This window comes from Lissotriton helveticus, chromosome 8 (assembly GCF_964261635.1).
Source record: "Lissotriton helveticus chromosome 8, aLisHel1.1, whole genome shotgun sequence".
Classification (NCBI taxonomy): Eukaryota; Metazoa; Chordata; class Amphibia; order Caudata; family Salamandridae; genus Lissotriton; species Lissotriton helveticus.
Window position 1 is genome coordinate 263,994,481 of NC_136069.1, and position 144,179 is coordinate 264,138,659.

At 44.9% G+C, this 144,179-nt stretch overlaps 2 pseudogenes; both read right to left on the reverse strand.

The window, feature by feature from the left end:
• Positions 1–22,784: 22,784 nt before the first annotated feature.
• Positions 22,785–101,517, reverse strand: LOC144773730 (large ribosomal subunit protein bL33m pseudogene; annotated as a pseudogene).
• A 3,707-nt stretch (positions 101,518–105,224) lies between these two features.
• Positions 105,225–106,353, reverse strand: LOC144771595 (centromere protein L pseudogene; annotated as a pseudogene).
• Between the last annotated feature and the right edge of the window lie 37,826 nt (positions 106,354–144,179).

Here is a 144,179-nt window from a genome sequence, read left to right on the forward strand (position 1 = left end):
GTGGGACAGAGGACATGGTGGGAGGAGTGGTACAGGCCTCGCTCCCCCACACAGACCTCCCAAGCAAGATGGCTACCTACCTGTTGGGTAAGGGTGAACAATACAATGGCAGCAAACTGCTTCTGGGTTGGTGTGGAGTGCTACATCCTGCTTAGGGGTAGGACAGGGAGCATGGCGGGAGTAGTAGTGCAGGCCTTCCACCCACAAACACCCTGCCTGTGAAGATGGCTACCTACCTCTAACTTTGTTTGGTGTACTGCAATGGCTTCCAAGTGCTTCTCGGTGAGGAAGTGATCCATCTTCCTGGGGTGTGGGACAGGGGCATGGTGGGAGTAGCTGTACAGACCTCCCTCCCCCAAACAGGCCTCCCAGGTAAGATGGCTACCTACTTTTCAGGTGAAGGTGAACAATGCAATGGATTCCATGTGCTTCTGGGTGAGGTAGTGATCCATACTGCTGGGGTGTGGAACAAGGGGCATGGTGGGATAAGTGGTACAGGCCTCCCTCCCCTAAACAGGCCTCCCAGGCAAGATGGCTACCTACATATTAGGTGAAGGTGAACAATGCAATGGCTACCAAGTGATTCTGGGTGAGGGAGTGATCCATCCTTCTGGAGTGTGGGACAGGGGGTATGGTGGGAGTAGTAGTGCAGGCCTCCCACCCACAAATACCCTGCCTGTGAAGTTGGCTACCTACCTGTAAGTTTGTTTGGTGTACTGCAATGACTTCCAAGTGCTTCTGGGGAGGGAGTGATCCGTCCTTCTGGGGAGTGGGACAGGGGCCATGTTGGAGTAGTAGCACAGGCCTCCCTCCCCCACAGAGACCTCCCAGACAAGATGGCTCCTACCTGTTAGGTGAAGTTGAACAATACAATGGCTGCAAAACGGTGTGGTGTGCTACATCCTGTTTAGGGGTGGGACAGGCGGCAAGTTGGGAGTGGTGGTACAGGCCTCCCTCCCCCAAACAGGCCTCCCAGGCAATATATCTACCTACCTGTTAGGTGAAGGTGACCAATGCAATGGCTTCCAAGTGCTTCTGGGTGAGGGAGGGATCCATCCTGCTGGGGTGTGGGACAGGGGGCATGGTGGGAGAAGTGGTTTAGGCCTCCCTCCCCCACACAGACCTCCCAGGCAAGATGGCTACCTACCTGTTAGGTAAAGTTGAACAATGCAACAGCTTCCAAGTGCTTCTGGGTGAGGGAGTGATCCATCCTGCTGGGGTGTGGGACATGGGGCATGGTGGCAGAAGTGGTACAGGCCTCCCCCCAAACAGGCCTCCCAGGCAAGATTGCTACCTACCTGTTAGGTGAAGGTGAACAATGCAATGGCTTCCAGGTGCTTCTGGGTGAGGGAGTAATCCATCCTTCTGAGGTGTGGGACAGGAGGCATGGTGGGAGTAGTAGTGCAGGCCTCCACCCACAAACACACTGCCTGTGAAGATGGCTACCTACCTGTAAGTTTGTTTGGTGTACTGAAATGGCTTCCAAGTGCTTCCGGATTAAGGAGTGATCCATCTTGCTGGGGTGGGGGACAGGGGGCATGGTGGTAGTAGTGGCCTCCTTCCCCCACACAGTCCTCCCAGGCAAGATGGCTACCAACCTGTTGGGTGAGGGTGAACAATACAATAGCTGCAAACTGCTTCTGGGTTGGTGTGGTGTGCTACATCCTGCTTAGGGGTGGGACAGGGGGCATGGTGGGAGTAGTGGTACATGCCTCCCTCCCCCAAACAGGCCTCCCAGGCAAGATGGCTACCTACCTGTTAGGTGAAGGTGAACAATGCATGGCTTTCAAGTGCTTCTGGGTGAGGGAGTGATCCATCCTGCTGGGGTTTGGGACAGGGGGCACGGTGGGAGAAGTGGTACAGGCCTCCCTCCCCCAAACAGGCCTCCCAGGCAAGATGGCTTCCTATCTGTTAGGTGAAGGTGAACAATGCAATGGCTTCCAAGTGCTTCTGGGTGAGGGAGTGATTCATCTTGCTTGGGTGTGGGACTGGGGGCATTGTGGGAGAAGTGGTACAGGCCTCCCTCCCCCAAACAGGCCTCCAGGCAAAATGGCTACCTACCTGTTAGGTGAAGGTGAACAATGCAATGGCTTTTAAGAGCTTCTGGGTGAGGGAGTGATCCATCTTGCTCGGGTGTGGGACTAGGGGCATGGTGGAAGACGTGGTACAGGCCTCCCTCCCCCAAACAGGCCTCCCAGGCAAGATGGCTACCTACCTGTTAGGTGAAGGTGAGCAATGCAATGGCTTTCAAGTGCTTCTGGGTGAGGGAGTTATCCATCCTGCTGGGGTGTGGGAAAGGGGGCATGGTGGGAGAAGTGGTACAGCCCTCCCTCTCCCCAAACAGGCCTCCCAGGCAAGATGGCTACCTACCTGTTAGGGGAAGGTGAACAATGCAATGGCTTCCAAGTGCTTCTGGGTGAGGGAGTGATCCATCCTACTGGGGTGTGGGACAGAGGGCATGGTGGGAGGAGTGGTACAGGCCTCGCTCCCCCACACAGACCTCCAAGGCAAGATGGCTACCTACCTGTTGGGTAAGGGTGAACAATACAAGGCAGCAAACTGCTTCTGGGTTGGTGTGGAGTGCTACATCCTGCTTAGGGGTAGGACAGGGAGCATGGCGGGAGTAGTAGTGCAGGCCTTCCACCCACAAACACCCTGCCTGTGAAGATGGCTACCTACCTCTAACTTTGTTTGGTGTACTGCAATGGCTTCCAAGTGCTTCTGGGTGAGGAAGTGATCCATCTTCCTGGGGTGTGGGACAGGGGCATGGTGGGAGTAGCTGTACAGACCTCCCTCCCCCAAACAGGCCTCCCAGGTAAGATGGCTACCTACCTTTCAGGTGAAGGTGAACAATGCAATGGATTCCATGTGCTTCTGGGTGAGGTAGTGATCCATACTGCTGGGGTGTGGGACAAGGGGCATGGTTGGATAAGTGGTACAGGCCTCCCTCCCCTAAACAGGCCTCCCAGGCAAGATGGCTACCTACATATTAGGTGAAGGTGAACAATGCAATGGCTACCAAGTGATTCTGGGTGAGGGAGTGATCCATCCTTCTGGAGTGTGGGACAGGGGGCATGGTGGGAGTAGTAGTGCAGGCCTCCCACCCACAAATACCCTGCCTGTGAAGTTGGATACCTACCTGTAAGTTTGTTTGGTGTACTGCAATGACTTCCAAGTGCTTCTGGGGAGGGAGTGATCCATCCTTCTGGGGAGTGGGACAGGGGCCATGTTGGAGTAGTAGCACAGGCCTCCCTCCCCCACAGAGACCTCCCAGACAAGATGGCTCCTACCTGTTAGGTGAAGTTGAACAATACAATGGCTGCAAAACGGTGTGGTGTGCTACATCCTGTTTAGGGGTGGGACAGGGGGCAAGTTGGGAGTGGTGGTACAGGCCTCCCTCCCCCAAACAGGCCTCCCAGGCAATATATCTACCTACCTGTTAGGTGAAGGTGACCAATGCAATGGCTTCCAAGTGCTTCTGGGTGAGGGAGGGATCCATCCTGCTGGGGTGTGGGACAGGGGGCATGGTGGGAGAAGTGGTTTAGGCCTCCCTCCCCCACACAGACCTCCCAGGCAAGATGGCTACCTACCTGTTAGGTAAAGTTGAACAATGCAACAGCTTCCAAGTGCTTCTGGGTGAGGGAGTGATCCATCCTGCTGGGGTGTGGGACATGGGGCATGGTGGCAGAAGTGGTACAGGCCTCCCCCCAAACAGGCCTCCCAGGCAAGATGGCTAACTACCTGTTAGGTGAAGGTGAACAATGCAATGGCTGCAAACTGCTTCTGGTTGGTGTGGTGTGCTACATCCTGCTTAGGGGTGGGACATGGGGCATGGTGGGAGTAGTGGTACAGGCCTCCCTCCCCCAAACAGGCCTCCTGGGGCAAGATGGCTACCTACCTGTTAGGTGAAGGTGTACACTTACCAGCCTCCACTCCCCCAGATACTCCTGTGAGACTCTCAGGATGCAGTATGGCAAGCACCTTCTCCTCCTATGGTGTGAATGGTTTTGGTGTAATGGGAGGGCCACCGCCAGTCCTGTCAGCCAGCTCCGATTCTTGCTTCTCATCTGTTTGACAACCCTCTTGAGATCATGCCACCGCTTCATGATCTCCTTCTTGAATCAGGGGATGTACCCTACTGCATTGACCCTTTGGACTATCCTTTGCCACATTTGGGGCCTTGTGGCTAATGGTGTCTTGGGACCAGGCTACCAAACAGTTGTGTTTCCACTCTGACTATCTCATTTACCATGACTGTCAACTCACTATCTGTGAATTTGGGCAGTTTCTGTGATGCCATGGTGTGTAGTTTGCAACGTGTTTGTGGGGCCAAGGGTGTGGGTGGTGGGTGTGGTGTTTGTGTGTGAGGTGTATTATGTGCTGGGGAAGTGTTGGTGCTGGTGTGATGTAGTGGTGGTGAGTGTGCTGTGTTCACTTGCCTCTCCTGTCAGGTCTGGTGTATGCCCTTCTCTACTGGAGTGTTGCAAAGGATTGCGGTCAGTGAAGGGGCTGGTTTTATACTCAGCTATGTGGGTGTGTCCCAATGGAGTTTTGCTGTGTTGTGGGAGTTGTCATGGAAATTGTATGTTTCTGTTTGTCATGTATTTGTTTCATTGGGATGTGTTTGGTGTATTGGGGGGCATGGCTACTTTTATTGTGCAATGTTTACCTTTGTTGTGATGTTTTTGCATCGTCCGCCATGTTTTGTGAGGACCGTCCGCTGCGGCGGCTATGCTGCAGCTCTTCTGCTGGCTCTCCCATTCACTCCAGTGTGCAACCGCGGCAGTCGGAAACGGCGGATCGTACCTCTGGACCATCGGGGATTTCCTAATTTCCCGTGCGGTGTCTCCGCTACGCTTGTGACTGGTTGACTGGTTGTTGCTTTTCCGCTATGTTTCCAACCTCCGTGGTCGTTTTTTGATTGTCATCGCCCACGTCGGGTGGTTTTTATTCACCCGCTACTGCCGCGGTCAGTCTTTTTTGGCAGTTCATCCTAATTTGACCACCGGTTTATCCACGGTCCAGGAGGACGGTTGTTTTCCGCGTCCATGGCGGTCGGGCATCCTAATGGGGCCCTAAGTGTTTACTTTCCATCATGAAAAATAATCAACAATGAAAGTCAAATTGTTTAAAATGAACAAACTGTTAAAATATTTACTTTACTGTTACATTACTATACTTCTAAAAAAATTAAAATGTTCTATTATGTTTTAATAAACGTTTGTGAAAAATATATGTTAAAAAACATTGTTTATTTTCCAATTCTAGAGTACATTAAACAATATTGTAATTTTTCCAACTGTATATGAAAAATGTATGTTGAAAACATATTATACTTTGTAATAAAGTTTGAACAACATCGAAACTCATGAATAATGTTTTTAATATTTTCAAAAAATGTATAAGTAATGCAAATGACAACAAATAAACTGAAAAATAAAAAAATGTAACTAATAAAAAATGTTTACGAGAATAACTGACATAAATCTCCTTCCTTATTGAAATGAGCATACAAAATAAAAAAATAAACAACTAATAAACAAGTAAAATTTACTATACTTAACTACAAAACCAACAAAATCCACTGAAATTGTTGGATAATAAACATAATTAAATTACTATTCCAACTCCAAAAGAAAATAAACTCGGGAAAAGTGCAGGATAATAAACCTAATTCAATTACAATTACAACTCCAAAAGAAAATAAACTCAGAGAAAGTGCTGAATAATAAAACATATTAATTTACTATTCCAGCTCCAAAACTAAAAAAAACTCAAAGAAAATGCTAGATGATGAATATTAATAAATAACTATTACAACTCCAAATTTAAAATCAATAAAATAATATATTTATATTTATATAATTTACATAATCAAATTGCGATTTTAAAATTTGTATTCTTTTTCTACAATCTTTTAATCTCAGTATTTTAAGTATGTTATTAAAATGTACATTTTCAATTTTTACTATTCAAAAAAAGTTTTTTACAACATTTAAAAACTACTGACTACACATTCCCTACAACATAAAAATCACACTACTAAATTCTCTCAAATTAATCTAAAATATTAAAAAAATGTTTAAATCAAATTTCCAAATTACTCCCACTCTAATTCAGTATAAACACAACAACCCACTACAACAACTTTACAGATTTAAAAAAATATTTTTCTTTTAATTTAAAAATACTACATTTAATTATACTCTATAAATACAACATCCTACAAATAAGGGCCCCATTAGGATGGCACCCTAGCGATGCTGGGACCGTCCGCCAGGGTTGCGGCGGCCAGGGTGGCGGTCATATCCCGCATCTTTATCATTGCGGCGGGTGCTGCTATAAGCAGCACCCGCCCCAATACCAAATTGGCATGTTGTGCATTGCCATGCTCAACGTGACAGGCACTGCGCGGTGCCTACCACCTTGTGCATGGCAATGAAGGGGGTACCTCCCATAGGTACCCCTCAAGTGCAGACCCCCACCCTCCACCACTCTGGGGGCCCACAACAGGCCCCCAAAGCAATTCCCGCCTGACTTTCCATGGTGGCATCACTGCCTTGGAAAGGCCTGGACCGCCAGGCATTATATTACGGATGGTGGTGCCTTCCAGGCACTACCACCATATTGTGCCCGAGTTCCGCCTGGCCGGCAATCGTGATGATTGCAGACCGGCAGAAAAGCGGCAGGCGGACTTTCCGTCCGCCATGGTACCCCCGCCATAGTAATATGGTGGGGCATAAATGAGGTTGTAATAGCGGGCGGATCGCCACCACCGGCCGGGTGGTGGTGATCCAACCCCCATTGTAATGGGGCCCTAAATATTTTAAATATTTCGAAATTAAAAAAAAATTAAAACATGTAAAATATTTTGAAAACAAATTTGAATTTTAATCCTACATTTTTAAATTACTCCCCACCCTTATCTCTTATAAACGAAACATCCTGCTCCTAAAACTTAATTAACAAAAAAGAAAACAAACTTTTTAACATATTTTTTAAGTCTATAACACATATTAACTAATAGTAAATTCAAAAACAAAAACATACTAACATTAAAAAAGTTGATATTACTTACCACAACATTTTTGACATCGAAATTTATACAATTAATATTTTTGCATTACAAAAAATACAATATTTTAAACTACGAAGCATGTACCTCGATATTTTACACCATCGATTTTCTTGACTCGATATTAATGCAAATCGATATTTCCATGTCGATATTCTATCTCTGCACCATCAGGATGCAAATGGTTAAATCCATGTATTTTGTGGCTATCAGCAGAACTGTCATGTCTCTCAAGCCTCTGTAAAATGCTCTCTGTAAGACACAATCGCATTTTCGCTGGTTAGCTAAGCTGTACTGCTAATATTAAATCTGACCATTGCACTTTAGTAATAAATGTATGAATGTTCATTTGTTAGCACGCTTGTTGTAGATATTCTGGTACTGGGCCACTTTCATTTTCACTGGCACGGTACATTTTCTACATCATCAATTATTGGGGTGTCTGTTCAGTGTCTAGATGTTACTGGACACCAAATACATCAATTGTTTTTATTGTAGGCATAATGCAGTAGCAAAGAGTTGAAATTCCAAGGACTGATTTTTGATACTTTGGACTGTGACTGACTGGCAATACACTTTTCAAAATAAGGTTCTGTGGTGTTCTCTCCAGAAGTGTACACAGCTTTTAGAATTAGGGCCTGATTCCGATGTCGGGCGGACCTGAGTCCGTCCAACATCGGTTAGGTGCCGTAACCGATGACCTGCTGTCATCGCTTGTAGCCCTGCTGGTACGATGCGACCGAACAGGGTTCGGTGGCACTCGTATACTTCTCAATGCAAGCATGCATTGCGAGCGGAAAGGATGTTTGCAATGTGAAAAGCAGGGGTGCAGTTCATCCCTGCACCCTGTGGCTGGCACCCCAAGGTGCCTGCCACTGGGTGCAGGGATCAATTTGGCCATTTGGCAGCCTTGCACCCATGGGGGCCCTGCTGGGGGCCCCAAAGACAGTTTCCGACTGCCTTTTCGTGCCAGAAAAACCGGCACTAAAAGGCAGTGAAAAACTGCCATTGTACTCCCTCGGTCGCAAAGAGGCCTCTGGGGGAGTACTGAGGGATTTCCGACGGCAGACAGGCTCTCTGAGCCTGTCGTCCGCAATCTGGAAATCCTCGTCAGATTCCTTTCCGACCGAGCCCATCAGAATGGCTCGGTCGGAAAGGAATTCGTGCTACACGTTCCGGTTTGGTCGGAAGGGCTCCGACCATCGACCGAAATCGGAATCGGCCCCTATCTGTGCAGGGAAACAAGGACAGAGTCAGAACTAAAAGAGAGTACAACCCTTCATCTTCCATGTTCAGACATCAGAACAATAGGAGACGTTTTACTAAGGGTTCTAAGCTCTTAACTCATCTAATCAATAACATATGAACTATTATTCAAGTAATCAAAATTATTCAGATAGACTCAACAAAATCCCTAAAGCATCATTGGAGAATTTATGGTTTGGATAGTGGCCACTTCGTTTTCTGGATTTTAACTGAGGGGTTCCCAACTGCTTGCTGAAAAATGGTGTAATCATAGAGCACTTTCCTAGGGTGTTTTTGAATTGTTAATTGGTATTAAGGGTAATTAGCAAAGACAGAGTTTGAGAATATCCACTGAGTTATGGTGATTTGTTATCCAGGGATAGTGGTGGTCCAGATACCCTTTACCTGTCAACGATCCCCTTTTAGCCATAAAACTAAAATGAATCCTAAACATGCCTGTATTAACCCTCTATGTGTCCCTGGTGCTACATTTCAGTATTGAGCCTGTCTCAAACCTCTCACTAAAAAGTGGCTAAAGGAGGATAGGCATTGGGATAACTAAAGGTCAAGCGTACTATTAAACTGGTCACATAAACAGGTTGCAATTTGCGACCAGTATTTTTTCTAACAGAGTGAATTTTGCGACCTGACCCATCTACTAATTCCAAATCAGAATGAGTAAGCAATTTGTTTATCTCATTAACATTTTTTTATTCAGTCCATTTTTCTTAAACAGAGCTGCGTTTAAAAAACGTATTTGTTTACTTGAGAAGTTTGTTTGAGGGTTTGCAATGGTCCCCTTCATTACTGCCTACTCTCCAACAAAATATCTTTTTTATTCACAAAGTTAAAGGGTCCTTTTGGGAAACTTCCTTTTGCAAATGGGTTACTATCCCTCCTTGGGAGTTAGTAATATCTTTAGGGCCCATTAGAATGGCGGGTGGTTCGTCCCCGCCGTGCTGGTAGTAGCAACCTCCGGTCCGGCAGGGTGAACCGCCCGCCATCCACACCAGAAAGACCCCCGCTATATTAGGATGGCTGGGGGGTCCACAGCGGACGAAAAGACCGTCCGACTGCTTTTCTGCCAGTTGACTCGTCGACTGGGCGGAAAACATCTTTAATATGGTGGTGTGTCTGAAAGACACCACCATCCATATTAGGATTTGTAGTGTAGTTCCTATTATCCCAATAGGCTCTGCGCATTGGAATAATATTTTCAATAGTCAAGAGTATATCTCCAGAGTCGTATGAAAACAAAAGACAACTATTTTACTCAGTCAGTACGTGCATACTTAGTTCCACCAGATTGTAGAGAAAGAAGAGATGGGCGTGTTCAATAAAAGGTGTTATTTATTGATCAGTCTCTTTTTCTCATACAAGAGAAATGAATCGCTACAGTAGCAATACTTAAGGTTAAGTAAAGTGCATACAGTAAAAGCAGGATTATAAAATAATACTGTAAAAGCATTGATATGGTTTCTTAGCCATATGATACTTTAAAATGGATAAAAGATATACATACATATATACATTGACTAATCGTACTCAACTGGTGCTTCTAACTACGCCTACCCCGGTGTACCTGACCTAAGCCTAATATGTGGGAGGGAGTAAGTAAGTAGCAGTTTAAGTTAAGTTTGTTTTGCCAAGAATCTGACTCAAGAATTCTCTGTAAAGGGTTAGTCAGTTCAGTACCTGGGATTTAGAAGGCAGGAGGGCTGGTATCTCTCTCTCAGGACTCGGTATCCCAGTTACCCGCGAAGGTAAGCCGGAAACGCCGGAGGCTGGATTTCTCGGCAGGAGAAAAGACAGCGTCTCTCTCAGCGCGTCAAAAGGGAGGGGCAGCGTCCGTGGGCTTCCTGCATCAGCTGGGCTCTCCGGCAAGTAGCGCTGCTCCAAGCTCATCACCACCGTGTCTTTGCTTAGGGCAGCGTTGGTATATTTATACCTGAAAGGTGCCGTGTTTGACGTAAGGATGGACATAATACATCAGTAAGGATGTCATAAGAACTGGTCGTTCTTGCATTCTTTACAGGAGTTCTCGAACGAAATCAAAACAATAGCTACGGGGGATTTCCCAGGTCTGCTGGAGGTTTGGTTTGTTTTGAGAACTCGGTGTGCTTTCTAGGGGGCTGGAGGAATAGGGCTTGCTTAATGTGACAGCATGCGCTATGACTTAATCTGAAAACGGGATTCTGTGCCGTTGTATGGATATTAGTGAATTATTAACCGGACAAGGGTCAGAAATAGGAGTATCGATATAGGTACCTAGATAAACCCACTACACCCACTCCACGCTTTTATGTCCATATTTACTAACTAAGCAATAGTAAACATAACTAATAGTGCATGTGTATACCGAACCACCCCAAAATACATTTTTGCATCTGAAAAATGGCATATGCGAAATACACGAAAATGAGTATAGGTACTGTATGCATTCAAGCAGTATAATCATTCAAAAAGTAAGGGTGGGCGTAGTGGGCGTAGTGGGGCTTCGTGAAGCTACGCAAAGTGGGCAAAACACTACGCCCACCCACGCACTTCGCGAGCGGCCGCGCATGCGCATTTCTCACGAGAAATGCGCATGCGCGGCCGCCCGCGCATGCGCATTAGCATTTAGGACGCGCGCGCCGGCGGCGCAATGACGAGCGGGAGCCCCGGGGACGCGGCAGGACAAGGTAAGTGGTTTTATAGTTATTTCATAAATTATTGTAAGCATTTAGGGAGGGCGGGAGGGAGGCGGGTGGCGGGCAACTTCGCTACGCCCACAAAGTGGGCGTAGTATTGCCTGCTTCGCCTACTTTGCAAAGGGCGAAGTAGGCAACACTACGCCCACTTCGTGGGCGTAGCAAAGTTGCCCGCCCACCCTTATTAAAAAGGAGATGCACATTTTATATCAGCATGAATGATTTGCGAAATTACACATGAAATGGCTCTAAATACAGAAAAAAAGTGCGAGACCACTTCATCACATATAAATACAATTACTTGTACATAAGCTAGAGGTTGAGGTAACGTATTGTCCCTAGAGTTCCTAAAGATAGAAGCTCCGTTCTCTAAGAATAGGACTACTGTAAGCACAAGACAAGTGCATAAAAAAAGTAAATATTTTGGATTTTTGGGAGAAAAAGTTTTCGCTTTTCAGGGGAGAGGAGAGAAAAAATAGTTCACAGTAGCTTTGTTTTCCCAAAGCTGAAGGCCAAATTCAGAGTTCAGGGAACGCTGTGTGTTCGTTTGTTTAAAGTTATTCTCTCTGGTCGGGTGAAAACATCATTTCAGACAGACTCTCGAAAAAATAGTCTACCGCTTCTGGTGAAAGTTCGACCAAGTTGGAAAATGTCGCTATCATGCAGTCATGCGCATGTTCGCTTTCAGTGATGTTTAGATCAGTACTGCTTACAGAAGGTCGTGCCTGGTTGATGCTGCTCTCATCCTGTACTTCACTACCCTTCAATCGTAGTGGTGAAGTCTCCACGAATGCCGTCATCAGGATAGGTAGCCGCTGGGGACAGCACAATGCATGAGCCTTTACTGGACCCAACAAAGTATCTGCATCCAATGGTACTTCTGATTGTAGTGTAAGACAGGTGTCCAACACGCATTCTTCGCCGCATAGCATGCATCTTAATACAGGTAAGACACAATTCTGCCATATGGGTCTGAACGAAAGAAACCAGGTCATATTTAGATCTCTTAGCCGGGCTAATCCAAGGACTTTAGTAATGCGGTCCCGGTAGCGTATAGCTAGGATCGTTTCTTCCATTGTTGCTGGAGTCTTGTCTGTGACATGGCTTGCCATAACGAAACAAGAGTAGCAAAAATAGGATGCCTGCTACGAGTCCCAACAGGAGAGGAAGTCCGCCAAAGATGGAATGGACGAAATTTGGAAAAATACCCAGGACTGCTTTGAATGGGGTTAACAGTCCCGAAAAAACAGTCTTAAATACAGTCGCAATACCATTTGTATCAGAAATATTTAAGATTTCGTTTAGCATTTCTGCGAAGTGTAGGGGGCAATTTGTTGATAACAAGGCATGTATCTCACCCGTTGTCCTTGCAACTTGGAGATCATACGTTTCTTTTGATGACGTCAAATGGGTTGGCGTCTGTAGGAGCAGTCTTCATTCTGCTTAAAGTATCAATTCGAATAGAAGAGATATTCAAACTGGGCCAAATTCTTCCCTCCCTGTCTGGAGTGTCATTCGGAAACAATACTCGTTCACAGCAAATGACCATGGAAGTCACGCTTACTAGATAAGGTTTTCCTGGCAGCAAGCCACAACATCTGTGATCTACAATTAGAATGTAACTCCCGTTAGAAAGTCTTCTAAAGAATGGTTCTATTCGTGCTGCAGGTGTGCCGAGCTGGTGGCATGAAAGGTTATTTGAAGTCCCCTCGCATGCCCCATGTAAACTTATTCCCTGACACAGAAGTATACCACTTAGTGATTTTTCACAATTATTACCACTAAGAAATACACTTTGTCCCTTATTACTGTAACATGTGTGTGTATAAGGTAAGTTCCATGTTGACTTAATGTATCCTTTACCCAACCTTTCATACTGGCCGGCCTGTATATATTTTTGACAGTATCGAAACTGGAAAGTTGTTATCGGAATAGTTATTATCCCATATATTATCCATTCAATGACAGGTCGCTCTGACATTGTCAATGGTAATCTCTCAAGTTTTTCAATGCTCAGAATTGTATACTCTGCACCCTTTTGTGCCAAACTGATTTGTGTATCAGTAAGGTTAAAGATACTGAATAATGACGTTGTGTTGATTAAACGCCAAGGCACGTAGCCTGAACGCAGATTTTGTAACGTCCAGCCAAGCTGTACAATAGAACGCAATTGACACTGACCGTGTTGTAACATCAGTAAGTCTTGTTCAATTATATCGATTGCAGATGATACAATACTGTCCAGTGAATATATTCTGGAAGACAGAGTCATTAACCCATTGTCCACAACAGAAAGTGATTTTTCCAAATTAACACTGTCAATTTCCCGTATTTTCTCTGCTGTTTCAATTTGAGTTACTTTCCAAGCTTCATTGTAAGCTGCATATATAGAGGCCGCTATGAAACGTTTTTGACGCTGTTTGCGTGGTCCCATAATGAAATCACACAAGTCAGCACCTTCTTTAAGTAAAGTCAAGTGTTGCTTAATTTCTGCCAGTGTGGATGTTTGTAGCCATTCGAGGCAGAGTTTCCCTGCACTGTAAGTAGTTACAATCCCTGGATGTTGTCTCTGGGAGTATCTAGGGTCTGGCCTGGTCAATGTGAACCCCTGTTTTTTGTTCAGGAATCTATCTTGACAGTTATTTGTGTCTGTGGGCCAGATCAACCATTTCTTCCAATCAGGATGTGTTCTGTTTTGGTTTAAAATATGGGATACGTCTATCTCAACATCTGTAGTGCTATTACTGTCGGGTGTTGGTTTTGGAATAGACGGTTTGTTTAAGTCTTTAAATTGGCTAGGCCAAGACAGGTTGTCTGTTGAATTGTATCATTCAAAAATATAATTTGTTCTGGGATCATACAGGCTCTAAATAATGATTCTAAACCTTGCACTTGCCAATCTTTTGTACCCCAGATTGTCTTTGTTTCAATATTTTTGTTCCAGAAATCAAAACCGAATGTTTTCATTTTTTCAAAAAATGTCTCTGAATAGATCAATTTTGTGTTTGTAAGCATGTTTTTCATTCCTGTCTTATTTAACAGTCTAAAATAAAACGTTTCTGCATCACTTGTGTTAAACCCTGAGAAGTATGAAAATTTATCATAAAATGTTTTTGAACTTCCTTTTGGTGGAGTTGCACAATGTTCCCATTGGTTAAAATTTAAAACATTTCTAGGTTGAGCTAATTTATGCAGATAATGGTTACCATAGTGGTTATAACAATACATCTGGTCATAATTAGATGAACCTTGTAAATAATCATGTCCTGTAAATTTAGCTGACATCACTAGATCTGACATCATATCATTAATACTTTCAAAGTCCCAATCATCAGCGAATGTGCTCGGTTTTACAAAGTCACTCAATGAAATCTTGAATTGATGAGGATACTTCAGGAGCTCAACCGGACCATAGATTTCGTAATCAGTTTTGTCCCATGCTACCCCACCGGGTATAGGATTGGCTGTGAAGTTTACTGAAGAGAGTTCTCTTTTCTCGATGTGTGAAGACTGGTGTGGTTTCAGGACCAAGTTGATATTCTGACTTGCTGTGTCCATTGTAACATATTTTCCCTCAATGAAATGTCCCAAGCATAGTACCATGATGAGCCAAAGTATGAGGATGAATACTCCTAGTGTCACCCAAAGTTCAATCCATGGAGAAATCAGATAGGTTTCTTTTAGTTGATGAAAGAGTTCCTTTGTTTTGTTTTTAAAGGTTTTTGTTGTTGGTTCTTCCTCAGGTTCACTTGGATCCTCAGAAAAATCATCGAAGTTGATGAAGTAGCCAGATGCTGTTCTGTCAATTGTTTCAATTGTTTCTGGATTCTTTTTTGCCTTTTGAATTTTCTTTGTTTCATTAGCATAGTCTGTGGTTACATCATTGTAGACTGGTGTTTCTTGATGTAAGATTTTGATTTGGGTTTCAAGAGGTTTAAGTTCCATGGCTTTGTTGCATAGTCCTTGTTGATTCACTGTAGGTTTATCAATTGTGATTAGTCTCTCAGTTTGAACCTCTGTATTTGTAGCAAACTTTGGTGTTCTACTACTTCTTGGGAGTCCACTTGGCCTACTACTTGTTATCGGCCACATGATTGTGGTTTAACCAGGTCGATGGATACAACTCAGTTCTCCTTTTTACCAGCAAGGGGCGGTAATACTACTGATCTTGTCCCGTTGACAGACAAGACAGTTACTGCTTTTCTGTAAGAAGGCCCAAATTCCTTCTTTACCGCGATCTTCTCTCTGACCAGATCCCCGATTTTTGGAATCCAGACAGGTCTTGCTGGGACAGGTGGTTTATCTTCAGTGGTTGTTGGCTGTTGCTTCAACTTTATGTTGCTCAGGTCTTTTCTCTTTTCGTTTAAGTCCTGTAAAATAGCCAAACGATCTTTGATATCAAAGCATTTTTCTTTAACCACTGAAGTTTGACTGTCGAGGTCCTGGATTAACATTCTAGTCCCAAACAATAGTTCGTATTGACTGAGACCCCTAAGAGAATTTCTTGGCAGATTGTTAAGACTACGTTGGACACTTATTAAATGTTTGACCCTCCCAGCTCCCGAACCTAGTACCTTTGCCGTTATAGATTGCTCTATGCCTTGGTTTTTTCTTTACACCATCCCGTTTCCCTCAGGAAGGAAGTGATAAGAGTCCCGCAATGCAATGCCCATGCTGGCCATATACCCCCCATAAGCTTGAGAGCTAAAAGCAGGGCAATGGTCAGAATGTAGCATGCCCCATGCGTATATGCCATTATAGACTCGCAAATCTTTTTTATAACAGTTCAGACGTCAGCCGAGAGCTGGGGTCTACATTTTAAGTGATGATAGTCTCTATATGTTAATTTGACGCATTAATCATACTGGGTTTTATATATTTATTGTTTAATCCCATCTTGAGCGAACCGCCATGATAAAACACCGTCTCGGTCGCCACTGCGATCTCTGTTGCAGTTTATTATTATTATTATTATATTTGGGTTTGTAAAGCGCACAGATACCCTGGGGTTTCCCGGCGCTGGACAGTTTGGACAGTTTTTTGCAAATATGTGATGTTGCAGACTCATTCCTGGCCACCAGTATGTGGATTGCAATTCTTCTAGAGAATCTTTAAGCTTGAGGTGTCTAAGACCCTCACCTATATGTGCATCTGCTATTTACAAGCCTCTCCTGTTCGTGTTTGGAATTACTCCATCCCCCACTCCAGGGATTCGAGCAAAAGGAACGGAGTTTGCATCGATTATGTATGTATAATTGAGTGGATAGTTGATGGGTAGCGCTGAGCAGTCGCCTTTTGATGACGTTTTCACCGCCAGCATTGTTTCCCCGTCAATGTATTTTCCTGAACGCTTTTTTGTAGCTACGGAAGCCGATTTAGTTGCTTCCGCTGTGGCTGTCTTAGCCAATAAATTCCCTGCAGCATGAACGCCATCACGCTGATGACTCGGTGAGTGTATCACGTGAGTCTTTGGTAGTTCTTTCTGTAAAAGAACTACTTGTTCCCAAAGCGATTTTTGCTTTATTGTGGCACCTGTGTCATCTTTGTACCCGTTTTCAACCCATTTCTGCAAGTCGTTATTGTATGATTTGACGCAGTAATATGAATCGCACATTATTAGTGTCGGGAATTCGCGATCCGCATTATCTAGCGCCATTTTTAACGCTATTATTTCAGTTTGTTGTTCTGAATTATTTTCCACTGAGTGTGTTTTTGTAAACAGAGGTTTCAGTTTACCTTCGCGCCACACGTCTTTTGTAATCTCACATGTGGCGTTATAAGCTTGCTCTCCCCAAACTGAGGGCTGAGCATGTCCGTCTGTATATATTACACAGGCGTACTGTCGCATTGGCAGAATGTCGCTAGGCAGAGGATATTCTCTTTCATATTCTAGATCTTTTAATTTTATCATTTCCGGGTCAAAATAGTATTTCACTCTGTCTGTAGCAAGAGAATCTTCCCATTGTATCCATTTTGGATTTAGTGCCATTGTAGGTAAATTACATGGGCTTGTTAATGCCTCAAAGGCTGATTCTGCTGTTCTGACTGTAATCCGTCTGCCGTCAGCTTGGTATCTTTCTCTTGCTACAGCTGTTTGAACCGCATGAACAATGTTTTCCTTAATGCTGAATGTTTTTTCAGCTTCTGTGTACAAATGAGATTCATAAGCTATTGGTACCGTTTCTCCCTTATTAGAGGTTAAGTATGTGAATCCGCATCTTCCTGGGATGACCCGAATCACAAGGTTGCGTGTGTTATCGCGTGTTTGCAGTTTTGTTTTAACTAACATGTCTGTTTGTAAAGATCTCAAAATTTGTGTGTGTTTTTGAGTCCAATTGATTCTTTTAAAATCTGGTCTTATTAAGTCATAGAGAGGTTTAACCCTCTCCGCGTAATTTAGAATGTAAGTTCTTCCGAAATTCAGGAAACCTAGAATTGACTGTAAGTTTTCCAGCGTTCTTGGAGCTTGGATTACAGCACATTTCTCCAGGAAATTGTCTGCCAGGCTTTTGCCTTCACTTGATAATTCATATCCTAACAACAGGACAGTTAGATGGGCAATTCTTGACTTTTTGAAGTTGAATTTGTAACCCTCTGCTGCGAACCCAAGTATTATGGTGTTCACTCTTTTCAAGTGAGTATCCAAGTCATCATCTGTTAGATAGATGTCATCGACATAAGATAATGCCTCGTCATCATACATTTGTTGTAACTCTGTTACTCTCGCTGAGAATAATCCTGGGCTGTTCTTGAACCCTGGGGCAAACAACAGAAATTTTTCTGCGAGCCATTTATTGAGAAAGCGGTCAAATATCTGCTTTCAGGTGCTATATTTTGACAAAAGAATCCATTAGAGATGTCTAATGTTGTTTTGTATTTGTTGCGCACTATGCTATTCATTAGTGCTGCACTGTGTGAGTTTTGTACTGCAAAGGTTTTGCAGCATGAGTTAAGGTGTCTGTAGTCCAAAACTAGACGATATGAATCATCTGGTTTGAAGACAGGAAACAAAGGATTGTTCATTTGTGAGGTGCATGTTTCAATCACCCCCTGGTATTCAAGTTGATCTAAGATCTCCCTGACCTGTTTTTTAGCTTCTTGCTTAATTGGGTACTGCCTTTGTGCAGTTGGTTGAGATTTTAACTGGATTTTGTGAGGAGGTGAGTCCTCATCCCATCCTATGTGGTTTTTATATAATGCAGGAGCTTGGGCTACTGCCCACTTTCTTGAAAGTGTATATTTTCTATGTATTGGAATGTGATTTGAGAAGGCAGGCATAATCATTTCTTCGCCATGAGGGCACTTCCTGACAAACTCTGGTGGCCAGTCTTTTTCAGCTAAAAGGATGTCATAGCCTTTGGAGAGGTTATCCCAAAATAGACCCCTTATTTTCCTAGTCTTATCTCCCTCTATACGTAAAGTTATTTCATATATTTTATGAGGTTTGCTAACTCTGGTATCTGTAGTTTCCACCTGAATGTACTCATTCGTGTCCACTGTCTCCAGATGATTCATCAGGATCTTGCGAGCTATGCTCACTTCTGCTGCGCTGTCTAGCATTGTCTGAGCCCACTCTCCGTTTTTCAGCTGTGTCCTCAGGATCCTCGGCATGTTTGATTACTTTAATACTGGCTACCTTCTTCTTTGGAAATTGTAACTTTTTATTTTGATGAGCAGGTTCCTTGTCTTTGGACTTGACGTGCTCTTCCCTGTGTTCTGACCGTCCTCTTCTTTCCGATTTCTGCGAGGAAGTCTGAAAAGATCGAGATGGAGGTGTATCAATATCTTGATATCTATCAGGTTTCTTCAAATTATCCCTATTTCTAAGGTTGTATTTTTTCTTAGAGGGCTCCCTCTGGGGAGACTTGTGTCCTTGGTCTGGAGATCTTTCTCTCCGCCGAGGAGACCTTCCTCTGGACTGGAATTTCTTCTCTTTGGGAGTGGATTGTTTATTTCCATCCCAGCTCTTTTTTGGAGTGTTTAGATTATTTTTAATAAATACTTTTTCAGGATTTTCAGTTAGTTGGGGTTTCACTGGTTTTCCACCCAAACTATCTCTTCCTAGTTCTTCATAGGATTTTTGTATGATTTTGGCAAGTTCAAAAGGTTGTTCTGCTATATCTGTTTCTTTCAATCTTTGGCGGATCGCCACAGTTGCTGCTTCCCCCTTTATGTTGGCTAGTAATATTGCCGAGACCTGCTTGAAGTCTTTCAGTAATTTCATACCCAGAGTTAAAGCAGGTTCTGGACCGTATTCATTTTGAATCTGTTTTAGCACCTCTGGTATTACCGCCATGGACGGAACACCATGTGTTTTTGTGTAAATGAAAGCAAAGACTGTACCCCAAGTGTCACAGTCCTCCACATGTGGAGCGATCCCCATTGGAAGACAGATAGTCAGAATTCTGTGTTTCTCAGTAGGGGTAGTGTCCGGAAATACTGCCTCTATCTGAGTGATTTTTTGTGCTAACCAGAATGGAATTTGTTTCCTTTTAATGGGTACTTTACCTAGACAGGACTGTATGTTCTGTGGTGTGATTTTATTTGTGTTACCCTGATGAGGGGTCAGCTGTGGAATTTTAATAGCTGTTTGGACTGTTGAAGTCCGCATTACATATTAGACTAATTGTCTGTGTATTTTAATCAGTTGTTTTAACTGTACTAAAAGTTCTGGTATTGACATTTTTTCAATGTCTGGATGTGGTGTGTAGCTGGCTAGAACCGGCCACGTTGCTCCTGGTCTACCTAGTGGACAGAGCCTGGTGATGTGATCATTATGTTTTAGGGCGCCTTTAAACCAGAGCAGGTGCTCTTGGTATTTGAGTGGGATTTCCACCTCCTCGAAAGGGGTGTACTCATCCGGTGGTTCCTCTATTTTGTAATAGTGGAACTCCTTTGTTACAGCGTTTGCTGCTGGAAAGTTTATCCATGAATAGAATACCTCTGTCTGCCGATATTCATGTGCCTCAATTACGAATATGACTGTACCACCTCTTGATGTCAGTCCATTTTCTATAAGTTTTAAAGTTATAGTTTTTCTTATGCTGACCGGGATGAGTATTGCATTCGGGTCTTGCTGTAGGAGACTTGTGTCATCCGCTAGGAGTTGAGCTGCTAATCTAGCTGTCTCCCTATCTCCTTCACCGTCTGACATTTTACTGACAGGAAGGTTTTTTGTTGCAGATCAGGTTTCCACGGAAACAAAGATTAGGTGCACAATGTTTCGGAACAGTGTATCCTTCAATGTTGAATAAACCAAAAACTATACATAGGAGTCTCCTCCTACTAAGTTTGGCGGATTTAACCTTTGACCCACTCCAGATGTCTTTGGAGTTTTTATGGGAGAAAGGGTCTGTGTGGAAAAGCACAACTGAGTTACTCTAATGCCTTGCGTTAGTTTTATCGCCTTACCAAACTGTTGGGCGCCATGTAGTGTAGTTCCTTATATCCCAATAGGCTCTGCGCATTGAAATAATATCTTCAATAGTATAGACGTAGGACAGAGGTTAACTAGGTCTTCTACTGACGATATTAGACTTAAGTTTTGTGTGCCAGCTAGCTCAGAGTTCACTAGAAACTTTCTCGAATAGGCGAGGAGGAGTTTAACCTCCCTGGATAGACAAGAAGGGATTTAGTTTCTGACAACCATAGAACATGACAACTTTGCTCTCCCTAATCAAGAGTATATCTCCAGAGTCGTGTGAAAACAAAAGACAACTATTTTACTGAGTCAGTATGTGCATACTTAGTTCCACCAGATTGTAGAGAAAGAAGAGATGGGCGTGTTCAATAAAAGGTGTTATTTATTGATCAGTCTCTTTTTCTCATACAAGAGAAATGAATCGCTACAGTAGCAATACTTAAGGTTAAGTAAAGTGCATACAGTAAAAGCAGGATTATAAAATAATACTGTAAAAGCATTGATATGGTTTCTTAGCCATATGATACTTTAAAATGGATGAAAGATATACATACATATATACATTGACTAATCGTACTCAACTGGTGCTTCTAACTACGCCTACCCCGGTGAACCTGACCTAAGCCTAATACGTGGGAGGGAGTAAGTAAGTAGCAGTTTAAGTTAAGTTTGTTTTGCCAAGAATCTGACTCAAGAATTCTCTGTAAAGGGTTAGTCAGTTCAGTACCTGGGATTTAGAAGGCAGGAGGGCTGGTATCTCTCTCTCAGGACTCGGTATGCCAGTTACCCGCGAAGGTAAGCCGGAAACGCTGGAGGCTGGATTTCTCGGTAGGAGAAAAAACAGCGTCTCTCTCAGCGCGTCAAAAGGCAGGGGCAGCGTCCGTGGGCTTCCTGCATCAGCTGGGCTCTCTGGCAAGTAGCGCTGCTCCAAGCTCATCACCACCGTGTCTTTGCTTAGGGCAGCGTTGGTATATTTATACCTGAAAGGTGCCGTGTTTGACGTAAGGATGGACATAATACGTCACTAAGGATGTCATAAGAACTGGTCGTTCTTGCATTCTTTACAGGAGTTCTCGAACGAAATCAAAACAATAGCTACGGGGGATTTCCCAGGTCTGCTGGAGGTTTGGTTTGTTTTGAGAACTCGGTGTGCTTTCTAGGGGGCTGGAGGAATAGGGCTTGCTTAATGTGACAGCATGCGCTATGACTTAATCTGAAATCGGGATTCTGTGCCGTTGTATGGATATTAGTGAATTATTAACCGGACAAGGGTCAGAAATAGGAGTATCGATATAGGTACCTAGATAAACACACTACAGATTCAGGCAGAGATCAGCCTTTCCATGGCGTAGTTGCTGCCATGGAAAGGCATGCAGTCTTTGGCATTGGGGGGTCATTGTGGGCCCACATGGTGTTGGGGTGGGGGTGCACAAGGGAGGTACCTATGGTACACCCCTGCATTTGCATGCACAAGGTGGCAGGCACTGCGCGGTCCCTGTCATGTTGTGCATGCAAAGGCACGACATGCATTTCTGACATTGCGGTGGGTGCTGCTGACAGCACCGCCTGCCGCAATGTTAGAAATGCGGGATGCGCCCCCAGTGTGGTGGGGCATCCTAATTGGTACAGCGGGACCGCTGCACTCATGGCGGGCGGCCCCTTTGGCAATTGCGGTGGCTGGTGGAGCCATCGTAATAGACCCCTTAATGCTCTGATACCGGATTTTGATAGCAAAACAATTCTACCACTCATATCAATTTGGTATTCGGAGGTGATGTCTACAATACACCCTTCTAAATACTGTATTTACATGGAGTCAGACACCCATTTTAGGAGTTGATAACATTTAATTGATTCCTAAAATGGGTTTAGTACATAGTAAAAATATGTTTTTTTCAGTTGAAAACAGCTATTTGGACTGTTTGTGACCTTACATTTTTTTAGTACATTTGGCCCCATATTTGCACAAGATGAGACAATCTGGTGAAGTGAAAGAACAAAAACCGAAATAAAAGATTATGTGTTACCAGGCTCTTGACTTCAGCACTATACTACAGTTTGGTGAGTAAACCGAGAGACTGGCTGCAGTCTTCAAAGTTATAATATCCAATGTGTGTGTAAGTTGGGTTTCAGTCCAGTTTTCTTATCACACTACTATGACGAGATTTAAACATGATTACAAGTTCTTCCAATCTTGCAAAAATATACAGAAGCCCAATGACATAAAAGGTTGTTTTTTTTCATGATGAGCTATTTTAATGAAATTACTCAGTGTTACAAAAATAGCAAGTGATGGATACAAATTGATGCAAGGGACCTTTCGTTCCTTGCATTGTTTGCTTTCCCAATGGGCTGGAATTTAAGGAGCCTGCTGCCTCAGTCTGTTTCCTATCTTCTCCATACACCCTGCTGCAAGAACTGGCTGGGTTTCCAACCAGGAGTCCGTGTCCAAGTGGCGGCTTTTTACACGGAGCGGATCTTTTTCTTTTCAAAGAAGAGGACATGTTGCTTCACGACTGGGTCAAGTTTCCAGAGCACCAGCTTATCCTTTAGTCGGCCCCGCTTTGTGACAAAGTAGTAGTATCCTGTCCCCGCTGCGCTCATCATCTGTACCAGGATGGACTTTCTTTGGCCTTGGCAAAGTTCACGCCGGTTAGAAATATGCCTCACTTTTCTCCTTACTCCTCACGGTCACTGCGCAACATGACAACTACTTCCGGGTCAAATGACATAAAAGGTATGATTGTCGAAGCTCACACACCTTAGAGACATTCAGAGACCAGGATTGAATACAATCCTTGCTGGTTCCACAATCTCCAGTTTCCCACTAGATCACCCTTGACGTGGGGATGGTACTGATGGCAAGACACAAAGGAGGCTGTCCCCAGGAAAATGCACTGTGTTAGTGGCCTCCAGATTCCAATGCTGCATTTATTATGAGCATACCTTTAAATTGTAAAGGTGTGATTAGATGCCATAGCTAAAATCTACCCAACAGTAAAAATTATAATGGCTGTTGTGTAGAATTGTTCACCTTGTTAGGGTTTCTGACACGTTTTATTTTTACTGCACTTACTACCTCCATTCGGCTAGTTTTGAACTCATAGGGCCGTATTACGTCCTGGAGTGCAGCTGACAGAGAGTCCATCAGTTTATTCTACAACCTCAGCAATGACTCTTGGGCCAGACACATAAACAGGGCAAGGCTGTTTTTTTACCATACTAGCTTAATGATGTATGCATGCTAATTTCACAGTACCTTGGAGAGAACACTAACAACCACCTCTGCTTTTGTTTAATTTCTTTCACGTAACATTCACTTTTGATGTTGTTTAAAATAATGGGTTCCCCTAGAAATGCTCAGGGATAATATTTATATAATTAGTCAATAGCAAAAATGCAGTGTATAGTTTTAAATCTCACTAAAATAGCAGCATTTTCCCCAACATTTTCCAAAGGCAGCAAAACAAAAAACAGCCCCAACTAAAAGTCTACCTTTGTTTTCTGTTACTTGGGGCCATGACGCCCAAACCGTATTCTTCTAGCAACGGACCTGGACAGAAGACAAGCAGGTTTGCAAATAGAACGTTTCTTTTTTGTTAATTGGATTTAAGTGTTGATATCCCTCTTTGCATGTTTTTTTAGTTCAATTCCCAAAACAGTTTTTTTAAAGTAAATGGAATCTTTAAAAAATCAAAACAAGGTTATAATATTAATGATGTTTGTCATAGTCTGCCAGGGCAGGCTACAGTGACCATTGAAAGCGTCCAAATTTACTCTCCAGTACATGTTCAACCTTTTTACTTATTGACTCCAACTCCACGCTATAGCTTCTTCATCAAGGTGACGTATTTTTGCCACCATATATGAATGGAAGCTAGATCAAATCCAATCAATCATCAGCATAATTTACAATTTAAATTTAGTTAATGATGAGAGTTTTAAGTACGTTTTCAAAACGTTATTCTCTTTAAGAGATTAGTAAATTATTTTTCTTTGTCCTTGTATTCAATTAGTAAATCAGATACTCCAATTACGGTCGACGTTTCGGTCCCCTGGCTCCTAATGAACCGGGACCATCATCAGGACTTAAATTTAGTTGCCTGTTGCAAATATCAAAGCTCCTCTCGTAGTCGTGTTAGGACACGAGTGTGTTGCGAGGGCTTGAAATTCCTTCTTCAATTTCTCCTCGCGGGGGGAATTAGTGCCCGTTGAAGGTATGATCAACGTTGGGCAGTGTTGTTCCAGATAATACTGGTGTTAGTTTGGGTGTAGCCGTGAAACTTCCACAATGGGGCTCAATCCCGGGCGTCGATGGACTCGATGGTCACAGGTGACGACACCACGGAAATCCGTGGTGTCGTTACCTGTGACCATGAGAGGAGCTTTGATATTTGCAACAGGCAACTAAATTTGAGTCCTGATGATGGTCCCGGTTCATTAGGAGCCAGGGGACCGAAACGTCGACCATCTAAACAACCCTGTAATATATCCATTGTGACCATTTGTTACAGAGGTTGTGTGTCTGAACTTGCTTTATTATTTATTTAAGTAGCAAGAGACAATTGGCTCCTATGTCTGTTCTTGCCTGATATTGTTTGTTCTTTCTGATTTCTATCCTTTCCTTTATTGTTTGACCACTCACTCTTAGATAGGTGCAGGCTTGTACCCTATCCAATGCTTGTATTCGACCCTCCTTGTGGTCGCCAAAATTGAAAAATATATTGAATAAAACTTTCTGTCCCGGCTGGGTACTGAAAACGAAATATAGTACTGATTCAAGACTATATTTTTATTGAATGTGTTATAAATTTTCACCTTAGGACCTCTTGTTCTCGAGACTAGAACTAGAAACAAGCACTAATATAAAAGACATGAGAACATGCTAACAACAAAGTTGTGGATCTGGTCACTCCTGTCAAATGAGAAGTCATCTTGATGGTGAGCAGCTTCGCTCTTCCTTTCTCATGGTAAACACATGGAGTTCATGATCCACTATCAATTTGTATCCAACCGTACTAGACATTTGTATACCTCGGAATGCCAAACCTTAGACCTAAGGGAAGACTACTGCAGTGTCTATGCTGTCATTTATTCAGTGTTTCATGGTGGAACAATGAACTACACTGAGTACAGAAACATTTGCTTACAGATCTCTAGTTAAGTAATGGCATTCACATTTCTTACAAGCAGACGTTTATTGTTAAATTCTCAATTCTGTATTCAGCATCATAAAAATATGTGATAAAGCAGGAAGTTCAGCTTAGTTCATCGTGAATATGTAGCTTAAGAAAGGAATACAGTTTATAAACTCAGCACATTCTGAAGTCATGACATCTAAGCAAGTCACATTAAGGTCAAGCTATTATAATACATTTATGTATGGTTCAGCATTCCCTAAAGAACATCTGTTTGTTAAGGGAAAATCTAGTTGAGGCCTACGGTTAAAAATGAATGCTTGGTGCATTTTGCACAATTTGTCTATGTGTCATTTTAAAATGTCATTTTTGTGTTAATACTTAATGCAAGTTAGCATTGTTGTTAATTCTTTTTATATGCCAATTTTCCTTGCTGAGAATACCCCCATCTGATGATTTTCTTAACCATCACACTAAAGTCATTTAAAATGTGAAATCATTCAAGGGGCACTCTCATCATCGGTTGAGCCTTGCCTTTTCCTTTTTTGACCCCGTAATCTGAGTGATTTCATGTATTCATCACTCATGATACCATTTAGTACCACATCCTATTTTGATCTCTTTTGAATTTCCTTTTCCCCCTGTTTATGCAGAAAATATCTACAGCTCAAGAATAATGTGTACAGAAACCTGAAGCAAAGCCCTATTATTATTATCTACATTAACCCAGCTTTAGAAATGCCATTGTAATCTCCCTTTCCAAAATTTTCTAAGACACCAGGGGCCTCATTAAACTGCATTTTGGCATAAGGCAGCACAGCAAGGTAACTTGCTGTGCTACCCTACACCATAGTGAAAGGGCAGGAATGCACCATATTTAAGACATACGGTGCATTCCTTTCCTTTGTGGCTGCACTGGTGTCATTTTGGCAGTCTAGTAACAATATAGGTGGCCATACACCATGGTGCCTCAGTTGCAGGCAGGATTATTAAAACACTCCTATGAGGCGTTTACCTCCTTCTATGTGTGTAGCTGAATGCCTTTAGAATGTGTCCTCATTGCTTCTGAAACATGAGCCATCTACAAAAAGAACATGATGAAGCTCATTCGGGGTTCATCAGTAATTTCAGGCCTTGGCTTGGTGCATACATCTGTGGCATCTAGACAATCATGTTCAATATCATCACAAACAATATCATTAATTGACAGAAGAGTTGATGGAGTCAATATTTGACATCTCTTTAAAATAACATCATCTGTAGACAAAATAGTCTGTTCATACCTAGTCAACTGATTATGGGCCATTTACTGAGTTTTCGTTCTAGTCAATCGAAGCTCCTAAGAGTGTGGGATCATAGCAGTTAAAGGGCATCCTATCACTATGTTCTTACTCTTTTCCAAGCTAGTGTTTAGCACAGCAACTGCTTTAAGGCAACTGGGAAGACCGGCTTCGATGTGTCAAGGGTGGCAGAAATGTATGCCACTGGCCTTCTGGCATCACAGTGCATCTGTGATGCCAGAAAGCGCAAACCTCTCTCTCATTTCGAAATCTAGTATTTTTTTTGGGAATCTGGCATTCCTTGTGCTGAGACATAAAACAATCTTTAATCAGCTGTAGGAAGGCTCTCATGCAATCATTATCCTAAACAAATTGGTTAAGACACATCTCTGTGTGTCAACTTCAGTAGAGGCTTTGCCACTAGGAAGATGGTTGGTATCCATTGTGTAAAGTAGCCTACCATTCCCAAAAACATCCTGACTTCCTTTTGAGTTTGAGGTGGGAGCATTGGAAGAATGGCTTCCACTCTCTTTGGCAACACTTTCGTAGCTCCTTTTTCAATTTGGTGTCCCAGATACTGAACTTCTTTTTGACTATACTGCAATTGACCTGGAGGCACTGTTTGTCCATTGTAAGCCAGCTGATTTAATAACCCAAAAATGTCCTGTTTGCAAGCTTCGTGTCTCTTATGCTACAAGTGGATCTTCTGTATGTTGTACAAGTACTGACTTTTCGGGCATCAGTAATGTTTCCAAATTTCTTTTCAGGATCTGGTTAAAAATAGACAGACTTTCTGTATACACTTGTGGGACGCAATACCATGCAAATACTATTTGCTGGAATGCAAAAGAGAATAGAAACTGATTCTCTTCATGCAATGGCACTGAGAAGAAAGCCTGTTACAGGTAAATCACTGCAAACAATTCTGCAGTACATGGAATTTGAAACAATAGTGTGGCTGGATTCGGTACCACAGGATAACATGGCACCACTCGTTTATTTACTTTGCTCCAATCCTGCACTGTTCTAAATTTTCCATTTAGCTTCTGTGAACCCATTATTGGAGCATTGCATGGGCTCCCAATTAATTCTCTCAAAATCCCTTTCTGCAACATGTCCTCTATTACAGTCGATATTCCTGCAATTGTCTCAGGAGTTGAATGATAAGGTGGTGTTCTAGGATACCGTGCATTGGCCTCCACTGTAATTCAGACTAATTCTACACCTTTCATTAGTCCAATATCTTTCCCTGTGAGATGCCAAACTTCTGTAAAGTCTCTTAAATGTGCAGGTAATCCCTCAACTGTCATGTAGCTGTCTGATGTTGAATTATTGTGTATTCCACATCCTCATCATGCATTTGAAAAGCTACATCACACCATCCAGTGCGCAATATATTGTACAATTTAATTTGCACAGTAAATCTCTCCCTAACAAATTTACAGGACTTTAATCGCAAACAACAAACAAATGTGTTTTTTTCCAAATGAACCTATTTTACTGGGACAATGTCTAAAACTCAATTAGTAAACTGCTTATTTGTCACTCCCACAACTTGGATATATTTCCCTGAGAGAGGTAGGCGCGGGAATTCCACTGTTCTAACAGTAGATCGAGTAGCTCCTGTATCGATGAGGATTAATATGGGGTCGCCATAAACGTCAGCATCTACATGAGAACTACTATGATCTATCTTGAAGACTGTGTCAAGTATGCTATGTTCCTTCCCTCCCAAGCACCGTCATTGGAAAACGTCAGAACCATCATTTTTTAAAAATGGGTGCTGTTGCAAAGCATTTGGATTTGAATTAGTAATTTGGTGCGTTGCATTCTGGAATTAATTAACATTTGTTTTGGCATTTGATTCAAATGAAATCTAGGATTTCCGACATGTTGCATCTCTAGTCCTTTTTGTGTTTGCACAATTTCATTTGAATTATCAGGATTATATCTACACTCCCTCTTCTCATTACCAACTCTGTGACAGATGTGACAAGGTGTAATCTTCATAGCAGCAACAGCTGTCACTCAATTTGTATTAACTGGTATACCACTGCCTCTACCTTGTGGCTGAATAAATCCTCTTTGATTACTCTGTAAACCAATCTGTGTGACAACAACACCTTGCATATTCCCTTTATTCCCTATAAAAGAAGGATTCTGAAACCCCAACCTTGGTTGTGCCAATATACATTTCTCTTTTATCTGGTGCAGGCCACCCAGGAAGGCATTGCAATGGCTATCTGGGGGCTGTGGCAGGCACAAATACGGGTGTGAATTGCCAGGGCAATGTATATATTCCACCGATCTCTGATTCAAACTGGAATCGGCGCTGCCTGACTTCAAAATGGCGCCAGTGACTGACATAATGCCTCGAGATAACTCCGGACCCTCTCACCAGCCAGTCACTCTACAGTAGTGGCAGGAGGCGTCCCCTATTCCCTGACGGGCACTCCATTTGAGCCTTCAGCATCCCATAGCCCTTTTCACACTACAGAAAACATTCCAGCTTTGAGAACCAATGAAAGCTGCAGATGCCCACATGAGACTGTGGACCGGCCGAATGGAACACCAGGAGCAGAATCTCTTGCCTGACCCCATGTTGGCCCCCATAAGATCAATCTGACTCAACTGCCTGACTATAACATGGCAGCCTAACCTCATTCCCTTTCCTATCTTGCCACCCTCGTCTTCTACACTTGCCAGTCTCTGGACTCAATGACCTTCGGTCACTTCCTGATCTTCACACTGATCTTCACACTGAGCCGGCTGAGCTCGAATCACATGGCCGATTCCCGGTGGAGCTGCTCCGACAGCTATAGGGGAGATTGGCTCTGGCACACCGCTATGGCCGTCACCTACCCAGCCGGTCTTCAGACGTTTGCCTCATCAGTTTCTACACTGCTGTCTCCTTCCTGTGGTCTCCCACTCTCCTTGGTACTTTTTAGGTCTTGATTTTCTTGGTCACTAGTAACTGATCTTCACTCTAATCCGGCTGAGCACGAATCACATGGCTGATTCCCGGTGGAGCGGCTCCGACAGCTATAGGGGAGAGTGGCTCTGGCACACTGGTATGGTCGTCACCTACCCAGACGGACTTCAGACATATGTCTCATCATTTTCTCCGCTGCTGTGTCCTTCCTGTGGTCGTACAACTCTCCTTGGTCTTTTGTTGGGTCTTGATTTTCTTGCTCGCTAGTAACTCCTGTCTTGACTACATAATCATGCTGTAACTAATGTGAAATTATTCCTCTCCGGCAGAACTCAGTGCGTCCGCCTCCCACCCTTCCGCTCCACCGCTGCTGAGATCATCTTCGGCATACCCCAGGGCTCTTCTTTAAGGCCAACGCTGTTCAACATCTACATGGCACCCTTCATCCAAGTCACCAGACAGCACGACCTCAACACCATCTCCTACGCCGACGACACCCAGCTGATCATCTCCTTCACCAAAGACCCTCACACCGCCAAAACCAACCTCCACGAAGGAACGAAGGTTGTCGCTGAATGAATGAAGAACAGCCGACTGAAGCTGAACTTGGAAAAGATGGAAGTCCTCATCCTCGGCTCCACCCCTTCAGCCTGGGACAACTCCTGGTGGCCGACATAACAGGGAACAGCCCCAACACCCACCGACCACTCACGCAACCTGGAGGTCATAGTCGACTCCACCCTCTCCATGTCTAAACAGGCCAATGCCTTCTCTTCTTCCTGCTTCAACACCCTCCGAATTCTCAGCAGGATCTTCAAGTGGATCCCAACCAAAACGAGAAGAACAGTCACCCAGGCCTTCGTCACCAGCAGGCTGGACTACTGAAATGCCCTCTACTCAGGAAAGTCAACCAAGCTCCTGAGACTGCTGCAACGCATCCAGAACGCCTTGGCGCAACTGATCCTCGACATCCCCCGCCACAGCCACGCCACACCCCACCTGAGAGACCTACACTGGCTCCCCGTCAACAAGAGGATAACCTTCAAGCTCCTCATCCACGCACACAAGGCCCTCCACAACGCCGGCCCAGCGTACCTCAACAGACGACTCAGATTCTACACTCCTACCCGCAAGCTCCGCTCCGCCGGCCTCGCCCTCGCCACAGTCCCCCGCATCCGAAGAACGACCAGCGGTGGCAGATCCTTCCCGCACCTCACCGCCAAGACCTGGAACACCCTCCCCACCAACCTACGGCATACCCAAGATCTACTGGCCTTCAGAAGACTTCTCAAGACCTGGCTCTTCGATCAGTAGCAGCATCCCCCAACCCCCAGCGCCTTGAGACCCTCACGGGTATGCAGCGCGCTTAACAAATGTCCTGATTGATTGATTGAAAGATTTGTAACTTGTAACATGCTGTTTCTTTATGTAAAGTATCTGATACCTCCGGGTCTAGCCAGTGCTATATGAAAACTCAAATAAATAAATAAAATAGATAAATAAATCTCTAGATCATCACACCAGTACTTTGTATATCTTAAAACCTCATCAAGCAATTTATTCTGCCAGCAGATAATGCTTTGAGTTATATGCAAACTGATCATTGATTTCAGGCCCAAAATATACTGAGACAGAAAAATGCCTATTTTGAGGATATTCTCATCCACAATGCTGCTGAAACATTTGTACCAACCTCTCATAGAACTCATGAACTGATTATTTTGGCTCCTTGGCTGTTCGATTAATCTTAACCCAATCCAAATCTTTTGGTGGCACTCAGACCTTCAGAAAATTAATCTCATCTCTATATTTTTCCATTACCGCAGGAGATAGTGCATTAGTCCTAACATTCCTCATTGGATCCTCTTGTGGCCAGAGTACAGCAGTCTTACACTCAGACCACAAATCAGTCGGAACTACTGTTGCCTCTACGCTCTACGAGAGCTCTACGCCCTACGCTGTACGTTGGCTGTCAGCCAAAGGACACCGCCGAAGGAAGCACCCGAAGAACACAGGCGTAGGACACAGCCAGATCTGCCAGGTCCACCAATTGTTTTTCCTATCTGAGTGGGTCGAATTGCCAGTTGGGCTGGACTAGATTGCTGTTTTTCACCACTGCCTGAGCCGTCTGGGCGGAGAGTGGAAAAAGAGCAGCGAAAGAGTGCGGAGAGCAAAGAAAGAGGTGTGGGAACAGACGAAGCAGCTTGCTCTCCCTGTGGAGGCCTTGTCCTGTTCTGTTCTTTGGAGCCCTGCTCTGCTCAGCAGTTTTGCTGCTCTCAAATTTTTAATTTTATTACAGTACGTCTGCCATTTCATGGCTGCATTCTTTTGCTCCCCTTCCACTCCCGCTTCCAGCATCACCCAAGGGGGGTCCTAGGGTTTCACGGAGCCTTGGAGTTTTGGAGCTTGGAGCTTTGGTCATCTGTTACCTACCTCAGCCCCCTCAGTCTCTGGCTATTTATCGTACCAACTTCAGTGATTCTAGACTTACTAACTTAATTATCTACATTTCTCACTGGAGTAGTTTCACTGCTGCCAGCAGTATTTCAATTTCCTACTCATAAGCGCCTGCTACGCTTCTTATTTTTCTTTATCCTGTTTTAGCTTTATTTATCTCTATTTATAGCTCCAGCAGGACCAAAGTAGGAGTGCAGCTGTGGTGATGTGTGTTCCTGGATGTAATTCTTCATACCATGAGGTCGGGTCGCCCCAGGGGATCTTTACAGCTACTGTTACAAGCACAGCCACAAAAAATGCGGAAGAGTGCTAGAAAACCAAACTCGATCCCAAAAGGATACATCACATGGTAACAAGATGAGATTTGCGGAAACGCCGGCCCATACTAAGGCAACATTAGGTAGGGATCATGTGAAAATGGTCCTTGACCATGCATCTAAAACTGTTACCGACTTTGGGAGCCAGCTCTCCCAGACCTGTATTATAGACTTTTTTAAGCAATCAGATAAAGGTCAACATGAGGATAGGGTGTGTATTTCCACATCTGCCCTTTTAAATATATGACCACTGATAGTTCAGGCTTTATGTGATGATGCACTACTTCAAGGTGAGGAAACAAGAGATTGCTTGCAATAGTCTGCCAATATTACTACTACATGTTTAAAAGCTACTGCTGTAAAAAATATTCCCTCAAGCTTTGGCCCTTGATGTCATACGTAAGGTTCTGGACAATAGACCCGTACCTGCGGCAGTCCCTACAGATTTCATTGTGGACCTTCTATCCATAGCCATGATAAAAAATTTCTTTCTATTTCAAGGTAACTTTTATCTCCAGACAAAGGGGGTAGCCATGGGGGCTTTGCTCCGGATTTGGCTATTATCTTCATGGACGAATTCAAATGTTCCCTCATCCAGAACCCGAAAAACCTGCATCGTGCAAAAATAACAGAATGGAGCAGGTACATCGATTATGTCCTTGTGATATGGACGGGAACAGCTGCGGAATTACAAGCATTCCATGAGTGGCTTAATAAACAGAGCAAGGATATTCAGTTCACGATGCATTCTGACAGTCATCGGGTCGGTTTCCTAGACATTATGATCTACCACAAGGATGCAAAATTACACACCACCCTATACCACAAACCTGCAGAATGCAACTCGTTATTGCGCTACAGCAGCCACCACCCCCATAGCCTAAGGGACAACTTACCGGCGGGCCAATTCTTTAGGATCCGCCGTAAATGTTCAAAGAAAAGTGACTACATGTTGGAAGCAGATATCCTGAGCCAACGTCTTTTAGAGAGAGGCTACCCACGTCGTCTGGTCAAAAGAGCCTCCAAGAGAGCTTGGTACAGTCCACGGGAATCACTACTCATGACCAAGGATAAGAGTGATCGAGTGCTGAACAGAATGGTATGCATGACTACATTTAATACACAAAGTCATGTTATCAAGAAAATCATTAACAAAAACTGGTCCATAATCTCAGATGACATTGCTCAACCTCATCCACCGATGCATGCTTTCAAGAGAGTGAAATGTGTTAAAGACCATGTAGTATGCTCCTATCTAGACAAGCCAACACAACCATCTATACAAACACTCTGGAACCTCCCTACCCATAGGGGGCATTACAGATGTGGGAACCGTAAGGCATGCGGATTGACCATCCAAACTAAGAAATTCATTTTCAAACACCATCAGATAGAATTACAAGCATTTACCAACTGCAACACTAATAATGTAATTTATGGCATCGTCTGCCCATGCGGCTCCATTTATATTGGTCAAACACAACAAAAAATCAAAGCAAGAATACTACAATATTGTAGTAGAATAAGGTGTGACACACAAGGTGCGCCATTAGTGGAGCATTACAAAAGTGCAGGACACACGGCTGAGGACCTCCGATGGGTTGTCCTTGAAAAACCCACCCTGGGGCCCCAGGGTGGGAATATTGTATCCATTCTAAATGTGCGCGAGGCAAAATGAATGACCCGTTTTGATTCCATACACAATGGCCTAAATGAACTTGATTCTAGCTATGCACAATTGGCTTGCCTAACAATAGAGTAATTATGCCACACTTACATGTCAACCTCTGGGTGGTATTTTATGCTCTGAGTTCTAGATGATACATTGGATGCCCTGATGTTTACGATGTTACTCTAGATATACCTAAATGTTTGTTAGTGATATAACAGTGACATTATATTCTAGAACTATCCAAAGCCTGTATTGTATGCTATCTTGTTTAATACTCGTACAAGAACTGTGTATTCTGTTTTCATCGGCTGTTGCTTTTGAACTTTGCTAAGTCAATGTTATGATGATGCAAGCCACAATTTATTGACTACTGGTGTTACGGCCAGCCGTAGAGTATACCCTACGTTTAGAATATTAACATCGAACCAAGTACTATGAGTGTTTTTTATTATAGACAGACACCAACTCGTGTGCATTCAATCTGTTTTTCACCTAGTCCCGTTTTCCAAACCTACATCGTATATTGAGATCAGATAGATATATGTATTTTTTTATTCCTAGAATACCGAGTCCAACAACATAGTTTATTTTAGACACACTACATTCACTTTCAAACTGAATTTTTACGAGATCCGGTCTTCGGTCAAGATTTGAGTCTATTTTCACTTTTTATCATATTGGCGATGATGCGCTGGATTAAGCATTTAGCGTCTGCTACTACTAAACGCCATAGGAAGACCACTTGACGGTGGTATTTAAAGATCCCGCATCAGACGGAACTTTTCCCAGGAACATTTAGAGATGGCCACATCAGCGAGTAGCGGTAAGAAGGATTTGGGCTCCCCCATGTGGGTTTGCTGATGGTTTGTAATTTACTTAGTCTGTAAGCGCTTACAAGTTCAGTTTTAAATTACAAGGGTTCTCTTATCTGTTATCCCACGCAGACTTGAGCACCGCTTGATTACTTTGTTGCATTGAGCACCGAAGATCAGTGAGTTCCTTAATTGTTTTGAATACTTTGCAAAGTGGTCTTTTCCATCCTGTTTGGCCATAGATGACACCCATTGTTCTCTGTGTATTTATTTCACAGCGACACTACATTGAACTTATCTCCACACGATCTAGAGCAGGTAATTTTGATACCACATGACCTTGTCATTCACAATTTGCTTATTGACTTAGTTCATTTAGTGATTCTTCTACTTGTTTGTTTGTTTGTCCTCCTCCACCATTCTTTCAGATACTTGAGACTGAATTCTATTGAGCAGCTTTGTGGCTTACAAGGAAACGAACATTGGTTATGATTTACGCTTAGAAGGGACACGCTGCTTGTTCTGCATTATTGAGTAAGTAATAGTACTCCGACCTTTTCAATAAATCAGAATTGTATGCCTAGGAGCGACAGATGCGCTCTAATTGCACTTTATATATTTCCCTAGGGGCTGCTGTCGCACTCTACACCTAGGAGCTACTTGGCCCTATATCTACTTTGTGCCCTCATTGAAGGATTTTGGTAAATACCCAACAACACGTCAGGTTCGTCTGTGAAATAATACTGTTGGTTCCACAGTACCGATTTTGTTTTTATACTTCCTACACTAGGTGCCTTCCTCCCCACCACTGTCCTGATGAAGACCCCTGTGTAAGGTGTTAATCAACCTACGTTGAGATTTCGGGGTCGAAACGCTGACATTTCTCTTGCTTGCAGTTAGCCCTCGAAACAACAGAGACTGTATTTATTGTGTTTCATTATTGGGGCATAGTGATTTTTAACGTGTATGCAAATTCATGAAGCATTGGCTTGTTACTATAAGCCCAATTTTGTTTGTAAAATGGCTTATGATTTCACCCTTTTTCCCATGCTTTTCCCAAGACCACCATCCTCACTTCAAATTCACTCACCCATCCCCCTATGTCTCTGTCCTGCTGGCACTTTTTGTATATATGAAATTATTCATTTTATAAACGCAAAATAATAATTTTCATGTGGCAATGTGATTAAATAACATTTGCTTCTGACAAAATCATTGTTGCAGATTATCCTTTAATCATATGATTCTAATCTACAAAACTTAGTTTGTCCTTAATTACTGGGGCCACTATATATTGTAAAAAATATTCCATCTGAAGAGGGCATTCTCATGTAACAGTTGCTAAAGACCAAGTCAATCTCGATCCTGCCCACGAAGTTTGTCAATTAAACAAGTTAGCATCTCAAAATATGCTGCCGGCTCAAAAGATCCATCGCTTACAGGTGGGAGATAAAGCTGGGGTTTTTGACCAACCGTTACCAGGATCCAAGAGAATGTTATGTCTCTGTTATTTGTCTGGGTGCAATTAATTGAATCATAGCTTTCCTAAATCTCCTATAACTATATCTTAGAATGAGAGAGTCTGCGAGAGCCTAGGAGAATCTATAAATGAGTCACCAACCTCAAAATTTTTTATAAATCCATTTAGTCCCAGAATATGTGATTGTGAACAATTTTCTGATTCACAATCAACTCCAATCCCTCAAAAGATCAAACTTAGAAGCTCTGACCAGGGGCTAAATAAGTCTGATCAAGTAGATAACTGAAATCTGCAGTTCTTTCATTTTTGGATAAATATAATGTACCCATTTTTGCAGAAGAGTGTCCCAAACACCAAAGTTCAGAAAATAACAGTGTGGCAAAATGTGTTGGGTACGATGTATGCAATAACAACAGAGTTATATTTTCATTCTAACAAGCTTGATGTACAGGTGGAACTATTAAATACTCTAGCAGTTTATGTGGCAGGTATACATACAAAACTATACAACCTAACTAACTTGGTGGTAGGAGCCCAGTCTGATGTCAATAATCAACTGATCTAATGTACGTGCTCACATATTTTTGATAATGTGTCTGAACTCCCGACTTTAGTAGGGTCTCTTATTGAAGAAGTTAAGAAACTAGCCGTGCAACCAAACTCATAATTACCTCTAATTCCTCATATTAGTCTAGGGTTAGGAGTAACTAGTCTGAGTACAAAGCCCCAATATGCTCAGCGAGATGTTCCTGTTTATATAACTAGGGCTTTAGCCGCGGAAGTTGGGAAGCCAGAAGTCAGTTTGGGCCTCAATACTGTAACAGATCAAAGCCCTATTTTACAAGGAAACACCAATATAGAGAGAAGTCAAGTTACGCAGTCCACAGTCTTAGTTGATAGTATTAGTGGGGATCCCCAGCTAACAAAAAGGGCTGGGAAAAGGCTGTGGAAGGCTCAGAACAAATCCTAGAAAACTATGGTCTCACTGGCCAAACCCAGGGACTTCAAGAGAGTGAGCAGAGTCACGGAAACATAAATAGAGAAATAATCTGTTATTTGCACACAAAGACTGAATCAATAGTAAACAATGAGGCTGCGCTCTTGTCTCAAGATCACGCAATTCAGATCATGTACGGGGCCTGGCGAGCTGATGGGGATAGGTCCAGTGTCATCCAGAGATCACCATCTTCTGGAGGACATCAAATCAACCATTTAGCTAATTATAGCAAACAAGGCCCAACAATATCTATAAGAGTCATGCCAGAAAACAATACTTCAAATATTGCAAAAATAGTTTTTCACCCTTCATACAAATCTAGGGGCCTTCATGATAGTCTTAATTGGAGCTCAATCTTAAAACGTATCTCAACCATCCCTGAGCTATCATTCATTAAATCTACTGATCTCCTTTCTGTACAGTTTAAACAAATGCACTTTAGTTCATCTTGTGAGTCCACTATAACAACTTGGGCTACCAATGAAATAGTAAATAAAATCTTAGACTCAAGTTCTTATTTTATGGAGTGGGACATCAAGGTTAAGAATTGTACCCCTAGAAAATATCCTTCCATTTTGGAGGCATTAGACCCAAATTTGGAACAACCAAGAAATAAGGTTGAAAGTAAAAAGTCAATCCCAGGTGTGACTGGCCCATTGAACAAATCACTTTGCAATACAGGTCTGCTAATTACTAATACACTGAAAGGAGTGTGTACCTGTGAATTGTTACCCAAAAATAAAACACCATTTGAAGATTGTACATGGTTTCCAACAAACCTTGCAAATGAGCCAATAGCCTGCTGCAAGTGGTAAAGATATAAAACTGAGAATATGTTCTTGGAATGTGCATTGGCTGGCCCATTTGCTGGCCGATCCTGATACTCTCCTATTTTGAAATATCTTTGAAATGTTAATGTTCTAAGAAACATGGAGAGAACAAGTAACTCCATTGCTTGGGTTCAATGAATTCAATCTACCCGCTGTATGCACTAATAAATTAGGTTGTGCAAAGGGCGTACTTTCATGTTATATTGCCACTGAACTAAACCTAACAGTAGAAGTAGTTGACTTGCAGTTGGAATGGTTACAACACGTTCTATTACACAACAACTGCATAAGATGATAATATTTGATGTTTATTTAAGTGTGAGGAAAAATAAGGTGACCCAGTTGTATATCTTACTGGATATCATAAGCTCATTAGCAATTCGGCATCTAGATGTTGGTTTAATCATTTCTGATGACTTCAACTTACATCTGGTCGCTTTTAACTCCTTAGATAGAAAGGGTAATGGCATCACTAATGTGTGCTGTGAAAACCTGCACCAGCTTGGGCTAATCTTGTTAAAAGAAAATTCCTTGCGCAAATCAAGGTCAGTTCAAGCATGGCTCAATATAATCGAGTACACCTTTATTGCAGAAAAACTGGGCTCAAAAATTGTTGAATATAAATTGACTCCTCGAAAGTGACCATAACTCTTAGATATTAATGCTACAACTGCCAATAAGCTGTAACCGAACATCTAAAGAACTTCTCAATATGGTTCATTCTTCATATAACTTGAAAAGACTGATACGGCATTTGGATAAACAAGCGAAAATAATAAAGTTTGCCAAAGCCATAATAAAGGATAGTGACTAGTCCCAGGTGAGAGTAGGTTCGCTGCTAGAAAAATGGAATTATATTATCTCATCCTTGGTGGGAAAATGTCCTGCATGAATTAAAAGAAGAACAAATCCATCATTAACCACCCTTAATAAATGGTATTCATTTCAATTACTTAAATTTAAACGGTCCCTCAATAAAGCTATACAGGAAGTTTCTTCCCATTGATACAGGCAATCTTATTATGCACTTAAGGATACAATGAGAGTTCTAAGAAGATTATATAGACAAGAAATTTGGTTGGCTAGATCACGTTATCAATCAGGGCTAAGGCATAGATTACTAAATGCCTCTAAACTAAATAATGTAAAATATTTTGGGGGTTCATTAATGACCTCGAAAGGGGAGGCAAAAGTGCTTACAGTATCAATATTATGGAGGACGAATAGGTAGAGTGTATCACCAACTTTTTATGATGTGTGCGATGTAGATGTGAATAGGCTAGACTTGTGCTATAATTAGGATAAAAATTATAGAGAAAATTACCGGCTCCAAGCCGGTGAATGACCCGGATTCCACAAACATCACTTTGAAATCTAGCGAGTTATACATAGAGCAAGGGAGCAGCCCTAATTAGGAGAATGACTTCGATTTTGTAAGCACTACTGACATAGCCATTCTCCTATGCCACCTTCAATCAATAGGGCTCCTGGCCAAAATGGGCTTTCCAATGACATATTCTGTGCCAATATTGATATCTGGGCTGAAGTGTTGACTCCAGTGTTCAATGAGGTATTGGCCCCTGTACCCTGGCAAGGTAGCATCATGCTGCCCATTTTCAAAAGTGGCCCAGTTGACTACCCAGACAAATATTGGCTAATTGCCCTAAATGATGTAGACGCTAAGGTCTTTGCCTCCAGTCTATTGATCGATTTGGAAAACTAGTCAGCACAGCATGGTATAACCCCAATTAACCAAACAGGTTTTCGTAAGGGCCAATCTACCATTTTCAATCTGTTGGCCCTTACTTTACTGGCGGAACATGCAGTTTTAAAAAAGCAAAACCTATATATCTCTTTTTTAGACCTAAATGCTGCTTTTGATTCAGTTCCTCGAGCTGTAACATGGAAAAAAACTGTAGTTTGGGCTATTCTACAAAAATTGCTTGGTGCTATAATACTCCTCTATACCAACACTTGGGTTCAGGCCAAGTTAGGTGACGGTGGTACTCTATCTCAAAAAATGAAAACCAGAAGGGTATTAAGCAAGGCTGTGTCCTTGCACCTTGCCTTTTTATTCTATTTTTATCAGATCTACTACAGCACCTGGAGCCTGTTAGCGCCCATCCTCCGAAAATTGGTGAGGTGCATCTTAGTTATTTACAATATGCAGACAATACCATTTTGCTGAGCCAAACCCCAATAGGCCTACAAAGATTAATTAATGTATTTGATGATTATATCCTTGTGAATGGCCTGAAATTGAATGTTAAAAAAACTAAAATCATGAAAATCGGGCAGGGAAGATGTCAGACTGATTCATGGAGAGCTAGAAGAGGGCCAAGTAGTAAAGACATACTAATATCTGAGTCATTTTAAAGACCTAAGGGCGAAAACTGCAACCCCAATTTATGCTTTTAAATGCTTACATAAATCATTGAGATGCTAATCATACGAACGTCTCCTCAAAGTTATGAGAGCAAAGTTACAGCCAACTACTACATATCGCTCGCCTTTTACCGGGGAAAAGATGTGAAACTATTGGACCTTTTAGTAATTAAGGCCTATAAATAAATCTTTGGGATCCCTAGCTCAATAGGCCAAGCTGAAATTGAATTGAAGTTTCGTCTCTAAAGACAGTCCATGGTTTCGCAAGGGTCATCTCTGAAATGTATGTACTCTTTGTTTTCATCTAACCCTGATTCTTTAGCTAACATCTGTTGGCATGAAATAATTAGTTCTGCCTATACAGATACCTGGCAATCTTACATTTTAATATGCCCCCGGAGGTTTGATCTGCAGATAGGGCTCTCTGGACTGACAATGTCCAGTTTTAAACAAATCCTAAAAAATCAAACCAAAACCAAGTAATTTAATGTGGTTAAAATAGCTTTCGTGGCAAAAACCCATGCATGGTTTGTGATTAATTCACATCAGTCTCTGCGAATCCAGCCTTATCTGAATGCCCATTTTTTGGCCCAAATGAAAGAAACATTCTTAAAAATAAGATTGGGCATAAATTCAACCAAATAGTGTACACCGACTTGGATTCAACAATGGGCAAGTACTAAATGTAGACTGTGTGGGTGGCCACATGAAACCTTATTGCATTTGCAATTTGTATTTGTGTGTCCTAAATTGCTTAAAATACTCTATTCCTTAAGGCTGGGTAAAGATCAGCCCATCAGGTCCTTTTTTTATGTCCATTGTTAGGTCGATTTTTAATTTCTTTTGCTAATGCTGAAAAATTATTGGTAGCTGCAACCTAAGGTTGTCTTAATGAATTAGAAATTTTAGTGGTTGTTATTAGGTTGCTGACACCTTGAATGATCTTGCGTCTAAGCTCTATGGTAATTAGGCCCTAAATAATATATGAAAACACTGATGCACTTTCATTGCTCGTTTGCACAATGAAATTCATTGCTTAAAATTCCAGCCCTTAGGCAATTTCAAATAACAGGCTTCAAAGCATACAGAGACACCTTCTTGCTCATTTGCACAATGGTCCATAATGTTACAGTTTTACAATGTAATATAATGTCTATAGTTTTTATTGTATATTCCTGGGAATGTAACCATAATATGTTATCAGTTTTATGATTACAGTGCGTTCATGATAAAAGATGTTTATATGTGGTATAAATGTTCTAGTACGGCATGTAACCATGGAGACGTTTTTTTGTACAGATGCACATTGTTTAAAGAAACTGGGAATTGTGTTTTTTAATTCAAGTTTTTAATATTTTAATTGCAATTATTTTTGTTAATCAAGCAATAAATAATTATTTAATAACAGTCGGTACTACAATATCAAAGAATGTATCCATTGCAGCCCAAAACTTCCTTGGAATCTTGATAAACTGTTCTACCTGTGAGTACCACTGTGGTAGTTTGTCTCCCAGTTTTGGAAAATTGTTTGTAAATGATGCGAGATCACCTCTGCTCCATGGCACATGCACATGCATCCATCCTGCTATTTCCCTTAAAGGATAGACTGTGGTGTCTCTCTCATTGCCCTCATCTTTCTTCCCTGTTGCTTCAGCTTCCCTCTTTTTCTGTTCGTGTTACTTTCACCATTTAATTTCCAATTTCCCAATTTCACCACATCTACGAATGCATTTCACTAGTTCCATAATATGCAGCTGAATTCTTGTTGTATGCATATTTTCATTTGCCATATCATACAACAGCACCCTGTAACTTTTCTGCAAATGTACATTCTTAGAAAGATAAATCTCCAATTTCTGAGCTAATTCTGTCAAATTATCATGTATCATTCTTGTCTAGTAATTTCTTCACACATGTAAATTAATTCCTTCTTCTGCTATTGTTCTAAGTATTCTAACTCCAAACACCCTCTAATTATCTCTTCCAATTCTACTTTTAATTTGGAAATGTCCAAAGGTCTTTGCTTCTTTGAATCTAAATTTTCATGCCACTCTACACCTTCTGCCTTTGTACTCTCTGCTGCTTCCTCTAACCAAGTTGGAAGACCTTCCTCCTCAGTAGAGTTTAGCTCTCCAGGGGTTATAGGAACTGTAAAAACCCAGCATCCCTCCATCTATAGGTGCTTGCATAGCTTGCAGTGGTTTCCACACAACAATCTGCAAATTCTGTGAAGTTTGGCACAACCCCCATTACAAGCGGACCTCCTGCTGCTCTTTAAACATCTAGCATCACATTTACTTTTAGTGGGGCATTAGGAACTGGCCTAGGTAAAGTCTGTAGATTTACTGGTGGAACTGGCACTGCATCATGCACTACAGGTTGACTGCTACAGTTGGTCGAGCCACAACTGGTGGAAAGTTTTGAAGTATCTCCATAGGTCTCTATCTATTCTGTGCTCATTTTGTCAGGTACAGAAGACACTGTACTACATTTACACCACTCAATTCACCTTGTTCAATAGAAGCTGCATAAGGTGGCAGTCTTGTAGTCAACATTGCTTCTAAAATGTCATCCCCTGAATCACTTTCTGTCTGTTCTTCTATCTCTGTCTTTTCTTCACCCTTCTCTTTTGATTTCTTCTCATTTTCCTTCGCTGAGATTTCTGTTGTAATGACTGGATACAATCTAGTTCCCTCAAATATTGCTTTCCTCCCTTTGCGCTGTCCTTCATCTTATAAAGCATCCATATAATTACGCACTGCTCTCATTGTGCTTCTGTGAAATTTCTCTTTCTCTTCCTTAAATTTAAAGCTTCATCTTGTGCAGGTCTAGAAGGTGGCTTCATCTCAAATATCTTCCCTTTCAACTTGTTAAGAATTCTAATTTAAAAAGTTCTGTACCTTGAAAAACTCATTGGACTGTCTTTCTCTTTGATCCTGCACTATTGGCGAAACCAAAAACATGTGTAACCCATGTTCAGTTTTCATAGTGTTTGCAAACCTACCCTCAGGAGGTGCCGCTTCTCCTTTCTGTATTGGAATAGTAACATTCCACTGTACCCCTTTTACTAAACTCTTAATTTATTTAAAACATTCCATGATCGCTAGAAATTAGAAAACAAAAACAAGTTCGATTCAATGTTTTGATTTTGTTCCGGATATGTCAGATTATTTTCAACAATTCTGATCAGCTTTAATTTGCCAACGTTTAGTCCACAAATCTCAATGTGATGTGCATTCCACTTCTGACCAGTCTGAGCGCAGCACCTTTACATCACCAACCAATCCCAGCACAAAAGCACCCAAACCAACCAATCACAGCGTAAACCCTATGTCTAATGTTTTCACTCCTTAAAGCAGTTCACCTTCAAATTTTCAGGTCAGAATCAAAACAAGTTTCTTCTTAGGACCAATTTTCATTGTTATAAGATAAAAATAGAATTTATGTTGTTAAACATAGTGTACCAGAACAGGCTACAGTGACCATTGATAGTGCAGAAAGAGTTCACATATACTCTCTAGTACAAGTAAACCTTTTTACTTACAAGAATGGCCATAACTATAACTTCTTCAACAAGGTGACAGATCTTTGCCACCGTCTATAAATGGAAGCTAAATAAAATCTAATCAATCAACATAATTTACAGTTTAAGTTCAATCAATGATGAGAGTTTCAAGTACGTTTTCAAAAGTTTTATTTGATTTAAGAGATTAGTCGTTTCTTTTTATTTGTTTTTTATAGTCAATTAGTAAATCAGATACTCCAATTACAGAAATAATCAAGTAAATAATGGTTAGAGTCATCAATAATGCAAACATGACAAACATGTTCCATAATTTTAGCGAATAAGGCTTTTTAAACTGTGTTTACCTGTACCTGTGTTCACCTATGCAATCTGACTGCTAGCCGCCTCGGTCCCCGCAGCTCAGCTGTTTGAGTGGAAGGCGTGTTAGAAGCAGACTGCCCCCGGCCTGCACTTCCGGCCTAAGGGGGCGGAGCCGCGTCTACGCTCGGATCCCTATTTAGATCGCTGCAACAGTGGGCGCTGGAGGGACTGTGGTGAGTAAGTTGCCTGACCTCACGTGCGGTCATAATTAATTTGGGTGAAGCTTGACCCTGGAAAAGCACGACCTGGAACTGCTTTTAAAGTTTAATTTTAGCGAATAAGGCTTTTTAAACTGTGTTTACCTCTACCTGTGTTCACCTATGCACTCTGACTGCTAGCCGCCTCGGTCCCCGCAGCTCAGTTTGAGTGGAGGGCGTGTTAGCAGCAGACTGAACCCGGCCTGCACTTCCGGCCTAAGGGGGTGGAGCCGCATCTACGCTCGGATCCCTATTTAGATCGATGGACCAGTGGGCGTGCAGCGGACGCGCGCAGCGGGCGCACCGAAGGCGCACCAAAGGTGCGCCAAAGGTAAGCCCGTCTGTGCTCGTCCGCGCACGACCGGGCCCAGGGGCTAGGTCTCCGGGTCCACGACTCGATTCTTAAGCTTATACCATCAGTAGGGATACTTTGAGGAAATTAAAGGCAGTAAATATCCAACAAAACTACCTTCATGTGCCCTCCCAAAACCCCTCTGAACATAACACCAGATTAGCTGTTAAAACTCAGTCTGAACTGAAAGTAACAAGCCTGAATACACGATCTTTACAAAAGCACCACCTAGAAATCTTCTCCCTCCTCCAAGATGACGATGGAGATATATTGGCGCTTACAGAAACCTGGTTAGGAAATAGTTCAATACCAGATATCATTGCTTCCCTTCCAAAGGAATATGACGCCATGTGGCACAATCGTAGTGATAACATTAGAGGGGGGGGCGTGGCAATTCTGTTTAAGAAACAACTGATGGTCACGAAATTAATAGCAGAGACCGCTGATTCAGCAGACATACTTGGGGTAAAAATCACCTTTAATAATTCATGCCTCGCCCTCCTGACGGTATATCGCCCCCCTAATTCAACCCCGCAGTTCAATGATCTGTTCACGACCATTATCTCTGATATTAGTACACGCTATCAGAGAGTACTAGTAGTGGGTGATTTTAACCTACATTGGGACAAAAAACCTAAAGACTCTGCAGCTTTACAGCTGGAGACTCTCATGACCACACTAGGCCTCCAACAACTAGTAGATGTCCCCACGCATAACAAAGGTCACACCTTGGACCTAGTTTGGACCACCCACTTGGAGGTTACTCTCACAGATATTTTACCATGCCTATGGTCAGATCATTCCTTAATAAGTTGCTGTATTCCAATAGAAGGCCTTCCGACCCACTCACCTCAAATATGAAAAATGGTACGTCAGTGGAAAAAAATTGACCCAGTAACGTTAACAGACCTTCTCCTCACTTCTATCCCCCCTGCTAGCAAACAAGGGAACCTAGATCAAGACTGTGAAAACCTCATGAAAAATCAATGTTCGGTCATTGACCAGCTAGCCCCGGAGCAGAAACAGAAAATTAAAGAAGAAGCTAAAGGGGCCCCATGGTTTAACCCCTCACTGTGAGAATCTAAAAGGAAGCTCCGTTATACGGAAAGACGGTGGCGTAAAACCAACGACCCCGCAGATCGAGACAAATATAAGTCATCGCTTAACTCCTATAAAAAATGCATTCTGTCAACTAAAGCTGAATACTATGAAGCTAGAATAAACAATGTGGGAAATAAACAGAAAGAAACCTTTAGAATCCTGACTGAGCTCAGTAAAAAAAACAGACAGCATACCAGTAGAAGATCCTTTTGACTGTAATAGTTTTGAATTTTTCTTTCTTGAAAAAGTTAGGCTCATTCTTTCAGATATCAATAGCACCCCTATTAGTTATCCATTACCGCTTCGCCCTCAAACCTCCCCTTTAGATCACACTCTCTCCAGTTTCCCACAACTGGATATAGCTTCCCTCAGGCAGCTTATGAACCGAATTAACACAGGTTCCCCATCAGATCCATGCCCTCCTAGAATCTTCTGAATGGCTCTCCCAGGTTTAGAGGGACACATCATCTCCTTGCTTAACAACTCCCTTGATACTGGATATCTGCCATCCAGCTTTAAAGAGGCACGAGTTAAGCCCCTATTAAAAAAGCCAGGGGCAGATGTAACCAACCTAAAAAATGATAGGCCGATATCACAGTTACTATTCTTGGCTAAAATCCTAGCACAGCACATACTGAAAACACTCTTGTCGTTCCTGGAGGTTCACCACCTCCTCCAGAGATGCCAAGCTGGGTTTCGAGCACATCATAGCAGTGAGCTGGTGATGCTCTCAGTGCTTGATGAGCTTAGAGTTATGGCTGACAATAAAAGACCTTGTGCCCTGATATTATTAGATCTATCAGCAGCATTTGATACTGTCAGCCATACTCTTCTACTGGGCAGATTAACCGCCTTAGGTATTCAAGATCAATCCTACCAATGGCTTGAATCTTTTCTTACTGGCAGGTCACAAAGGATCCAATTGGGTGATGTAACATACGACCTGGGTTCACTCGAGTGTGGAGTCCCTCAGGGATCTGCACTATCCCCACTCCTTTTTAAATGTTTATTTGCAACCCTTAATAACAACTCTTGTAAATATGGGCTGCAAAATGTTTAATTACGCAGATGATACCCAGTTGTTGCTCAGTATTGACAACACGGGACCTGCGCAGATTCAAGCCCAAAACATTCTTAGTTTTACTGTGAGTTGGATGACTGCCAACTCACTAAAAATTAACCCGGACAAAACAGAGGTCCTGGTCATTCCTCCCACAGAATCGCCGTGGAGTGACCTCTTCTGGCCCCAGGACCTAGGTCCTACCCCTAGACCATGCCCAACCGTAAAAAGCCTTGGTATAAAAATCGATCACGAACTCTCAATGGCCAGCCAAATTTCATCAGTGGTGGGTACGTGCACGGGACTAATTAGACAGCTCAGGAAATTGGTCCCCCTTCTTTCTTCTTCCACACTCCGCACGATAGTTTCAGCGATCATAATCTCGAGGCTGGACTATGGGAATGCCCTTTACTTGGGTCTCCCCCAGACACTGGCAAGTAGATTACAAGTAGTCCTAAATGATGCCGCGAGATTGATTTTCAGGTTACCGAGACGGGCCCATGCCATGCCACTGCCATACAAATTGCACTGGCTCCCTGTGAAACACAGAGTGAAATTTAAGAGCCTCTGCATAGCCCATAAAGCTATACACGGCTTGGCTCCTGTCTACATAAAAGAACGCCTTGAGAGTTATACTCCTGGACGCTCATTAAGATCTTCTGAGGCACAACTGTTGTCATACCCCCGGTACAAACTCTCTTCAAAAGGCGGGAGAGCTTTTTCAGTGCTGGTTCCGCAGCTCTGGAATAAGCTACCTGAGCATCTTCGCAAAGAATCCAACTTGCTCCATTTTTGGAAATCACTGAAAACTCTCCTGTTTAAAGAAGCATTAAGCGTAGATTAACTCATGATGATCTGCACTTTCTCCATTTACTCAGTTAGTTGTTCCTCTCCCCTGGTTCCAAGTGCTAAGAGACCTGTCGGTGATTTGGCGCTATATAAATCGAATCTAACATAACATAACATAACATAAAGGAATTAATCCCTATTCTATCTAAAAGGAACCTACCCTAATATAACCCATAAAGAGCCCTGGAAAAGAGCAAAATCAAAGGAGCATTAAAAATCGAATTCAGTATTAAGTAATCAAACTCCCCATAAAGAGTAGTTCATGGAGCTCAGCAGAGTCTCATCTCTCTAACAGTATTAAGATACAGCTGCAGAAATATTTCTCAATCAGGAAAATAGGGAAATACATGCAACAGTAGCTACACCCATCATGGGGTTACCATACAGTGTCAGGCAACAGCAATCACTATCAGCAGTAGCTGGCTGCAAATAGCTCTGGATGCAAGGACGAATGAAGTGAACCAGCACTCACAAAAAATAAGGAAAATAATGGGCGCTCTCTAACTAGAAACATGCACTAATGTAAAAGGCATGAGGGCATGCTAACAACAAAGTTGCAGATCTGATCACTTCCCCTAAATGAGAAGATATTTTTAATGGTGAGCTGCTACGTTCTTCATTTCCCATGGCAAACACATGGTGTTCACGATCCACTATCAATTTGTATCCAACCATAATAAACATTTGTATAACTGAGAACGTCTAACCTTGATTCTTAGGAAAACTGAGAACGTCTAACCTTGATTCTTAGGAAAGACTATTGCGCTGTCTGTTCTATCACGTATTCAATGTTTCACTGAGGAACAATGAACTACAATAAGGGCAGAAACATTTGCTTGCCGATCTTTAGTTAAATAATGGCATTCACATTTCCTATAAGCAGATGCTTATTGTTTAATTCATAATTCACAATTCAATATTATATGAACATGTGATAAAGTAGGAGGTTCAGCTTAGTTCATCGAGAATATGTAGTTTAAGAAAGGAATACATTTTATAAGCTCAGCACATTCCAGCATGTATTTAATAACTTGTTGAAGCCATCAAACTGACTGTAAGAAATCAGTCTATTATTGATGGACTTCTAGCTATGGACACTCGTTCTTTCCCTCCTCAAGGCTCTACAATCCAGTTCAAACCATCACTAGACTTTGCCTATGCCAACGGTTGTCCACAAACACAGAGCTAAATGTCTCTGTGAATTGTTTGGGAAATCTGAGAGCACAGATTTTAGTATCAACATGGTCTGGATGATTTCAACTAGTTCACTTTTAGTATTCACCCAAACGGACCCCTGTGTAGACGATGATATTATTGGCCCTGAACAACAATCTCCCTCCTGGCCAATATAGCAGTGCCGCTAATGAGGGTAGCACTCTCTGGCCACTGAAATACATTTATTGACTGTGCACTAATTTTGACAACTTCAGAAGATCGAGAAACATTAGCAGCCCATTACTTTTCTAACAAGCACCTGGTGCTAAGCTGCTCTTCTTTGCAACCGGAGGCCCTCTCGTCTACTTCTCAGAACAAGGATAGAGTGTCATGCAAAATCCATTTTGTAATTATCGGGCACATGCATCAACGATAATTGCATTCGCAAACGGTGCGAATCGCAATTTTCGGCCGTTTGCGAATGCAATTATCAAGATTGCAATGCATCATGTATTTCGCAATTTTAGGAATCGCAATCATGTTGAGATTTCTAAAATTGCGAATGCATTTCAGAAATCGCAATTTCAGATTTCTGAAATGCAATCCATGAACATTTTTAAATTACGAATTTTCAATTTGAAAGGGGTAAATTAGCATAAGGTTGAACCTCGTGCTAATTTACCGAAAAGCTTCAAACATGCAAAAAAAAGCATTTTTGAAAGTTGCAGTTTACACACACACATGTCCTTGGGACATGTGTGTGTGAAAATTGCAGTTAAGTTTAATTTCAGGGGTGCAGGGAGGGGTTCTTTGGACCCCCCCTGCACCCTTGAAATTGCATATTCAATTTGCGATTCGCAAATTGAAAATCGCAAATTGTAAATGCCTTCCCATTGATTCCTATGGGCCTCTTAGAGGCCCATAGGAATCAATGGGAAGGGTTTTCCTTAATTGCGATTCGCAAATTGTGAATCGCAATTAAGGAAAAATACCGAATCTCTAAAAAAAATGCGAATTAATCATGCATTGCCGTTTGCGAATCCTTAATTGCGATTCCTTAATTTTCGCAATTAAGGATTCGCAAACGGCAACATTGATGCATGTGGCCGTATGAAACATGGTTGCCTGAATCTTGTTTTAGATGTGGCTATTCTAGCTTCTATTGTCCCGCTTTGATCCATACGAAAGAGCGTCCTGTTGGGCATTTATTAATTTGGGTAAAAAACTTGTTGGGTTGCAAAACCACCGTACTTGCTGGAACTACAAATGAGTTACTAAACTGGGTAAAGATAGCGCCTGTTTCTACCTTGTTAATGTTTGTAACAGACCCCAGGGCAAGGATAAGGATTCCTTGACACTAACCCTTTTGGAAAAATCAGCTAATCTCCTTGCCTTGCAAAGTCCGCACATTAGTGGCAGGTAATTTTAATATTACAATGGAACCATTGGATAGTTACAGTTCTTCCATATCCGACGAGGATTCCAGCTCTGCAACTACTGGACTTCACATTGAGAAGTGGGCAAAGAGTTTGCAATGGGAGCTCGTCGTCAGACGAAGAAGGTGCAATGACCTTTAGACGTGCACATAGCAAAAATAGAATAGATTACATATTTCTTTCCCTGCACCTTTAGGCTCAGATTGGTGATATTACAGTAGTGGAAGGAGCAGATCGTGACCACAATTCCAGTGATGGAACTCACAGGGCTATTTAAATCCCACGTAGAAGTGATCAAGCCTAGTATATTAGGGAACGCAGTCCTAACTAACAACAAAAATGTCTTAAAATGGGAGTGTATCCAGGTCCATCCTGAAGTACTAGAGCAGATATGCTCTAACGTGGGTATTAATATGGAGAAAATGAACAGACTGCTTGAGGAAGGTGTAGAACCTAGCCAAATTAGAAACGTTCACAAGGATTTATTTGCATCCATAAGGGATTTGACTACCATAGAATCTAGTAAAGAAACTAGGAACCCAAATAAACAGCACCATTTGTACAATGATGAATGTAGGAAAGCAAAAACGTTACTCCTAGGATGCATAAAAGTATGAGCTCAAGATAAGTTCCCAGAGGCTCAGAAAAACTACAAGGCTGAACTTAAATATCTCAAAATACTTGGGAAGTTAATGTTTGGGCAAAATGAGTACAGGCAGCAAAACAGGGGGACTCAAAAACATGCTGGGGCACATGGGTGCATGGCAGCCATTCCGCAGTTAGCTCAGTTGAATTTCACATTGAACCATGCGAGTGGGCCAATCATTTCACTGATATATTATACAGAGGATGGCAGTGTCCAAGCAGCTACCACTGGTTTATGCCAGCTCAGTACAAACATAAGGTCTATAGGTTTTTTTGAGGTTTCCCATATGGATTCCCTCAGGGCGTTGAAGTTCACTGCAGCTAACAAAGCCCCGAGCTCTGATTGTATTCTCTCTGATCTCTATGCTTCAGAACCTGATATTTGGGCTACATTCCAAAACCCCCTAACTAGGACAATTTTCAGGGATTGTCCCATACCAGAGTCCTGGCATAGTTCAGAGAAGGTCCCAATTTACAAAAAAAGTCAGCAGGGGGAACCCTGGAACTATAGACAATTTGTCTAGTCGATGGGCAAACTATTGGATTGGGCACTGGCAAACAATATATTTAGAGATTTACACGCTGGCTTTCCCCTGAAATTTAATACTCTTGATCAAATCTTTAGATTCAGTTTGATCTATTGGAAATACACCCTAATGGGTAAAGGGCTTTTGCCTTTTATATTTATTTTTCATTGATTTAAAATCCGTATATGACACAGTCTTGAGCCCTAGATTATGGGAAGTTCTAGCAACCATGCGAGTTCTAACTAATGTCCTAGAAGTTTTCAAGAAAACACATGCAAACAATATAGAACGATGTGTTTATGGGAGGATTGGGGAACAAACACAAACTTTTAAAATAGAGAAGGGAGTATGCCCAAGGTTGTGTTTTTGCCCGACTCTCTTCTCTTTGTTGATTAATGATTTGGCAGAATCCTTAAAATTCCAAAATAACGATGCCCCTAAGATTGGCCCAAGAAAATATCCAGTTTTGTTATTTACGGACGACACGCTTCTTATCTCAAAGAACCCGGAGGCCTGCAAGCAATTCTGAATTGATTTTCAGAATTTTGTGCTGACCATGGCCTAACATTGAACATAATTAAGACTAAAGCCATGGCTTTTAACCCTTATAAATCTACCAAACCAACTATAATTGTCTCTGATTTTACTTACCTGGGGGATGACTTTGTCGTACAATCTTAGTTGGAAGACTGAAATAAGGAAACACACATTGAAACTACAACAAGAGACTGTGGCTATCTTAAAGATGGAAAAAAGTTAAAATCAACCACTATAGCTCCTTCACTTGAGGTATATAAGACTAGGGCAAAAAATGTTCCCCTGTATGGCGCAGAGCTCTGGGGCCCATGAATCGGTCAGTGAACTAGTAATAGTGGAAAACAAATTCTTCAAGCTCTTAACATGTCTTCCATGCAGCTCTCCAAACCTCTTAGTCTTGCAAGATATGGGCTTATTCACCATTTTGTTTACTACCCAAGCCTGTCTACTATTATTCAGGCACATATCGTGGTCAATACCACAGTTTGAGCACTATAGAGCTCCACTCAGAGAGATTCTAAAATCAGAGGGACATCTAAGGATCCCATGGTTGTTGTATGTAAAGAAAATGTTCCAAGCCGTCGCTCTTAAAAATCTTTGGGACTCTCCAGAAGATTCCCATTTGACACCAAGGCAATTAATAAAGCTATGGTATAAAGAATATTCCTTGGGGAGAAACAGTAAAGAACAGCAAACCAGGGAGTCTAATGGATCAATTCTTTTCCCATATGATTGTCCCTCTACATGAACATTCTCTGGACCTCATCCAGGGATTGCTCACTAGACCGCTATATCGAAAGTTCAGATATGGGATCTTGCTCACGTCAGAATACACAGCTAGATGGGAAAACCCTAAGAGTCTTAATACTATCTATCCTGTCTGTGGTACTGCTTCTGAGTCACTTAGCCACATGTTATTTTTCTGTGTGGCTTACAGAGTCTCAAAGAGAAAATGGATCATCCCCCTTTGTAGATTACTAGGTATAACGTCATTGGGCCCAGCACTTAGGATACTAAAAGCAGACACACAAGAAGCAATTGACATTGGTCTAGCGAAATACTTCCATGCAGTATGGATAATTCGGAAACAAGGGATAGAGCACTAAAAGGCGACTCAGGCTTTAAGGTGGATACTATATCAGGTATAATACTCATATAACGCAATATATACTACTGGGATGCTGCTCATTTTGATTTATACCTTTAAAAGAAACATACGATAAGACCACTTGGATTTGCCAACCTGTAGAATTCAATGCATGAACTATTGTGTATGATAAGATTGGGATATAATTGACCATTTATAATTTTTAAAGTGTTTTATGAGAATTCATTTGAATGTTTTTAGCTGAATATGTATGAAATGTTAATTTATTTTTTGTATGTTTCATGGATTTTTAATCAGAAATAAAGTATTAGTATTAATATATTAACTCAGCACATTCTGAAGTAATGAGAAAATCTAAGCAAGTCACATTAAGGCGAAGCTATGGGAATATATTTGGGATGGTTCAGCATTACCTAAAGAACGTCTATTTGCTAAGGGAAAGTTGAGGCCTATCGGTAAAAATGTATACCTGGTGCATTTTGCACAATTTCTCTACGTGTCATTTTAAAATGTGTTTTTCGTGTTAACACATAAGGTTAGTTAGCATTGTCGTTAATTAATTTTATATGCTAATTTTCCACATTGACCCCATCAATGGTCCACTCTATTGTTATAGATCCAAGCTAAAGATAAACATAGATATCAAGAAAATTGGTAATCTAATGACTACTATAGCCTACTGCAGCAGACTATAGAGGTATAGGAACATTTTCATATGTGAAGAAAGAATGTCCTTATATACCCTTGTACGCTACATTGTAGCCTTGCACCCAACCCTTAGAGTGCAACCAAAGCCCCACAGACCCCATTCCACAATTATCTTTATTATTTATTTTACTTTTTTCTAGTACGGCAGGAGTACCCTTATATCCTGTGGCCAGTGGATGTGACCAACCTCCAACTGGTGGCTTCTGGTATGCTGAGTAGAACATGTACTTCCAATATGAGCAGCAGCTTCTCAAGTAGTTTACATTGTTCTACTGCAGCTTCACCTCTGTGTACTACTGAAGAATTAGAGGGCTAATATTATGCCTTTATGACAAAAGTGTGATACACCTGAACAAGATCTTGATGGAATGAAAGTTGTACAATGGAAGGCATTTCCTTTAGAAATTAATACAATGAGAGGATTTGTTTTGTCATAGAATTTATGGTTCTAAAATGAGGAACCATTTTCTAGAAATTCTCCAAAATCTTCCTCATTAATATCAGAAATAAATCTGGTATGCTGAGTAAAACGTGTACTTTCAACATCTGCAGCCACCCATCAGTTGATTCTCCAGTGTTCTATAGCAGCTTCTCCCACCATAGTGAATAAGTAGAGTGCTACCTTTCTGCATTAATGACTAATGCAGGGAGCAACTGAATGCCATCTTGATGGAATCAAAGCTGTAAAAATTAAAGCAGACACTGCAGTAAATGCGGGGGTTCTCTTTGTCATAGAAATTTTAGTTACTGCTTTAGATACCTAACGTCAGGGCACATTTTCCATGAGTTCTCAATAATCTTTCTTATCCAGGTCAGTAAAACATTCTGACATGCAGAGTCAAATATCCTTTCTACAAAAATGCATTCTGTCAGTTAACCTGTTAATAAGCAACTTCAGTTTCACCACTAAGGGCCTCATTGCGATGCTGGTTGTTGGAGCGCCGGCAGCTCGTTGGTGGCGGTCCTCCCCTTTGAACCGACCTCCTGTATAACAATACTGGCGGTTAGACCCCCAGCTGTCAGAGGGCAACACCACCACCTCTGCCAGGATTTTAGATCCCGATGGTGTAGCGGTCAAAGGAGCATCCTAGAATGGTAGCGGCACCACAGTCGGGATTACGATATACATTTCTGGCAGCCTTTTCATGCAGGGAACCCAGTCATCAGAAAGGGATAGAGGGGGCCCCAAACATCATAGGCTAATGTAAAGTATGCCGGGAACACATGTAGTGCCCCCACTTACCTCCGTGCACCGCGTGCTTCGCATGACGTGGTGCGGACACACAGTGCATGGACGTGCAGGAGGCGTCGAACAGTGGGGGCATGTACTGCAGCCCTTTTTTGCCCCTGCTGTGGTACCGATGATTTTATGACCTCCAGATGGGCGGTTAAATCCAAATACGGAAGTCAGACCATCCCCATTATTGTCGGCAGTCTACTGGCGGATGCAATAACGGCCCGTGGTCCAAATGACATGCATCATAATGAGGCCCTAAGTTCTAGTGAACAACTAGAGTGTGAAGATTTTGTAATCAAGATGAAATTGAGGAACTCCTGTCTGCCATTATTTTGGATTACAGCTGTTGAAGTTTTTCCTGAGGAGAAAGCTGAAGTAAAGAAGCATTGAAATATTAATACAGGTATGCAACCAGTGGGTTAAAAGTGTTAGGGAAAGTATGCATTTTTGTTAACTTGGACCAATTATGTTTTTTTAAAGGGGCTACAATGAGTTAAAGGCGGGGATGTCTGCATCAGTAAAACATCCTCTTTCCACATCTATTTAATCTTTTCAGCCACGTCACTGCGCCTTAATTTTAAAATAGTAAAATATTTTATGGATGAACTTTGTGTACACCGGGGCTGGGTTCCTCAACAGGGTTGACCCCAGGACCTAGCAAAGTAACCAAGCACTATTGGCAACCCACATTGCCCATGAGGTGCCCCTTGGTGGGTGGGTGCTAATAGAGTGGCATCCACTGAGAATTTGGTGCAGGCCTAGTAGTCAACCCGCTCTGCTCACATCCAAATGGATGTACAGCGGTGGTTGGGTGCCAGTGAAAAGTTGGGTGATGGGCCAATTTAAAAAATGATCAAAAACCCCAGAAATAGGTTTAAAACATCAACGTTTAAAATGACATTATAGTTAGGCATTAAATGAGAGAAGTAACGTTAAAAATAAAACAAACTGAAATGCACCTGTTATAATTTAGGCAAATCACTAGAACCTGAGCCAACAACATGCACTCCTTTTGACCTCGCTTATTACATTACTTATGACATCTTAAATGACAGAATTGATTATGTGGCTCATTAGATTTAACAAACAATGTTATTCAAAGTACTAAGGGGCTTATTTTCAAGCCTCTTGCGCCACCTGTGCGTCACTTTTCCCATGTTAAAAATGACGCAAAAGTGGTGCAAGGGGCTTGTAAATATGCCTCTAAGAGTACCATAGCCACCAAGGTAATATGTGACAACATGACTGCCTATGAAAAGCACAGTAGTTTTACAAAATAGTGGATACGCTCATGGCCTAGAAAGGCATAAGACAAAGAGAACAGAGGCAAAATGACTGCCTATGAGGCACATACTGTTTCATAAAATTATAGACAAGCATGTAATGGAAATACAAAAGGTATGAAATACAAAGAGAACATAGCTGCCTACCTTGGTTGGAGTCCAACCATGATAAAACATAACAGCAGCACAGCAATCTGGAAAGTGAAAAAATCATTTAAAATAAACGTTATAAATGCCCCAAACAGCGCTAGGCAATGTTTAACTTAAATTTGCCATCAGTTAAAGGCCATCTATCATCCACTAAAATAATTTCAATATAAGATCTTTGTGGCCTAAAACAGACCAAGTCCCAAACAATAAAACACCACAGTATAATGACAAATCTGAACAACAAAATACAATGAAAAGAAGGAAATGTATTTAACCCTAGGCCTCCCCCATCTCAAAATGTCCACTTTCTTTATATTATGATGCTTAATCCTCACATGGGCTGGCCCTGGACCTTCTAGCCTGAATTCCAGGGCATCTATCAACACATAAACAAATGAAACAAAATCAGAGCGCATTGGTTAAACATTTAGCACAGGACTGCCCTGTACTTACATACTTTTCCTAAACTTGTAGAAAGTATGGGCGATTCAACAGAGAGTGCAGAAAATGGACAAGAAATGTTTACCTCCAGAATTCAAATACAAAATGATCTGTGGCTTAACATAGAACACAGAGGACACTCCAGGTCAGGCCGATACTGTAACTTCAGTCTCTATGGCACGAAACAGATTTACTACATGGTAAAAAAGTACCAAAAATTACTTGGTTTGGAAAAAATTCACGAAAAAATTAACAGACTTGCATGTCCTGTAAAGCCTTCTAGCATGTCTCCCTTATTGCTGCTGTACGTATTTTATCCAAACTGAGGGGCTCATTAGGATGGCGGGCAGAGCACCACCGCCGTGCTGGTGGTGGCGGAAAATGCCTTTTTCCACGCCAGCAGCAGTCCTCCCGCTCGCCATATTAGTATGCCCATTTCCCATCCTCCGCAGTGCGGCGCGAACTGCCGTAAAAAAGCACCCACCACCACTGCAGTTGGAGCCAATAGAGATCCACTGCTGTGCGGAATGACATCCCGATCGCTGTACAAATCAGGATGCCCCAAACAGACAGTTGCGCCGTAGCTAAGAAACCGCCTAACCAGAGACGGCGGAACCTCAACAGCGGACCGCGAAACCAGAGTCCCAGTCCTCACCTCCCGGTTCCGACCGCAATGGATCCAGCTCTACAGGTTTTCCCGGTGCTGTAACTGATACACTACCATCAACTCATGCACCATTGTCGACGATGCCGCAGGTACGCAATAACACCACTCCGCACACAACAAAAATACATTACCCATGCGCAGATACAGGGTCCTTGTCTACACCATACACCCTGGTGGGGACAGGAACACATCCACAAGTGTACCCACACATGTCCTACCTGTCACTAAGTCACCCCTCCACATCCAGGTCACCCATTTTTCGCGATCTTGAAGTAATGTCCCGGTCACCTCACTGCAGCGGTGAAGCCGTGTGAAACCATGTGCACAATATTGTAGGTAGGGCCAGCGGCAGGTATGGCAGTGCACAAAGTTCACAGGGCCACACCTCCACACTCCAAACACCAGGCACCCCCCAACATGAAGGGACATGCCATGTGCCCCTCCTGTGCTCCCCCATGCACAACAACCAGCCAGGTGAACCCACACCCTGCACCACACACCAAACAACTATGGAGACAGCCTCAGCAGGTGTGGCTGCAGAGGAACACACAGCACAGAAGCACAGGGCCAGGGCAACCCACACACCACAACAACACTGCACTCATGGCAAGAAAACTGAATCCAAGCACAAAATAAACACACACACAGATAATGAACAAACATTCAACTGGACACACAGCCTGCCAAGTCACACAGACATACCCCACACTGACACACAGCCACATACAAAGACCACATGCCAGCAGCAATGGAGGACAACAAATAGGAAACCTAAAGTGAGGTGGACACAAATGGAAGGCCAAGGAGCAAACCACCAAGCATGTGTACATCACATGCAAGAGAAGGTACAAATAACAACCTCAGCCCATCAAATCACACATGGCTGGCACAGTGAGTGAAGTCAAACCACAGTCATCTCCGTGCACCAACTCAGGGAGACAGCAAGGCAACCCATGTATAGGCACAGGGATGAAAGGAATGGTATGAAGTCAAACAGTGATCGGCCACACATCTGTATCCAACTACATGACAGGAGTATGTCAGCAGCACAACACACAGGGCCCATTGCAACACTACATGACTGTCAAACACAAGTATGAACCTTCACACATACCCCCCTTCACACCTGCAGCACACAACACCAGTTTCAAACAGACAGAAGGGTGTCAATAATGTCCAGTTAATACACTGACAAACAATCATGCTCCCTGGGGGTATCCACAAACATCACTAACACACAGGGATACCTGAACCAATGTTTGCACAGAAACAACAGCCAAACACATAAATCAATAAAAAACACACAGAACAACGACAAGACCAGACATGATCTGTGCATCAAACACTTTGGAAAGGCAATGGGAGCACAGACACAACATGAGTACACAACCTCATCAGTCAGGAACAATGCATGCACAGACAACATACCACAATACAGACAATAAGTGCATCATCACAAAATAATCATGGACACAAACTGGGAGAAATGGGCCTACAATGACACAGAGACAGACATACTGCACCACCCATCAAGTCAACATGGTGTCATAGTGTACCACATGTCTGAACATGCACAAGAATGACAAGAGAAAGCTCAAATGTAAGAGGAGAAAAAAACCAAGGACGCACCTAAAACAAGCACAGGAACTAGAATAGACCTAAGTTCATGTGACAGACACACAAGTAAGGCACACCACACTGGCAACACATATCTGAATGAAACACACCAACAAAACACACACACTGACATGCAAATAGAACACCACACACAGAGCATCTGTCAAATGCAAGAGACAGCACAGCACAAGCACTGCACACAGCCACATCAGACACACAACAGATGCACATGCCAAGAAATCACATTGCAAACACAGCAGTACATCAGGGGATGCACACCATGCCACACCACAGATGCAGAGGTCTAGGACGCCAAAGTGGAAACAACATGATCAGAGGAAACAAGCCATTGGCAATGTTGAAGTGGCATACCGAGCATGTGTCACAGTAAACCATACCCACACAGAAAACGCTTTAGTTAGCAAGGACACTGACAAGGCAGACAACAGGAGTAACTGTTTTTATTCACATATCACACAGATAGGCACCAAAAGTAGACAAGAGCAAGGCCAGTGGCCAGGGCAAAGTGCAGAGTAGGTACATGGGATCCTGCACAGGGATGGGGTAAACAGCAGTGAACATCAAGGCCAGTGGCCAGGACAAAGTGCAGAGTAGTTCCATGAGATCCTGCACAGGGAATGAGGAAACAGCAGTGAACATCAAGGCCAGTGGCCAGGACAAGGTGCAGAGTATGTCCATGAGAAGCTGCACAGGTAAGGGGCACACGTCAAGGCCAGTGTCGAGTCCAATGTTCAGAGTAGTTACATGAGATCCAGCACAGGCAAGTGGCAAACAGCAGAGAACAACAAGGCCAGTGGCCAGTACAAGGTACAGAGTATGTCCATGAGAAGCTGCACAGGTAAGGGGCACACATCAGGGCCAGTGGCCAGTTCAAAGTTCAGAGTAGTTACATGAGATTCAGCACAGGCAAGAGCCAAACAGTAGGGAACAACAAGGCCAGTGGCCAGCACAAAGTGCAGAGTAAGTACATGAGAAGCTGCACAGTGAATGTGTGTGACTGTACCCTGCCATGGTCAGCAACACAGTCAGGGGGTAATAATGGGCAGTTCAGGTACCGCTGTGGGAGAGACAGGTGTGTGATGGGGACTTCCACTCAGACTTGGCTGTCGGTCTGTGTGTCGGGGACAGTTGGATGAATGGACTGGGGAGAGAGTCCCAGATGAGGTAGAGGCATCAGTGGCCTGGTAAGCCGGAGGGCTGCTTGGACCAGGTGATGTAGTGGCACGTGGAGGTGGAGTCATGCTGCTGTGAGACACAGTGTGGGTGGGAGATTGTGGAGGGGTGCCTTTCTACTTCTTGGGGACTCTAAATGGCTTCCCTGTCTTGGAATTAATGGGAAGTGGTGTGGACACAACAGGCACACTCACCACCAAATCTGCATAAGGTACAGACAGTGGCCCTCCATCTGGGGACATACTGGAACCAGCAGGACGCTTGGTCTGGCCTTGCCTTTGCCCCTCCATCCCCTGTATACCAGGTGTACCCCCTACAGTGTCCTCCTGTCCCTGCTTCACAGGGCTTTGGATGGGAGTTGAGGTCATGGGTGAATATGCCTTGGAGCTCTTCTTATGTGTACTCTAGAAGGCACCACCTTCTCAGCGGGCACGGAAACTGTCTGCTTGTCTTTGAGAGATGCTTTCGGGAAAGGAGAGTCCTGGTCTGGGGATGCCTCTGAGGCATGTGACTCTGAGGCCTGCTTCTTGGTTTTGTGGCTCTTGGGGTCGACTGATGGGCTTTTGTCTTTGTGCTCTGGGGCGGCTTTCGTTTTTTGTGTGGATGGTGTCTGTGCCCTGGACCCCTTGGGCTGCTGCTTCTGTGTGCTATGTGTGCTGTATCTTGCCCTTGAGGTCTTTGGAGTGTGGTCACTATCTTCAGATGTGGCCACTGGCAGGGGGTTGGACAAAGGGACTGGAGCTGGAGCTTGTGCCAGTTGAATGGCTGCCGTCACTGCGGAGGACAAAGACTGGACAGTCCGGTGTAGCCTACCCACGTCTGAATTAATGCCCTCCATGAAAGCAACCACCTGTGCCAACTTTTTGTTGTGGTCTACAAAGGCATTGAGGAGAGCTGTCTGGCCCACACACAGCTGGCGCAAAAGGTCCACAGACTCAGCACTGATGGCGACAGGGGAGACAGGGGCAGGGGCAGCGGTGCATGGGGTGAAGGACACTCTTCCCTTCTTACTGGTGCGAACACGGGCAGCAACAGTGGAAGTAGCTGGGGGGGTGGGCACTGTATGCTGTGTGGTGGAAGAGGAGGCAGAGTCCCCGTTCCCTGTGCCTCCCAACATAGATGCTTCACCACTGGTGTTCGATGACGTTGAGGTCTGGTTCTCTGGCTATGATTTCTCAAGCAGAATCCTGTCCCCCTATGAGGCATAGGTCAAACCTGTGTCACTGTGCTCGTGTGCAGCAGTTGGGCTTGATGCCTCACCACTGGTGTCCATCCCCTGTCCTTCCGTGCCCACGGGAGATGCTGCATGAGAGAGAGAGAGGTAGGGTCTGTTCATTGGCATCAACAGAACATTCATATGCAAGTATAGCATCACTAAAGATGATGAAATCTCCATGTTGCATATCATCCTGTGCAACAACATTGTGCAACCTCAATTTTTAACTCGATTTTTGCCTGTCAACAAGCTAACGGGGCATAAATGAGCCATGTGATGATCACACAGCACAACACCCTTCCGTTGGCTGCATTCAACCAGACACACAAATAGCTATGAGCTCACCTAGGGCCCTGATGGGGGCAAAAATGTACCCCACCACATGTTGCCACTGTCATATCTGGATGGAGCAGAAGGGGACAACACAGATACAGACTACAACATAACAGTCCACAATGGCCATTAGCATATGCCATCCACCATGTTGTACTTTGGTGCACAACCACTGTTGCACATTGGTGTCAGATGTCTAAGCCTCACCATTCCAAGGTCAGGCAATGCACGCATTGATGAAAGCACACACAGATTATACACACTGCCGTCCCGTTACATGGAATTTCCCAGACTAACCCAATGCAGATGATACCTGAAGCCCACGACTCTGAATGCAATGCCCATTACTCTAATAACATTAGGAAGTACAGGTAGGGTAAATGCATGACAGCTACACCTAAAACAGAGGCCACTTAAAAGACACTGCATGACACTACTAACATCAAGTAGCCCAGCGGGGGCCCAGGCTGGAACACATGCATCCACTCACAGCCAAAGTTACCCTTCCAAGAATACTCACCCCTAACTTGCTGCTGATGCTCCTTCAAACATGCATCCAGCTCAGGCTGTGTCACGGCCAAGATGCAGGCCATTGGTGGTGTCATGCTCTGCTGCGCCAACCTGCCAGTCCAAGGGAGCAGCCCCAGAGTCATCTCCGCCGCATTCTTGCTCAGCTGGCAGATGTCATCCCGCCTCTTGTGACAGTGGGTGCGCCGTCGGTTGGACACACCCAGAAACCGCACCTTGCATGCAATGGCCCTCCACATGGCCTTACGCTGGTGGACTTTGAGCTGCAGGCATGGGAGACAAGATGGGGAAAAATCTGTGACACAGTGTTATGTACCAATATCTCTCAGTACAGGAGCATGATACTAACTCATTCCAAATACACAGATATGTCTAACAGATACAATACAGCATCTCACATAGTACATTAGAATGGGAGAATCATACGTAAATGCATATAGGTATGAGGATGGACACAGTACCTGCCCATCTCATACACATGCAGGATGCCAGCACAGATAGATGGCTATGTGTAGGCTGCCCACATTTACTGTCCAATTGTTTTAGTTGAGCAAGGCATACAGTACATATCAATATATGTTTGGGGGTTTACTCACTGTGTCCAACACTGCGCAGCCCTCAATGTCCTATCCCTGTGAATGGCTCACTGTGTCATGGATGTCACATTGAGTGACATGATCTTACAAACCCACACCCTTCTCACAAGGTCTGTTTTTGGCAATCTACAGGGCTGAGATGGTTCATTGATGGAGAGTCCCACAAATTACACACATGTAACACTCTGTACATTCAGTGATGTGTCCTTGTCAGATTGGACGGTGACTGTGCAAGCCAGGTGGGCTCAAACTGAGGTCCGATGTGGGGCATCAGAAATGTCACAAGTAAGGACAAATTGAGAGCGGAAACAGTGCCTACACATGCCAGTCAGAACACATGCTGGTGGAAATGATGGGTGCTGCGCACAATAGTACGGCAATCTACTGTGTCATAGGTGAATGCCCACCAATAGTGTCACCCTTGGGCAATGAAGTCCTGAGGATAGTGCTGAACTGGGGATGATGTACAATTAGGAGCCATACACAATGCCATCACTACCCTTTGTACGAAAACCCCAGCTAAGGCCACAGATGAGCCTGTGAAGGACATCAGGGACCCACACAGCCATTCACACAAGAAATCACTGCACTGACTCCTGCAATTCCAACTTGCTGCATCACTGTATTGCTGAGAAAACAATACATGTCCCTCCAATCTTGATGTGCAGGCAGGGAGAGGTGTGAAATAGGCTACACACCCCTTTCCCCAGAGCAGAGCATGCTAGGCACTGCATGACACAACCCCACACTCTCAGGCACATACTGCAGCAGATACACTTAATGTGTGACCCAAACTACACTCTCACTCCCACTCTGGAAGACTTACCACGACATTTGGAGCACCATATAGCCTCCTCATCCACCAGGGCCTCCAGCTCCTCATTGGTGAAGGGACTGGCACGGATCTTCTCAGTCCTCTACATCATTGTGGTCAGGAGTCAGCAGCAGTTGGTGGTGAGGGGTCTCAGGCAGCAGTCTCTGGAGACAGGAGCAGCAGGTGGTGTTGAGGGGTCTCAGGCAGAAGTCTCTGGAGACAGGAGCAGCAGCAGGTGGTGGTGAGGGGTCTCAGGCAGCAGTCTCTGGGGACAGGAGCAGCAGCAGATGGTGGTGAGGGGTCTCAGGCAGCAGTCTCTGGAGACAGGAGCAGCAGCAGAAGCAGTTGGTGATGAGGGGTCTCAGGCAGCAGTTTCTGGAGACAGGAGCAGCAGAAGCAGCAGTTGGTGGTGAGGGGTCTCAGGCAGCAGTCTCTGGCGACATTAGCAGCAGCAGTTGGTGGTGAGGAGTCTCAGGCAGCAGTCTCTGGAGACAGGAGCAGCAGCAGGTGGTGGTGAGGGGTCGCAGGCAGCAGGCTCTGTGGGCTGTGGAAACGTTGGGCTCTTTCCTACACATATATAGCCCCCTTGGGTCATTTCAGTCATTCTAAGCTGCTACAATTGGTGTTCCAGGTTGGCCTTTTTTCAAATGCATCCAATGACTGGCTCCGGGGTGGCGGAGCATGCCTACCGCAATTTTCAAATCTTTGATTGTGCTATCGCGATTGCGGTTCCCATTGGCTGTAAGGGCATGGTCCATGGCGGTGACACACCACAGGGGCCAGGGGGTGGCTACTGCGATTTGGGTGGCGGAGCAGGCCAACCGCCATTTGACCATGTGTATATGCCTATCACTACCGCAATTGTGTTGTGGGCATTGATGATGACACACCATGATGTGCCAGGCGGTAGCTACCGCGATTTGGGTGGCGGAGCATGCCAACCGCCATTTGACCATGTGTATATGCCTATTACTACCATGATTGTTTCTTGGGCATTAGCGGTGACAAACCGCAGGTGCCAGGCGGTAGCTACCGCGATTTGGGTGGCAGAGCATGCCAACTGCCATTTGACCATATGTATATACCTATCACTGACGCAATTGTGTCTTGGGCATTGGCGGTGACACACCGCTGGTGCCAGGCAGTAGTTCCGCGATCTGGGTGCCATACATTGCCATGAATTACCTCAATTTGGGTGTGAGAGCACTTTCACAGCACCTATGGACATGTGTGAAAGGTAAATGTGCAGTTCTCAACAGTGCACAGTGGCCACGTGATCAAAGGCACTTGATTGTGCACACAATGCCAATGTCACATTTGCCTCACTGCTGACTACACATGCCATGTTTGTGTTTATGCTTTGGGACATTGGCATTTACTCCCTCACATGTCCCTTGTGATATTGCTGGGCATGCCCTCAGAACAGTGTTATGATGGACCCTCCAATCGGTATATATGGCAATGTGTGTAAGTGCTGAGCAACTCACAGTGATGATTGTCTTACTAAACAATGTGCTGCTTTGAGTGTCTACTTTTCCTGGATCAGGCACATGCCTATTTTCTCGCACAGACTGTGCTCATTGTGTTGTTGATGTGTGCCCTGTTTGACTTACGCCTGAGGGTGTGGCAGGTTCTGCAGCTAGATATGAGAAAGTTGTGTTGCTGTTTCACACATATGCTGTGTGAGATATTCCCAGGGCTGCTCATGCAAGATGTGGCCATATCCCTTTGGGCATTTTCACAGTCAGATATTGTTTTATAGGTACTTGCTGTGTGAAGGTTGGACAAGTGTACGACTAATGAAGCTGAAGGTGTCCCTACATGTAAGGTGTGCTGTAAGCTCAACTGTGATGCTAGTCATTGTTGCTGTTGTGTCAGTGAAAACGTAGGATGTCAAACACAGCTCCTGGTGGATTGCATTGACATGTATCCTCTCTCATCTCACCTAAGAGGAGACTGAATGTGCATTGTCCCTTCACAATGCTGGCAGACATGGAGGATGAGGATGTCATATAAAATTCCATCTGGAAAGAGACACCCTCAAAGACCTTTGTGCTATGTTGGAGGCCCACATGCAGCCTCACAAGACATATCCAGTTGCTTTCACACCAACGTCTAAGGTGATGGCGGGTCTGAATTTTTTTGCTTCTGGATCTTTCCTGGACACGTTGTCCAGCGCAGGGGGGATGTCGCAACCTATGTTCAGCATGGTGCTGCATGATGTCCTGTCCGCTATGATGATTTACAAGGACATATATATCAATTTCCCCAGGGGGCGTGAATTGGCGGTTGTTTAGGGTGATATTTATGCCCTTGGAAACATCCCCCACATTGTTGGTGCCATTGATTGCACACATGTTGGGCTGGTTCCACTACAGGCACTTGAGCACATCTACAGGAATTGTAAACATTTCCACTCCATAAATGTGCAAGTGGTGTGCCAGGCGGATATGATCATCTCGCACATGTGTGCCAAATTTCCATGCTCGGCCCATGACTCATACATCATGCGTAACAGCATTGTGGCTAATCTGCTACCTGAGCGTGCATGGATTGTGGGTGAGTATGCAGATTCAATTAGCTTGCTTTGTGTTTGACATGCTGTCCTCTGCCACAGTAACATTACACGGTTTCTCTGTGGTTCTCACACCTAGGTGACTCTGCATATCCCAACCGACCTTGGTTGCTAAGCCCACTGCGGAATCCCAGCACACCTGCTGAAGACCGCTACAATGATGCCCATGGGAGGACACGTTGTGTGGTGGAGCATACTTTTGGTCTCCCAAAGTCACGATTTTGCTGCCTGGACAAGACTGGAGGTGCACTGATGTACTCACCCAGGAAGGTGTGTCAGATTGTAGTTGCATGCTGCATGCTCCACAACCTGCCCATTCACAAGGAGCTCCCACTGCTCCTGGATGCTGATGAGCAGCCAAGGTCACAGCCTGCATACCAACCTGTGAGTGACGAGGTACAACAGACCCATTGTCTGATGATGTCGCTGTTGTTGGCAAGGTGTATGTGAGCTTTGTGACTGCAGCCGGTTGTTGACTCAGTGGTGGCTGACAATGTTGCTGGAACAGGGTATTATGGCACATCTACAGAATGTGTATGTTGGCACTGTTGCTTATTGTGATGTGTGCATGATGGAGTAGCTTCCTGTTTTCCTAGGTCCCTTCAGCCTCTCCTTGCCTAAATACATTCCATACTCCTGATAGATTGTAATGATGGTGAAGACTACACATCCTGGAATAAACACGGAGCAGAAACAACATGTGTGTAAGTAGTATTTATTTACAATGGTGACATGTGAGGGGGTGAACATTTACATTGAGGTAATTAGTGAAGCATTGAGTTGACAGTTATGGTAGATGAGAGAATTGAGTAGTCACCACATTGATGTGATGACCCCTTCCAACAGACAGATGCCATACACAAGGCAGTGTGGGTAAGAACAGTCCAAAACAGTCAATGCAGTAGTGAAGAGGGTTGCCTTCATGGCCGGCTCTAAGACTGATGTTTGGCAGGTACTTTGCCACTGGATACTCCTAGGGATATCTTGAGACAGCCCCTTCATCGCTTGGCAGCGGGGGCCTCTGCTGTAGGGCCAGTGGGGTCTGAGGACTCACCCCTCTCTGTGGCCACATGAGGATGTTGAACTGTCATCCTGCGGCATACCAGAGGGAGGTGGAGGTGTTGGTTGTGGCGCAGGCCTGTCCCTCAGTACCACCACTAGCTGGCCCAAGAGGTCTACTATTTGGCCTATGCGGGTGTCCATGGATCTCATCAGCAGGAGGAGCTAGCGTGCATCTTCTTTTGACCAGCCCGTTCGTCCCTGGGCCCGTTCATAGGCCCCAAGGACTCGGTTGATGTTAGCCAGAGCTTCGGTCCCAGGGTCTGGTTGTCTGTGACTGACCCTTGCCCTCCCAAATTCTCTGCTGCCATGGACCTGGTGCCTCACCACTGTGGGCACCCGCATCCTCTCCCTGCCCTCCTCAGTTGGTGGTGTGGGTTGGTCATCCTCTGGGACAGGGATAGTGTTGCAGGCAGCACTGGGGGTGGTGTTGGTGGTGTAGGACGCACAGGCCGTAACAGCAGGTGTTTGCGGATGGGTTGGTGTTACTGCAGATGTGGTGGGGGGGGCAATGGGGTTCTGGGGCCTGTTGCACCCTGGCACACCAGATGGGCCTACTTGGATCTCCTCGTCCTCTGAATCCCGGAAGTCAACATCAGAGAGTTCATGTTCCGGGGGGGGGGGAGAGACTGGCTATGCAGGTTTCTGGTGTTGTCCTCTGCAGTCAGTTCTTGGTCACCTGTGGGACAGAGAGGAAATGGTCATTGTAGTGCACCCCGCAAGCTTTTGTGTTAGATGTCTGTTATTCACTGTTTGTACACCACAGACTAATCATCACATTGTTTGTATGCACACTACTGTGCCGCCTGACAACATGTTGAGATACATGCATTACTTGTCCATGGTGTGACGTGTTGAAACATACCATGCGCCACATGCATATTTTGTGATTACAGGGACATGTTGCCATGTAGCGACTAGCGCAACAAAGAATTTATGTGAAGCCTCTTTGTTGATTACAGTGCCTGGCAGACGTTACATCTGAGCCTAAACTGGCCACTGTCATCTCATGCATACCTTTGTCATGTCATGTGGAAATCTAATTTTGTACCACCAACCATGCTTTCTTTGCTGTCATATGGTCCTTGATGCTATGGCCACATGGCACTTACACATGGCATTCAGTACTGTGCATGATTGTGCACAGACTTTCTTGTACATGTGAATTGGTGTGTCACACTTTTGTTGCTGTGACAGTTACATTTGCTTAGCTGTCGGCACACTGTGAGTGGCAATAGGATCTGTGTGTATTTTTGTGTGATGAGAGGACTGGTGATTTCATATGGCACCATGCTTTTTGAGAGGAATGGCTGGGTGCATGTACTGGCTACTTACCTGTTCTGTTTTCACATTTGTTTTGGATTTGTGACACCTCTCTGTGTGTGTGTGCTGGAGGATTCCGTCCTGCTCAGGGGTGGGACAAGAGAGAATAATATGTCAACCTACCTGTTAGTTTGAGATAGACAGTGGAATGTCTGACATATGCATCTGGTTTGGAGGTAGTGCTCGATCTGGATGATTTGTAGTACAGAGGGCATGGTGGTAGTAGTAGTGCAGGCCTCACACCCACAAACACCCCTCCCAGAGAAGATGGCTACCTACCTGTGAGTTTGGTTGTTGCATTACAATGGCTGCCACTGGCATCTGGGTGGGTGGGGAGTGCTCCATCTTGCTCATCTGAGGAACAAGGGAGCATGCTGGGAGTAGTATTGCAGGCTTCCCACCTCCAAACAGGACAACGTGGCAAGATGGCTACCTACCTGTTAGTATGATGAGGGCAATGCAATGGCTGCCACATGCTTCTTGGTGGGTCGGGAGTGCTCCATTTTGCTCAGCTAGGAAACAAGGGAGCATGCTGGGAGTAGTATTGCAGGCCTCCCACCCTCAAACAGAACAACCTGGGAAGATGGTTACCTATCTGTTAGGTGAGTGGGAATCATACAATGGCTGGCACAAGCTTCTGGGTGGGGGTGAGCTCCATTCTGCTCAGGGGTAGGACCTGGTGGGAGTTGTAGTGCAGGCCTTCCAGTCCCAAATTGCCCTGCTTGTGAAAATGGCTACCTACCTGTTAGTTTGGTTGTTGTACTACAATGGCTGCCACATGCTTCTGGGCGGGTGGGGGAGTGCTCCATCTTGCTAAGCTGGGGAACAAGGAGGCATGGTGGGAGTTGTTGTGCAGCCCTCCCAGCCCCAAACAACCCTCCCAGGGAAGATGGCTACCTATCTGTTAGGTGAGTTGTATCCATACAATGACTGGCACATGCTCCTGGGTGGGAGGAGTGCTACATCCTGCTCAGGGGTGGTACAGGGGGGCTGTTGGGAGTTGTGGTGTTGGTTGCCTATACAGGTACAACCCTGTATGTGTTGTCTACCTTTGTGGTGATTCAACTGGAGTGGATGTTACATCTGTAGGACATGTGTTGGATATTGTGGTGCCTTTGAATATACTTGTGCTTCTGAGATGTAGCTTTGTAGTTGTGCTAGACAGTACAAAGCAGAAATGGTCTACATTTGTTTGTACTTTTCCTGTGAGACTCTCTGGATGCAGTATGGCAAGCACCTTCCCATCCCATGCAGTGAATATTCTTGGTGGAATAGGAGGGCCACCGCCAGTCCTCTGAGCCAGCTCAGCGTTCTTGTTCCTCTTTACTTTGTCAACCCTCTTCAAGTCATGTCACCGCTTCAAGATTTCCTGCTTGGAGTGCGGGGTGGTTCCTACTGCATTGGCCTTGTCTACTATCCTTGCCCACACTTGTGCTCTTGTGGCTAATGGAGTCTGTTGGACCAGGCTACCAAACACTTGTGGTCTACTCTGATTATCTCATCTACCATGACAGTCAACTCACACTGTGAATTTGGGCATTTTCTGTGGTGCTATGGTGTGTGATGTGCAGAGGGGTGAGAGGTGCAGGGTATAAGTGGTGGGGGTGGGGGTGGGGTGATGTGTATGGTGTGTGATGTGCAGAGGGGTTGGAGGTGCAGGTGTGGAAGTGGTGGTGGTGCTGTGTGTGGTGTGAGTAGTGATGGAGTGTTGATTTGCCTCTCCTTTCAGCTGTGGTGTATGTCCCCTCACTTCTGGAGTATTGCAAGGATTGTGGTCAGGGAAGGGGCTGGTTTTATATTCAGCTATGTGGGTGTGTAAAAATGAGTTAGTGCTGTCAGGTGTGTAGTGTAGGTTTTCCTGGATTTGTATTTGTGTAGTTGCCATGTGGGTGTGCCACTGGGGTGTGTTAGGTGTTTTTGGTGGCAGGGCTAGTTTGCTATGTGCACTTTGTGGCCTTATTGTGAGTTTTTTCAGTCGACCGCCATCTTTGTCATGGAGTGTCCGCAGCGGTGGCTATGCTACAGCTCTTCTGCCGGTTCTCCCATTCCTCACTGTTTGCGACTATGATCCGAGACAGCAGAAGGTACCGAGGTCACATCGGGGATATCCTAATTACCCGTGCAGTCTATCCGCTATCGTGGCGGCGATTTGGTGATTTTATGCCACAAACTGACCGCTGCGGAAGTAATTTTGCCTTCTCCTCCTGCTACAGGTGTTTTTTCATTTTCTCGTTGCGCCCGGTCAGATTTCTTTGGCGGTTGATCCTAATTGTACCGCTGGTTTTTCCGCAGTATCCGCAGGTAGTTGATTTCCACTACCATGTCGGTTGGGGTGGTTTTCCGACCACCATCTTTCTAGACCCCTAAATCTGGCCTTTTGGACATGATGAATTGGCCTAATCTTGGGCATAAGGCACTTTGTCCATAATGTGAAAAGTTGGACACACAATGTTGAAAGATACAGGAACCTATGTAGATTTAAACTTCAGAAATGATAACCCGATATCAATACTAATTAAATATAGTAGGTAATATTTTGTGTATATTAACAGATATTTAATCCTTGGAGGTTGAAGTACAACCGCATTAACTAGCATAACAAAATAAATATTAGAACAAGCATAGGTGTGGACTGTTGGCGAGTCTTCAAGTAGAGAAAGAGTAGCAAAACAAAAGTATATTTTTGCTATAACAGAGAGAGAAACAAATTAGATATGTTTAACATGTGCGCATGCTGACCAGATTAAAATGTTTAACTGTATTGAAATGCAATATTTGTCAGATTTCAAAATGATTGGAAGAAATCAAATTAAAATGTATGCAGTGTAGAATTCTATACATTCAGAGGTACAATAAAAACAGCTGGGCATATTCACTCTTGGTGCATCTATGGTATGCACAAAAGCACTCATTTTTTAGTTCTGGTTGATATGAAACATAATTCAGTCTCAGCAAGGGTAAATGAATGCACAGCAATCTGAGAATGTTCAATGTGCAACTCAAAGAACCCTTGGTGTGGGAAAGACTCAAATTGTTCGGTTTTATTTCATGGATCTAGATTGTTGGGGAACCCGTAACAGAGCGTTGTTCTACAAGACATAGAAAATATTTATAAATTAGATCTAAAATGCCATGAAAATGATGAGCTGAATGAAAAATATAGTCAAAGAAAGACCAATATCAAAGTGGCTCGAATTATCAGCACAAGTTGAAGTTATCTCAGTGGCAAAAGAAAACATAACTGTGCTAAAGAACGAGCTCATGGATTGCATAAAACAAATGTACTGACTGAGGGTCAATGTCCAGGCACCTGAATCAGATCGATTATTTTATCGTGGTGGAGCTTTCCCATGGTATGTATGGGGAGAATGTAAAAAGTTAATTAAACTTGAAAAAAGTAGTAAATATTTGTTTATGTTTAATATTGTTCTGAATTCATTTTATATATTTTTTTAAATGTGGAACCAAATTAAATATTTAATGAAATACAAAATATTATTAAGAAAAGAATCCAAACTAAAGCGTTTATATTTATTGATTTCTTCTTTCGTTTAAGTTAAAAAAAGGTACATATAAGGACATTCAATACATTTCTTTTATTTACTCAAAGTTACATTTATTTTGAAATACAAATTGTTATTAACATATTTCATCAAATAATATTTATTTGTTAATTATATATCATTTTGTCTAAATAAGTTAATTTACTTTGAAAGTGTTTCATATGGGTTTAATCAGTCTACCAATAACCTTTGTTTTAATTGTAGAGGCGAGGGCGAGGCTGGCGGAGCGGAGTTGGCGGGTGGGGGCGTGGAAGCTGAGTCTGCTGTTCAGGTAGGCTGGTCCGGTGTTGTGTAGTGCTTTGTGTGCATGGGTGAGGAGCTTAAATGTAATCCTCTTGTCGACGGAGAGCCAGTGTAGGTCTCTCAGGTGGGGGTGATGTGGCTGTGGCAGGGGATGTTGAGGATCAGTCGGGCAGAGGCGTTTTGTATGCGTTGTAGTCGGCGCAGGTGTTTGGCTGGGATACCTGCGTAGAGTGCGTTGCCGTAGTCCAGCCTGCTGCTGACGAGGGCCTGTATTACCGTCCTTCTGGTTTCGGTTGGGATCCACTTGTAGATCCTGCGGAGCATGCGGAGGGTGTTGTAGCAGGAGGAGGCGACGGCGCTGACCTGCTTCACCATGGAGAGGGAGGAGCCGAGGACGAATCCTAGGTTGCGTTCTTCATCCAGTTGGTGATGTTTGCCATGCATCTGTGGAAGTTGGTTCTGGTGGTGGTGGTGGAGTCATCGGTAAGTGAGACGTTGAGGTGGGTGTGGCCTGCGTAGAACATGATTTTGATACTGTGGGATGTGATGATTTTGGCCAACAGGGTTATAAATGTGTTGAAGAGCATGGGAGAGAGTGATGAGCCCTGGGGACACTGCAGGTGATCTCCTTGGGTTCAGAGGTGAAAGGTGAGTGGTGGACACTTCCGGTGAGGAAAGAGATAATCCACCAGTGTGTGGTGGGATACGGTGTCAATGGCTGCCAAAAGGTCGAGGAGGATTAAAGCTTCTGTTTCTACTCGGTCGAGGAGGGTTTGGATGTTAACGGCAGCTGTGATCAGGGTAGTTTCAGTGGTGTAATTGCTGTATAAGCTGGATTAGGAGGCATTGAGTAGACGGTTCTGATCCAGGTGTGTCATGAGTTTATTGCTGATGATCTTTCCCAGTACCTTGGCTGGGAATGAGAGCAGGGAGATTGCCAAGTAGTTTTTAGTTCACTGAGGTTGGTGGAGGGTTTTTTGAGTAATGGTCCGCCTTTGGAGTTTTTCCAGGCATCAGGAAATGTTGCAGTGATGATAGAGGTTTTGAGTAGGGTGGTGGGTTCCAGGCGATCCTTTGGTTTCCAAGGTTGAAGATGTGGTACTGGCATGGGTCGGTGGGAGCGCCTGAGTGGATGGATTTCATGGTGAAGGTGGTGTCCTGGGTGGAGAGGATGTTCCAAGTGGTCAGTGTGCGGTTTGTTTAGTTTATGGTGGTGGTGTATCTGTTAAGTAAGTCGGTAGGCATGGATTGGGGTTGGAAATGTCTGTATATGGTTGCGTTCTTGTTGTGGAAGAAGTGGGCGAGGTTGTCACACAGCTCCTGTGAGGGTGTGATGTTGTTTTTCCTTGTAGCCCGGTTGGAGGATTCCTTAATGTTGTTGAAAAGTTCCTTGGTGTTATTGGCGCTGGTTTGGATGCATGCCGCAATGGCTGCCTTCTTTGTTTCCTTCAGTAGGCATTGGTAGAGGTTAAGGGAGGTCTTGAAGGCTGCTTTGTTAGAGTTGGCCTTTGCGATGTGCCATCTCCTCTCCAACTGGTTTTGTCTTGTTTTGCTGTTCTGAGTTCTTGGGTGTACAAGCTGGCCTTTTTAGGGCATTGTCTCTGGATGTTGCTCTTGATGGGGATGGTGCTGGCTGTGCAATTGATGATTCAGGCAATGAAGTTTTTCACTACCTGTTCAAGGTTGGTGGTGGTAGCAGGATTAACTGGTCTCTGAGATTTGGCTCCACTTCCAGTGGGGGGTGTTGGTCTTCTTGGAGGTGGTGGTTTGCGGGTTGGAGATTCTGAAGTGGACGATGGAATGATCTGTCTATGTGAGTTCAGTGTCATGTCTGATATTGATGCGGATGCTGTAGGTGATAATTTAGTCCAGTGTGTGTCCTGCGGTGTGTGTAGGGTCATGGACTATCTGGGTCAATCCGATTCTGCTCATATTTTCAAGGAGGTATGGGGTATTTTTGTAATTGGGGTCGTCTATGTGGAAATTTAGGTCACAGAGGAAGATGTAGTACTTGGAGTCTAAGGCTAGGGGCGCAATGAAGTCTGCAATGGTGTTGCAGAAATTGAAGTGGGGGCCTGGGGGTCGGTATGAGAGGGTGCCTTTGAGGGTTGTCTTGTCATAAAGTGGAGCTTGAAGTTGAGATGTTCCATGGGGCTGGTGGTGTTGTCGGTGATGGTACACTGTATGGTCCCTTTGTGGATGATGGCTGTTCCTCCTCCTTTGTTGGTGTGGTCCTGGCGAGTGATTTTATATCCATCGGGGATTCCTATGGCAATGTCTGGAGCAGATGTGGGGTTGAGCCGGGTCTCAGTGAGGAAGACTCTGTCGGGTGCGAGGGTGGCAATGAGGTCCCATATTTTAGTGGAATGCCTGCATAGTGCATGTGTGTTAAGAAGGGCACATGTGAGTTGGTGTTTTTGTTCAGGTAGTGTCTCTGATGTGTTTAGGGTGGGGCTGGTTGGTGGGCTGATGTGCGTACAGCAGCAGGTGAAAGGTCCTTCTGTGGTGCGTGGGTTGGTACTGTGGCTGTGTTTCTTGCGGTGTCTGGGGTCTAGAGTGTAGAGCTCAGTGATAGTGTATCTTTGGGGTGAAAATGAGCGTAGTCCAGGGACGGACGGGCACAGACGTAGCTGTGCCTTCAGAGAGTCCGCTGAATGGTCACACTACGATCTACACTAATTAGGTCCTGGGGTAGGCGGAGCTTTTGTTGGTGGGAAGAATGGTGAGTGAGAAAACCATGTTGGGAAAAAACGCCAGTGGGAAAACCCAGGCAGATGAAATGTCATTGGATCAGTCTGGAACAAGCAGGAACTGGAGGCCACAGGCAAGTGGCAACCTAGGTATCTAGTTGCCTACTGATGTGGTCACAATGCCTGCATTAAGGAGGTCCTGGGGTGGGCAGGGGTTCTGTTGGCAGGTTGAAACTCCAGCAGGAAAACCGGGGCAACTGCTGTGTCACTGGATAAGTCTGGAACAAGCAGGAACTGTATGCCACAGGCAATTGGCAAGCTAGGTGTTCAGGTGCACGATTATACATTATCTGAAGAAGATGAAAATTAATACATATATATTTTTGATGCAGCTGAAAAAGAATGCCTGCTTTCAATGCCTTATTGTGAAACTACTTGGCAAGAAAAATGCTCCTGTGAGTTTTAGTTGAAATGATTGTCATTCAGCAGAGTATTCATTATTTCATATGGTGTTTTATTATACGTCCCTGCTGCCACTGTTTGCTATTGGGGGCAGTTGCACCATCGCCGTTGGGCCATGTGTGAGGTTTTAACTTACTACTGTTCCTTTTTATCTGGAGTAACTTTGCACTTGTAAATTTGGCTTCACCCCCTGTTTTTGTAAGTCTACATGTGAAAATGATGAGCATCCAAAATTAGTAACGTTATTCAAAAGCGTAATAGTAACGTTTTTTTATTTGAAAGCTTTAATGAAAATACAGACTTACAATACAAAATCCCATCAAAAGAATACTAGTGCCAAGACAGAAATATGAATCAATCTATAAATTAAATGTGTGAAGAATAAATCACAGTAATCATATGGAGATACATCGGGTGGTTCCTTGTTTCAGTTTTACTGTATTTTGTTTTAGCTGGCCTGGTATACAACACATTAGAGCGTGTTTGCTTCGGTATTTGGCGTGGGGCTGTGTTTAGTAGTGGAAAGAGGGGCACTACACTGACAGTTCAACCAGTGTTATGCACCAGTCCGATCTCTGCACTCTCGAGGATTGCCTGTGGATTCGGTGGGTGGTCCTGGGATGCTTCAGATGCTTGCTGTAGATTCTCCACTTGTCCGAGGAACTATTGTTGCTGCCTTGCCACAGGACTAACTGCTGCTGCTGTTCTTTGACCCTCCACTTACAACAACTCGCCGGACCCGCTTCGCGGGTCCCGCAGCGCTGAATCCTTCAGTGGGAGTTGAAGCTGCAGAGGGGCTGTGCTGCCTGAAAGGTCCTCGGGGTGTGCTGAGTCAGTCAGGGCTGCGAGCATAGTATCAGGGACTCCATATCCCAGGAGTCCCTGTGAGCCCATTGCTTCCACATGGGCTGCTCTCCCTGCCAGCCCCGCCCCCTTATCGACGGAGTAAAAGCGGATACCTGTGGCATGTTCTGGATATTCTGGACTTGTCCGAGGAACTATTGTTGCTGCCTTGCCACGGGACTAACTGCTGCTGCTGTTCTTTGACCCTCCACTTACAACAACTCGCCAGCGCTGAATCCTTCAGCGGGAGTTGAAGCTGCAGAGGGGCTGTGCTGCCTGAAAGGTCCTCGGGGTGTGCTGAGTCAGGGCTGCGAGCATAGTATCAGGGACTCCATATCCCAGGAGTCCCTGTGAGCCCATTGCTTCCACCTGGGCTGCTCTCCCTGCCAGCCCCGCCCCCTTATCGACGGAGTAAAAGCAGATACCTGTGGCGTGTTCTGGATATTCTCCACTCGTCCGAGGAACTATTGTTGCTGCCTTGCCACGGGACTAACTGCTGCTGCTGTTCTTTGACCCTCCACTTACAACAACTCGCCGGACCCGCTTCGCGGGTCCCGCAGCGCTGAATCCTTCAGCGGGAGTTGAAGCTGCAGAGGGGCTGTGCTGCCTGAAAGGTCCTCGGGGTGTGCTGAGTCAGGGCTGGGAGCATAGTATCAGGGACTCCATATCCCAGGAGTCCCTGTGAGCCCATTGCTTCCACCTGGGCTGCTCTCCCTGCCAGCCCCGCCCCCTTACCTATTCTCCCTCTTTATATAATCAGGCCCAGTCCCCCGCCATGCGGGAGCGCGCGGGAGCATCCCGGGAGAAGCCCGGGACAAGGGCGGGACCGTCTGTGGCCGTCAGAGGCTGAAGTAGGCTGGGCTGGGCCCCGTCCATTTGGCTTGTTCTATTAATTTGCCACACTTACTTGTTTGCATTTTTAATCCGCTTGGCACCGGTTAAGAGTGATATATTATTGTTTTGCTCTTTTTGTTGTGCTCTTCTGTTCTCTAATATGACGGCAAAAAAACTTCGTTCTGGCCGAGTATTAGTGGGGAGGTCATGTTCTAAAACGAAATAGAATCCCCTGCGGAATAATTCAACTCTACAATTGAAAGGTCAATGCCAACTGTATAGTTTATGGGAAAGGTGAAAGGATAAAGTTGTGTCTGACGCCCTAAACTCTGATGAATTAAAGGGCAAAGAGTCAGAGACAGTTTCTCTCCCTGTTAAGGATAATAGCACTCAGATTGAGGTTCCCTTAACACCCCACCCTGGGAAACTCTCCTCTGAAATAGTGGGGGGTCCGCCTCTTGTCTTGTTAGATTTACAGAGGAAAATGGAGCACCCCATTGGGGCTTTTGATTTTAACAATCTACAAACCTCTAATGACATTTCTTTAAAATTATCTGAGTTAGCAGTGCTTAATCCAACACATCTAATTAAGGAGGAATCAAAAGTCCCTTCTGGCTCACCTCACACCCCCGTAACCACGGAGGGTGATTTTACATTACCTGATATTGATTTAGAGTCCCAAAAGAGGTATTCGGAACTTGCTCATGCTAAAGCTCTGGTCAATACAAATGCTCAAGAAGTTCCTTTAACCCCTAGGCTTCATCTTTATAGCAGCACTCCTTCTAACAAACTAGATTTTTCACTATCTCAGCTAAACCTCATCTCTAGCCCTGGCACTAATATGAATAATATTCTCCCTACTTCTCTTATTGGCAACGATAATCTAATTTCTAAATCCTTGTCTTCTTTAGAACACTTGTTATCTTCCATTTTACTTTTACTGGAAAAATTAGTTGGAGGCTCAGATTGCGTCCTTGATACGGTAACCCAAATCCTTAGGGTGCTATTACATAATAAAGGTGGGACCAAATTCGGGTCGCATCTTGAGCCTGCCAACTTATTGGTGAACACGAGTCAAGATAAGAGGTTAACAAAGGAGATGGAAATTTTAGACCCAGTTCAATTGGACCTGAATCTTGTTTCCGAAGGTCGGATTGGAAATAAGATAGCGACTATCCCGACGAGTCTTACTGTCGACAATGCAGTTTCAGCTGGAGGCAATTGTATCGCCAACCTTGATGAAAAGATAGAACCCTTGATAGACTCGGTTGACATGCAAAACATGGAAACGCCTCCTGTATTTCCTATTTTTACCCCTCATATAAAAAAAGAAATAGAGGCACGTACTGATCCCCTAAATAATGATGAAAAGGTAATACCCACAATGCAAAAAAAGAATAGAGCTAAAAAAAGGAAACCTATCCGAAGATTCTATAAAAAAAGACAGAGGAAAATTAATTTTGAAAGCAATTTAGAGGCCTCGCCAGGAAAATCCTGCCCTGAATAGTTGTCACCTAACTTACCTGATGACACAACTGGTGCATCTAAAGGGGACTATGCGAATAATATTATTGAATCTGCAGGACCCTTGAGCTATTCTCGAACTGTTTAATCAATTTTTCCTGTAAATGCTTTACTCCCAACCCTTAATCCTCTGGCTAAGCCATTTCAGGATTTACCTGTAATTGAGCATGTCCCCATTCTGCCTATTCAGGAAAAAGACAGTGTAGATACCACCTTCTTGGATTTTATTCCTCTTTTTGATACCGATCTTATCTTAAATAGATCGGTACTTCTTAAATGTTTCCGTGAGATCGAAAGTCTAAAACTAATTCAATCTTCCGATCTAGACATGGTATCGCTTCTGAACTCCACCATAGGGAAAACAGCCAGGGTTAAATTTAATTCTAAACTGGTATTAAATCATATCTTTCAGTGGGCAGAGGAATTACAAATAAGAGGGATAGATGTTACCCCTTTCTTCATCGAGGAACAGGGTAACAAATTATCCACTAACTTGTCAACAATCCACGGAGTAAATCCGGTTTCTACAGACTGACCCTCAGCTAAAACTGAGGATTTAAAAATATGTGTATCTAAAAATGAACGACAAGTAATTTATAAAAATCCTCCTCCTTCTAACCCAGTTTTGATGAATGAAATATCTAAATGGAGTTGGTTGCCTGGCGTTCTCTCAAGTAAATCCACCTCTTCCCTTAAACCGCATTTACATTTTTAACACTGATTTAAAAATTTATTCTTGGAACATTGCGGATTTGAAGAATAGTCCGGAAAAATTGTCATTCTTGCAATCCTCGGAAGCTGATGTTATTTGCCTTCAGGAGACTTGGGTGGAGGGAAAACTAATGATGGAAAAAGAGTATTATGTTTTAGATGGTAGTGCACTCCTCTCTAGGAGAGGCCATGCAAAGGGTGGATTAGCTTGTTTACTTTCCAATAAGAATAATTGGAATTTGTCCCATTTTTTAGAGCCAAATAAATTGTTCCAGGCAGTAACTCTGAAAAATTTGGTTAAGGATGGCCCAACTAATTCGCTTGTCCTGATAAACTCTTACATTCCACCTGACACTTGCTTTAATGTTGGCCTAAAGTCGCTTTTCTCCTTTATACTTAAGCTTATGGATGTCACATCCCCTCCTCATATATTGTTATTAGGGGACTTCAACTGTAAAATTTCTAATTGTGGCCTTGATTTGTTCAGGAATAAGCTTAAGGAAGAATCTCTCCATATTCCGCAAGCTCAGTTCCCGGCGAATATTAAGTCCAACAAAAGAGGGAAATTATTTTTGGAAGGTCTATCTAAGGTGGATTGCCTAGTAATAAATGTCAGGCTCCCCTCTGACATCCCTGCAGCTTTTACGCATAAATCAAAAAATGGAGAATCAATTATTGATTATGTAGTAGCAGAAAGCTCCTTCTTCCCTTTCCTGAAGGATGTTTTGGTTGTTAATTCGGAACTAAGTGAACACAAGGTGTTGACTGTTACAGTTGATCTCAAGCCGCCCCTGTTGGATTCCTGGCACATTGATACTGATTTGATGAATTTTGGAGCCAAGTCAGGGAAATGTTACTGGAATCCTGGAGCTATCAAGAGTCTGCTGAGTATTTTGGTATCCACTGTCGAGAATTTGTCCCATTGGGATGGGAGGGAACTCCTAGGTTTTTCTGATTTTTTGAAATTAGTAACCTCAACAGCAAAGAAAGCCCTTCCTGCTAAAAAACCTACAGTAATCCCTAAACCCCTTCGGCAATTGAATATTGAAATAAATAAATTGATAAGGGATCAATATTTATTATTTAACCAGGAAAGGTATCAGAAAACTGTTAAAAAGAAGGAGATCAAGGTTGAAGGCTAGACTGAAAAGAGATAAGGAAGATTCTTTATGGATTAAACTCCGGGAATCCTCTCATAAGGGTGAAGCCAGGACATTCTGGTCATTAATTGGCGAGGGTTGCGGTTCCAGATCCAGACCCACGCCAATTTCTATTGATGAGCAGACTTGGGTGCAATATATTAAGCATTTGTATAGCAGTAATGGCTCGCAACGGGATTATGATTCTCTTTACGAGGACAATCTTCCCTATGATCTCCCGTCCGAAAAGGACATAGAATTAGCTATCAAGGGCATGCGTTCTTCTGGCGCGATGGGTCCATATGAGGTTCCTATTTCTGTCCTAAAACATCAGAGCGAATCATGGAGTAAAATCCTTTACCCAGTGTTTACATTTTGTTTTATTAGTGGTACCGTTCCTCCATCTTGGAAAGGGAGCATACTAGTCCCTCTTTTTAAAAAAGGGGCTAGAGACCTACCTCAAAACTACCGCCAAATCGCTCTATTAGATGCTATTGGCAAGGTCTTTGCAAAATGTCTTCTTAATTTAATTAACGATTGGGTGTCTAAGGCCGAAATTCTACCCTATGAACAAACCGGTTTTAGGCAAAGGCATGGTACCCTAGATAATCTGACTGCACTCCAGGTTATAACGGAGAAATATGTCAAGGTTCGTGGAGGGTGAGTTTATGGTGCCTTTATCGACTTCTCCACAGCTTTCGACAAAGTGGATAGAACATTGCTGTGGGGAAAGTTATTCGATTCAGGGATGCCACCCACCCTTCTCAGATTAGTCCGTGCTTTGCATTCAGATACCTGGTGCAGAGTGTTGTTGGGAGGGGAAAGAGGACTGTCTAGAATTATCTCCACAGCTAATGGGTTAAAGAAAGGCGGCCTATTGGCTCCTTTGCTGTTTTCCCTATATATAGCCGATCTACCCCAGGTTCTTTCTGCAAGTACAGGTATTGTTCCGAAACTGGGGGCCTCCCCAATCGTATGTCTTATGTATGCTGATGACATTTTGATTCTTGACCTAACGCCTAAAGGGTTGAATAATCGCCTGCATGCTTTGTACAATTTTGCAGGAAAGCATCATTTGCTGATAAATATTGCAAAAAGTAAAGTGATGTGTTTCACGGGTAGGAAGAATTCTAAATATGCAAACTTTCATTGGACTGTGGGGGGCCAAAAGTTGGAAGTAGTGCAATCTTATACTTTTCTTGGCAAAATTGTTACGAGCAACTTAAGTGAAAAAGCTCACATAGCTAATAACACCCGGAAAGCTATTGTCCAGGGAAAGAGTTTGGTTTCACTATATAAGGCTACAGGCAGAAGACATTTCTCGATACTGCTGGAGGTATATCGAGCAAAAATTCCTGCCTCTTTACTTTACGGAATGGAGGTAATCGATATGAAATGTTGGAGTTTCTTGAACTCCTCTGAAGGTAAAATCCTTCGTAGCCTTTTATCTGTCAACACAGCTAGTTCTACAGCTGCTCTTCGACAGGAATTCGGATTACGTAGTAGCTGCGTTCAAGGTCTAGCGGGGAGTGTGCGCTAGGTCTTTAGCCTGGCAAAGGGTGCGCCTGGCACATTAAGACATCTTATAAAAACGGAGCTGCTGGGAAATTTTAATGATTACTCTTTAATTCTAATTCTTTTTAGATATGCTGTGAGCCAATTACAACTAGATGAAGCTATGTTGTTTTCGTTATCTGCATATCAGCTGAAAACCCTCCTGAAGTCCGCATCTTGGGAATTAGGGTTTAGACTGGATAGAGAGAATCGTACTCTAAAAAAAGGCACCACTCCAGTTATTGATTCCTGTTTGGTGGGGAATGCGCAACCCTATGTTTTTTGGAATATTCCTCATGGAGTCAGGCGTCTATTGTTTCTATTAAGGCAGGACTTACTTCCTTTGAAATCTCTCTTATCCAGATGGTATGGTTCATCAGCCTTATGTGATCTCTGCAATATGAAAAATCAGGACCTGCTCCATGTCATCTTTGTTTGCCCAGCTCTAATGTCGCACAGGCGAAAGTGGCTAAGACCCATCTGTCTCCAATTGAATATTCTGTCTGCTACTGCTTTTTTTGCGGGTATGAACAACCCCCCTAATGAAATGTTCAGTTTTAAATTGTATAACTTTTTAAAATGTTTTTTGACTCTGTATTAGGTGGATGTTTCGACGTCCAGTTCACTCTGTATTTTATTTATTATTCTATGTATTGTAATATCACTTTTTAAGATTCTAAGGAATGTAATGCTTTGTCTTTTATGTGGATCTCATGAGAGTTCCGTAACCATAGATAAATAAACTTGAACTTGCTGTAGATACGTGCGATATATGCACCATATAGGTAGAGGTTCTGAAGTTGGTAGTTGGAGTGTGGCATAAACCTCAGTTTGCAAACTGCAATAGGCCATACTATGTGCCCATGCCATTTTACTGTCCTTGCTTTTGCCCGCAGTGTACAGCTATTTCTATCTTAGCGAGCATCAGGGCAATAGCAACAAAACTTCGGTAACAGAGGTTAATACGATTGACCAATCCCAAAATTCCCACCGCGAAGAAGGAATAAGAGGAGCATCTATAATTTCTGCTATTGTTTGGAAATTTTCTATTGAATACTGTTGTATTTGAGGACAGGACCAGGCCATATGGGCAAAGTCAGCATCTTGCATGTTACATTTGGGGCAGCTAGATGACATGGAAGGATCAAACCTGGCTAGTTGTTGGGGAGTGATGTAAATCCTATGCATACATTTAAAGTGAAGAAGCTTATGCCTATGATTCGGGATATTTTTTGGATTTGGTCAAGACAATATGTCCTTTCCTTGCTATTAGGGGGTGACCCAGATCCTTCTCCCAGCACTGTTGGACCCCTCTGTCCCGTACCTTTTATAGTGTGATACAAGCTTTGTATAGTTTAGAGACCATGTGCGTTCCGTCCTTATCTGTAATAAGCAGGGTGGGGTAAAGTCCACATATGGGGAGGGAAAAGACGTGATGTTATTGCGAAATGCCCCCAACAGTCTGGCGACCATGAAATTATACATGTAAGACATCCCTGGGAGTTCAGTTAAGTCCGACAGCGTGCATGCCCGTCCTTCGGGAAAGAGGGAGCCAAAAGTATCTAAACCTAGCTTAGCAAGGGTATTTTCTACCACTTTTTCGGATGTAAGGGGAAGGAACAGGTTATTTAGTAGGGGAATAGCAGGCAACTAAAGAGGGCCTTCGCCCAATATTATATTGAATTTGCGCCAGGCCCAACAGGTGGTGGATAGGGGTTGAATGTCCTGCAGGTCGAGTGGCATGCCTTTCGGGAGTACAGTTTCCAATGGCGTTGGGACCGCTAGTTCCCGGTCGGTTTTCCTGTAGGGTATTCTGGTTTCCGGATGGAACCAGTGATGTGCATATTGGGCTGAGCTACCATAAAATAAAGTTGCAGATCTGGAACCGCAAACCCACCTCGGTTATACAGTAGTGTCAATACTAGTCTGATAAGCATTCCCAGTAATTGACTAAAAAAAGTGTTTGTAAGTGGAATGGGTATAGTGCCGAACAGGTAGAGGAATGGGGCAGTACTTTCATTTTAATGAGCGCTAATTAGGCTGCCATTGATAGAGGTAGCTGTATCTACCTCTCTACCTGTGATGTAAGCTACTCAACTGCAGGTCCATAATTCAATCGTATGACCTGTCCTTTGTCACTGTGGAGGTGAACCCCAAGGTATTTATTAGTGTCTTTAGCCACTGGCAAAGGATATTCGGCCTTGCCTGCTAAGGCTATGTCTTTAATGGGAAACAGAACAGACTTACCACAATTTATCTTGAGGCCCGACTTGGTTCCATAGCGTCCAATCTCCTCCACAAGAGGTTGTAAATTATCTTGGGGGTGTCTAACGAAAAGCAAGATATCATCCGCGTATATGGACATTAATAGAAGGCCGTCCAGAAATTGTAAGTCCCGAAACATGTGTTTTTCCAGCATATGGCGAACTAGAGGATATAGTGCTATTATAAATAATAAGGGGGATAGCGGACATCCCTGATGGGTTCCACTCGTGATTGGAATGGGAAGTGACAGTGAGCCATTTACCAGTATTCTGACCGTTGGAGACGAGTAGAGCAAGGTAATCAGTGATATAAAATTAAAGGGGAGGCCTAATTTACGCAGCGTGGCCATGAGAAAAGGCTACTCGATTGAGTGGTACGCCTTTTCTGCGTCTGAAAGTGCCACAGCCGCCGGGATGGTAGGCTCTATGGGGTTGATAACTGAAAAAGCTGTTCTCAAATTTAGGGCTGTGGAGCGGTGTGGAATAAAGCCCGACTGTACGGGGGAATTTATTTGTTCTAATTATAATGATAATCTTGTGGATAACGTTTTGGCTAGGATTTTGTTGTTGAACTTTATGAGGGAGATGGGGCAGTAAGAGGAGCAGCCTGTGGGTTCCTTACCCGGCTTGAGTAACAGAGAGATGGCTGCCTCCCTCATAGAGGGGAGAGGGCGCTGGCTACCAGGGCCTCAGTGTATACTTCTAGGAGTTGTGGTGCTAAGCTCTCCTCGAATGCCTTATAAAAGACCCCCCTCAGGCCATCTAGTCCTGGTGCTTTGGAACCCGTAAGGGCGTCAATAGCAAGTGTGATTTTCTCCACCATGAAAGGGTCTGCCAGGAAGTGCGCCTGGCTCTTGGTGAGCCAGACCATGGCCACTTCTTCCAGATATGCTAGGTATTGGGAGAAATCTGTGAGGAGTGTGGTAGTGTAGAGGGAGCAGTAATACGCCACCAACTCTGCTAATATGTCAGCATCATCTGTTGCTACCGTATCATCATCGCAAAGGATTGCCGCTATGTGTCGTGTCCCCCTGGGGGGGCGCACCAGGCATGCAAGTGCCCTTCCTGGGCGCTCACCCTCCCCATATCTACGGGCCATCTGATACTTCCCTAGTAGGGATGACTCCCTGTCTGCGGGCTCATTAAATTTGAGGATGAGTGCACTGCGCTTGTTCTGTGTTTGTGGGTCACATGATGATGCGTCTAACAGTGTAAGTTCGGTTTCCACATTGGTGAGACTTTCCAGAATCGCCCGCAGCACCCCGGCTTCTTTGGATATCACTACACCCTGATATAGACATTAAAGGCATCCCATAGCGTGGTGATCTACCATACCTGTGTTGAGGCAGAAATATTCAGTAATGTCCTCTTGGACCTCTGCTTGAAAGACCTCATCCAGTAATGCAGAAGCAGTTGTGTTCCCACCCGCCGAGTGTGGGATGCCCAAGTGAAGAAGCACTGGTGAGTGGCCTGATAAAGTATGTGGCAGTATGTTCACCCCCTTAACCCATCAACAGCCCACTGCATTAGCTAGGAGCAAATCTATGTGAGTTTGTGTTGAGTGGGGTGCTGAGTGAAAGGTGTATCCGGGGGTCATGGGGTGATGCCTGCACCATAGGTCTCGTGGGTCTAAGGAATGTATGACCTCTCTCGTCACGCCACACCAACGTGTCTTGGGGTGACGAGTGGGTTAGAGGAGTCAAGTTTTGGTCCAGCCATAGGTTCAAGTCGCCCCCCAAGAAAATTGTATCATATTCTTAACAGCTTAATAGGGTGTTCAACTCCTTAAAAAAACGAGGGGTCGTCTACATTAAGCGCGTATATATTTAGGATTAGGACCGATTGACCCAGATGTATACCCGTCACCAATAAATAGCGTCCTTGTGCATCAGACTTGGGGGCATATTACCAAGGGGGCAATAGGCAATTATCGCCCATTTAGCAGCCGTTTTCGGCCGCTAAGCGGCGATAATTCTATCGCCCTATTAGCAAGCTGTCGCTAACTGATGTTAGCAACAGCTTTTAGGCGATAGCGAGTGGTTTGGGGCCCACTTTGCATGTCAGCGATGTTTATCGCTAATGACATGCAAAGTGGGTGTACCCAACCAGTTAGCAACTGAAAGCAGTCGCTAACGTCGCTATCACCTATTAGCAAGGCAGGCGTAGCGTTGGAAATATTCGCGCTAAGCGCGAATATCCCCAAATACTAACACCTGCCCAGACCAGTTCTTAGCCATGTTATTCAATGGGAGGTGGATAACATGGCTAAGAGCATTTCGTCGCTAATGCGTGAATATCGCTGTATTCTCAGCGATATTCACGCATTTTTTTAGCACAATGGAAAAAAACTTTGCTAATAGCATGTTTTCTCCGCTAAGATATCCAGCGAAAGGCAGCGATAAAAAAAATCGTCGCTAAGCCTATTTAGCGATAAATATTACTACTTGTTGGTAATATGCCCCTTGGTCTCTTTATGTGTATACAGGAGGGAGTGGCGGATAAGGAGACATACCCCATGAGAGTAAATGCTATAACTGGCGAAAAACTGGTGGGGCCCCCAGGAGTATGCAAAAGGACGGGTCTCCTGAATGGGAAGATTGGTTTCCTGCTGAAAGGCTATTTTGACCTCGTGTCTTCTGAGATATGCTAAAACCAATTTACATTTTCTCGCATTATTAAGCCCACTGACATTCTATGTGATAAGATTAACATCTACCAGCGGGGTCACTGCCATTTCCAGGGGAAGGGGATCATATGTCTACTGTGCCAGATTGCATAACTCCAGTCGGGAGCTGTTGATGGAAGGAACCTACAAAGGGGTACACATGAGGGAAAATACACATATTGCCTATCTAATAACTCACAATACAACACATTACACCCATATTGAAAAACAAACCCACCTCCCACACCTGAGCTCGAAAGCCCCAAGACCTTGAACTCTCCCACAAGAACCCTAAAAAAAGGGGGAGGGACAAAACCCCAACAGAATAAGGATTGGAGTCATCTTAACCCCTTCCATGCTCATGACGAGCTCAGCTCATGGGCGTCCACAGACATTTTTCCAGGGGGAGGGGAAATGTTAACGTCATCACCATCCTCTGACATGATGTGTGCCAGGTGGGGCACAAAACACTGGGGTGCAGAACTGGGATAGACTCAATTAAATGGCAGGAATCGAGGACATGTGACTGACCCTGACACAGGCCAACAAACACCACCTGTAGGGAAAATGCTAAACTTTCTGACAAGGTGCTTTATCTCTGTCTGCTAGGTGTGAAAACGTCCGGGTCCTCGATCCAACACCAATCAAGGCTGTCTTCAGCACGATTCGATTTTTATCAGAATATTTTAAAACAGCCTATGATTAAAGCACCACATTAAATATACTGTATGCACAGTGTATGTTAGGGATTATTTGTAGCACACATATTTACCAATATTGGCTTCTTGGTGCTAGAATTCATGATAACTTTTATCCAAAGTCAAAGTTAGTAATAAATAATGCATCAATCACACACGCTAGTGATTCGCCAATGGGTGCTCCCTTTACTAGAATTCCCCGGGCATTGCTAAATTTTACACACATTCAATTAATTTATACAAAATAAAATGTATAGGTCTAAATGTTAGCTATATTTTTTAAAAGAAACTTAGAGTTCCTCTACGTGTAATCAATGTCAAACTGACAACGTGCCCACGTTTAGTGTTATAATAATGGCCAGCTCCCTTATGCGGAAGCCCGGCACCGTAAATGTGTGGCACATGCGGCGCCCATAGCGGCGGCACATCACAGGTCCAGGGATGCTGAGTCTTACACAATGGTCGAAGTGGGGGAAAAAAGTAGGGGAACAGTGGGCGGAGAATCAAAGGGTGAGAATAACCCAAGGATTGGATCTGTGGGTGGAGCCAGAGGTGTGGCCAGAATGCGTAGACATCCCAATTTTTAGTATTTGTTTGGCATTTCACTGCCCAGTTTAATCAACCAATGGATACACATGATTATTTAAGGTTATAATGAGTTATATGCTTCTAATCACAGAATGTACCAAATACGATAAAATGTGGAAACACAAGCCATTTGTCTCTGAGCCCTGGAGTTTCTGTCATCAGCACTACTCCCTTTTTCCACAACAGATATCCTAGTTTGCAAATGTTTTCTCTAAAATTATGGCTCTGCCATATTTGCCTCATAATGCAAGACCTGCTGCATGATCTGACCATTTAAACTAATAAATTGTTTGTAGCTCAAACATATCAAAAGTTAATATAAAATGTGACTTGTGTTGCTGCGGAGTGGATGGCCTATTGTAAAGGTTGACTGGTCACCTTTCTCACTGCTGCGTTTGTATGTTACACTGGTACTAATAAGACAAAATCTTTCCAGAGACTGTTAGCATGTGTACACACGTCAAAATAATAAAATATCTGAAAATATACTGAATTACGCTGCAGCCTTTTTTTATGCATAATTTAGTCAACACAACGGCATAATGTTGTCATCCTTTGCTGCATAATTAATTCCAGTGGCCCCACAGCAGGCAGCACATGTTAAAAGGGCTTGTGAATGAAGCCAGGTGACTGTAAGTTTGCGAACTTAGTTTGGTGTGCGTGCAAATCGTGCATTGCCAATCCCTGGTGAGTTGCAGCTACTACTGCTAAAACAAGGCCAATGGAGGTACCTATGGGTGAGGCAGACTGGCCTCAAGGGCAGGGCCAGTCATAGCACTGGTGGTGTCCTGTGCATTTATGTTTTTTAGTGCGCCCCAATGACCACCTCTGCCATGGATTCCCTCACTACCACCCTTTAACAGTGCCCCCCCAAGTTTCCATAACCATTCTCTCTCAGTTGCCTTTAATTTGATTTACAGCGCCACTCATACCATTGTAGGGTGTCAGAGCACTTTACATCACACACATTACACAGAGACAATCAATATATGTGTAAAGAAAATGTAACATAAGACTAAAGACTACAAGGTGTAGGAGTCACATGACAACCATACTAGTAGCCCGTATAGTTTTATAGTGATTGGTCTGGAGAAACACAATACCCAGAATTTAAAATGTAATACCATGGTAGGGGGTTCTCCTTAATAATCAGAATTGATTTCTGGCCAAAGGAACACTTTTTGGGACATTAGGATAATCAAAGACTGGGGAGGGGGGGAGGGGGACATAACGCTCTAATTTATACCTTGCAGTTTGTATGCAGCTCTTAGATGACAGTTAATAGCTCACTGTTCTAAGTTAGGATTTTAACTTATATACTGCAAGTAACAAAAGGATCGCTCTGACAAAAGCAGTAGCCCACTGACCTATTTACATTATGTGCACTTTGTGATCTGCATGGCGCATGTTCTTTGCAGCCGGTACATTAACCCTCTGAGCTACCTTTACATGAGTCAAAACTTCCACTAGACAAAATTCTGATCTCTCTCTAGGAAGAACATTAATCACCAGAGTCATCATGATATTTTTATTGTTGCCGAAAATTGCTGGAGGCCAGGAAGGAGGCAGCAAGCATTTTTAAAACCATAATATACTTGCAAACATGATGCCTTCACCTAAAGTCTGCACCCGGTGCGGTCACACTGGTTGCACCGCCCTAGAGCTGGCCCTTCTCAAGGGTCCTGTGAGCTCAGTGACTGTTGTTCTAGGGTGTGCTGCTTCATAGGCCTTTCCGCAGGACTGGAGATGAACTTCAGTATGGATAGTGGTGGACAAGCCTTGAAGGTTAACCTACACTTGTCATGCTAGGGTCCACCTGCTGGTGCGAAGACACCAGGACTTCTAAGGTGTTGCAAAGCCTTTTAAGGTCTAGCATGTGATTGTGCTCTCGCAGGAGAGTGGTCTGGTGGACTGGTTATTAAGGCTGAACCTGGTTCCCAGTTCCAAATTCAGCAGCTCTGACCATAGTGCCACATCCTCTCCCCCACTGAACACCGTACTGCCCCACTGAGGAAAAACTCCCACTGTCTTCAACTACAACCTAATTGTTGTCCGCTATAAACACCTGGATGTGGCTCAATTTAAATTACGCACTAGACAAGAGCAATATGCGGCCTACAAAAAAAAAAGTAACAACATCCTGGAAAAAGCAAACACTTATAGGGAATGCAAAATTTAGCAAACCATGGGAAATGTAAGCAGGAACAACATGGTTACCTTAATGCTTTTGCACTCACTATTCAGAAATCAGTGAGTGCTTTTGCCTGAAAAGTTAAGAACACAACTGCAGGGCCCTGAATGGACCCATTTCAATGGCCATTGCTTATATCCTTACAAAACGTAAGCAGTATGGTAAAAAGACCACATCCCTGGACGAAGAGCCGCAGCACACATTTTGTTTTCCAATCCACACATTGCAGTACCTCCAGGATTTGTGCACTGGTTCCAAGTCCAGGGAAAACAAAGACAAGAAAACAAAAATAGCGCTTCATTGGCTAAATCTGTAAAAGTGGCGCTAATGTGTTTCAGTGTGAATAAAATCAGTTTGGCCAGTTTGCTACCACTCTGTCTTACTTTATTTAGTTATTTATCTATTTTTCATATTTTTAGCCTTTTATTCCCAATGCTGCACTTTGGAATTAAAATTTCAGAAAAATATGACTTTCCCAGCAAAAGCGTCTTTCTTTTTTGGATCCATTTCACAGGGAAGCAAATAAAAGAAAGGAGAGGAAAGAGAGTGAGAACCCCGTCTTGAAGTCACGATTTTCATGGGCACCCGCAGGGGGGCAAAGTGCCCCTCCTTGCCCCCCCCCCCCTGCGGACGCCCATGAAAGTGAGCAAGGGACTCACGTCTGAGCATACCCTGCCAACTTATGGCGAACAAAGCGGTACAAAAGGGGTGGTGATGGACGGAGCATCTGAACCAATCAAACACTCACACCCAGTCAACAGATCTAGGTTTAATCCATTACCGTTCTTTAGCCCACTCTGCCACCCCAGTTCAGACATGGCCATATGCAAATCAGTCTAACCCTGTGCCTCATGGGAACAGTCCAGCCGGAACTGCCAAGCCATGCCTTCCTTGGACCGGATTCAAGCTTCCTAGGACTGGTTTCTGGCATTACAGCCGCCTTCAGCCAGGCTTGGAGATCCGGCCCATGTGCGTTCATAAAGATAGGACTCATAAATGCCTTTTGTGAATTCCCCAATCGCAAACTTAGACGTTTAGTCTAAGTTTAGACCAAACTCATAATTTTATCTTTGTAAATCGGGCCCATAGTTTGTTCTGCATCTGCCATTTCTGTTACATCTTAAGGAACTTTTAAGACCAAAGTTGTATGTCTTGGGACAATAAATCTGAAGATGATGTAAAAAACACATTTTAATTTTAAGGTTGTAAAGTGATCCATTTCCATTTCACGGCGACATAGCACACAGCCACTTGCAGACATTTAAGGAGGATATTCAATTTAAAATCTAGAAATGTAATCTAAATTAGTCACCCAAAGGTTCCAATAGATATCAAAAATGTAATAATGAAACTAATTAGAAATGTTCTTCTTGTCCTCAATCAAGTAACATATTTTATTATCAGAATAGACACTTGTTTTTTCCAAGAACACTCACATCCACTGACATTCACGTTTGCCCTTGTCCTAAATTATGCAGACCCAATGAAATGAAACAAAGCATTGAAGCAGAGACAGTATTGTCGTAAAAAAATAAGAAATGGATCAAATAGCATTCATGCAAAATAATGTGTACATTTGTTGTCAGGTAGTCAACAACCCTTCGATAATTGCCGGAATAATTAAGTTGACAAAGAAGATGGAATACTGAACCGGTTAGTTATTGTGATCTGCAATGCATAGACGAATGATTAATGCCTAATCGTCTAGAAAATCATGGTGGACGAAGGGGGTGTGTTTGATTAGAATTAGCCATTGGAGCTGAAAAGCAAGGGGCATTGTAGGCGCAATAATGTGCAAGTTCTCAGTCAATGGTAAAAAATCAATGAAGCACAATTAAGTTGAACAAAGTCAATATTTTCAAGTGCATGAGTCAGGGATCAGTACATGAGCCATCGTGTTAATACCGAAACTGGGCGTGAATATAAACTATGCAAGCATCCTGTGAAAGTATAAGATAGGCCTAGTCTTAGGCAAGCAATGCTGCTTTTGAACAACAAGCTTTTGCAAAGGCAGACAGACAGATGCACACACAATCATTCACAAATGTTGTTTGTGTGTGTTGCATGTACAATTACTGTTAATCTGGAAATGCGGCAAAGCCATGGGTGTTGCATGGGAACACCCACATCAACACCCACGGCACACCCCTTTCACGTAAGGAATTGCATATAAAGGAGCCCCATTTTCAAGGATACGAAATGGGGCCTTATTTATGAAGGCCTTGCGCCGCCGGTGCGTCACTTTTAACATGGGAAAAAGTGACGCACCGGTGGCGCAAGGCTTTCATAAATAAGGCCCCATGTAGGTTGGCATTACCTGTCCTTGTAAATATGAGGCAGCAGGTTGTGCCACTGGTGCTTACAAAAAGTGACTCACCTGCGGCGCATGGGACTTGTAAGTAAGCCCCTAAGGATGTATCTCTGTACAATACCCGTAAAGTGAGACAAACAGTGTGAGGATTGCCGGGTAGTTTTCAAATGTGCGATATTTTGTTGTGCATTCCAAGTGTAGCATTTCATTGAGGGGGGAATTGAACGCCAAACAGTAGAGAGCATGAGGTGAGAGGAATATATTCCTCCTTTGACGCAAAAGCCAGCCCATGTATATTTTTAAAGAATTCGTAAAAAAATAACTTTGCAGACTGCTAAATTATGAAGATAGACCTAAAGATGAGCAAAAGTTTAAATCTACTGGTGGTAATAATCACTGACATTAAAGGTTCGGTTTAAGAATCTAACAAATTAATTAGGGGTTGCTGAAATAAAAGTTTACCAAACATATGTCAACCGATTGAGAACAATAACTTTACAGAACCCTGCTAAAATACCAAAATCAGGGCAAGCCGATTGCATCATGTTTGCTGCCTGTCTTATATTGATTAGTGCAAAGTAATTTCGCTTCCATACATATTACAATAAGAATTTTACACCATGGAATAAATAGCCGAACCGGATTTTGAAACCATTGTTCAAGCATGCTTTACCAAGAAATTGTTCTAAATTATTTTAAAAAGGAATAGTAATCCACAAAAAGCACTTTTTGAAATAAAAAAGGGTTAAGTGAATTTGCCCTGTTGTTGCCATTTATATCATAAAAATTCAAACAAAACTGATTTTGGCGTGATCGTAGTCTCATCTCTCACATCTTAAAATTTGAAAAACAGTTTTTTTATTTATTTATGGTCAAAGATAGCAGAAATAGTTAACATTAGTTTGGGCTGCATTTACCACGATGCAACGCTATTTGCTCCATTCTCTACTACACAGGCAATTAAAAAATGTGCAAGGGTTCTACAAAATGGTCCCATTACTGCCCTTTGATAAAGACTCCACATAAGGGGTTGGACAATTGTGATGGGGCATATATTTCAGCAGCATTTGTTGATATTAATTCCCAGTACACATTATTCTTACTGTTGTTCAAATAAACAAGTGCTGTTGGAGGCCTGCATTTTGTAATATAGCTTTTCTGTGCAGAGATCTCCTCCACAGTGGCACCATTTTGGAATGCTTACTACAGAATAAGAGGGTTTAGAGGAAATCTATGAGGGGTTAGTGAGTGAAGAATTTGCCCATTGGTATTAATAAGCTACACTTTTAAAGTTAATACAGGCCTAAAGGCAACCAAACACTAGTAAATGTGTTCCAGCTCAGCCTCTGAGTACGTCAACCACCTCACATGGCCACTCACAGATACTGTGGAGGGAGGTACTTAAAATACATTGAACATATTACATACAAACAAAAATATTAGGGTATTTTTTAATTACTTTTCTATGATTATTATTTGCCAATTAAATGTACATATTTTAAGTAAGTAATTGTTTGATACACATTTCATTTGAAGGAGGGTGGAAGTACACTGCCTCAATTAGCCACAGTGCATCATGGTGAATGCAGTGCATGATAACACTTACTGGAGTAGCAATCTTTAATTGTTGACCCTTGTTGGTGCAGCCTGTGCTGTGTAACACTCTATTTGTGTTTCTGGATTCATTCCTTCATCAGTAGAGAGCAGCAAGTTATTTTGGGGGTGCTGGAAATGCCGTCCAAAGTTTTCTCAGGTCTCTGGTCTCTGTGCCATCACTGGAGGCAGGTGCATCAACACAAGCCATTAGGTCAGGAGCTCAAGGGAGACTTTTCAAACAGAAGCTCGGTGGGAGCGCACTTCCTCACATTCCAACATTCAATTTGCCCGAATGCATCATGGTAAATTTAGTGATGATCACACTTACCTATTTAATTTAATTATCTTATGTGTGTATATATTTGATAATTTCTGCTATCCCATATATTGAAAAATCGAGTATATTTTATTTGTGATACCTACAGGTGGTATATAGAAGGAAATAGATCACTCGAGTGAAGCTACCTTCTTTCATAATCATACATTGAATAAATTAGTCACCAACTAGTTGACACATTGTTTTATCATAATTTATTTTTTATTACTGTATTTTCCCCACTTTTATTTTTATTTCTATTAAAAGCTTGACGTCATGTTGAGATATACCTTTCAATCAATTTTTGTTACTTGCTAGTATTGTATATCTACTGAATACAGTGCGACATTAACCAAAGGTTAGGATTTCGATTAATACATGAAAAATGCATAAGCAATTAACTTTGAAGTTTTAATCACTTTATTTATATTGTGTATTTTTGCCATATGATCACCTTGAGAAATTCCATGTGTACCTACGGAGTGCTTGCTCTAATGTATCCTGTATTTGTCCTCTGATAGAGACTGAGTCCCATCAAGTTGCCTTAACCACTATGATCTCTGTACACAATGGCTAACGATTACCCTCAGTTTAGCCCAGTATTAGGGAAATGTTAGCCTGCAACTTGACAAAAGAAAGGATTTATGGCTTTGGGTGTTAATATGTGTGTGCATAATGTGGGCATAAAAGGAAGGCACCAGCAATGGGACCTTCATATTGAATTAATTCGATTTGGTGCCCTTTTCATGCTCTATCAAACTATTAATAAATACTACGACTGCTGCTGTCATTAGGCCCCAAATGTTATCTTTACTGATCTTTATTGTACAAAATATGTATAATTGAGGTTTAATTTGATTATTATTGTCCTTTTCATGCACTTTAATGTTACCTGAACTGATGTAGTGACAGTGTATTTAAGAAGTCATGAAACGTGTTGACTTGAGCTCACGCTGCCGAATATCTGAATTATAAAGATTTTGTGCAATAAAGATTAGTAAAGATAACATTTCCAGACCAACGACAATTCTTCTCACTTACTGACTTTGGTAACAGTTATCGTGTTAGTGTGCAAAATATATTCAGCTTATGCTCTCAAGTGCAATAACCCATGTCTGTCATATCAGTAACTATGAACCATGCTTCTGGAAAAAACCACTATCAATTCTCCCCAAATCCTACTTTGACTCTGTGATGTCTTTCCAGAATCTAGATCAGTAGGTCTCCTGCCTGTAGAGTCAAAATAACATAAACAATTATTAAGACTGTATTTGATCGCTTAGAAGGTGACACCAGATACAAAGTTCACATTTGGAAGATATTTAGGTACCTGGATAAAGTCTTCAAATGTGTAAGCCAATTTCACAATCTTATTAGTAGTTACGGCTGTTGTGAGTCCAAATGTTAAATGTGTAATCTAGTCATTGTCATGAATACGCAAACCCTTCGCTCATCATAAACATACAATTTAAATTATAAAATGTAAATCACCCTGTTAAAAGAAAGGCCTACCCTGCCTAATATTTGCAATTCTGCCAAGGTTGGAGATGTAGATGAGACATCCCCTACATTCTTTGTTACAAAGGTGCTCTGCTCCACTCACTGGAAACAAGTCCTAAGGAATTTTTCATATGCCGTTCCATTGTTAGGTGATAGAAGTCTCCGAAATCCAAGATGTTTGGAAGAACAGGGGTTGGCCCTGTTTTCGCTAACAGGTTGAGAGTTCTTCTCAAGATCCTTCTAAGTTGAGCTAAGCTTTCAGAACGGTGCTAACTGACTAAGAAGAAGAGGAACATGTGTCCGGAACATGTGTCCTTTGCTGGACTAAAAACGAAAAACCAAAGTTTTATCAATCTGCGTCCTGAGTGATTCACAGGTTCAATGTCTTACTTTTGTCTGAAGTGGTTCCCTACTAGGAGACATTGCAGGCTTCCATCACCTTGCCCATCAGACTTATGGGATTAATTCATAGCAAAGAAATACTAGTGTGTGAAAAGTCAAAAACAAAACAGTCAGAATCAGGTGAAGTTGAGAAATGTCTCGACTTTTCATAGGCGTAGTTTCACATTCTCTGACCTGTTTCCTGCAGATGGATGTCTGCACAACATCCATGAGACATCAACAGGCCGCATCAACTATATCTGTTTTCCTCAATAATGAATGTCCTCGACAGTGAGTGCTCGGCAGCAGGGAAATAATAGGTGTAAAATTGTGACTTGACAACAACAAAGGTATGCAGCTATAAAGCAGTGGATTCTCAATCTGAGAGAAAGTGGCAACATTCCAGCTGCCATGCATGGGCACTTGTTGCCCCATTTTCAGGTTCATGGAGCTGTCAACGTTTAAACTGTGTAGAACTTTACAATTCTACACAGCCTTTAGCACTGGACAGCCGTTTGCTGCTTTCCTATGCATGGAGTGCTAGGATGAAAGTGTAGACACATAAGTGCAGCATATGTTCTAGCTAATGGACTGTGTTTTTTCACACAGATCCCAACTGTGATTCAGGGCATGCAGGCTATGAAACTGCAGTGATTCCTTTGCAAGGGTAATTTTGACTCTTGTTAATGTGCTTTCAAATCCAGACAAGATGCGTGTTAGGTTTGTGTTGGCAAGGTGTTATAAGATTTTGTTTCATGCCAACACACATACAAAAAACATGTTGCGTTCCATACTTCAGAAGAAGCTGTGGATCCTCCTCTTAACTCCTTAACTGCGCCGAACGTTCCGTGCTAGTGCGGAACGTTCTATTGCGGGGGCTGGGACGCGACGGCCAACGGACGTGCGCAGCACTCCACAGGTAGTGCACATGACGGCCGTTGGCAGCACCGATGAGGTTAAACAAACAACTTGCTCAGAAACAACCACTTTGAATGTGTACCTCACAAGCATGTTAACAAATGTAACCTATCAATCAGCACCCATCAACTGGAACAACATACTTGTATCCACGAGGATGCCCCAATTTACGAAAAAGTTGAATACATGGGGCCTCATTACGATGTCGGTCAGACTGGCTTCCGCTGTCCTGTTAGAGGTGGTCAGATCGCCGGGGTCTCATCAGAAGCAGTCGTTTTCACCGCCAGATTACTTTGCATGCATATCCGCTTCGCTGCAGCCGGAATACCCCAGCGGGCGGAAGAATTCCACGCGTGCACTGTTCGAATGGCACCCGGCCATCCTCCGCACACGCCCACTGTGATGTCGGACGGCCCCCAGCTGTCCGCCGTCCGACGCATGGAAGAGGTTAAAGACAGAAATCCAACCTCTGTGGTCTTTTCCAAATCTGCCAGGCAATTTTTATTGCAGTGACATCGGAAAGGACCAATAGAGCCAGTCTAGGAGCAGATTGCCTTACATACTGCCTGCCCAATTACGATGCACATTTCCAACGAGCCGACCGTGGCTGTCCAATCATCTCAGCAGAGCGGGCAAAAAGGGAGGTTAGAAGGCAGACACTCACCTGTATACAGCTCCTCATGTCCTGTGCCACCATGGAGCCGATTGCACACATCCTGCTGCTGCTCTAGCTGCTTGATGATGTCAAAAATCAAGACTGTCGTGGACGCAACCACCGGTAACTGACACACCTACCCATGTACATAGGGTCTTCAGCAAATCGATGCTGTGCCATGGGGTGTAGATTGGTCAGCATGAGTGAGGTGTGTGAGCAACCTGCTCACAAATAATCAATCAGGGATCATCTTGCCAATCAATACACATATCATGAGAAGCAAGACTTGAGGGGGCAGGAAGGGACAGAAGAAATAGCGAGTACTGCCAGGTTTGTAGCAGGGCATACAATGGTCCGGCGTGTGCCGGTGCTTAACACAGATAGGTCAAAAAAGAGGTGCTGAGACGGGTACCAATGGACTCTCCATTTTTGCTCTCATCCTCAGAGTGAGACATAAATTGAACTCTGCAGCTGTTGTGTGTTTTCTGCATGGCCCATTGTAGTTTTCTCTCTGTTGGCCAAGCTGTGCACATTGTAGGCCTCTTTCTCTTTTGCATACCCTACTATATAAACATGCTTGCTTTGTGCCACATTGTACTTTGATACGGATCCTGCATATGTTTTTGCTTTTTGTTCTTTTCCTAGGATTTAGTCTGATCACCACACACAAGGTCAAACAACAGTGCCCCTTCTTAATCTTTCTGGGCAAGCACTAGAACCTAGACATAACAGAAAAATGTAGCTTTTGTTTATGTGCACACGTCTTGTCATATTGATGAGCACAGGAGTAAAAAAAAAATAGATGGAACAAGAGTTCTGAGAAAAGAACGATGCTTCTGATGGGATGTGGAATGTCCATCTGTGTATGCTAAGGTACGGGGTCCGCAACTAATCTCAGAGATCTTTGCTATATATAATTATTTCGCTTCAGCTATAGTGGTGGATGGTTTAGGCTATTCTGTCCTATAACATGACAGGGCTTTTCATTGTGTACGGTTTATTAACCATGCAACAACATTTTAATATGCATTTGTTTTCTAATTGTTGCTCGCAGGCTGCATATCAGAGCAAAAAAAGTTTAATACATGTGTAGTGCAGCTCCGCCGGCCGGCACACTAAAATCCTACAATATTCTGTTCCATGGCAGCCATCCTTGACAAAAATTGGGTGGCACGATTTACTGGCACTGCAGAGCGATCAGCGGCTGCATTGCTGGAGGTGATCTGTGCCCCTGTGCTGTTCTAACTCTGCTTATGCTGGGGCGTGGCCGGACAAACATGGCGGCACAGAGGAGACCGGCACCCAATGACGCCCAGAGCTTCTCTGTCTGAGCATCTCTACTTTGCTGCCCACTACTGCAGGTGCGAACGGTGCCTGAGGGGGCTCACGGTCTCATACTGGGGCACTTGGAGCCATCACAACATCGGCATCATCGGCAACGAGGTGCCTGATCGAGATCGGCAGCCTGACATTGAGGTGCGCCGTGCGTGGCGGAACCCCCGCTCGCTGGCCTCTTGAGGTACCGGTGTTGCTGTGTGTGATCGTCCTGGCGATCGGGAACGAGGACTGCATGTGTGATCCCTGTAGCCCCCTTGGGATAATAGTGATTCCTCCTAGATACCGGCATGCACACAGATACACCCTGCTCTCTTACAGAGGCTTGGCAGGCAACATCCTGGGTGGAAAGACAACGGGAGATCGGTGTAACGGCTCAGAACAGCATCTGGTGCTATCAATACCTCCTGCGACCTTCGCTTACTTCGTGAGTTCAGGTGGCCCACTCCTGTTTTAGGTGAGGTGCCCAATGGGAGAGGGGGGTGTGATATGCACCCGGGACCTGCCTGAGGCCTAGCTACCCTGATGTCTTCCCCACGAGCCCCGTCCCCAGTGTTACCTCCAATTGAGGTGGAAGTCCCACATTCAGCCACAACCTTCCCGGGGTCTTAGGGGATTACTGCACATCTAAGGTGGTAGTGACTGAAGCTACAGCTGGAACGGTGTGCGGCTGCATGGGGTGTGGTGCAACTGTGGCCTATGAGGCCCTCGTGAACCTGCGCACTCATTACTGACGCGGACCTGCGCTCACATCGCTGTGTTGCTCTATTGTGCTGGGCCTGCCTCCTTTTCCCCTCATTTTACTACTGACATGCCACAGCGCTACCGAGGAACCCACTGCTTTGCATACTGGCTCCCCCAGGCTTGGATATACGCCTAATATGGGCTGTACGCTACAGAGTTCTTTCTGGGGACGATGTTGTGAGACTGAGGCTGCCTCATTCTTTAGAACTGTGAATTTGACTGCCAACGCTGCGCCACAGAGTTTTCCTTGGCAGGTGTCCGTGGTGCCTCTGATCATTTGTCCTTGTTTCAACCTAGCAGGCTGGGGCTCGCCTAGTGCACAGGGAGTATGGCGAGCGAGACTTGGCCGATCCAACACATTCTGCTTTCTCATTTCACTACTGGCTTCCCGAAGTGGGTCTGTTTTGGGCGGTGGAGGCCTGTAGTTACCTGTCCGTTGTCACATGTGCAGCCTGTGCTGCTCTCATATTGGTTGGACTGCCACTGAATTTTTACGATGGGAAAAACTGATAAAACCCAACCGCGCCTCATGTTTGAGCATCGGAAATCCAGCAAACCAGCACTTAGGGCCACTTTGGATTCCGAACTGGATACTCCTACTGAGACCTCAACCTCACTAGAAAAGACACTAGTGGCAATCCAAGCCAGCCAGCTTGCAGTCTATAGACAGGAAGATTGAGGCTCTGAGTGGTTGCATGGACCACATGTCTGCCAAATTAGACAAACAGGCCACAGAGATCGGTGAAGCAGAACAAAGTATCTCAGACACAGAAGATGGCCTCCTGCAGGTGGTCTCCAAAGCACTGGATATGGAGAAGGTGCTGGCTATCATTCAGGCCAAAAACGAGGATCTGGAAGCGAGATCCCGTCGCAATATTCTGCGCATAACGGGCTTGCCAGAATCAACAAATGTGGGACGGCTGGAAACATATGTCGAAAACATGCTTCGGGAGGGCCCGACTAATCTGGGGAGGCTAACAAGCTAGAGTGGGGTGGACGAAGCTGACATTAGACTACACAAAGGGTGGATTTTGTGCACCAGATTTTTACATTTATTATCCATGCGCCCAGGCGCAATATGCGTATTATTGGTGTAAACCCTATGCCTTCACTCCCCATGTAGTGATTGAAGATGGTGATGAACATCCTTTTACGCTTTCTGGAATCAATACACACTCAAAGAGAGGTACACCAAAGAAAGAAATCACTACCCTAGACAACACCATTGCCTCATGGCAGGCTATTGAGAAATTAGCTGCTTAGCTACCACTGTATGCTCCGGCACTACCCCTGGCACAACATGCAGCTCTTTCAGTTGCTCAAGAGGAATGCCCACTGCGCTCATTACGGAAAGCCAGTATTGACACAATGCACAATATTTATCATCAAGGGAACATCCTTACACCGGAGGAGCTTCAATACATCACCAATCCAACAATGCTATTCCAATTCACTTCACATAGGTTGAAGCTCACTCTTAAAGCGCACTACACCACTTTTACTGCTGAGCCACCCTCCCTGCACTCACTACAGTTGCTACTGGTTGCACCCACACAACGTAAGATAGTGACTAAGCTATATAGGGCGGTGCGGGACGAGAAGGTTACAGCTCCAGACAAAAGCCTGACTCGTTGGAATGAAAAGATAACCCCATCCGAATGGGAACATGTTTGTAAGATTACTGGCTCCCTTACCCCAAATGGCAATCTGCAGACTATACATTTTAAATATATTCACCAAGTTTACCATACACCCCGCAGATTTGACAAACTGGGCCTCAGAGAGACAAGTAACTGCAAGCGCTGCTGCCAGACAGAGGCAGACTTCTGGCATCAGCATGGGAGTGTAGGCTGCTGTTCAATTTTTGGGATGAGGTAGTGCAGCATATACAGACCATGGTTGGAATCCCAATGAAATGTTAACCACAGGTTTGTTTATTGTGCCATGTGCCTAAGTTAAAAGGGATCGCCTGCAGGTTTGTTTGAATTGCATTACTGATGGCAAAGCATCAAGTGGAGCTGACATGGGAAAGCACTTTAGCCCCCCTTGCGGATCATTGGAGCAAAGATCTTGTATTTTTTTATTTTTTTATCTGTTCTTTGCTGGCATTTAGGTTCAATTATAACACACATTATTATACCACAAATCGCTGTACTATAATCGTCCATATTTCAAACACAGTTTAGTCCCAATAAACAGTATTCCCATCTGAGGATATTCACATACATTATACAATCAGAGAGCAATACATTTCAAAATATTGTGGCGTATAACAATTTCAATGCCATAAAGGTGAATAAACATAAACAGCAACCCATCCCCGTGTGTCGGCCTGTCCCTTGTAGCAGCCTGGCTCCTAGTGGTAGTCAGACCCTCAATGCAATTCGTCCCAATTACTGACGTACTGACCTTTCCAGGATTGGGCTCATTATGCTCATGCCACTTTGAGTCACGCCCCCTTACTCCGCCAATTGGGAGGTCTGATCCCAGTCCCCTTGGAGGTCTATTTACATGGTATCCCATGCCAACCTGTCCTCTTCTGCTTTGTCATCTTGCCTCACAAATTTCAATCTGATGAGCTCCGCCATTGCCCACTCCTTCATATCTCTTAGCCAGTCAGTATGCTTCGGTGGTTGGGGTTGCATCTACCTTATAACTACTTGTCGCTTAGCCAATACCCAGGGCCGATTTACAAATTTCCTACTCAGTGCCTTATTTGTGGGCCTTCGTAGTAGGCCCGGAGTACCTGTCTGATTTCCCATGGGATAGATCAAGGCCATCTACGACAACTTCAGGGAACCAACAACGAACACCCCCACCCTACCCACTGCAGCCGATAAACCTACCATCACGTCCTGGGATCCCGCTACCATCGCACTCATCACCACAACTATGAAGAAAACCCACTCACATATTCCACAGGGTCGTCGCCGTCATCTCACCCAAACTAGGACAAACCATCAACGTCTCATTCAGATCAGGCATCTTCCCAGATGACTGGAAACGGGCAGAGGTAAAACGTCTCCTCAAGAAACCAACAGCCGACCCTACGGACCTGAAAAACTAGCGGCCCATCTCTCTCCTCCCCTTTGCAGCCAAAGTCTCAGAGAGAATCGTAAAAACCCAGCTGACCGCCTTCATAGAAGAGCACTCCATCATGGACGCCTCCCAGTCTGGATTCCGCTGCAACCACAGCACTGAGACCGGCCTACACGCCGCCACTGATGACATCCGCATGCTACTGGATCAGGGACACACCATGGCCCTCATCCTTCTATACCTCTCCGCAGCTTTCAACACTGTCTCACATCGCACGCTCGCAGCCAGACTTCACGACGTGGGAATACAAGGAGCCACCCTCAACTGGATCCAATCCTTCGTCTCTGACAGAACCGAGAGGATCCGACTCCCTCCCTTCCTCTCCAAACCCACTGAAATCAGCTGCGGAGTACCCCAGGGATCATCACTCAGCCCCACGCACTTCAACATCTAGATTGCCCCCCTCGCCGCCATCGTCAGACAGCATGGGCTCAGCATCGTATCCTACGCCGACCACACTCAGCTCATCCTCTCGCTCATGAAGAATCCAGAAGACACCAGACTCTGCTTCTAGGAAAGAATGAAGAACGTGGCAGCCTGGATGAAGGACAGCAGACTGAAGCCCGCCCTTCCCCTTCAGACCACGCTCGGAACTTCGGTATCATCCTTGACTCCTCCTCCTCCATGAACCGACAGATGAATGCCGTCATCTCCACCAGCTTCAACTGCTTTTGCATCCTCCCTAAGACCTTCAAATGGATCCCCCGACTGCTTAAGGACAGTCACCACACACTCATAACCAGCAGACTGGACTACGGCAATGCCCTCTACGCCGGAATCAACACAATTCTTCTACACAAACTCCAAACCTTCCAGAATGCCGCAGCCAGATTCTTCCTCGGGACCCCATACCACGAGCACATGACCCAACACCTACAAGGCCTACAATCCTGCAGACTCCAAGATGAAGCATCTTGAAATGGCTGAGAAATACAATCAGCCCCAAAGGGTCTTGGTATATTCTTGGATATTAGCCTGGTATCCACAGCTCAAAGTGCCAGTTATTGTGCTCTAAGTGATGACAGGAGGGTGTGATACTGAAACGCTCAACTTCACTTGCGCCTCGTAGAGAAAATGCTGGTGTTGCGTTATCCCAGTGGTTAATACTGTATTTGATTGATGGCCAGCTCTGTCAGTAATGCCAAGACCTGGGTGAGATGATCGCTACACAGGAACTTTACTTTTCCATCACAGTGAACTGAAGCCACAGAAGTGGAGACTTTCACCAACTTTGTGGCAGACAGATGGATCTTGAAGTGACAGAAGAAATGTGAATACAAACAGTTCAAGAATAATTGCACCTCCTCCTCTGTGACCTCATCCCGATTCTTATGAATATCATCCCACAAGGCTCGAGCATCTTCTGGATGTATAGCATAAGAAATGTCAAGGCTTTGCAGATGAAAAGGCACAGAAAACAAGAGTTCCGTTGTGGCGAGATGACTGTGCACGTCATAGCCCGTCCACATGGCTGCCATCCACGAGTGGTCCTGTAAGCTGATGGCCAAGTCACTAATGCAGCAGTCAAAGGTCTTCTGGAACCAGCTACCAACTAAAGGAGTGAAAGTCTCAGTGCCGTTCACCAAAAATAAAGGAAGGCATGTAAAAGGTTCTGGTAAAAAGTCCAACACTTCTCCATCCCCAAAAGTACAGCAGAACCAGCCTGTCCATACCACTTAATCTTCTGAGTTTGAAGCTGCAAACGGTGATTTTGACATTAGCTGGATTAGAATAGCAACCGGGTCACGTTCTCTGCCTTTGAGACCCAAGAGGGTAGAGAGAGCCACTTTCACAACGAGATCCAAGCCCATCTGCACAGCCATCCCTTTCTGCTTCTCTGCTGCAATGAAGACAGAAAGCTGCCGGGAATAGTCCTTGAGACGTGCATGAGAGAAACAGTGCATTGGAGTCACACTATACAACTTCCACTGTTTCCGTAGGAGTGGTGCTATTTTTTGTGGATCGGGGCTTTCCTCCAGCTGGCTGTGTTGGGGGACTCTCCTTTTTGAGGGACCCTTATGGAAGGGAGTGTTTCTACGAGCAGAGGTGAAGCCTTGATGGGGAAAGCCAGTGTTTGCAAAGTGGACTTCACGACGGGCGGTGGTTGTGCCTGCAGCGATGGAATTCCCAACTTCAGGAGTTTGCATAACCTCTGCTGGCCCGGCGCCGCTCCGCCTTCGCCGCCGCCGGCCAGCACCGGACATCTTAAGATTCCACCGGCTCGGCGGCTCTTGGGCGCCAACGGGAGCGCGACGCCCTCTGAACTCATCTCAAGACGAGTCAAATGCTTGTGCTAAATCTAAGGACGCAATGGCAATGTCGGTCTCAAGGAGAGCAGGAGAGTGCTCCACGTGTGCAAGCCTTCGTAAGTTATAAGTTGTATCCCGCCCCGGTATAAACCCTGCCTGATTGTGGTGAATCAGGCATTTCATAAGTGGGAGAAGGCGTTCAGCTAAAAGGCCACTTAGAATTTTAACGTCAAAGTTCGGTAACAATATCGGTCTATAGGAGCTTGGTTGGTTAGGGTATTTATCCGGCTTAAGGATCATGACAACACGAGCCTCACTCATGGTAGGGGGGATTACAGTCCTGTCCCATGCCTCATTGTAGACCTCCAGTAATTTATCTACCAGGAGTGGCCTAAAGCACCTATAGAACTCTGTGGGTAAGCCATCAGAGCCCAGGCTTTTGGCTGTCTTAAGGCGGTCTATAGCACTTTGAATATTTCCCCCTTAGTTACTGGGGAATCCAAAATCTATTGCTCTTCTCTAGTAAGTTGGGGGAGCCCCAGCGTATCTAGGTACCCTCCCATTACCTCGGATCCTACGTCAGGATGGTTAGTATACACTATTTCCAAATGGGTTACCAGTTTCTCTGTAATAGCGTGTTGTGTATACACTACGGCCCCAGCCTCATCCCTCATCTGTAATATTTGTGTCACAGACGTTTCTTGTTTGTGCAACCATGCCAGAAGTGTTCCAGATCTATCCCCCTTCCTGTAAAGCCGTTGCCTGTATGTGGTGTATGCATATTTTTCTAACCTACGAACGTCCGTCAAAAGCGCCCCCTTAGCCTCAGTCCACTCTGCCAATTTTTGAGGGGCTGTGCTAATCTCTGCCTCCAACCTCCCGAGAGCAGACTCGCGTTGAGCGAAATCTCTTTCCAGCTGTGCTCAGACACCAAATGTGGTCTTTATGCATATACCCCAGATCACCACCTTCATGCCCTCTCACTCCATAGCACGGCTCAAGGCCGTCCCCCAATTTTCCTGAAAGTAGTTACCTAGTTACGTGGAGATTGTGGTTACAAAGGGTGGGTCTGTGAGTGCATCAGTGTTAAGTCACCAAAGGGGTATGTCAGGCCTCACTCTTCTATCCCTAATTCCAATAAGACAGGGGCATGATCGGAGAGGTACCTTGCCTGATATGTCACCCCTCCCACACTCCACAGTGGGGTGGCGTTCCATCCACACATCACATAATCTTAGCCCTTGTATCAGCCCATGGTGGGCTGTTGTCATGTTTGGCTTAGTGTGTAGCTTTGGAGGTTCCTTATCTAGGGTGCCGTATAATACACAGTTCATATCTCCGGCTAACAGTATTGGAGCTCCCAAGTAGGGAGAGGCAGCAGCAAGAAGGTCCCCAATAAAAAGGGTGTTGTCATAGTTTGGAGCGTATACGTTAATTATACAGATCTCTGACCCATCCAATCTCCCATGCAAAATGACGGATCGTCCGTCGTGATCTATAATATGATGCAAGTGTTGGAATGGGACTCCCGGTGCTATCCATATGAGGGCCCCCTAAGCACAGCCAGAATATGAAGTATACTTGGCCCCTCCATTGTTTCTCCAAAAATTTTACGGAATCTCCCCACACATGCTTCTCCTGAATACATGCCACTGCCACCCTATATCATTTTAAATAAGCAAATATACGTTTGTGTTTTTCCAAGGGTGACGATACCTCGCACGTTCCACGTAAGCCATTTGTTTAAAGCAGCTACCTCAGCACTCTTCTGTTGACTCCCCATTGTACCCAATGTAAGTAGTCACATATGAGGCGATCCCTATCCACCCCAGGTTCAGTACAGTATTGCTGCTTGTTCTTTGGAGCTCCACAAAGGACAAACTGATAATAATCAAACATTGATCCCCTAACTTCCCTCCACCCTCTGGGCAATACCACATTCCCCCCCTGTGCCACGTGTAGCTTGGTGTAGGAATGTAGGTGCCGCCCCATTCCCAATTGGAACACCCCAATGTATAACCTTATAAATGTAAGAAACAAGAAAATGTCAGTACCTCCCTCCCCACCCTTCCTTATGAAACAAGTGGGTGGTTGGCTGTTGAGGTGTGAAGACATGCCGCCAACTCCATCCCCAGGAACCAGCCTCTAATAGGGGAGAGTGTTACAAAAAGGGGGGTTAAACCCATATAGTCACGGGGACCTGGGCGCTATGTGGTACATATAAGGAAGGGTCCCCGTAAGGGTGGTGTATTGCCAGTAGCATACACTAGAACATGGTTAAAAGCAATTAAACAAAAGAAATTTCAGAAAAATCTGGGTAGGTAATAATGATTTATTACCAGAAACTGCGTGATTGTCAGTAACAATAACAATACATAAATTTTATATTTAACAAGCCCCGGGGGGGGGAAAAAGGAAACAAGGGAAAGGAGTGCTCAAAAGAGTGATTAGAACATAGAGAGTAGATACAGTATAAAAAGGTAACCAAACTATTACAAGTTTAGTGACAAAGTAAGAGTGATTTCAATACAAGGGCCAAATTATCAGGCCAAAATCAAAACATTGTCAAAATGATCACATTCACCAGACACATCTGATTACTAGATTAATCGTGGTTGTGCCGGAGTATCAGCAACGAAAAGTCGACGTTTCGACCCCTAACATCAGGCTGAATAGAGTCCTTTCACGGGGTCTTCATCAGGACGTCATGTACAGAGCCACCCCCTTCTGGCCGTACCCCATGGTAATTCAATTTGAACTTTTGTTTTTAACTCACTTCTTGGTATAGACAATAGGATGAATTGCCGTCCTTACCCTGTACTAAAGTTACAATATTTTTTCTCACAGCCTGGCCCCCTCCTCCCCCCCCCCCTGTGTGCGACTCCGCTCCGGCCAGGGGCCTCCAGCAGAGCACGGCACTCACCACCTCATCTGTAAGTAGACCAGCACCTCAGCCCGCAAGAGAAAGCCGCGATGATGCAGCTCAGCATGATTCACCCCAGGGTACCCCACATGTCTGGGCCAAAGCGCCACTATCCAGTACTCCTCGGCACCAGCAGGAGCCTCATGGAATCGCTGCAGTAAATGGGGCACAGACGCCAGCAGAACACGCCACTCAAAGGCCAGGCGTTGCGCTGGGCAGGATAGAGTGCCGCGGCCAAGGGAGAAACTCGCAATACTGATCGGCCGCGGCGAGTCAGGGTCCCAGCATTCAACCTCAGCGCCACCGACCGTCAGGCTCCAACTCCAGGGGCCCCTCGTCCCACACAGGAATCCGCTCTTGAATATGCCACAGCAGCCTAGGCTTAAGCTCCGGTGCGCCCGCCTCCACGGCAAAGTAAGTTTCAAGCTGCCTGGGACCGCATGATGGTTGGCGGCTCCGGGTGTCACAGCCGTAGATCCGCTGTAGTCACTTGGACAACAGGCAATGCTGCGGTGATGCAGCCCCGGGCAGAGACAGGGGGGAGTCAAAAAATGTAAGCTAATAATGCCCTTTTACCACCACCAGGATAATGCAAGATACGAAGATAGCGGGAGCTCGCGTAGAGTGCGACTACTCCGCCTTCTTCCTTGGCCACGCCCCCTCATCAAATATCTAGTATATTGCAAAGAAAATCGCAAACTCTATGCAGAAGAGCTTCCATCATCATTCAAGCCCAAGGACATCTGGGAGCCTTTGCTACAATATCTCCATTCGCAAGCCCAGGAACAACTATTACCTGACGAAGAGTGATGTTAATATACTCTCCTGTACTCATCTAATAAGATGGTATTATTGTATACTATATGACGCACAGATATCTCAATGGGTCGGTCAATCAAATGTTGTTTGTTGTTGATTAATGTATATACTGCCTTGCAAGACAGAGATTCCATGTATGCTTTTGCAAAAATCCAATAAAGAGATTAAAAAATATATATATATATATTGGTGAGAGATTAAAAGGGTGGGTCCTGCTACTGCGATCCCTGAGAGGGTTGAGATTATAGTGCTCTGGGGTGCCAATTCACTTGTTTCTCTGTGAATGATAGTAGGAGAAGTAAGGCACTATATCTAGTCGGACTTGGACTCACATTTACTGAGGTCGTATGGAGACTCAGTCCCTACATACTGATGTTCTATGGTTCCAAGCAGAGTCCTACTCCAGAGAAGAGCCCCTGCAACACAGCAGTACCACATTCCACTTCTGCAGCTGTTCTTGAAAATAGACTTGTAATAGTCCATTCATGTTATGCCAGAATTGAAGCATTACCATACGTGTATGCAATGAAGCCGCAGTTGTTGAAGCAATATCTAATGCAACTAATAAACATTGGCAAATCCAAAAGTGCTGGCAGTTTTAGGTGCAATGTAGCTTGTCGTATCACATATCTGGATGTTGTGCAGTGACAAAAGTAGCAACATACCATACATGTGGGACAGTATGCCAATCACAGATGCCTAGCTTATGTGCGTGCAAGCCACACCCTCATGTACAGCAGCCACGCCACTGTGAGAGACCCCCAAGAACACTCATCCCACTCAAAATCCTGTTGTGGAGAACACAGAAAACACAATTAAACACACAATTCACCACACTGTTCAAGTCCACCACAACATAAAAGACTGTGAGTGTGTGTATGTGTCAGTGTGAGCAGGTAAAAGATCCCAGGTAAAAATGTACACGCACTTCACATCACCTGACTGAAACCACTCCTACACAACTATGTCCCACATGATACAATAATCATGGGGTTGTGACACTACATACACCCTACCCTGGAGCCACAAGATGGTGGATAAGATTGTATCCCTGGTCCAAACATATTTTGTGGTCCCCTGTATGCAACATTACATCTAAATGATGCACTCTATGTCCAGGTCACTGACAATATCCAGGCACACTCTCATAACACTACGGGCCCCATTAGGATGACGGGCGGAATTTGTCCGCCCGCCATCCCATCGTGGAAATGGACCGCCGGCCATAAGGGCGGGGGTCCCGTGGGTGCTATTAGGATGCTCCCGCCACAGTGGCGGGCGCATCCAGCATCCCTAACATTGTGGCGGGGGGGTGCACTCAGCACCACCTGCAACAATGTTAGGGAGGCATTTTGTGCATAGAACTGCAGGGGGTTACCATAGTTACCTCTCATGTGCACCCCCACCCCCGCTGGAGTCCTTGGGGGCCCGCAACGGGCCCCCCTAGCAGACTCTGCATGCCTTTCCATGGTAGCAATGCCGCCATGGAAAGGCATTCCTTAATGCACATTGTGTAATATGGCTGGCGGTGTCAAACAGACACCGCCACCATATTGCAGCCTTTTCTGCCCGGTTGCAAGTCGGTCGGGGCTTCTGTGTCACCCTCACATTGCTCACAAGCTATGTCCTGTTGTGACAGGAAAATAAAACACACCTTCACTGATAAAGCACTGAAATTGGCCTTCACACATCACCCACAAGAAAATGATAAGTCACTGTGGGTGGTAAGGTGCCGACCCCTTGAACAGTGGCACCAGGGGTTGGTGATCTGTGACAACAGTGAACGGGTGTCCACAGATGTATGTTATGTTATGTTATGTTATTTATTCTTTTGTATAGCGCAACGGTTACTCAAAAAGAGTGTCCCGGCGCTTTCGGTAAGGAGAACTAATTCAGTAACATAACACAGTTAAAAGAGTAGAAAACAAACAGACAAAAAAGAGAGAACTGCTGGGAAACCTACTGGGTAAACAGCCACGTTTTGAGACCTCTTCTAAAATCAAGAAGAGTAGTAGCCCCCCGAAGTGGGAGTGGAAGCGAATTCCACATCTGTGGAGCCAACAAACTGAAAGAGCGGCCGCCCAGGCGGGCTCTCTTAACACGAGGGACAACCGCCAACAGTAGAGATTCCGACCTCAGCGCACGAGCCGGGTGGTAAAAGGCCACTCTCTTTTGGAGATGCTTTGCTCCCACGGCATGGAGCGCCTTGTAGGCCAAAGTCATAGCCTTAAAGGCGATCCGTTTGCGCATAGGTAGCCAGTGCAGCGTCACCAGTAACCCGGAGACGCTGGTGCGTCTATTTAGACCAAAAATGGCCCTGGCCGCCGCATTCTGCGCAACTTGAAGGCGCTGCAGCAGATACTCTGGTAGGCCCAGGTAAAGAATGTTGGCATAATCCAACCTGGAGCCTATCAGAGCCTGTACAGTCAGCCTCCGGTGCTCCTCTGACAAGAGAGGCAAAAACCTCCGCAACATTTTTAAAAGGCCGAAGCAGGTGCTGGTCACCCCCAGAATCTGGGCTTTCATCGTCAGCCAGTACCAGTGAAAATGCCGGCAGTCTGACCGAATGGGTAGTGCTCCTCTTTGAATTTGGGAGTACCGCTTCTCCATCGGGGATAGTGCTTTCCTGGTGTATGCAAGGGCGGCCCATCGGCCAGGTTCCTGTTCCCTAGGCCTACAGGGCTGGCGTCTACCAGTATTTCAATTTTCTTCCCGGGGTCAAAATACACCAGTGTTATGTGGTCAAGGAGTGCCTGCTTGACAGCTCGAAATGCTGTTTCTCCGGCTGGGCCCCATTGCCACATGGCCTCTGCCCGAGTGAGATTCCGGAGGGGCTCTGCTACAGTAGCTAGATCCAAGAAAAAGCGGTTGCAGTATGTGGCCATTCCTAGGAAGCTGCGTACTTCTGCCACGGTGAGGGGAGCCGCTGCCGCCTTGATTGCTTGGGACTTCTGGGGGTCCACTTGCATGCCCTCTTGGGTAAACGTGTAGCCAAAGAACTCTATCTTTTGATGGAACAGCAGGCCCTTTTCCTTGAGTAGAGTGACTCAGTGGTCTAGGAGTCTCTTTAGGGTGGCTCTTACGTGGCGGTAATGTTCTTCTGCTGTCTTAGAGTGGATGAGGATGTCATCACTCACGTTTAGGACACCGGGTAGTCCAACCAGGATCTCTTTGACGGCGTTCTGGAATATCTCTGTGGCGGATGATATGCCGAAGTTGAGCTGCTTGTATCTCCTGAGGCCTAGGTGGGTGCTGAACGTCATTATATAGCGCCTGTCTTTGGCGAGGGCTAGTTGGTGATAGCCCGCATTTAGGTCCAGCTTTGAGAATCACCTGGATCCGTTCAGGTCGGCCATAATGTCATCCATGGTCGACGTTATGTGGCATTCTCGCCGGATGGCTTTATTCAGGAGGCGCATATCAATGCAGAGTCTGACCTTCCCTGGTTGGTGAGGCTTTTCTGTGATTACCATGGGTGACACCCACGGTGTGGGTCCAGATAGTTTCTCTATTACTCCTTGATCTTCGGGCTTTTGTAGTTCCTCCTCTACTAGGGGTCGGAGATGAAACAGGATTCTCCGATGTCTTAGAGCTATTGGTGGGACGGCGGAGTCTATGTGGAGTCATATGGGGGCTCTCTTTATCTTCCCCAGACCTTTGAAGAAATCTCCAAACTGGCTTAGTAATTCTTCCCTCTGGTCTGCCTGTACTCTTCTGGCAAACGTCACCAGTCCTAAGTCCTCAGCTGCATGACTGCTGATCAGCCAGTCTACTTCCTGGTTGATGATGTGGATGTCAATGGTGATCTCAACAACCCCCAACCGCACCGTCACGGTAATTTTGCCTCGGAGGGATAATAGCGAGTCACTGCCATATGCGAAGATCTGTGCTTTTGATGGCCTGAGTTCCGGCTTGGGTCTTAGTTTGTTGTACTGCTGGATCCCCATTGCTGTCACTGATGCACCTGGGTCATCACTAAATTTACCTCTGATCCTGCAATTTGTACTGTGCAGCGCAGGTGCAGCGGGGTTGTGGCCGTCTTCTGCTCTTTAGAGCTTGGTTGAAGGAGATTAGGTATGTCTCCCCATCCCCATTGGCAGACTGTCTGCTCTCTTTTCTTCCCTCCTTGTTGAGATGTGAGAGAGACGTGCGATAGTTGGCTAACCATCCTCCGCATTTGTCGGGGTCGGCCCTCTTTCTTCTGCTGTGTCTTCCTTCTGCACACTGATGCGAAGTGGTTCGCGATGGTGCAGTTAGTGCAGGTTTTTCCTTGTGCAGGGCAGGACTGCGTAGGGTGTTCCTCATACCCACAGTACCCACACTGGTTCTTTGGGGTTTGCGGTTGTCGGTCACGTGGCCTGTGGGTCTTGTCTCTCGTCCTGACGGGTCTGTTCTTTCTGTCTTGACAGCCACGCTCTTTTCCGCCCCATGCACCAATGCCATGTCCATTTCCTCTGCTCGTGCTGCCGAGAGGTCATGCGATCACGCTAGGACGAGAATGTCATTCATGAGTATGTTCGGTTGCCTGAGTATGAGGCCCGCAGGACTTTGCTGCGTAACCCTAGAATGAGCTGGGCCCTAATATCTTCCGCTCTTTGGTCTTCCACAAGGTGAGTGTCGGCTAGCTCCCTGAGCCTTGCGTGGAAGGCGTCCACTGACTCACCTTCCCTTTGCTTGGCTTGCCTCAACTTGAAGTGTTCGAATAGAGGTAACATGCATGTTTGCCCACCTGCCTGTGATTTCTAGGCCATTGGCTCTACCACTAAAATATCCATTAAAAACACCATTTGTTTGTTTGTCTAGTTTTAAGCACTGCAAGCTGAGATCGGTATAAGAGAACTTATTAGACAGGCTGAACTAATTGTGTGTTCTTGTCGTTTCTATATTTATGTATGTTACCTCTATTCCCTTTTCCAGACTATACAGGTCCCTCTGAATCTGAGGAAAATCCCCTTAACTTGTTGGTTTGTTCTCTTTTGTTTTGTTCTGCACTATTAGTTTTTACACAAATTTTAACTTTCACGTCCTCTGGTCAGGGTGGGCCTTAGCGTGCCCATACCGCCGAGGTACAGTCCCCATTGTCCTGAAGAATGCCCAGTAATCCACACATAAAGGGCAGAAACATGTCGACCCCACTATAAGTGGAAATATCCAGACAATTATTTTGGTAATTTTCCATCACATCGTTTTAATATGTCAGGTTGACCACTGAATAAAGTTTTTATGTGGGATACAACCGGGACATTTTTAAACCTTTATTCACACAACTTTCACAAAAACCAGCTCCGCAGTATCCTGGCTTAGTAGCACACTGGGAGGCATTCGGCTTCTCCCGGTGGGCCCAATGATGAAGCATGTCACCAACCAGGGTGGTGAGTGAGTGCTTCCAGAACAAATCCAAGAAGTTTTGTTCCTTGCTCCAAGTGTCTTGCCCAACGGTTGCTTAGGAGGGAGGACAGCATTGAATACTGCTGCCTGGTGCCAGCAGCTGGGGTCACGGTGTGGCAGGGACCGTGGCAGCACTTGCAGACAAGGTTCCAGTCAGTGGGTACTGCCCACGTGGTACTGGCCTGCTGAGGAGTCCTTGTGCCAGGTAGGAGCAGGTGTGAATTGCCTCCGCTCTTTGTCGCCAATGTAACATTTAGGGAGGGGCCGGGGCCCACCCTCCCGCCGATTACCTCGGGACAATGCCGTGAGTAGCGCTGCTGCTAAATAAAGGCACACACACACACGGAGGTATACTTTAGGCGCGGACTGCCATTGCAGCTCCGCCCGTCTTTAGTTGAAGGTGCGGTCACGCCAGCCAGCGTGACCGCAGGAGCGGGGAACAGCGGGGGCGCTAGCGGCAAACGCTAGAGCGCTGTCACGCGTTTGACGGGCCCATTAAATGAAGTGTTCCCTGAATCATGTGTTGGAGAGGTGTGGTCGGCTGATTTGCACAGGTGCATGTGCCACCTCCTAGATGGCTAAAAGCAGCCACACACGGCTGGACTGGGACCCAAAACTGGCCCTGGGAAGCAGCTCGGGGTGACGCATGCAAAAACAACAAGTGATGGAAGGAATGTTGCACACTGGCAAAACATTCACCCCCAGTCACAGATCTGGGTTTAATCCATCGTTATTTTGCTCACCACACCACCCCAGTTCAGACATGGCAATATGCAAATCAATCTTGACCCTGTGCCTCATGGGAACAGTCCAGCCCGAACTGCCAAGCCATGTCTTCCCTGGACCGGAATCAAGCATCCTAGGATCGGTTTCTGGCTATCAGCCATCATCAGCCAGGATAGCTTGATTTCAGTGGCATGGAGAGATGGGACTCACGTCTGAGCATACCCGTCCCACCCGGGGTGACAAATGCAAAAAAACAATTGATGGACGGAATGTTGCACAATGGCCAAACATTCTCCCCCAGTCACAGATCTAGGTTTAATCCATTTTTATTTTGCTCACCACACCACCCCAGTTCAGACATGGCCATATGCAAATCAGTCTTGACCCTGTGCCTCATGGGAACAGTCCAGCCCGAACTGCCAAGCCATGTCTTCCCTGGACCGGAATCAAGCATCCTAGGACCGGTTTCTGGCTATCAGCCGTCATCAGCCAGGATAGCTTGATTTCAGTGGCATGGAGAGATGGGACTCACGTCTGAGCATACCCGTCCCACTCGGGGTGACAAATGCAAAAAAACAATTGATGGACGGAATGTTGCACAATGGCAAAACATTCACCCCCAGTCACAGATCTAGGTTTAATCCATTTTTATTTTGCTCACCACACCACCCCAGTTCAGACATGGCCATATGCAAATCAGTCTTGACCCTCTGGCTCATGGGAACAGTCCAGCCCGAACTGCCAAGCCATGTCTTCCCTGGACCGGAATCAAGCATCCTAGGACCGGTTTCTGGCTATCAGCCGTCATCAGCCAGGAAAGCTTGATTCCAGTGGCATGGAGAGCACGGGACTCACATCTGAGCATACCCGTCCCACTCGGAATGACAAATGCAAAAACAACAATTGATGGACGGAATGTTGCACAATGGCAAAACATTCACCCCCAGTCACAGATCTGGGCTAAATCCATTGTTATTTTGCTCACTACACCACCCCAGTTCAGACATGGCCATATGCAAATCAGTCTTGACCCTGTGCCTCATGGGAACAGTCCAGCTCAAACTGCCAAGGCATATCTTCCCTGGACCGGAATCAAGAATCCTAGGACCGGTTTCTGGCTATCAGCCGTTATCAGCCAGGATGGCTTGATTCAGGTGGCATTGAGAGATGGGACTCACGTCTGAGCATACCCGTCCCACTCGGGGTGACAAATGCAAAAACAATTGATGGACGGAATGTTGCACAATGGCAAAGCATTCACCCCCAGTCACAGATCTGGGTTTAATCCATCGTTATTTTGCTCAACACACCACCCCAGTTCAGACATGGCCATATGCAAATCAGTCTTCACCCTGTGCCTCATGGGAAAACTCCAGCCCGAACTCCCAAGCCATGTCTTCCCCGGACCAGAATCAAGCATCCTAGGACTGGTTTCTGGCTATCAGCCGTCATCAGCCAGGATAGCTTGATTTCAGTGGCATGGAGAGATGAGACTCACGTCTGAGCATACCCGTCCCACTCGGAGTGACAAATGCAAAAACAACAATTGATGGACGGAATGTTGCACAATGGCAAAACATTCACCCCCAGTAAGTGATCTAGGTTTAAACCATTTATATTTTGCTCACCACACCACCTCAGTTCTGACATGGCCATATGCAAATCAATCTTGACCCTGTGCCTTGTGGGAAAACTCCAGCCCGAACTCCCAAGCCATGTCTTCCCTGGACCAGAATCAAGCATCCTCGGACCGGTTTCTTGCTATCAGCCGTCATCAGCCAGGACAGCTTGATTTCCGTAGCATGGAGAGATGGGACTCACGTCTGAGCATACCCGTCCCACTCGGGGTGACAAATGCAAAAACAGCAATTGATGGACGGAATGTTGCACAATGGCAAAACATTCACCCCCAGTCACAGATCTGGTTTCAATCCATCGTTATTTTGCTCACCACATCACCCCAGTTCAGACATGGCCATATGCAAATCAGTCTTGACCCTGTGCCTCATGGGAACACTCCAGCCCGAACTGCCAAGCGGTAGTTTTTGAGGTTGGTGGGGTCGGCTGATGGTTTCTTCAGGAGGGCGCTGAGTTCGGCATGCTTCCAGCTCTCCGGGAAGGTTGCGGTGTCGAAGGAGGTATTGATGGTGTCCCGGAGATGAGGTGCGATGAAGACGCCGGCCTTGTTGAAGACGTGGTGAGGGCAGGGGTCGGTTGGAGATCCGGAGTGGATGGAGTTCATCGTGCGTATGGTCTCCTCGGTGTTGATCGGGGTCCAGGCGCGGAGGGTGGTGGTGGGGGGCGTTGTTGCGGTTGTAGGGTGCGTCGGCTGTGTGCTGAAGCTGTTGTGTATGTCTGTGATCTTGCTGTAAAGTATGCGGCGAGAGAGTTGCAGAGGTCTTGCGATGGGGTGATGACGTTGTTTCCGGCGCTGGGGTTGGAGAGCTCTTTGACGATGTTGAAGAGTTCCTTGCTGTTGTGGGCGTTGGTAACTGGCAGCAGTGGAGGCTCCTTACGGACGGCGCGATTCTTAAGACTTATCAGGGTCGATTAACCTAACATATATGAAGGTTTCAACCTCCACGAAGCAAGACAGCTGAACCATTCAAGACAACTTTCGCCATTACGGACTGTAAAGGTGGACTATATCTGATGCCCCACATTAAAACGCATGGGAAAAGAGCGTGTTTATCATAACTGCGTCTTCTGGGCTTACCTTTTTTAGAGGCAGATATAGTTTGTGACCATCTATTTCTCCTAAACACTGGCTGCGAGATAGGATCTGTCTCTTCAGAATCTAGTATGATAATTATCTTTTGCCTTGAAAAAGTCTTTTAAAAAGACGAAACACGTGTGGGCGGTGTATGCTGGAAAATATAATACTTGTTTTTAATGTCTATGGAATAAATGATTTTGAATACATACATCAGTTTTTGGATCCATATTTTGAAATCTACAATCCATAAATGAACTATGTATTGGCTTATCAACTAAGAATGATTACTATTTAAATTACTCTTCTTACCTATGTCATGATTTGAAAATGAAGATGACCATATGGTGTAATACTATTTAATCTAGAGAGTGCTTGCCTAACCTGTTCTTCTTTGGTTCTTGACATTAGCTTGAAATTCTTTTCATGCTATATTTGACACCCTTGGTGGTGGGTGTGAATCAGGAAAGCAGTGCACCTTGTTGACCAATACTAAGATTATTACATTAGTAATTTTACACGTTGAATTGTTTTCAGTTTGAGTTATATTTACGTTATGTGCGGACGCTCTCTCTTTTGAGAGACACTACCACCATAGTTTGTATATAATCTTGTTGAAGACGTGGTTAGGGCAGGGGTCGGTTGGAGATCCGGAGTGGATGGAGTTCATCGTGCGTATGGTCTCCTCGGGGTTGATCGGGGTCCAGGCACGGAGGGTGGTGGTGGGGGGCGTTGTTGCAGTAGTAGGGTGCGTCAGCTGTGTGCTGAAGCTGTTGTGTATGTCTGCGATCTTGCTGTGGAAGTATGCGGCAAGAGAGTTGCAGAGGTCTTGCGATGGGGTGATGTCGTTGTTTCCGGCGCTGGGGTTGGAGAGCTCTTTGACGATGTTGAAGAGTTCCTTGCTGTTGTGGGCGTTGTTGTCCAGACGGTCGTTGAATGCGGTTTTCTTGGTGGCGTGGATCAGTTGGTGGTGTTTTCGGGTAGCAAGCTTGAGGGTGGTCATGTTGACTGGTGTCGGGTCTCTGCGCCAGGCTTTCTCGAGGGCTCGGCAGTTCTTCTTGGAGCACTTGAGTTCGTCGGTGAACCAGGATGCTTTCTTGCTGCCGGGTCTGCTGGGAGGGGTCCTCAGTGGGGTGAGGTCGTCTGCGTAGTTGCTGATCCATCTCGTCAGGTTGTTGGCGGCCTGGTTGGGGTTCGCTGAGCTGGCGGGGGGTTCTGGCTCAGGGATGCGGCGAGCTGGTCGGCTGTGATCTTGTTCCAGCTTCTGCGTGGAAGCTGTTGCTGGTGGTGGTGGAGCGTGTTCTTTCTGAAGCTGAAGTGGACGCAGCTGTGGTCTGTCCAGTGGAGTCCGGTGGCGTGGCTGAAGGAGATGTCCTTGCTGGAGGAGAAAACGGGATCAAGCGTGTGGCCGGCGTAGTGGGTGGGGGTGGTCACCAGCTGCTTGAGTCCGAGGTTGGCGAGGTTGTCCAGCAGGGTGGTGGTGTTGTGGTCGCTTTTGTTCTCCAGGTGGAAGTTGAAGTCCCCTAGGAGGATGTAGTCAGCGGAGAGGAGGGCCTGCGGACTGATGAAGTCTGCGATGTCTTCGCTGAATTGTGTGCGTGGTCCCGGGGGTCTGTAGATGAGGGTGCCTCTGAGGGTGGTCTTGGGGTCGGTGTGGATCTGGAAGTGAAGATGTTCAGCGGCTGAGAGGGGGTCGTCGGTGTTGGTCGTGATGCGGATGGTGTTCTTATGGACGATGGCGATGCCTTCTCCCGTCTGGTTGACGCGGTCCCTCTGGGTGATCTTGTATCCGTCCGGGATGGCGATGGCGATGTCGGGCGCTGAGGAGGCGTTCATCCATGTCTCAGTGAGGAAGGCGACGTCTGGGGATGTCGAGTCGAGGAGGTTCCAGAGCTCCACGGCATGTCTGTGGACGGAGCAGGTGTTGAGCAGGAGGCACTTGAGCTGGTTGCTGCTGGTGCTCGGCTTGGTGGGTGCGGTGCAGGTCCGGGTCCAGGAGAAGTCGCAGGAGTGGCAGGTGAAGGGTCCGTGGATGCGTCTCGGGGTGGCGCGGTAGCAGCCGGGGGTTCGGCCGATGTTAAGTGCGTTGAGTGTGGCTGTGTCGTAGGTCCGGCGGGTGGGCTGGCATCCTCGGGGGCCAGGGGTTCCGGCGCTGGGCACGGTCCAGGCGCGGACGGGCGCAGACGGGCTTGCCTTTTGCACACAATCGGCACGCCCGCTGCGCGTCAACGCTGCGCGTGGGAGTGGGCGTCATAAGAGGGGAGCCGGGAGGGCGGGTCGGCTGGGTCTCGGCGAATGGGCGGCGGGGGGCGGGGCCGCAGGGAGGCAGCGGTGGGAAAATCGGAGCGAGCGGCCAGCTCTGTGGTGGCTGGGGCGCTCTGGCGGCCGGTTCTCAGGTGGCTGGGGCTCTCAAGTGGTGGTCGGTGTCAGCGGGGACAGGAGGGGGTGACCAGGCCTAAGGAAGGCGCGGTGGTCCAGGAGGGGGTGACCAGGCCTAGGGAAGGCGCGGTGGTCCATGAACTTGTTTGTTTTGGCTGGCCCCCGGGAGAGACAGGGTGGTGCTAGTTTAAAGCACCACTTCGGTCTCCCCGCTGCTGCTTTTGTTACAGGGGGCCAATATTGCAGCTAAGCTGCAAAACCAGCCAACCAGGGGTCCAAAACTGACTCCCACCCTTGTGGCACACCCGGGGAAACGTCACAGTGTCCGCTATGGCCAGTCCGGCCCTGCAGCCACGCACTACTGAAGAAGTCAGTGCAAGCCACCTCAGTATGAACTGAAGGTCCTGCTGCAGCTGGCAGTGCAGTGCTTGCACTGTGCTCCTTGTCCCCCTACATGTTGGTCCTTCGCATGAATACGATTAGGAAAAGTACAGTCTAAAATCTGTAATAAGGATATTGTTTGTTGCAGATCAAATTGGTAGCTGCACTTTGTGAATCGTACCCTCGCTGAACAAACCAATGAGCAACAGCTCTGACTCTAAACGCCCTCTGCATTCATCTTTCTAGGGTAATAGCATACATTTTATCATATAAGCTCTTTTCCATGTCCCAGCTCACTTAAAATATATTTCCTATTAGCTGAAATGTTTTCCAAAAATTGACTAATATGTGAGTTTGTAATATTTGGTTTAACTAGTTTGGTATGTGCAAAAGGTGAATCACAGTAACAATATTACTAATTTTAATTCTGTTATATTGATTTTTCTATTAAGTTGCATACATTACAAATGCATCATTTATCAAGTAGACCTAGGCTCGAGTATTTTTTGGTCTGAGCAACAATAGAGCCACAAGCAGAATAACGATAAGGCCTAATGTACGTCTTGCTTTTTATTCAGACGTCAAGGGAAGGGTCATGTATGTTTCTTGTGCAAATACATTTTAAGATGACAATTTACAACACATAAAAATTATAGCATTATAACATACAGTTATAAGGACATTGACACTTTAAGTCAATTAATTGCCTGCATCTTTTTTCCTAAACAACACCACTTTTAAGACCTTGCTACCGTATTTCTCGGAGAGTGTTTCAATGTGAAAAAACACTTAACACAATCTTGATTAGAAGATATTTTGACAGTTGACTTGCATGCAAATCTATATGTCAAGTGGAGAAAATTATTGTAATTTTAGTAATTGTAATTCAGCGCATTTTAATGCAGGTACCCAGTAGTTTTGAAAATTGGTTTCTTTTGGGTGCCTTGTCTAGCATGCCTTATTTATATAGGCAGGGTGAAAAACGACAAGAGGGGCATAACAGCATCGTGGAAAAGGCATAAATGTGGATTATTCGCAATATATTTTAGAAACACCTGGCTGACGCGTCTGACAGGTCTCAAGGTTCTGATAGTGAGGCGCTAGTTATAGGGCGTTCATAATGCTCTGTATATCTTTGGTTACCAGTGACTATAGATGTTTTGGGTGTAGAATTAAGAGCTGAGTAATTCAAAGAGCGTGAAATGTCTGACGTCACAACAGCAGTCTTTTATGAAGTTAAATTGAGTAGTTTACTGCAACCGTTGCAGAAGGATGAAGTTCTGAGCTGTTCTGACCAAAGGCAGGAATAGGAAGGCACAATTAAAATAATGGTTTAAGAAGAATATATTGATACAAAGAAAACGGGTATGTGTAGATGGTTGAGGAGTCTGCCCTACGTTCCGAGTTAGAGACTTTGAGATGTGGTGATGGTTGAAACCGGTGAGGTGGCACCAGTACGGTTGGGGCGTCTCCGCCGTATGAGTGGAAGAGCGTCACCCCACAGGCCAGAGCTGAAAAATAAAATGGTAAGAACGTTTATTTATTACTATTTTATATTTCAACAACCGACCCGTCCTATAACTGAGTGACAGTGCTTCCAAGTGACATCAGGGAGCTGTGCCTTTTAAAATGCGCTTGCCTCTTTGGCCAGCCAATAAGGGACAGCCAGCCAGACATGAGCGTTTTAAAGTTCTCTAACCTAGCTGTCTCACACAGCTGTGTTAGGGAAAGCACAGGCCTCCAGTGCTCTTAGTAGCACTGAGAGACCCTGCTCTGTCTAATCCTGGTGCTGCTCTCATGCTGTGAGAGCAGCTCCAGGATTAGCCAGTGCTGTTTCCTGGTCCTGCGTTGGAGCCTGCCTGGAAGAGAGACGACCGGTGGAGGAGGACATCGCGTCGTGCCTCAAGGTAAGTGTTTTATTTTATTACCCCCTTCTATCCCTTTCCACCCCACCACCCTCGGTACATGGTAGCTGTCACTGTAGTACGTAAGAGTTTGTTTTGGGTGTTGACTGATGTGAATCCCACTGGTTGTTTATGCATGAAGCATTTATGCCTGGAGAAGCAGATTGAGGAGGTACAACAGTGATTTTAGCTAATAACTCGGTTACAGCATTTCATCACATTTACAGTGTGTGTCATAAGTTGCAACTTTACATGCAGCATTACAGTACAGTGTGGCTGTAGGGCTGCCTTGAATATGCATGTTTTGCCAGACTTAGTTAGTCCCTTGGAACCTATATGGTGTGTGCAAAATAGCCAAAGTGCTGTCAGAGGTCAAAAGTCCTGATTTGGTACCATTATCAACAGACAACTTAACTCCAGGCTGGAAGAGAGAGGGGGCCTTATTTACAGTTTGTTTTACAGGCTACTCCGTCAATAAATGTCACAGATATTCTGTTGTTGGGTCACAACCTCTCTGTAGGGTTACAACCAAACTGTTTTGCTTTCATTCCTCCTGTCTTCTAAACCCGTTTTTGTTGGGTTTTAGGATTCTGCACTTTACCTCTGCTAATCAGTGCTAACGTGCTTGTGCTTTCCCCTTTAAACATGGTAAATTTGCTTATACACAATTGGCACATTTAATTTACTTGTACGTCCCTAGTAAAGTTGTGGTATCTCCCACATATAAACTCCCCCGGCGCCTCGCATGTAATGGAGCTGCTCGCGGTGACATCACTTAGAATGTCACCGCGATCAGCATTCCAAGGCGAGCGCCGGGGACTGTGTGAGGCGGCTCGAGTAAGCGAGGCTGTGGCTGAGGTCACAGGAGTTGTATCTTTCTATTAAAGTCTTCTTAAATTACAACCACCCTTTGGTCCTAGTCGTTGTATGGTGGTTACTACACTGGCGACGAGGGAAAACCTACCTGTGACCTCAACACGCCCAAGGAACGTGAAGAAAAACAGCTGGCGTAAAGAAAAGGAAGCGAGCGTTGCTGAGAGTTTCGGATCACAGCGGCAAGCAACGGAGGCAGCCCCGAGGTCATCGAGCGACAGGCGGGGTGAGCTGAGTAAGCGTGTGAAGATGAGAACTGCCGTGAACTACAAATAAAGTAGGTGACCCCTGCCTGCCATTAGCGCGCCCCCTTCCAGCACTCTGACGGACTTCCGCACGCAGGCACTGGCATTCCAATAACGCTGGTATCCTTGTGTTTAATTGTGCCTCAGTCTGGCAAGCGAGAAGAAAAAAAATTTGAAAGGAGCATTTTAAGACATAGGCGCAAGCTCCGCTCGAGCCCCCTGTCACTCCTGAAGCAAAGACTTTTATCTTGCGCCCCGTCAACGCGCATTAGGGAAGCGCCCTCTCATTTCAGGGACGTGAGAGACCCGCCTCAGACTCCTGTGCCACTGCGACGGTGACGGCCTGCCGCCTCAATTTTTTTGTTGGAAGCGCACTGGGGCAGCGCGTTAGGGGAAATTAGTGTGTGAAGATTCCCACCACGTTAGGAGAAAGTGTGTGATGCATCGAGAGGGCTGCGAGGAGCGTCTGAAGTAGAGCGCCGCGGGAAAGCGTGGAACCTCCTCGGCGTTGGAATGTCTATGAGCAGCACATTAGAGGGCACCAGAGAAGCGCGACGCAGGAAACTGAGTGAAACATAGGAGCGCAGCGAGACTGAGCCTTTTGTGCAGAGAACCCCTCCGTGTTCGACAGGCAGCGCAGGAGGAGTAGGAAAGTGAACATTAGGAAGAGTAACCGTGTTTGTCTTGGCGCTATTTGGCACCAGAAGGGCGAGAACATTGACTGTGAACGAATTTTGAACTGATAGTATCCATCCAGTTGTGCAGAGGGATTCTGGACTCTTCTGTCCCTTCACCACAGGTTCTAGTCAGACCATTTTGAGTTAGGTAGAGCGTAGTGCGGTGCGGTCAAGAAAACGCAGCAATATAGCCAGCACCAGCATACGCTCAAGGGTTCTGCACTTAATTTCCCCCTACCCTGAGGACTGCCCAAGGTCCATTTCTTTCTCTCTCGCTCCTGTTTAATGGCACAGGGGGAATGTGAAACTAAGAATTGTGTAATCTTTAAGGTGTACGCTAACTTACCTTTTCCTTTTCAGCGTCACTGTGTCCAGTGGGTGTGTATTTTCTCTGGGTACCAGCAGGGGAAGTCTGAGCAACTAGCATGCAGAGTGACACCCCTCCACCTTTTTTCTTGACCACTCCAGGGGATCCCAATATCCAGTGGAGGAAATGGAAAAAAGTGTTTTTAAATTACGCCACTGTTTGTGGGCCAAACCTGGGTTTAGAAAGGAAGGTTGCATTATTAGCCTATTATCTAGGTGCGGAAGGTGAGGAGGTCCTGGATCATCTCCTAGATTTAGGGGCACAGGAGGCTAGAGGTCTGAATGAATTTGAAGTGAGCCTTAAGAAGTTAGACTTGCACTACCTTCCTAAGACTAGCACGATTATGGAGAGGTAACACTTTGGGAAGAGAGCACAAAAAGAGGGAGAATCGATAGAAGACTTTGTATCCGAGCTAAGGAAGTTAGCCGCCACTTGCAAATTTGGTGGAGCAAGTGAGGAGAGAATCAGGGACCAATTCGTTTTGGCGTGCAGGATGGAAAGAGTACGGGAGGAGCTATGGCTCAAGGACGACCCGCCCTTGCGGGAGGTGCTCATTATAGCCAAGCAGGTGGAGCATATGCTCCAATGCGTCAAAGAGATAAAGCAAGACGGAGCGGAGAAGAAAATTGATGAAAAGGCCAATGTCAGTGAGGTGGTGAGTGAATGCGAGGCAGTGTCTGTAGTAAAGGGCCAGAAAATAGTGAGTAAAGAACACAAAGAAGGCAGGTTAGGGGGAACGTTTAAAGGCACTTGCTATAGGTGTGGCAAGCAGGGGCACCTAGCTAACGACAGAGAATGCCCTGCTCTCAGATTCACGTGCAACAAGTGCGGGAAGAAAGGACATTTCAAGCAGTACTGCAAGAGTGGGCAGGGAGTCGGCAGACAGAGTAGAGACAGGACGAATGTGGTGTGCAACGAGATTGTTGTGCAGGTACAAGAGTTACTAGCCCCCAGTCCCAGCAACCTTGAGTGTGCGGAAATAGTGGTGCAGGTCGAGGGAGGACAAGTCAGCAGTCCCAAGGACAACATAAAGGTTGGAGGGGTTGAAGTGGAAGCATTATTTGACTCTTGTTCTAGAATTACCATCATTAATGCCAAAGAGTTCTCACGAGTGTCAAAGGGAACGATAATCTTGAAAAGAATGGATCTGAGGCCAGGGGGGTATGCCGGTCGCCCCATCTCTATGAAGGGGTATTTCCTGGGGAAAGTAGAATACAGCAACAGAACAACAGTCTCAAAGGTATATGTGTCCACTGTAGGAGACAACATCTTGGGGTGGCAAGCACAGAAAGAGCTAGGGGTCTATTTGAATCCCAACTGTGATACCCAGATCCTGGTACAAGAAATTATGGAACACAAAGCAGACATTGTAACAGAGTTCCAAGAGGTGTTCAGGGAAGAATTAGGGTGTTTGAAAAACTACTGCCACAAAATAAGACTGAAGGAGAACGCCAGGCCAGTCGTGGCCAAAGTCAGGAAGCTTCCCATTGCTATCCAGGAGGAGGTGAAGGCTGAACTGGAGAAACTGTGCAAGGCCGGAGTAATCGAACCGGTGGAGGCAACAGAATGGTTGGCCCCCATTGTGGCAGCCAAGAAGAAGGACGGATCGGTCCGGCTCTGCATTGATTTGAGGGCACTAAACAAGGAGGTCGTGGTCGACCGTTACCCCTTACCCAACATCACCCAGATGATGAGCATGCTGGAAGGTGCCAAAGTCTTTTCTACCCTCGACCTCACCTCCGCCTATTTCCAGATAAAACTACACGAGGAGTCTCAGGAGCTCACGGCATTTGTGACACCCATGGGCGCATACAAATTCAAAAGGATGCCATTCGGGCTAGTCTCGGCGGCCGCCGTGTTCCAGAGAATCATGGGCAACATGTTGAAGGACATCCCAGGCGTCATGTGCTACCAGGATGACGTGCTAATATTTGCTAAGAACCATGTGGAGCACGATGGTCGATTGAGAAGCGTCCTGGGCAGGTTTCAGTCACAAGGCCTCACTGTGAAAAGAGACAAGTGTGTGTTTGGCTGTGCTGAATTGGACTTCCTGGGACACCAGGTGATCACTGAGGGCATATGTCCAAAAGAGGAATTACAAAACACCATAGTGAACCTGACACCCCCCAAGGGCAAGGACGAGATCAAGTTGTTTATGGGGATGTTAGAGTTCTACAGAAAGTTCATAAGGAACCTGGCGGGAAGGACATATGCCATCAGGCTACTGTTGAAGAAGGAGAATGAATTCCGGTGGAGTCAGGAGTGCCAGAGGGAGTTCGAGGACGTAAAGAAGGCACTCGCAGAGGCCCCCAGTTTGAAGTCGTATATACCCTACCGGGCAACCATAGTCACCACCGACGCAAGTGCGAAAGGTTTGGGAGCTGTCCTCACCCAAATGGGAGAAGAAGGAGAAGAGACCATAGCCTTTGCCTCGAGGTCACTCCAGAAGTCCGAGAACAACTACTCGGTGATCGAGAAAGAGGCTTTGGCTGTATCTTGGGCGCTAGGAAAATTCAGAGACTTCCTCTGGGGAACTCAGTTCACCCTCCGAACTGATCACAAGCCGTTGGTGGAGGTATTCAGTAAGAAAGGTTTAGATGCCATCTCCAGCAGGATAAGGCGGTGGGTAGTCGGCCTTCAAGAATACACCTTTGACGTTGATTACGTCCCCGGGACACAGAATCTCGCAGCTGATTGCCTATCTAGGCTCGTTGGTGATGAAGGGGAGAGAGTGAAGTTGGAGAAGGCGGATGAAGAAGAAGAGGACCTTCAGATGGAGGATGTCTGCACCATCCAGAGGGCGCTGGGGGAAGAAACATGGAGAAAAGCGTTGGAAGAAGACAAAATTTTGGAGGAGATTTACAAAAGAGTAAGAGGCGGTTGGAAGCACGGTGACAAACAGAATGAAAACCTGCGGCCATACCTGGCCATAAAAGACGAGTTATCCATAATAGACGGATGTCTATTCAGGGGTACGAGACTTGTACCTCCTGCAACCGTGAGAAGCAACCTGGTCGAACTAGCCCACGAAGGACATTTGGGCATCACCAAAACCAAGCAAAGACTCAGGGAGAGCTATTGGTGGCGGAGCATGGATCTGATCACTGAGAGGAGAATCAGAGAGTGCATTCCGTGCAGCAACAGCGACAAAGTCCTGAAGCAACAGACGCCCCCTATGGTGTGCAGGCCGCCTCCTTCGGGACCGTGGGTCGAGTTGGCTTTAGATATCGTGGGCCCCATGTCAGGAGAACAGCGGACACCCTACATTTTGGTGCTTGTGGATCTGTATTCCAGGTGGCCCGAGATAAAGTTTGTCAGCGAAGTCACTACCAAAACTGTCATCAGCTTTCTAGGGGAGGTGTTCATCCGGGAAGGACTCCCTAGCAACATTCTGACCGACAACGGTGTACAACTGTGTTCGAAGGAGATGGAAGACTTCCTGGAGGAAAGAGGCATCAGACACAAGCGGTGCGCCCTTTACCACCCTGAAACCACTGGCATGGTCGAACGCTTTAATAAAACCCTCAAAGAAAGCATCCAATTGGCCAAAGCCAGCGGAATAAGTTGGAAGGAGGAGGCGTGGAGACGGCTGGAAGCATACAGGTTCACGCCACATCCGACGACGGGTGTCACCCCGTTTGAATTGCTCCGCGCCAGGATTCCCAACACGAAGCTGACCCCAGGATGGATGGAGTGGCACAAGGGGCGGTCAGACCGATCCAAAGAAGCAGAAAGCTCAAAGAAACAAAAGGAAGCCATGGAAAAGAGAAAGGAAGGATATGACCGGCACAAAGCCACAAAAGAAGTAGAATTCAAGGTGGGAGACAGTATCAAAATCAGAGCTCCAACAGGGAAGGCAAGTTGGTCGGAGTACACCAACCCCACCAAGATCATCAAACTGTTCAAAAATGCAGTCAAGACACAGGAAGGGAAAATATGGAACCTTGGGAGGGTTGTAAAATACCATCCACCAGAGAATTCAAGGGGACGGGAGGGAGACCCTAGGCGGGACCCTAGTTCCACCACGAAGAGGCAAACCATAACTCCCCACCCAACTATCAGGCCTAGCAAGAGGGTGACCAGACCACCTAGACATTTTGATCAGTATATAATGATGTAATGGGGTTCACCACTGCCCACTCTGTCAACCCTCTCACCAGGCCTATGAACATTGACTGTTCCACGCCCAGCTGGGTGTTTCTGTGCCACCTGGTGCGTTCTTCTGTTCTTGTTAAGTTTATGTTTTTCTTTCCGCAGGGAAGGGGGATGTGTGGTATCTCATACATATACACTCCCCCGGCGCCTCGCATGTAATGGAGCTGCTCGCGGTGACATCACTTAGAATGTCACCGCGATCAGCATTCCAAGGCGAGCGCCGGGGACTGTGTGAGGCGGCTCGAGTAAGCGAGGCTGTGGCTGAGGTCACAGGAGTTGTATCTTTCTATTAAAGTCTTCTTAAATTACAACCGCCCTTTGGTCCTAGTCGTTGTATGGTGGTTACTACATGAAGCCATGGTTGGTAGAATAAATACTATTAGTGGGTTTGGAGCACCTATTGTGCTACCCACTTAAGTAGTCTTTTTAAACATTTTTAAGGTCTGTCATTGTAGGCTATATGCAGTTTTGAACTGCCATTTTGACCTGATAAAAGAAACATTTGGAAGGCCTAAACCTCACTTTGTGTAATACCCTAGGGTAGGCAGTGTATTTAAAAAGTTGGACATGTACTTTTAAGTTTTACGTGTCCTGGTAGTGAAAACAACCTACTTTCATTTTTCACTATTGGTAGACCTACCTCTCTCCCATAGGATTACATTGGGTTACCTTATTGCATTTAATAAACAATAACTTTTGATTTGAAACAGGTGGTAGTATCATATTTACACTCAAATGAATTGTAATTTAAAACTCTCATTAACAGTAAAGTCGTATTATAAGTCACAGTTCTGAAAATGCCACTTTTAAGAAGTTTTCATTTTCCTGTCCCAACCATTTGGTGCCTGCAGCCTGTTTTCTGGGTGGAACTGGAAATTGGCCTTTGTGTATTCCTTCCAGACAGCCACACAATAGCGGGACTAGGTGTTGGCAGGATGGGCCATCTTGACTTGAAGGAAGGGCCTGAATTGTCACCTGTCCCACTTGCACTTCCAGACCCTCGCTCAGCATACACACCAAAAGCACACTATGCCATTGTGATTCTAGGAGGAAAACTCCATAAGCTTTTTTCCACTTCAAGCTAGCAATAGGTATACAACTAGGACTGTCAGACCCACTCTTCAGGTGGCTCCTAGACCTGATGCCACTACAGAAGAAGGACTGCCCTGCCGCCAAAGAACTGCCCTGCTGCTTGAGGTCTGCACTGCTGTCTGAGAAGGAAGACTGGACCTGCTGCCTTCATCACAGGCTACCTTAGTGACTTCAAGGGCTTGTTAGCTGGCCTTCTGTTCTTACACAACATGCTCCAGAGGTCTCCTATGAATTGCCCTGCTGACCTGCTGCACTAGACCTGCAATTGGACCTGCCTAACACTTGCTGGCCTCTACTGGAGTGAGTTCCTGGTCCCGAAAGAGGTGCCTCCCAAGTCCTGGGCACATAGTGTGGCATTAGCTAAGCTCTTTCTCGAAGAAAAGCAGAAATCTTGAAGTTTGGGGCTCTTGGTAACTGCAAATGGCCCTTTTGCACCAAGATCTTGCCACCCATGCCGATAGCCAACGCCAAGCACCAGTGAACCTGACTCTTCACACTACAGTGACTGCCAGTAGGAACCTACAACATGAGACCTGCTCTTCACGCCACAGCATGGACAGCCCGTGGCAACCGCAAACATAAAATTCCAACAAGAACCGTCCATGACACCCTACAAGATCTTTGTGCTACAGCAACAACTGTCCCCAACATCCGGCATGCTCTGCATGCTACAGCAATGACCAACCATGACACTCTCCCTGCCCCTCCACTGCAAATGGAAGTTTTTGCCTTGGACTTTAGAGGTAACTTTTTCAGCTGGACTAACCTGGTACATGTAGCTGGTTAAACACTCCATCATGGACATCCTGAACTTGTGATTGTCAGTCATTCTTGCATGACCAGATAACCGTGAGCGGCGCTTTGTGCCTTTAGGCACTATTCTTACCTTAAATCTTTGAAATTGCCTATCTCCAGTTCTACGGATTGGATCTTTGCTCTTTTGATGTCAAATAATTTCTTACATTTCACTCCGTTTTTAAAAATGTAAGTGGGATTGTTCTTCTGTTGTGTTTTCACTTTATTATTTCTTGAGTGCAGCATATATGCTTTATATGTGGCCTCTAAGATAACCCTTTGGGTGCTCATGACGGCTCCACACTGTGATGACTCACGGTAGGTGTGTGCTCATGACTGCATGGAGCTGTCATGCCGCTGCCGGTCTGCTCATGCGGCAATAATTCTCCGCCTGTGCGGGCGAATGGCATGGAGCCGTCAGGAGCACCGAAGCGCTGCGCTCATCCCCTAGCCGCCCTGCACTGCGGCGGAATTCGCGGCGCAAGGAAGGGGTTAAAACTTTGCTTTTTGCCAATCTAAAGAGGGTTAAGCATAGGTTAAATTAGTGATTTTTTTTGGTTCACCCTGGCAAGGCTTGTGGCTGTTGTTTGAGAAGTGCTCACTCTTCTCTTAACCCTTTCGGTGCATCGGATGGCCAGGGGCCGGCCGACACACCAGTGCTCATGTGCCTTGGACGGTTCCCGGCCGTCCTCGCACATGGCACAGGGAATCCCTCCGGTGCAGATACCAGAGAGATTCCCTTAACCCTCCAACAGCCTCGGGAGCTGGGGAAGAGCTTCCCCAACTCCCGAGGCTGCTCCCCTGGTTTCCCTGAAATGACGATCAGCGGGCACGTCGCGCTGACTTTATTTTAGTGAAATTGAAACTGAAATGAGCCAGGAAGCTCACTTCAGTTTCACTTTCCGTACGCCGAGAGGGCTTTCTCAGCCCCCGAGCACGTAGAAAGACGGGAGAGGTCTCGTTGAAAAGGGGTGAATCCCCCCTTTCCAATGGTACCTCTCCCTAGTGGGCCCTGCTTGGGGATCGTCCAAGGAGGACATTCCCCATGCAGGGATCCACCCACTAGACACGCGGGAGGGGGGAGTGGCCCCTCTTGCAAGGGCCTTTGCTCCCCCCATAATTATTTGTGAATAACAGTCTTTCTGCCCCCCCAGGGGACAGAAAGCCCACTACAGCCCAGAGATATTTTTTATTGATGTTGGGGTGGAGGCTGCACAAAAATGGTATGGCAATTCCCCCCCAGAGAATCAGTATTTCTGCCCCCCCCCCCCAGGGGGCAGACAGGGGCAGTAGCCCCAATGTGCCCCTGGGAGGGCAGAAAGCCCACTAGAAACCAGGGATTTTTTTTATTGATGTTGGGGGGAGGGCTTTCCAAAATGGACATGACAATGCCCCCGCCCCCAGTTAAATTCCAGTCTTTTGTCCCCCTGGGGGGCAGTAGCCCTTAATCTTTCCCCCAGGGGCAGAAAGCCCACTAGAAACCAGGGATTTTTTTTATTGATGTTGGGGTGGGGGCTGCCCAAAAAGGGCATGGCATTGCCCCCACAGAGAAATGTCAGTCTTTTTGCCCCCCCAGGGAGCAGATGGGGTAGTAGCCCATGTCAGTCTTTATGCCCCCCAGGAGGGTAGATGGGGTAGTAGCTCCCGATCTGCCCCCAGAGGGGCAGAAAGCCTACTAGAAATCAGGGATTTTTTTTATTGATATTAGGGTGGGGGCTGCCCTAAATTAGAATGACAATGCCCCCACCCCCAGTGAAATTCCAGTCCTTCTTCCCCCCCTGGGGGGCAGAAAACCCACTAGAAACCAGGGATTTGTTTATTGATGTAGGGATTGGCAGGCCAATGCCCCTACCCCCACAAAAAAATGCAACAGTCTTTCTGCTCCCCCAGGGGCAGATGGGGGCAGTAGCCCCTGATGTGCCCTTGGGCGGGGGCAGAAGCTCACTAGGCACCAGGGCTTTTTGTGTTTATGATGTAGGAGTGGGGGCTGTCCAGAATGGGCATGATAATGCCCCCACTCCAAAAACAATTAGAACAGTCTTTCTGCCTTCATATTGGCATATGCCAATATGAAGGCAGAAGGGTCAATAGCCCCTTATCTGCCCCCTGGGGGGCAAAAAGCCCACCAGGCCTCAGGAAATATATTTTTTTGAATTCAGGGGTAAGGTCAGCCCAGAATGGGCATGCCAATTACAGCTCCCCCAAAAAATGCCTCAATTTTTCTGAAAGCCAACTGGGTGCCAGCAATTGCGCTAGCTTTTTTTATGCATGGGGTAGGGCTGCCCAGAATGGGCATACCAATGCCCCCCCCCCAATAAAAATAGCTGGCAAGGACCCAAAACATATTGTGGAGACATCAAAATTACCTAGCACATAACAACCTGGTTTTGCAAGGGGGTTCACCTGGGTTTTTGGCCCCGGGCTTGGCGGCCATCTTTGGAAACCTACCAAACCCAAACATTTCTAAAAACTAGACACCCAGGGGAGTCCAGCGAGGTATGGCTTTCATGAACCCTTCAACGTTGTCCTACTCAGAATCCCCTGCAAACCTCAAATGTAGCTGAAAAAAATCTAATTTTCTCAAATTTCTGTGTGGGAAAGTTCTGGAATCTGCATGATAAACACATTTTCTACCACCCAGTGATATCTCAGGTCTCCCAATAAAAATGGTATCTCAGTCGGGTGGGTGGGTCAAGTACCGGCGACAGGCAAGGGCCCAAAATATATTGAGGAGACATCAAAATGACCTATCACAAATAACCTGGTTTTGCCAGGGAAGTCACCTGGGTGTTTGGCCCCGGGCATTGCGGCCATCTTAGGAAACATACCAAACCCACCCATTTCTGAAAACAAGACACCCAGGGGAGTCCAGCAAGGTATGGCTTGTGTGGGTCCCCCAACATTCCTGCGTGTTCCTGAAAGCTGGAATTATAGTTACTTTAGAACAGCAAACCATTTGTTGATGCCATTTTTATGAAAAAAACACTTCAATCCAAAACACTTTTTTCCTATTTTCCCAAAAACCTCAAAGTGTTATTATATTTTAGCAACTTTCTGGGTCCCTTCCAAGGTAACCCACATACCTTGGGCACCTTTAGAATTCCCAGTATGTTGGAAAACGGAAGCAAATTTGGCATGGATACATTATATGTTCACAAAAGGTTATGGAGTCCTAAACGCAGACTACCTCAACTAGCCAAAAAAGGACTCTGCACTGGAGGGGAAAGGCACAGCAGTTAAGGATGTAAAATTTTAGACCTAAGGCTTTTAGTAAGCTTAAGTACAAGGAGAAATGTAACCTTAGTGACCCCTATCTCAGGTTTCTGGCTTCCTTACAATTCACATTAATTTTCATGTTAATTAGGAACAGTTCCAATGGTAGGTGGATCCCATACATTTTTATGCAGGTGACAAAATCTGTTGTTCTGGAGATTACTGCAAAAACAACAATTGATGGACGGAATGTTGCACAATGGCAAATCATTCACCCCCAGTCACAGATCTGGGTTTAATCCATCTTTATTTTACTCAGCAAACCTCCCCAGTTCAGACATGGCCACATGCAAATCAGTCTTGACCCTGTGCCTCATGTGAACAGTCCAGCCCGAACTGCCAAGCCATGTCTTCCCTGGACCGGAATAAAGCATCCTAGGACCGATTTCTGATTATCAGTCGTCATCAGCCAGGACAGCTTGATTCCAGTGGCATAGAGAGCACGGGACTCAAGTATGAGCATATCCGTCCCACTCGGGGTGACAAATGCAAAAACAACAATTGATGGACGAAATGTTGCACAATGGCAAAACATTCACCCCCAGTCACACATCTGGGTTTAATCCATTGTTATTTTGCTTACCACACCACCCCAGTTCAGACATGGCCATATGCAAATCAGTCTTGACCCTGTGCCTCATGGGAACAGTCCAGCCTGTACTGCCAAGCCATGTCTTCGCTGGACCGGAATAAAGCATCCTAGGACCGGTTTCTGGCTGTCAGCCATCATCAGCCAGAATAGCTTGATTCCAGTGGCATGGAGAGCACGGGACTCACGTCTGAGCATACCAGTCCCACTCGGGGTGACAAATGCAAAAACAACAATTGATGGACGGAATGTTGCACAATGGCAAAACATTCACCCCCAGTCACAAATATGGGTGAATCCATCGTTATTATGCTCACCACACCACCCCAGTTCAGACATGCCATATGCAAATCAGTCTTGACCCTGTGCCTCATGGGAACAGTCAACCCAAACTGCCCAGCCATGTCTTCCCTGGACCAGAATAAAGCATCCTAGGACCGGTTTCTGGCTATCAGCCGTCATCAGCCACGATAGCTTGATTCCAGTGGCATAGAGAGCACAGGACTCACGTCTGAGCATACCCGTCCCACTCGGGGTGACAAATGCAAAAACAACAATTGACGGACAGCATGTTGCACAATGGCACACAATCCATTGTGCTTTTAGCTCTGCCCGCTGCAATATTACAAATGTGGGATGCGCACGCCAGTGTGGTGTTCGCATCCTAATTGTTGGTGCGGGACCGCCACACGCATTGGGGGCAGTCCCGTTTCCCGGGGCTATAGCGGGCAGACAAAGTCCGCCTGCCATACTAATGAGCCCCATAGTTTTCATTATGATGAGATGACCTGGTTTTCCCAATTGTAATTATTATAGAAGTAATGCTGACATGTCCAATCCAAAAGTCACTTGCACAGGACTTTCATAAGCTCTTGACCTAATCACAACATGCATATAAAAGTCACGAAATTGCTGAGTTCAAGGAGACTTTTTAGTTTCAGTTTTTCCCAGTTTGTACTTCATTGTTATGACCTTTTGGCCCACTGACTATATAAATTATCAGTTTTTTCTTCCCTTTTTGTTTAAATACTAGACTGTAAGCTCCAACTACAGCTGGTAGTGTATACGCCAGCTTAACTACAATTCCCAATGTCCTTCTTATGAGCGTGTTCTGACTGACTTGTCACTGCCCTCCCTAACGTGGCACGTCTCACACCACTAGTTGGGGGCATGGTTTGATGCGTACACTGAAGTTCATCTTCGGCTTCCTGTACCGTTCTGTGTTTGCGGACAGGGTTACTGTTGGACCGCGTCTTCCGTTCCAAAAGGGAAGCATAGATTTTGCTTTTCATTTGTTCCAGATACCGAGGTTTCATTTTGTTTTATTTTTAAGAGGGCACTGCCCATGGCTCGTACTTTTGAGCATGCTGCGTAGCACATAATATTTCACTGAGCACGGCTGTATGTGACTCGTTTCCTTCGCTTTTCATTTTGAGTCACCACTGCCATTTGCAATATTAGCTCAGTTTTCATAGCCATTAATTTTCCCATATTAATCAATGTATATTATTTTAAAGCTAGTTGAGTAACACGTAGTAATCTCTTTCTCTCGTTATCTTTGTGTCAACTACCATGTTCATTTTATTAACTGTGTGTGAATATTATGGCCCACATTCTCTAGTCATTATTTAACACCACCTAGTAGAATTGTAAAGGAACTGGATGCCACCTTCAGTAGTTGGTACCGAGGTTAAAGGTATTCATGCATTCATCTGACTATTTGGGTAAGGTGCCACACGCTAAATTTCTAATAAATTACATTACAGGCACTGTATTCTTAATTACGCATCGTAGGGGTTGTGTGTTTGATTGTTGATACACACTCTTTTTTGTCTATCTTTCTAGGGAATTTGATGACCAGTATGCCCAAAGTCTGGGTGACATATCACTCCACCTTCTAGTTTGGTATAAGAGTTCTGGTACCATTGTTTCAAGAGTACACAAGTGGTTATTGGTATTCCACATTTTGCACTTTTTGGGTCCTGATAAAGGCTGCTGCATCCCTATGGGAGCATTAAGCCGAAACATGTCAACCTTTTTTCACCAGGCTTTGACAGATTAAATTCCCCTTTGTCACAGCTATTTACTTTTAAATCTAGCTGGTGTATGCAATATTAAATTGGGTGGCCTGCATTAAGCTTGTTTTAATCTCCTTCACATTTTTCACTTAGCCCCCTCCACATACCTTGTTCATCTAGAGGTTTAGTCTACCTCATTATCTCCTTCCTCTCATTGAGGGGATTGCAGCCCACACTGCGACTAGGTTCGCAGCGCAAGGAGATCTTCTTTGATGAAGCATACCAGCCTTGGGTGGGTGAGTGGAATCGTCCCTAGAAAGGGATACCCCAATACTTTATTGATGTACTAAGCCAAGTGACCTGGTATTGTGTTTTCAAATTATAGTGTGGCGAATCTGTCCCTGTTGGTCTATAAAATTTCCTCAGGCCCTCTTTTTTCTGTGTATCATATTTGCCAGACTATTGCCATGTCCCGGTTGAGCTCCCAACTGAGCATCATCAAGACGGTTATTCTCTTCGAGAGGAGAGCACATTTGGGTGGCCGCTAGGTATTCCAGGATGTTCTTGCTGCTAGGAGTAGAGTAATGGGCCAATAGTTCCTGGCAGAATCAGCGTCAAAACTTTTTTATAAAACAGTCTGTCATTAGCCTTTCTTCAAGTTCAAAGGCAACAAGGCCTGAAGTGAAATTTTGATTAGAGGTTTACAGTTGAAATTCAGGATTGTTGCTAGGAAGTGAGTCAATCTGAGTGGGAGTGGGTCAGAGGGGGATCCTAAATTAAAGCGTTTTGACGTTGGTGCCATGTACTTCTTTGAGGGAATTATAAAATGATCCCTGGCTGTAAGATGAACAGTGCAATTGTGACATTGGTGGAATGTGGGGATGATCTGCTATAGAATTTTGCATAGTTGAGATTTTATCAGTCCAGACATTATCTTTTTAGAGAAACCCTGTAAGAGTATAGACCAGAAAACCAGATTGTCAGTATCTGTTAGACTCGCAATTACGTTGAAGATCTGTTCCTGTTTGTTTTTTGCATGGGTTATTTTATCAGCTTAGCCGTTTGTGCATTCAACTTGAAAAATAGATTTATTTGAAGAGGTTCATAATCTTTATACTAACTTTTTTCATTCCACAGGTACCATTTGTAGTCAGTTTAGAGAATTAGAGAGCCATGGGGCTGCATGGGTTTTGTATTTGTCAGCCTCTCAGTTTTGGATCAATGGGGTATGGGGTGTGGAGATGATCCAAGTACAGAGTTTCAAAGGATCAATAACAGAGGATGGGTAGCTGTAGCAGCTGAAAAGGTATCTTCAGTAACCATGATGCATATCACACCTTCTTTGTAAGTAGCAGTGGTTGCATGTTTTGTTATCGAGATGTTAAATGTAATTGATGCATAATCCTATCAGATATCTGGAGAGAAAGTTGTTGAGTATCCCCTGAGAGGGCAATAAGTGAACAAGTAGACTGCTGCATGGATCAGGAATTGGATATGCTGGAATAAATCATTGTGCGCTAATTGAGCTGAATGATTCCTAAACTATTGATGTATTGGGTCACTTAAGTAGAATAATAGGGACAATACTGCTTGTGTTAAATATTTTTGTGAGTTCTTTGAAAGCATCGAAGAGCGCAGGGGGCACATTCGCGAGGGTGTTCGTTTTCTATTTGAGCCTGAGGTTCCAGGTATTATTTTTTGCATAATAAATGTGAAGGGGTTTCTATTATAATGGCAATGTCCCATTCACCGCAATGTGATCACTCTGCTGCAGCCATTATCTTTGTTTCAGGCAGCCTTGTATTTTAATGGCAATGTCACATTCATCACAATGTAATGACTCTATTGCTTTCATTGTCTTTATTTCAAGGGGGATAGTAATTATCTATCTGAGCCTGCTGGTGTTATTTGCTATATAATAGATTTAGATGGACTTGCATTATAATAACAATTCCCAGTTCATCCCAATGTGAGGAGTCTGCTGATTTCATTGTCCTTATTTAAGCCTGGAGAATATAGATTTCATGATACAATCAGTTTCCAGATCTTCAGGGTCTGAACTAAAGCCTTTTCCAATATTTCTTGGGTGTGGCATTCCAGGTCCTTTTATTCCATTTTCAGATAATAACACTTCTGAGTCTCACAAGGAATCTAAAAGCTGTTTTCTAAAATCAATCAATTAATCAGGAGGGATTTGTTAAGTAGAATGTATCACCCGGCAGCGTCTCCAGGCGCTGGGGAGGGGGACTCTTCCCTGCTCTGAGCTATTTTGTTAAAGAGCCAGGTTTACATTCTCTTCTAAAACTCGAGTAAATTTGCTGCAGATTGCAGGGGCAAGATGAGGTCATTCCAGAGTTTGGGTGCGAGTTAGGAGAAAGAACAGCTGCCACTTTTGCAAATACGAGGAGCGGAGTTGTCGTGTGAGCTGGTGGAAGTTCACTCTCTGGTTGAGGTAGGCTGGGCCCTTGTTGTTAGGGGGTTTGTAGGTATGTGTGCGGAGTTTGAAGTGGCAGCGTTTGCTGATGGGATGCCAGTGTAAAGTTCTGAGGTGGGGAGTCATGTGGGTACATCTAAGGAGGTCGAGAACGAGCATTGGTAGCCACATTTGATATTGTTTGGAGTATGTTTAGGAGTTGGAGTTGATCCCTACATATAGGGCTTTGCCATAGTCCAGATGGCTAGTGACGAGAGTGGGTGATGGTGTTTCGGGTGACTGTGGGGAGCCATTTGAAGATTTTCTTCAGCATGCGGAGGAAGCGGAAGCATGCTGAGATGACCGTGTTCATCTGTCTTTTCATGAATAGATTGTGGTCAAGGATAATGCATACGTTTTTTGCGTATTCCATGTGCTGTGGAGGGGTCCCTAGTTTGGTGGCGGCCAAGTGTGGTTCCAGGTGGAGGCAGAGTTCTCAAATATTAGTACCTCAGTTTTATCGGTGTTAAGCTTGAGGCACTTGCATTACATGCCGCTGGCGATGTAGGTCATGCACCTGAGAAAGGTGGTTTTTGTGTTGGTGGAGTCGGAGGAGAGGGATAGGATGAGTTGGGTGTCATTCGCATAGGATATGATGGTCATGTTATGGGATTGAACCAGGGTGGCTAGGGGGGGCCATACAGGTGTTGAAGAAAGTGTGCTTAGTGAGGAGCCTTGGGAGACACCAAAGATGATGTATTTTGGACCTACGGCATAGAGTGGAAGGTGGATGCTTTCGGTTCTGCTTGTGAGAAGGTAGGCAATCCATTTGAGGGGCTCTACTTTAATGCTATCTGGTGGAGGTCGATGAGCAGTGTGCAGTGCGACATGATGTTGAAGGTTGTGGAGATGTCGATGAGGATGAGGGCAGTGGTTTCGCCCTTCTCCAGGAGGGCTATGATGTTGTCTGTGGCTGTTATGAGGGCGGTTTCTGTGCTAAAAACGAACATGGAAAGTTATCATCACAATCGCATATGATTTTTACCTGGACATAGATGGTAAAGATCTTGAAGACTGCATTCAGTCTTTCACTGACTTTTATATAAGTTAGCTACTACATTACCTCATCCAAAGCCCAGACAACTAGTTCTTGTTTCTCAGTGCTGGACTGGATGGATATTTCTTAAAGGAGATTACCAAGTTGAACTTATGTTACTTCCCCAGGTATTGTCTGAGTGAATATTTGCAGTATGCCCCAGGGCTCCATCTTATACTGTTCTGGAGGACCGTTATAAAAACATATCTTTTGTTAAATTATTGATTTTGAACTATGCAGGCAATACCAATAGCTGCTCAAAGCCACCACAAACCTGATGTCTTACTTACCTGCTTTTCGACCGAGACCATTGCCATTGGATCATGGAACTTGAAGACCCTATACAAGACAGGGAAGACAGCTCAAGTGGCAGTGGAGATAAAAAAAATACAAACCTGACATCAGGAGCAAAAAAATTATTAGATTGACAACAGTCCATCAATAACTATACAACGAAGAATTACTTAAGAATTAATTCGCCTAAATTACAGTTGTGGATGTCGGAGCTCCTTCATCCTCATGGCCATGAAATAGCAGACTAAATCTTTAAGAACTTGTTTTCCAGTTTTGAAGGCAGGGATACACGTACTTTCATGCACAGAGAGCGGGCATAGCCACGCAGAACACCAACGTTTAGAATTGTGTGTTATTCTTCTAAGGATACTTAGACAGGCTACCCCGAGCTCAACATTTCTACAGCCGATTGTTTACAGTAAGCTGGGTATTTCCCTGTACCCACTATAATCCTTGTAAAATAAAGAATACAGAATGCTGCTCTGTTGCAGGTATTACAATATGCATGTCAATCCATCCGGTCACTTCACTGGCTGGCTTTATAGGAACAGGTCATCTTTAAAGATTGTGGGCCTCATTTATGAAAAGTGACGCATCGCTGCGTGAAAACAGCGATGCGTCACTTTTCACTGCGCCCTCCTTGCGAGACCAATGATGCGTCATATTTACAGTATGACGCATCATGGCGCAAGGAGTTACAGATACGTCAGTATTTCTGACGTATCTGTAAGTGCAAAAGTCACGCATTGCTGGAATGTGTCACAAAAGTGACGCAACTCCAGCAATGCGTCCTTTCACATGTGGAAAGACCCATGTGAAAGGGCTTGTATCAGTCTTACGCCTGCTGTGAGGCAGGCGCAAGATTTTGACGCAACAGCGTCCTAAAAGTGACGCAGTGGAATCTCATAGATTTCACTGCGTCACTATTATGAGGCTTTTTGCGGGGGAACGCCCCCCCTGCATACATTATACATGACGCAGGTATAATGTAGCGCAGGGTTTTACAAAGTGACGCATCTGCTTAGATGCGTCACGTCACTTTGTAAATAGTGCGCAACAGGAGGCATGTTTTACGTCGCCGATGCGTCACAAAAAGTGACGCAACGGAAGCGCAAAACTGACGCAAGGCCTCATAAATGAGGCCCTGTGTATGTTGCATTGCGATAGCAAGAAGCCATGTACCAATATTACTTAGGTTGCTTAAGCTCTTATGAACCCTGTAGTTGTCAATTTACATCTTCTAGTGGTCCAGCAATACATTAAAATTAAAAATGTGCATAGTTTTAAATTGTGCACATGTTGTAGCCTTGTCACTTCACTTGTGTCTAAGGAAAATGTTTTGCCTGTAGTTTTTGTAGTTTTCTGGGTAAGTAAGTAATCATTTGATTGCATTTTTAGTGAAATATTTTGCTTAGAAAGTGCATTTTATTTTGCATTACAGTGCTTTACAACAGCTGTAAAACACAATTCGACTGTCTTTGTAGTCAAAGCTGGATAGCTATATGCTTTAGCTTACATGATTTAATAAATATAGTGAATTTCTAATTTGAGTTTGTATCTGTGCACCCGCGTAATAAAAGCTTTCTCTGAGTAAGGCTCTAGCTCCGCCAACACAATCAATCCAAGGTTTGGAAAGTCAAATTGTAATGAGTCATTTGTTGCTTCTGAATGCGCCACTGCCCCGATCCTCTGCAAGGGTGTTCTTGGAGGTTAGCCGTAGCACCTATGACCAACTTTGGTAACTAATTCTTCAGGCTTTCAGGAAATCATTTTACATAATTTTCCCGTTGCTAGCATTTGTACAAATGGAAACTTCCATGTTTTAGCTATTTTAGATCAAAACTAAACTCAAGAATTTTCATAAATGGCTTTTTGAATTTGCTAGCGTTTTCAGAACAACATCGCTCTGAAGATCCAACAAATGACCATACCTCTTTGCCTGGACTAAGGGCTCCAACTCTTTGACAACTGTGCAAAGAAAGTGACCTCATCCATGGCTCTACATTGAGGAAAATGGATCACTCATAGGTCTCTCAGTGCCGAGAAGAAGGCAACATAAACCCATGAATACATATTGATTACACAGCTTTCAGTTAATAACCAGAAATTTGATAATGTGGAAGATGAAGTCAAGAGAGAAACATGAAGAAGGTTAAGACCATCACTTTTGCCAAACTTCCATCACACCCAAGTTTGGTGTCTCCTTCCAAAGGTTTCCAACCAGACATATTGGAAGGGGAGAGACTGCAAACGGAGGGAATGTAAATAGAAATGGAATAGCCCTTGAAAAACAAAGGCAGATTCACGTCATCCTCCACTAAAAGATCTAGAGGGAAGCTAGAATAGTACTAGAGCAAACAATCCATTCAAAACTATTCAAGAAGTTGCTGCTGGAGGTCCTGCAAGCTCATTGTACCAATGTCCCTGCAAGCAATGTCTTGGCAAAGCCTAGGGACATAGCATGTCTAGCTTTCACGAAGCTTAACTGCAGCATGCACCTTGCAGAGAGAGGACAGAATATCAGAATTATTACATATTTATACACTAAATAGAGAGTTTTGAGAAACCTTAGTCTGATGCCAAACAGTACTAGGAAGCATAACCAGTACAGAGCTAATACCTGGACATTGTACCAAAATCATCAAGTATGGTTAATAAGGT